Source organism: Mesoplodon bidens, assembly GCF_964165515.1.
Source record: "Mesoplodon bidens genome assembly, chromosome: 12".
Taxonomy (NCBI): Eukaryota; Metazoa; Chordata; class Mammalia; order Artiodactyla; family Ziphiidae; genus Mesoplodon; species Mesoplodon bidens.
Window position 1 is genome coordinate 31,970,320 of NC_138168.1, and position 144,179 is coordinate 32,114,498.

A 144,179-nucleotide genomic window follows, 5' to 3' on the forward strand; every position below is an offset into this window, starting at 1 on the left:
CAAACACTAATGGACAGCTCCAAGGAAAGAACTGCCAAGTGGAACAAAGAAAAGAGCCAAAAACAAAATAAGAGACAGGGCATTTCTTTATGATGCCTCAGACAGACTTCAGTCATTCCTTCCTTCTGACTACCCTTAGGAAGGAGCCCAAAACAGCTGCTACCTCGAACAAATCTGAAAAACCTTCATGGCAGAAACCAGCGCTTCCCTAGTGCCTATCCACTTTCTTGTAAAAAGCTCGCTCCTATTTCTAAAGAATATATTATTATATTATGTGTGCTTATGTATATTTTCGTATATATGGTATAAATATACGTAAGCACAAGTAACATATATATATATATATAAGCACATAAAATATATATATAGTAAAAGTGCATATATATACAAAATATATGAGTACATATCTAAATATAAATAAATCTTATATGTGTAAATACATAGTATTTAATATATATATATATTTATATGTACATATTTTTCCAACTTTATTGAGGAATAACAAATATAATTGACAAATATAATTGTATATATTAAAGTGTACAATATGATGATTTGATATACATACATTGTGGAATGATTACCAAGATAAAGATAACTAATACATCCATCACCTCACATAGTTAATTCTTTTTCTTTTCTCTTTTGTTTTTTGTAGTGAGAATGCTTAAGATACATCCTAAGTATATTTCAAGTATATAATACCATATTATTAATTGTAGTCATGATAGTGGACATTAGATGCTCAGAAATTATTCATTTTATAACCAAAAGTATGTACTATTTGGACCCTCCCCCCAGGCCCTGGCAGCCGCCATTCTATTATCTGTTTCTATGAAATCATTTGTTTTACTTAGATTCTACATATAAATGATACCATATAGTATTTGTCTTTCTCTGTCTGGCTTATTTCACTTAGTATAATGCCCTTCAGGTTTATGCATGTGGTTGCAAATAACAGGATTCCCTTCTTTTTTATGACTAATATTCCTGTGTATGTGTGTGTGTACATGTGTGTATCAGTTTCTTTATCCATCCATCAAAGGACATTTAAGTCGTTTCCCTGTCTTGGTAATTGTGAATAATACTGCAATGAGCATGGAGATGCAGATATCTCCTCAAGATACTGATTTCATTTCCCTTAGATATATACCCAGGAATTGGATTGCTGGATTATATGGTAGTTCAATTTTTAATTTTTTGAGGGACCATCATACTGTTTTATATAATGGCTACATCAATTTATATTCCCATGAATTGTGTATAAGTTTTCCCTTTATTTTACATCCTCACCAGCATGTGTTAAGTATTGTCTTTTTGAAAATAGCCATCATAACAGATGTAAGGTTATATATATCTTATTGCAGTTTCAATTTGTGTTTCTCTAATGATTAGTGATGTTGAACACCCTTCTAGGTACCTACTGGCCATTTGTTAGGTTTTCCTTGGAAAAATGTCTGTTCAGTTCCTTTGCTTATTTTTATATTGGATTTATTTGCTTTTCTACTATTGAGCTGCAGATGGCATGATTTTATATATAGAAAATTCTGTAGATTCCACCCCCAAAAATTGTTAGAACTAATAAATGAGTTCATTAAAGTTGCAGGATGCAAAATTAACACATAAAAATTAGTTTCATTTCTAGGCACTATCAGCAAACTATTTGAAGGGGAAATTAAGAAAACAGTTCCATTTACAATAGCATCAGAAACAATAAAATACTTAATACTACTACTTAATAAAATACTTAAGAATAAATTTAACCAAAGAGATGAAAGACTGAAACTATAAGACATTGATAGAAGACATTAAAAACACAAATCACTGGAAAGATATCTCATACTCATGGATCAGAAAAATTAATATTGTTAAATGTGAGCTCTACTGAAAGCAATGTACAGACTCAGTGTAATTCTTATGAAAATTTAATGGCATTTTTACAGAAATAGAAAAAAAATCCTAAAATTTGTATATAACAATAAAAGACCCCAAATAGACAAAGCAATCTTAAGAAAAAAGAGCAAAGCTGGAGGCATCACACTCAGTGATTTTGAACTATTATAAAGTAATAGTAATCAAAACAGAATGACAGTGGCATCAGAACAGGCACATTGACCAGTGGAACAAAATAGAAACCCCAAGATAAACCCACACACATACTGTCAACTAATTTTTGACTAGGCTGCCAAAAATATACAATAGGTAAAGCATAGTCAATTCAATAATTGATGTTGGGAAAACTTTATATTCACATGCAAACAAATAAAATTGTACCCCTATCTTACACCACTCACAAAAGAATAACTCAAAATGGATTAAAATCTTAAATGTAAGACCTGAAAATCCTAGAAGAAAACATAGGGAAAACCTCCTTGACACTGGTCTTGGCAATGATTTTTTCAATAAGACAACTAAAGCACAGGCAATAATAGCTAAAATAAAGTCATGGGACTATATAAAATTTTAAAACTTTTGCACTGCAAAAGAAACAATCAATAAATTGAAAAGGCTAACTATGGACAGGGATAAAATATTTGCAACAATCTATCCGATAAAGAATATCCAAACTATTATTTTTTAATATATTAACATATATATACATATGCATTTATGTATTTTTGTAGTTATATAGGTATATGTATGGTCTATATAATTATCTGCATGTATAACATATTTCAAGTACAATTTACTTCAAAATAAGAATAAGTCCACAATATTATCTAAAATGTAATGATCATGATAGGCATACCTCAGAGATACTGCTGGTGTCCAACTCTCAACCACTACAGTAAAGCAAATACAGCAATAAAGTGAGTCACAATTTTTTTAAGTCTCCCAATGCATATAAAAGTTTTGTTTACACTAGACTGCAGTCCTCCAAGTGTTTAATAGCACTGTGACTAAAACATACTTAATTAAAAAATACTTTATTGCTAAAAAATGCTATCACAGGAGCTTTCAGTGAGTTGTAGTATTTTTGCTGGCAGAGGGTCTTGCCTCAGAGTTGATGGCTGCTGACTGAGCACAGTGATGGCTGCTGAAGGCTGAAGTGGCTATGGCCATTTCTTAGAATAAGATGACAATGAAGTTTGCCACAGTGATTGCCTCTTCCTTTCAGGAACAATTTCTCTGTAGCTTGCCATGCTGTTTGATAGAATTTTACCCACACTGGAACTTCTTTCAAAATTGGAGGCAGTCCTCTCAGACCCTGCTGCTGCCTTATCAACTAAGTTTATGTAATATTCTAAATCATTTGTTGTCATTTCAAGAATCATCACAGTATCTTCATCAGGAGCAATTTCATCTCAAGAAATCACTTTTTTTGCTCATCCATAAGAAACAAATCCCCATCCATTCAAGTTTTATCTGAGATTGCAGCAATTTAGACAAATCTTCAGGCTCCACTTCTAAGTCTAGTTCTTTTCCTGTTCCTACCACATTTTCAGTTACTTCCTCCACTGAAGTCTTGAACCCCTCAAAGTCATCCATGAGAGTTGGAATCAACTTCTTCCAAATTCCTGTTCCCTCCAAATTCATATTTTGACCTGTTCTCATGAATCAGGAACGTTCTTACTAGCATCTAGAATGGTGAATCCTTCCCAGAAAGTTTTCCATTGACGTTGCCTGGATCTATCAGAAGAATTTCTATCTATGGCAGCTATAGCCTTACAAAATGTATTTCTTAAATAATGAGACTTGAAAGTTGAAATTACTCCTTGATCCATGGGCTGAAGTATGAATGTTGTGTTAGCAGGCAGGTAAACAAAGATTAATCTCATTGTACACTTTTATCAGAGTTCTTGGGTGACAAAGTGCATTGTCAATAAGCAATATTATTTTAAAAGAAATCGTTTTTTTTTTTTTTTTTTTTTTTTTCTGAGCAGTAGGTCTCAACGATGGGATTAAAATATTCGGTAAACTAGGTTATATACAGATGTGCTGTCAGCCAGGCTTTCTTGTTCCATTATAGAGCACAGGCAGAGTAGATTTAGCATAATTCTTATGGGCCTTAGGATTTTCACAATGGCAAATGAGCATGGGCTTCAATTTAAAATCACTTAAAGTAGCTGCAATAGTGCCTGAAAAGAGAGTCAGACTGTTTTTGAAGCTTTGAAGCCAATCATTAATTTCTTCTCTCTAGCTATAAAAGTCCTAGATGGCATCTTCCCATACAAGGTTGTTTAGTCTACTTTAAAAATCTGTTGTTTAGTGTAGACACCTTCATGAGTTATCTTAGCTAGACACTCTGGATAACTTGCTGCAGGCTCTACATCAGCACTTGCTTCTTCACCTTGCACTTTTATGTTATGGAGACAGCTTCTTTCCTTAAACTTCATGAATGAGTCTCTGCGAGCTTCAAACTTTTCTTCTGCAGCTTTTTCACCTCCCTCAGCCTTCATAGAATTGAAGAGAGCTAGGACCTGGCTCTGGATTGGACTTTGGTTTAAGAGAATGTTGTGGCTGATTTGGTCTTCTACCCAAACTAAAACTCTCCATAACAGCAATAAGGCCATTTTGCTTTCTTATCATACGTGTGTTCCCAGAAGTAGCACTTTTAATTTCCTTCAAGAACTTTTCTTTTGGGTTTCCCTGGTGGTGCAGTGGTTGTGAGTCCGCCTGCCGATGCAGGGGTCACGGGTTCGTGCCCCAGTCCGCGAAGATCCTACATGCCGCGGAGAGGCTGGGCCCGTGAGCCATGGCTGCTGAGCCTGCTCGTCCGGAGCCTGTGCTCCGCAATGGGAGAGGCCACAACAGTGAGAGGCCCGCGTACCACACAAAAAAAGAACTTTTCTTTTGTATTCACAACTTGACTGTTTGGTGCAAAAGGCCTAGCTTTCAGCCTGTCTTGGCTTTTGACATGACTTCATCACTAAGCTTAATCATGTCTAGCTTCTGATTTAAAGTGAAAGATACATGACTCTTTCTTTCACTTGAATACTTAAATGCTGTTGTAGGGTTATTAGTGGGCCTAATTTCAATATTGTTGTGTCTCAGAAAATATGGAGGCCCTGAGGAGAGGGAGAAAGTTGGGGGAGTGGCCAGTCAGTGGAGCAGTCAGAACACACACAAAATTTATCGATTAAGTTTGCAGTCTTATGTGGGCATGGTTCATGGTGCCCCAAAACAAAGACAACAATAACATCAAAGATCACTGATCACAGATCATCATAACAAATATAATAATAATGAGAAAGTTTTAAATATTGCAGGCATTACTAAAATGTGATACAGAGACAGGAAGTGAGCAAATGCTGTTGGAAGAATGACGCCAATAGACTTGATCAACACATGGTTGCTACAAAACTTCAACTTGTAAAATATGCAATATCTGTGAAGCACCATAAAGCGAGATATGGCTTTATATTTTTATTTTAAAAACTGACACTTTAAATTCTGGAGGGAGAGAAGAGGAAATGAATGTTGCTTTTGTCTAGTAGTATTCAGAGAATCACCATCTGATATAGCTCACAGACACTTGACCTGTCTCTCAAAGAGTTGCAAATTGCTTCTGTGAGATTAAAAACAAAACCAAACAAAAAAAATGTGAAATTGCACATCTCATAAATTTTATTTTTGACTATATTACATAAATATACACTAAATACAATTACATTATAATTGCTTATATAAAGATATTAAACTTCAGTATTTGAAAGAAGTACTACATCTCACCACAAATTCATTTATCTAGTAACCTTATGCTCTTTCAAACCATTCTTGAATTTAACTATGTATTTTTACTGGCATGCAAACATCTTTCACAAATAAAAAAGCAAGTCTTCAATTTGGCCATCCAGACTCTTCTGGTTCTGCTCTGAAAAAACAAGAAGATAAGGCATATTTCTGCCTGTTTATTTCTAGACAGAGTATTAGGTGTCTAGCCAGCCTTATTTCTATTAGAATTGGTTTTCATTTTAGGAAGCTGAAAAACAGAATGATACACAACTTGAATTAATGAAAAACACTAGTGGACGAAGAGGAGAGCTTTTCTATGTGGTCCGGTGTTGCTCTTTACATATTAGCATCTTTAGCAATTTATTACCTAGATAACTAAAGAAATATATATATTTTTCTGAATATATATATACATTTATTAAAATTTTAATACATCCTAAGATAGCTTCAGTACAGTTATTACTGATAACAAATATTTAACCAGGGTTCCAAAAATTGGGAGTGCATAATATCTTCAAACTAGTAAATTTCATTTCCTGCCATTCTTGCCAACCTAATCACATTATTGCTACCCAGTATCCTTGATCTAGGTCAGTCAGTATATTACCAAGGGATATCAGAGCTGCAGTGGTCAGTAAGTGGACAGCAAACAGGAAGTAAGCAGAATGTCTGTAATGTAGACCTATATATAACATAGGTATACATTGTCTATTAAATAAGAGGAATTCTGATAATAACACAAATTTGATCAAAATTCTGCCTCTTACATATAATGTTTATTCTAAAATGACTGGGCAGATTAGAGTTGGAACTTTCCAGCAAATGCATTCATTCTAAATTAGTGACCTGGAGGATTGGGCATGAGTGCTGAACACAGTATGAGCAATTATTACTCTGTAGTAACCGTTTCCATAATACATTATACTCATTTCACCACTCAAAACACCAAAGGAAACCTGTATACATAAATAATAAAAAAACACAAGCATGTTTAATACTGTTTCCCTATTAACTTTATTTTGCATAATACTTATATAATGCTGTGAAAATGCTCACTTACAATGAAGGGTAATGATTACAATAACACTTTATTCAATGCTTTAATTTGTCCCATGAATCATCCAGGCCAATGTAATTGCATTGTTAATATGACACCTGTTGAATAAACAGGTCATACACACATGGAATGGGTCCTTCTTAACTGGACCATGTTAAGCATGTCTATGGAAGGATCTTCCAGATAGTTTTGCCTGGATGTATCTTTTTTTGTTGTTTGTTTCCAAAATAGTTTTTTTTTAACATCTTTATTGGAGTATAATTGCTTTACAATGGCGTGTTAGTTTTTGCTTTATAACAAAGTGAATCAGTTATACATATACATATGTTCCCTTATCTCTTCCTTCTTGCGTCTCCCTCCCTCCCTATCCACCCCTCTAGGTGGTCACAAAGCACCGAGCTGATCTCCCTGTGCTATGCGGCTGTTTCCCACTAGCTATATATGTATCTTATTACCAGCTCTCTGAAAGAAAATACAATGAGTTTTGTAAATTTATACATTACACTAAAAATGTAAGGCTGATTATCCTACAAAACTAAAAGGGGATTGAGGAAGGTTTGCTGGCTTTAAACAGGCTATCTTGAGTCCTATAAAATATTTATTCTTGTCACATTTATAGTTTTATAGTAAAATATGAGATATAATACCTAAACAATAAGATGTGGGTTGTATTTAGTTATATAACAAGTTAATGAAAGATTTCATGTAAATCAGTGGCTATATAGAAAGGTCTTTGAAAGATCACTGGTGATTGTAATAATTATGGGATATATTTCAACAAGCATGGAGTGAGACAATGTTGATTTGCACTATAGAGAAAGAGAAAGCAATTATGAATAATAATATAAAAATCTTTTTTTAGAATATCTAAAAGGGGGTTATTATCTTTAAAATTCAATGAGAAGACAGAGTAGAATACGCCTTATCTGAATTCCTGTCAAAATTTTTGAAATTTTTCAGAAACAAATCTACAACAAGGGGATAAGATAAAGGACACGTCTATAGACTCTGGGAAGAAATCAAAGCATAGATTTCTCCAAAAGGCAGGGAATAAACATAAACACCTTATTTCTCCCTTGGCTTTAAATGCCTGATCCTTGCAAGTTACAAAAATTCTCAGAAGTATGATGATAATCCTAGGAATAAAACTAAAGGTGACTGCAGACTTAGAAGCACACCAGGCAAACTACAAACAAAAGTAAGGAAATGCGGGAGAAAAGTAGAGCTCTTACATTTTATACAATAATATGAAGCCATTAAAAATGAAGATGTTGGGGCCTCCCTGGTGGCGCAGTGGTTGAGAGTCCGCCTGCCGATGCAGGGGATACGGGTTCGTGCCCCGGTCTGGGAGGATCCCATATGCCGCGGAGCGGCTGGGCCCGTGAGCCATGGCCGCTGGGCCTGCGCATCCGGAGCCTGTGCTCCGCAACGGGAGAGGCCACAAGAGTGAGAGGCCCGCATACCGCAAAAAGAAAAAAAAAAAAAAAAAAAAAAAAAAAAAAAATGAAGATGTTGAAGACCTCATGACAATTTAGGAAGTGTTTCTGCTATACTGTTTTGTTAAAAAAAATCACAATATAAAATCAGCTATCAGAGGATAACTGGAACTGAAGAAGTAGTGGAAGGGGATACAGAAATGTGTTTACAATGAATGACTTTGGGTATGGGAGAACAGGGGAAATTTTTTTCTCTACTAGTAAGCTTTTCCTATATTTAGAAATTTCTTTAATAAGTATATATTTTATAGCTAATATTTCTCAATGTGGTTTCTAAAGATGTAAGTGTCTTCTTGGATATATTACAATCATGGAAAGAGAAAGAAAATCAGTAATGATGTTAGAAGAACATGTTAGAATTTGAATAGAGTGAAGATTGAATGAGGTGAAGAACTTGTTAGATATATTTTGATCCCAACCTGGAAAATAGTCATCTCATTAATATGTTCTAGTACTAACTATAGTTATTATGCTGAAAGATTCAACATTTAACACGTCATACTTTTCTGGAAATCCTAGTCTTACAGTGGTATGGGGGGGGAGGAAAAAAATAGAAGAGTAGGAAGATGGGGATCAGAATTTAAGGGGTTATGGGACTGGAGGGGTAGGGAGCACAGTAGTAAGTAAACTTGTCACATAGGCCTCAATGAGAGGGGTGAGATTTGAGCAAAGCTCTGAGAAAGGTGAATGGGTCAGTCAAATGGAATTATGGCCGAAGCTATTTTAAATAAATTGGCATTTGTGTTCCTTTGAAGGCTCCCGGAATTCTAGTAACACTAATGCAAACAACCACTTGATTCTTTGTGACATTTACACAAATGATCCCACAGCACACATAATAAAATTTTCTATTCTGGGTTGCTGGCAGAAATTATTATTCTATTAGGATTTCATTCTATATTATTATGTTATTAGCACTTTGGGAGTTGGCAAGAGAAACTACTCAATGATAACAGCCTCATTAATGCCTCTAGTGAAACACTTAAAAAGTTCTTTATTGATCTTGGTTCCAAATACATCAAAATGCTGTATTACAGTTTTGTTGAACTATTCACCCTACTGGCATTTTCAGGTGAATAACCTCATTCCCAGTTCAAATGTCCTTGTTCTTGAGCTCCAGGTAGAATGAAGAAATAGCCAAACTAGCCTACCTCTTGAAGATATAAGATCTTTTATTCAAGCTTCTTACTCATTTTTTTAATGTATTTACTTCTATTTTCTATATTATGAATCTGCTACTGTTCATTTTTTTGTCTTTAAAACGTTTAAAATATATACACAGACATACAGAGTGAGGAAACCTCAAGAATAAAAACTTCAATGAATATAAAATTTATTGTATAAAAGCCCTAGATCTTAATTTACTACCATATGACTAGTTCAAACAAGTAAATAAATGACTTTTTGAATTGGTTCTCAGGTTTTGATCTAGAGATCTTGAATGAGTTTTATTCTAGTGCCAGTGAAGCCCTATATAAATCACAGTTTCTGTCATGAAATATGTATATATTTTCTCCATGTGATTGAAATGAAGTCATGCTAATTTGTCAACAATGACTTCATGTTAATTATTGGGCCATATGATATTCAAGTTCACCTGGTTCTGATTCAAATACATCTTAACTGCAGTAAATGCCAATTGCACACCTGAGGCTTGCACTTGATGTGTCACTATTCAGGGCCATAAGAAGCATATAATATTCTAGCTATTTCTCAGAAAATGCCTGAAATCACTAACATAAATTCAGTAGAATGGATGATTATTTAAATGCCTTATTTCTAGTTACATAATTTTCTGACTTCATGAAAAGTAAGACGATCAAGAGCAAATGGACTGAAAGTAGACATGAAATGACTTACAATGATGTGCACAAAGGAAGAATATACATTATGTAAGTAGGGCAGTCACAGGGCCCACTATTTTACTATACTGAGGCAAACTGATATTTAATAAAATATTTTGAATCATTTATTATTCAGTCAACTGGTTAAAAATTTATTCATACTGAAATCATCTGAATTGTGCTTTATTTTCATTCTAACATAAATGTAAACTCATACTTCTATATAGTCTCTTCTGTTACTATGATTTAAGAGCAAAGGGTTTGAATGGTATAAAGTCTTAATGTTTCATATATATAAACAAAAGAGTGTTATAAAAACATCACAACTAGGGCTTCCCTGGTGGTGCAGTGGTTGAGAGTCCACCTGCCGATGCAGGGGACGCGGGTTCGTGACCCGGTCCGGGAAGATCCCACATACCATGCCGCGGAGCCGCTGGGCCCGTGAGCCATGGCCGCTGAGCCTGCGCGTCCGGAGTCTGTGCTCCACAATGGGAGAGGCCACAACGGTGAGAGGCCCGCATACCACAACAACAACAACAACAAAATCACAACTAATTATTCCAAAAACCGAAATGTCTCATACGGTTTACTATGAACCTGTGAGTGAGGTCATTCCCTAATTCCTACTCAAATATGAAATAACCTATCTGAGTAAAGTTAAAGTAACTTACTTTTAACTTAGTTATATTAGATTTGGCAGAAAGGTAGAGAACTTAAATCTCTAGCATTTGTGATTCCAAACTGTATTACTATTGAAGTTAGGAAGGCATATAAAAATCCCAAATTAAAAAAGAAAACAAAAACTGTCATTACCCATGCAGTTAGCTGTTCCATGTTTTGAACAGATTTTTGTGCTTTTTACCTAAAAATCTTTTTGTCAGCTGTTATAATTTGAAGGTTGTTTCATTGACCTAAAACTTTTTTTTTTTTTTGCGGTGCACGGGCCTCTCACCGTTGTGGCCTCTCCCGTTGCGGAGCACAGGCTCCGAACGCGCAGGCTCAGCGGCCATGGCTCACGGGCCCAGCCACTCCACGGCATGTGGGATCTTCCCTGACCGGGGCACAAACCTGTGTCCCCTGCATCAGCAGGCCGACTCTCAACCCCTGCGCCACCAGGGAAGCCCTGTCTAAAACTTTTGAGATGAAAATAGACTCATATTGTTTAAAGCTAATGTACTTAACCAGGATTCAATATTTTTTTTGCCAACATTTACCTTGGCAAAAGTAAATAAGCCTATATATTATTATTATGAATTATATTGAAAAAAGTCTATAACAAGCTAATAGTTCTTTTTAAAATCCGCTCTTTATGCTTCTAAAACATGAACGAAATTCAATTAAAATTTTACTTTGAGAGGCAGATCTGTGAACTAGAAAAAAGAGTGTTCGTGAACTCAGAATACGCTCCTCCTTTTAATTGATTACACTCAGGCTCATAAAATACGTACAGCAGATGAACTGCGCATATTTCATTGTATTGCTATAAAAGGGATTCATGGGAGGTACTAGATTATTATTAGTGTCCAAATAATGTCGTAGCAAAAAAAATTGGAGATAAATTTAAAAGTACATATATCCCCGAAGTCTATTATAAAACAGTAAAAACTTTCACTAACAACAGAAAGTTTAAATTTTAACCACGTGTAAAGCTCACATGTGATCTTCAGTTTTTGTGCCAATTCTTCCATTTCTAAAAAAGCTCTTTAATTTTCTCTTCTATATGAAAATAAAGTGTTTTGATATATAACTAGAGTGGAATAAAGTATACACATTTGCAATGCTGGGTTTTTTCTTCCCACTATCGAGATGATTTTTTCTTGTGAAATTACAAAGCCTAGTGCTTTACTGTCCTCTATTGTCATGATCTCAGTATAACACTTCTGCACATGAGAAGAGTCTAACATCATTTGAGATTTTTCAATGAGGAAATAATATATAGTCTAAAGTTTTAAAGATGCCACAGAAGAGGAATCTGATGTCTTTCACATTATATAAAGAAAACTAAGCAATTCATTTGAAATAATATGACATAGATGATTACCAGACAACAGACATATATTTATGTCAGAAAAATAAGAATCTCACCTTCTAAAAACTTCCTTAGTTTTCGTGAATCAATTAGATATTGCCTCTTGTCCCAGATCATATATGTTTCTAGAAAACAAACTAAACATGGCCTGGCAGAAATTCTCAATCTGTTGTAGTTTGCCAAATGTGATGTTAATACTCAGTCTGTGATGGTGAAGAGAGATTATGTGAAGTAATCACTATATACCTCACTGAAAATACATATAGGCCAGAGTTAATTTATTTACAGTCCAGAGATCAAGTTCCTATCTCCTCTCTGTAGAGACATTAACAATTTAAATATCAACTTTACTAAAATTTATTCAGATAACACAATTCAGTTTTATGCTTGATGAAATAGCAAAGTGTACTATATTACTAACAATCTGTTTCAATGCTATATTAACAGTTTCCTTAAACTTCATTTGCATAGATAGTGAGAATATAAATAGCAAAGAGGTGATTTCTAGGACATCCAAGTAAAGGATGGAAGTGAAAGGGAGGAATTGTTGTCTTAAAAATGTCATTAAGGATAAGCTAATCATATTGGTCTTGCTGTAAAAGCTCAGTCATCATCTTTGCTGACAAACTAAGCCTTGACAGATCACACCACGGACTTTACAGGCAGCCTTTGCCTCCCAGCTATTGTCTACATTGGCGCTGTTCAAGCGAAATATAATGTGAGCAACATAAATCATTTTTTAATCAAAAACAAAATAAGTCAACAATTTTAATCATATATATTTATTTGACCCAGTGAACCCCAAATATTGTCATTTGAACACATAATCAATATGAAAAGCATTAAGGAGATAATTTACATTTTTAAAATTCTGTTTTGAAATCCAATGTGTAGTTTACATTTATCCATGTCTCAAGTCAAATCAGCCACATTTCAAGTCCTCAGTAGCCGCATGGTGTCAGTAGCTTCTGTATTGACATATAGATCTAGAACTTCTGAATTCAGTGAAAGATTTCTGAAATGCCTAGAGTGCAGTGGTTTTCTCCTTCCAATGACCCTTACCTTGTAGAGTCCAAGTAGGGAATCACACCTTGTACATAGAGGAAGTCAACATAAGAACAGCTTATGCCTCCAGACAGTGCAGGACATGCCACCCAGATGATGCAGGATAATCTACTGAACAAATATTTGAACACCTGTCATGTCACTGTGCATCAGTTAATAAAATTAAGTAGAAATTATAAGCGTGGACTGTGGTTGCAGTCTACCTAGACTTGAATCTCAGCTCCACACCTTATAAGCTCTAGGATCTGGAGTAATGGAGTTAACCTCACTGTATTTCAGTTTCTTTTCTAGAAAATGGAGAGGATAAGTATCTATACCAGAAGGCAGACTAAGAGTGAACTTGAAGAAGAAAAAGAAAGGAAGGAAGGAAAGGAAGGAGAGAGGCGGAGAGAGAGAGAAGGGAAAAGAAAACCTCTCTTTCTGGATCTCAAATTCCTGAGTTTGGTGAAGATGATAAAATAAATAAGCAAAATACTCAGTATGTGAGATGGTGTTAAATTCTAGGGATAAAAATTTTAAAAGGAAAAGGGATAGATAGTTTTAGAGGCCTAGGGCATGTTTGCAAATTTTAAAAGATTGGCCAGAGAGAGTCTTAGAGAGATCGTGACACTTGAAAGTGAGCCACATGTTTAAATACGGGGTAAGATGTTTCCACGTGAATGGAACAGCAAATAAGCAATTCCTAAGTCAGGTTCCTGCCTAGTGTTATCAAGAAACAGTCAAGAGACCTATGAGACACAGACAGAATGTGTGTCTGTGTCTCTAGAAGAGCAATAGAAGATGTGGACAGAGAGGACTTGGGTGACCAGAACATGGAGGGTCATGTATACAACTAGTAAGCCTTTAGCTGTTAATACACAAAGTAGAAAGTCAATGAAATACAGTCCTTACAATACCATGGTGGATTGTAGCTGACTGCTATACTCTGAATAGAATATACAAAACACGTGAAGAAGTGTGAAAATTAGAAATGTGTTCAGTAACTAGGTAAGACATCATGGTGTCTTTTTCCGGGGAGGTGGTATTGATACTATAGTCGCATTCCAGGTGTAGTTTGAAAGTGGAGCCAACAGAACTTGTTGAGAGATAAAATATAGGGTTTGAGAGAAAGAGAAGAATCAAGGATAACATTAAGATTTGTTTAGGTAATTGGAAAAATGGAGTTGCCACAGTTTAGGTGGAAAAGATTGAGGGAAGAGCAGGTTTAGAAGTGAAAAGAAGGAGTTCTGTTCTGGACTTGTTAATTTGAAGATATCTGTTTAAATGTATTGAGAACTAGAGGCCTGTAAGTTCAGGAAAAAGGGGAAAAAAGCATTTGGCTTCCTACAGGCCAAAATCCTAGGCCATAATCCTAGAAAGAGATGCGTCAAAGGACGCACTGATTCCAGTCTATTCTTCTATTCCTCATCTCAAATAGGTCCTATGTGCAAGCCAGCAAGCCAGAGTGAAACTTCCTATTAAGGTGCTCCCTAAAATGTGTCAGGTCAGGGCAGAGTGAGATCTTCAGTAAGCCTATAGGAACAGATTGCTAAGCTGTTTCGTGTTGGCATTCTAGTCAATGTTTGTATCTTTACCAGAATTTGGAATAAGACTTGCAGTTATTGTAACATGCCAGCTGGTATTGAGATCGTGGAAGAGAAGATGCATAGCTCCTACCTACCTCTAACTGCCAGAGGCTACCAATATTTACCCAAAGTACCCAACAATTGCTCAACAGCCAAATTGGCTTGGGTCCATTCAACACAATCAGATGAGAAGGAAATCTTGAAGGTGCTAGGCAAATCACTAACATTTTAGAAGCACAGACAACATTTCAAGAAAATCTTTTGTAACAACTTCCTTTGGCGATAATCTCATGAGCATGAAGCCTAATTGTGCTTAGATGAGAGAAAAGATCAACCGATAACTAGAATGGAATATATTTTAAAAATCACTGAATAATTCCCAATCACATGTTTTCTCTGGGCTAGAGCTCAACTGAGGTTAGATAGAGCCAAAAATTTTACCACAGTCTCCTAAGATGTTCCACCTAGAGAGACAGAGTGTTTGATGTAAACTCTTTAAGAACACACATGTGGAAAAGCCATGATCCTAGAAAGAGATGTGTCAAAGGGCACACTGATTCCAGTCTATTCTTCTATTCCTCATCTCAAATAGGTCCTATGTGCAAGCCAGCAACCATGTTTCAGTTCACAATCCTCTCTTCCATGTGACCAGTTCATGCTATCTCCTCTCTTCAACCATCAACACTTGCTCCTACCCTACTCACTGACAAAATGGATGCAATTGGAAGAGAACTTCCCTTGATCCACATTACATATAAAATCTACCTGCCTCTGTGAAAATATTCCGTCTTTCTTCCTGTTCCTCTGGTTGAATTCTCAGTGATCCTAGCCAAAGTTATGTCCCCTACTTGTGCACAAGAATTCATCCCATTTTACAACTTAATCCTATCATTCTAGCAATTTACTCCTCTTTGTTCAAAATCATATTTTTTTTCCATTCTATTGGATTCTTCACATCCACTCTTATCTCTCTAATTTGAAAAGCAAGCTTCTCTTGATTCTGGTATTTAACTCAACAGTCAAACCCCAGTCTTCGTTTATTTGACCCTTTAGCTCTGTTAAATACAATTGTTTGCTTTCTCTTTCTTGGAGTAAATCTTTCACCTGGCTTGTAGGAAGCCAAATTCTGATGGCAGGATCAGCCAAAAACCTCTAATCAGATTGGTCAGAAAAAGTCTCCATTTAGTGGGGTATCCTTACTGTAAGAATGTTAGACTTGCTAGTGGGGAACTTGTAAAACCTTTCTAGCCATACTGTGTCTTTTCACACCACTCATCAATGAAAAAAAGATTTTAAACATCACTAATGACAATTAATAACACCTGCACATATACATTTCAAGAATGATATTGAAGTACTTAAGCACCCTGAAGTATAGATTCCTGATTCAGATAATGCAAATGCTAACCAAGCACCCCTTGGTTATAGTTAAGGTTAACTAAGATACAGAAACTCACATTGATATAACATTCAGTTTATGTGGAGCAAATGCTCCTCACTTTGCTAAATCAGGGCCAGATAACATTGCATCACACTTGAACCAGTACCCTTAATCCATGCCATTTGCATATATGTATATAATCTGTCAATTTTTTCCTGGTCAATATGTATGTGAAATCATAAATTTGAGGACTAGTTACATTTGATTCTAATAATGCACTTTTAATAAATTCATGGCTCTTTTGTTCTGTAGACAATCTAAATGTACTTTGAAAATTGAATACCTTTTTATTTAGTATTCACCAAGGTGAATACAGTCTTCAGTATGAAAATTATTAAGTTTTTTAGAATAGCATAAATGTGAGATCTATAACCTCTGTAGTATTAGTGTTAATATAGATTAAAACAGCACTAGATGAGCCAAAGAAAATTTATCTCTTTGGTATCCTAGTGGGGCACAGTTTACACCAAGTACATAATTTTTTAAAAATTATAATTACATTATTTTCTTTTCTTATAATTCCATTATGCAAAATCTGTCTTAGTATTCCTTTGACAAAAATCTCTGAAAATGGAATCAGGAGAATCTCATCTCTCTGGCTTGAGTTATTTTTAATTAATGCATATTACATTTCTCCTCTAATAATTAGTGATAAAACCAATTTCGTTTAAATGCACTTTAGACAGCAGTGGAAAATTCTCAACACAGAGGTTGCCTGCATTCCTTAGCTCAGGGCCACTTGTTTGTATTACTCCAACGTTTTGTTTCCATCGTCACACCTCCTACTACTGATTCCAATCTCCTGTCTCCCTCCTATTAGAACCCTTGTGCTTATACTGGGCTCACATGGATAATCCAGCATAATCCCTCCATTTTAAGATTCTTAATCATATCTGTGAAGTCCTTTTTTTTCTGCATAAGATAACATTCACAGTTTCTAAGGATTGGGACATGAACATCATTGGAGAGCTATTATTCAGCCACCATAATATCTAGCTGCTTAGTAAAGCCTCTATTTGAATGTCATGTCAAACATAAAATGGCTATAATTGAGCATCTGAGATTCCCCCACAAACCAACTCCTCTGTTAATGGCAATTCCATTCTTAAAATTGCTTTAGTCAAAATGTTTGGTATCATTTTTGATTCATCTGTTTCTCTAAAGATTCCAAATCCAATCATTCAGTAACCAAATCCTGCTGATTCTGTGTTCAAAATTCAGAATTCTGTCACTTTTCACCACCTCCAATGTTACTAACCGCGACTGCTCCACCCTTCTCTCCTATCTATATTATAGCAGTAGTTACACTTCTGGTACCTTGAAACCTATTCTCAGCACAAGAGGCAGAATGAACATATTAAAACTGTTCATGTAAATCATGTTGCTTTTCCACTCAAAACTCCGGAATGTGTTCCCCCCTCATTTTTAATAAAAGGCAAAGTTCTTTCTATCCATATGCCCTGGTCCCCCACCTACACCCCTGGTCCTTCTCTAACCTCATGTCCAGCTTCTTTCCACCTGGCTCACTCTGATCTAATCACACTGTTTTTACACTTCTTCTTGAACTTGCCAAGCATGATTCTTCCTTGCATCTCTGCACTAGGTCTTCTCCCTGTGGGAATCTTCTCCTTGCTAATATCTACATGACCTTCTCCCTTACGTCCTTCAGGGTTTGGCACAAATGTCATTTCTCAGTAAGACCTTCCCTGTCTTCTTATTTGAAATGTGAACCTGTCTACATCCAACACTCTCACTTTAATTTTTCTCTGTTATTACCATCCATTTACTAGATATTTCACTTATGTTATTTATGCCCTGCTTCTCCACAGGAATATAAGATCCATGAGAGCAGAAATTTTTGCATATATGCCCCAATACTCTATGCTCACTGCTGACACATGCTTGAATCATAAGTGCTGTGTCAATATTTTTTGAATTAACAAAAAGTGTAGAGTTATTATTCAAAACTTTTTCTATGTGTTATCTTTAATCACTGGGTTTAGATACCTATTCCTTGTAATCTGTTGAATCTTTTAGAAAGACTATATATAGAGGCATGACACAATATTCCTTGTTTGGACCAGCAGCACCTGGTAATCCCTTTCATGCTTGTGTTTCTAAAAGTCTTGAAGAATTTCTATCCTATACCAAATGCCATTGGATGCCATATATGGATATTTCTCCAACAGTGAAATTATAGCCTGTGAAAATACTATATATAAGATTGTTTTTTGATATAAAGGTCTACTTTTTTCGTGATACTAAATTTATTCTAATTCAAAAATAAAACCAAATAACATAAAATAAAACACTAGAATTACTGGTATAACTATTATTTCAGGGGTTGGACTAGGATGAAGTGATTAGAACAGTTATTGGTTTTTCCTTTCACCTAAGTCTCTAACATGGCTTGGTGCTAAGTCTGTCTTTATTTAAAATTTAGATTTTTTTATCATGCAATTTTGTATTACGTTTTATTTATTAAATATTTTATTAAATATTATTTATCTTGGTTACTGAGCTTTTTTGGTAATCCCTTAAATTGTGTTCCTGAGACAGGTACCTCACTTCCCTCACTGTCAACTCAGCCCTGTATCATACAAGTTCTACTGCAAGAGAATAGATAAATATTAAAAAATAATTCCCACATGCCCTTGCTTACTTGGCATATTCCACCCAGCAAAACTAGAACTATCTATCTTACTGACCAAGATGTTTTTTACCTTCACCACAAAATTTGGACTCATACTTATCACAGACATTAGAGGGTAGACACTTGAGACCATTGGCTAGTGTTTCAGAATTAAAAATCATAATAATCCTTAAAGAAATCTATTTCAAGCCTGGCTTTAATTAATGAAAAAATATGTATACAGAACAACCTTTAAGATTGCGTATGGAAATTAAGAATACCACTAGATACCCAAGAGAGTAAACTGAAAACTATTAGAATTATTAAGAGGGTTCAGTATAGTGGCCATGTGAAAAAATACAGAAAGCTTTTCTTCAGACTAGTACAAAGCAATTGGGTAATATAACAGGAAGATTGAATACAACAAAACTGAGATATTTCATATATGAACTGAAAAAAATGAAGCATAATTACATACTTGAACTGGAAAAGAGAATTTTACAAATGTAAATTCTTACATTAATTTACAGTTTTAGGCTAATGACAATTAAGGACCAATGGTGCTTTTAAAACTTGAAGGAATTTGACTTCCAGAATGACAGAGTAAGGACCTCTGAAAATCCACTTCTCCATTAAAGCAACCAGTACTCTGACAAAAATGTTAAAATCAACTTTTTCTGAACTCAGGACATTAACTAAAAGATTAAACAAGGTGTGTCATGTTTATACAAGAAAAACAGTTGAATCTCTGGAAGAAAAGTGTGATTTCTGGAATTTTAACTTGCCTTTATCTGATTCTCAGCTCTGTTATGACCTTAAAAAGTAAGTCTTACAAATACAATAGCTATTAAAATCAGCAGTTTGGAGCAGAATGACAGCAGCTCACCAAAAGTCCCATCCCCAGAGATCTGTCACTATCTTACCTATCCAGCAGCTTGCTAAAAAGCATTATTCTCAGGGTTTGTCCTTATTTGGTCTTAGTCAAATGTCTTAATTTGAGTGAGGAGCTCCTATCCTCTGGGAAATTGTCAAAAACAATCAAAAGCAATTGTTTAACTTCACATCTGCCTCAGGTTGAATAACTTATTGGAGTTAACAAGAGGCTGACCAAAAGAACTTAAAAAGCTAGGGACTGAGATGTTCATTAGGAGCTTTAAAATGCTAAGACATACACCTGAAACTAGCACAACATTGTAAATCAACTCTATTTCAATATACTTAAAAAAAAAAGAGAGAGAAGACATATTCCAGAAATCTAAAAGGAAATCTAAAAACTCATGATTAGGGCTATGCAGATGCTCTGGAAAGGACTGAGGGGATCCTAGTCTCTCACTTCTGCCTGACCTTGAGACTGTGTGCAAGCAGGAAGTGAAGGCTAATTCAGAGTGGTAAACCGTCTGTCATAGCATTGATATTAAGCCACAACACAAATGCACAGATACACACAGCTCCTCAGCAAAGAATGTGGGAATTATTTGATCTAGGCATTTAAAGAAATTTCTGTCCAATATTTAGCTGAACACTAAACAATTCAATCATAAATTTCAGTGGTCACATATGACAAAGAATACAGACTGTATATAATTAATCCAGGAAAATCAGTAAACTAACACCAACAATAAAGGCAACAACAGAAAACGCTGGGGAGGGGATCTGATTTCTAGAATTGCCTCTCTTCTTTCTTTCTTTCTTTCTTTCTTTTTTCCTTCTTTCTTTCATTCTTTCTTTCTTATAGCCTTATTGAGGTATGATTGATATACAAGACACTGAACATATTTATTGTATATGATTTTATGAGTTTGGGTATGGGCATGCCCCCATGAAACCATTACCAAAATCAAGATAATAAATATATCCATCAACTCCAAAAATTTCCTTCAAAAATCTCCTCGTAAACCTTTGTTTTTGTTTTGTTTTGTGGTAAGAACACTTAAGAGACTGACCCTCTTAACAAAAATTTTAAGTGAACAGTACAGTATTGTTAATTATAAGCACTATATTGTACAGCAGATCTCTAAAAATTATTCATCCTGCCTAAGTGATACTTTATACTCATTGAACAACTCCCAATTTCTCCCTCCCTCCAACCCCTGGAAACCACCATTCTACTCTCTGCTTCTCTGAGTTTGACAATTTTAGATACCTCATGTAAGTGGAATTATGCAGCATTTGTCCTTCTGTGACTGGCTTATTTCTCTCAGCATAATATCCTCTAGTTTCAGTTTTCACACAGAGCAGGATTTCCTTCTTTTTTAATAAGATTTTATTGTGTGTATATACTACATTTTCTTTATCCATTCATCCATAGATGAACATTTAGAGTTTTTTTCCATAGCTTGGCTACTGTGAATAATACTATATTATTTAAAGTATCTAGTTTACAAAAAAACTATGAGATACTCAAATAAATAGGAAAGTATGAAGCATAGACAGAAAAAGAAGTCAACAAAAAAGTCCCTGAGGCAGCCCACATGTTGAAATTGCTAGACAGAGACTTTAATCAACTATTACAAATACATTCAAAGAGCTAAAGAAACTCATATATGCAGAAGGGAAAGAAATGTATAATGATGTCAATCATTGAATTTAGGGCCAACCCTAACTTAGTATAACCTCATCTTAACTAATTTCATATACAAAAAATATTTTTCCAAATCAGCTCATATTCTGATGTTCTAGATGGACACAAATTTTGGAGGGACCATACTCAAACTAGGACATAGGTCAAATAAGTTTTCCCAGTCTTAGTAACATAAAGAAAACATAATAAAGGAAAGTTATCAGAGCCTTAAAGACTTGTGGGACACTATCAAATGTACAAGATCTAGTGGGAGTCTGTTAGGGAAAAGAGAGAGAGAAAGGGACAGAAAGACTTTCTGAAGAAATAATGGTCAATAACTTTCCAAATTTAATGGAAAATATTTTCATATCCAAGAAGCTCAATGACTTCCAACTAGTATAAAATTAGCACAAATATCTAGACACATCACAGGACAACTGTTGAAAGCCAAACTAAAAAGAGAATCTCAGAAGCAGCAAGAAGAAAGTTACTGATCAAGTACAAGGAATCCTCAAAGAGGTCAAAAGCTTACTTCCCATTAGAAACCATGGAGTCCATCAGGCAATGGGATGACATATTCAAAGTGCTAAAAGAAAAAGATTGTCAACCAAGAAATCTATATCCAGCAAAACTACCCTTCAAAAATGAAGGAGAAATTAAGATTACACCAAAATAAACAAAAACAGAAAATTCATTGTTAGCAGGCCTGCCTTATAAGAAACACTTGAGAGAATCCTTCTGGCTGAAATAAAAGGACACTAGACAATATCATTTGTGAAGAAATAAAGAACACCAGTCTACATAGGTAAATATAGAAGGTATATAAGTATATTTTTGTTGGTAATTCTTTTTTTTCCCACATGATTTAAGATAACTGCATATAACAATAATTATAAAACAATGTTGATGGGATTATAGTATAAAAGGATGTAGTTTTTGTGATAATGTTAGTACAAAGAAGGGAGAACAGCAGGGATATATTGGAGAAAGTTTATGAATACTATTGAAATTTAGCTGATATTAGTCTGCAATATATTATTATAAGTAAAGATGTTGATTTTAATCTGCAAGAAAACCACTAAGAAAATAACTCACAAAATATAGTAACAGAAACACCAAGGGAATAAAGATGACATACTACAAAATATCTAGTTAATACACAATAAATAAAGGAGGGATAGAAGAACAGAAGAGACAAGATTTTCAGAAAACAGGGAAAAAAATCACAGACATCAACCTACCTTATCAGTAATTGCATTAAATAAAAATGAACTAAACACTTCAATCCAATAGTAGCAATGGATCGAATGGATAAAAGATCATGATTCAACTATATGCGGTCTACAAGAGACATATCCTAGATACAAAGACACAAATAAGTTAAAAGTAAAAAGATGAAAAAAGATATTGTGCTAAAAATAAGGAAAAGAGAGCCAGAATAGTTATACTAATATAGATGTTAAGGTAAAAATTGTTAGTAGGGACAAAGTACATTTTAAAATGATAAAAGGACCAATCAGTCAGGATGACATAACACATAAACATGTGTACACCTAAAAATAGTCCAAAAATGCACAAGGAAAAATTGGCAGAATCGAATAGACAAGTAGACAATTTTACAGTAAGAGTTAGAGAACTCAGTGTACCACTTTCAATAATGGATAGAACAATTAGGGAGAAGATCAGCAAGGAAGTAGAAGACTTGGACAAACCTACAAACTGATTGGCTCTAATATACATCTATAGAAGACTCCATCCCACCACAGCATAATACACATTCTTCTCAAGTGAATATGAAACATTCTGTAGGATAGACTATATCTTAGTCTTTAAAGGCAAGCTTCAATTAATTTAAAGATTGAAATTATACAAGATATATTTTGCAACCACAATGGAATTAAATTAAAAATCACTAACAGAAGTAAATTTGGGAAATATACAAATATGTGGAGATGGAACAATACACTCCTAAATAACAATTCTGTTCAAAAACATACAATGAAAAATAGAAAGTACTTTGCAATGAATGAAAATGAAACTACAGCATACCAAAGTTATGGGATGCAGCAAACTCAGTGCTTAGAGGGAAACTTATAGCTATAAAAGTCTATAATCAAAAAGAAGGAAGATAAAAAAAATCAATACCTTAAGCACCTTAAGAAACAAGAAAAAGAAGAGCAAAGAAATCTTAAAGAAAACAGAAGAAAGAAAATAATAAAAACCAGAGTTTCTGAAATTAAGACTAGAAAAACAATAGGAAAGTCAATGAAACTGAGAGTTGCTTCTTTTTTCTTCTAATAAAAGAGTTTCAAAATACAGAAGCAAAAATTTGCAAATAGAACTGCAAGGAGAAAATCACAAATCCACAAATACAGTCAAAGTAAGTGAAAGAAAGAGGATAATAAGCACAAGAGAAGACATCAAAGAAACTGAAAACTAACAAACTGTTAAATTCAACAAAGCCAAAAGTTCATTCTCTGAGATGATCAACAAAATGGATAAGCACGGAGCTAGACTGATGAAGAAAAAAAGAGAGAGAACACAATTTGTCAGTATTGTAAATGAAAGACTAACACTACAAATTCTACAAACTTTAAAAGAATAAAAAATAACTTATGAACAATTGTAGGCCAAATTATTCAACACTTTAGCTGAAATAGAAAAAATCCTTGAAAGACAATAAACACACGACAAATAAGCACATGTAAATGATCTCCACCCCATTAGTCATCAGGAAATGCAAATGAAAAAACAAAACACTATTGCGCATATATTAGCATGTCTCAAATTAAAGACTGATAATACAATGGGTTGGCAAAAATGTGAACCCATTGAAAATCTCTGCTGATAGGGTGTTTGGAGGTTTCCTAAACATTGTACCAACACTTAACATATTACTTACTCATTTCACTCCTAGATCTTTAACCAAGAGAAATGAAATCACACCATTACTGAAAATGGAAACTAACCTATGATGATAAATAGCACATCAGCAGTTGCCTGACAGGGGCAGAGGGAAGGATAGAGTGCAAAGCAGCACAATGAAGTTTGGGGGAAGTGATGGAAATATCCTGTACATCAATCATGGTGGTGGTTTCACAGTATATACATCCATAAAAATTGTATCTAATTTTTCTCTTTAAATGGATGCAGTATGTGTCTCTAAATTTGATAAGAAGAAAACATAAAAGAGACAAAAATTACATATAGTATTTCTTGAACACTAAACACAGTTAAAATATTTAGCCTTCATTCTAAGAATCTTTTAGAAACCCCTTTATGGGCCGAGGCTTTATTTATTTTTTGTTAGGTTCGTCATGTGACTCTGCGGAGACTAGAGGTATATTAACAGATCATTTTTCTAAGCACAGCGTCAGAAAAATGATTGCTCCTTCCTAAAAACTCATTTTATATACATATAAATATTTCAACAAGGGAACGGGACATAAAAATTTTGCTAAATGCCTAGAAAAACAATCTTTCAAATAAGCTAAGCCCATAAAGTAAAACAGAAACAAATTTGGGTAATAGATCAATAAGTTTAATGTATCTTGGATCCTCAAACTACCACTTTATTTTTAAAATCTCCACAGTGGAATTAACAAGGAAATAGAACCTCTTTTCCCCATGTGCCCTCTGAATTTGTTCAGGAATTATCCAGTTTAATTAGACTCTCCTCTATAGTTAACAAGGTGTCAAGGGCCTACTATGTTAAAGTAAGCATTTTCCTGTGTTCTTTTATTTTTATAAACAAATATCTTTCAGCCAGATTTTTGTCTATCCATTAGATTTCTAATTACTATTATAAAGGCAGCTTAGAAAAATAATCTGGTGTCTTAGGCCAAAGTCACCAGATAAGGCAGTGAAATAGACTCAAGCTTATTAATGCAGGTTTCTTATCCACTTGACCCAACAACAGGTCACATGTGCCACTAAGAATGACTTCCTATTCAATGTCAATCATCACAATAACAAGTAAACTGGGACAAGTAATACGGGAAATGTTACAAGGAAAACCAGAAGTGAAACCCAAAGTTGTGTTTTAATTTAACTTTTAATAAATATTCCATGTCATTTAATATACATTTGTTTTTAAAAATTTGTTAAGTAGCATCTGCAGTAGAGATACTTTGCTATTATAAACATTTCAGTGGAGCTGATGCATTTGCTTATAATAGTTATATTTTTAGCGTGCTACTTCTGAAAGAAAATAAATGATAAACCACTATTGAGTATTATAATCTTCCATTAAACTGTTTTCCCTGAATTTATAACCAGCCTGGTACCACTAGAGGGCAGGCTTTACATTGTAATGAAACATTCATTTTCGCATCCATTGTATTCGTACACATTTAAAATGTTTTAAAATTACTGTTTTAAGAGTAGAAATCTGCCACAGTGTAACTAACTTATTTTTCTCTGAGAGGTAAATTAAGCTAAAGTCATGTTTTACGAATAGTCCTTAATTTAGCTACTCAAGTGCAGTCATGTTAAAAATTTTTGACATGACAGTTTTTTTAGAATGTGTTAGATGAATCATATGAGATTCTACATCTTCATAAAAGTATGTTCAATACCAAATAAATATTGTTTTTTAATGGTTAGTTCACAAATAAATTAGTGATTGAATTAATATTTGTGCTGCCTTGGTCCTATCACCTGGATAGGGCAAAAGGAATTCAGCCTGAAATTTTAGCAGCTGGCTGTAAGTCAAAATCTCTGTACATGGTACAGAGTTCCTCGGTCAACAGAAACCTTTGAAAATGATCATTCATTCACAGGTCACATCATAAAATGTGTGTGTTATATATGGCATGACATTCCTATTTCACTATGAAAATCTTATAGTGAGAATTGACCGTCCAAATAATCTTTGCACAAGTATGTGTATATGCCAACCTATATTAACATATATCCTCCAGTTCCTTCTCAGTTTATTTGGTGTGCTCTGCAGCTCAGGAGAAACGGATCCCTGGACGTTCACATTGGATATAATATATTTGATAATTGGGAACAGTTATTGAGCACTTAACATTTTAAAATACATAACGTGCTCAAAGGCACACAGTTTGTGACTGGTTGATCTTGGATACCTACTACTGATACCTGCCATCTTTCAAAAAAGACTTATTTTTTCATATAAATGTCCAAGGTCCAAGTAACTACTAACAAAGAAATGCAAGGTATTTGAATCACTAGACTGTAGTCTGAAGAGGGATGACCTCAGACTAAGGAGTGGCCCAACTATAATCAAGGTACAATTTGAATTTATAATTCCCTTGTAACTTGAGAGATGTAGATATGGCTACCTAAAGCTAAGCACCTTTTAATTTTTAAATGGAATTATGCTACATGAGCTAGGTAAATTAAATAGATACCAATTCAAGATTGTCAATTTATTTTGTGTAAATAATTATATTTTCCTTTAACTAAGCTTTAGTGTGTGGTAGACTAATTGCATTGATGGTGCCAGTTAATGGCTTCCCTGAATCCGTGTCACTGGCAATTTGACTGTGCTAATGCAGTGTGAACATGACAAGACTGGCCTTTGTGAATGCAGGTTTGTGGTAGACTCATAGGATGAGACACTTGGAAGAAAGCCAGCAACAAGCCGCCAAAGCAGAGCTGTCTGTCCCTCAATCCAATGTGGAACCCTAAGGGGGATTAGCTGTGCCCACCTGGTAGGCAGAATAATGATCCCCCAAGGATATCCGTGTTGTAATTCCTAGCACCTGCAAATATATAAGTGATACCTAAATGACACAAAAGATGTCTCAAATGTGATTAGATTAAGAATCTTAACATGAGGAGATTATACTGGATTATCTGGGTAGGTCTAATGTAATCTCAAGGGTTCTTAGAGGAAATAGGCAGGAAGGCCAGCGAAGGAGATCAGAGAGAAAGAGAGATTGATGATACTACACTGCTGCTCTGAAGGTATAAGAAGAGACCATAGACCCAAGGATGCAGAGGGCATCTAGAAACTGGAGAAGGAAGGAAACAGATGCTCCCCACAGAGCTTCCAGGAGGAAGACAGCTTCATTTTAGCCCTGTTAGACCCATTTCAGACTTCTGACCACCAAAACTGTAAAATAACAAATCTGTGTTGTTTCAAGCCACTAAATGTGTGGTAATCTGTTACAGCAGCAGTAAGGAACCAGTACACCACCCTTAAGCATAGCCTATAGATTCATGAGTTAATTTGATTTGAATTCTAAGTTCAGGGGGTTTTATTACCTCATTGCTAACAGATATGCTCTTTGAAGTAGAGATTTTGTTTTCTACGTATAAAAATATCGCAACTATTTTAAAAGGTGAGGTATATGTCTGGAACCAAATATAAAATGTTTGCAGAAAAGGCAAATGAGGGAGAAAGGGAGAAAGAGGAGGAGGAAGAAAGTAAGCTGTATTACCAGCATTTTTCTTCGTCACATACCTTTCAAAATGGATACAATACCTCGATTACTTCATTTAAAAAACATACAGAGTAAATAATCTTAATGTTTCATTACAAAAGAAAAGCCTAAAATGCAGATAGTATGTAAGTTCTCTAGCTAAAAATGAGAGATCTTAGAACTTGGTATGAGTCCTGTTAATAATGAAGTTTATTACTCTCTAAATCATAGTTCTAAGAAAAATTTAACAATATGACTTTAATATCATAAAACTAAGACTTTTTACAGTCAATGTACAGTGTTACAGTAAATCTGTGACCTAAGACATTTATATGAAATTCTGTGCTTCAGCAGAATGTGTTTTCAGATGAATGCTTACCTCTATGAGAAATAATGTAATTATCATGCAACAGCAGAAACAGAAAAATATTGTATCCACTATGCTTTGAATGCCTATGTAAATAGTACTGAGTATTAGAAAAAATGTAATGTTATAACAAAAAATTCTGATTTTAATAACTTCTCTAAGGACTTTAGGGCTAATAGTTTCTTTCAAGTCTTTCCTAAAGCCCTTTTCATCAGGAAACACTAATTCCGAGTATGAAAAGAGAAATACTAAAGTATATAGTAGAGCACCGCTAGAGAAAATTTTACCTAGTTTTTACTGTTGAATATATATGGCCTACCAATTAGAATGATTACATTTCATAAATGGGTATTGCAAAACACAACTAATTGCATTTCCTTTATCTTTCACAAAGTACTTCCCTCTTTTATAAATGTCTCTTCTAAAGAAACAGTTAGCTCTAAATTGGTATTTAATCATAAAGCAGTGTTACTAAGAGGAAAAAATTAAAATAAGCAGATGAAATTAATTTCAATAGAATATTTTATTTAACACAGTACATCTAAAAATTATTTCAAAAAGTAACCAACAAAAATGTATTAGTTATTTTCATTATTTTTTATACTAAGTCTTTACAATCTAATATGTATTTTACATTTATTTTATATCTCAATTCAGACAAGCTACATTTAATTGCTCAATAACCAGATTTTGCCAGTAGCTACCATACTGGACATCCCAGCTCTAAAGAGAAGTAGTGAAAAGGAAAAGAAATTTTGACATCACTTTGTAAATAAGGGAATTGAAAAAGAATTGGGGAATATCCTAATTGCTTTTAGGGATGTATCCCAGATCCACTGAATTAAAAATCTGCATTTGTCAGACCTGAAAATGGTCATTTTAACATGGTCTCTAGATGTTCCTGTTCTTCAATACACTTGGTTTTGGGAACTACTGACATTGCATTAAAGTGACTGTAGATTGTGACTGGTTAACAGAGTAGCAAAGAATCTAGAGTCATAGAGCATTTGGGTCATGGAGACCTTGATTTAAAATCAGACTCGTTGAATTATTGCCAGTGAAACTGACCAAGTTACTTTACCTTTCTTTCCCAGGCTTGTTCTTGAAGAGGCTAAGAATATATACCTCATATAATTATTAATGGGATTAAATAAAACAATGCGTCTAAAGAGACTTGCAAAGTGCCAAATAATTATGGGTTTTACTAATTATAATATGGTGCCAATAGGTCCAAATTGCAGAGTTTCATCCTTAAATGGGCCATTGTTCTATAATCCCTCCATGACCCCAAATGTTATTTCTAACTCTATTTATGTCTCCTGAAATACTGTGCCTGTATTAGTCTACTTGGGTTACCATAAAAAAAAAAATACCACAGACTTGGTGGCTTCAAAAACATAAATTATTTTTTCCACAGTTCTGGAGGCTACTAGTCCAAGATCAAGGTTCCATCAGGGTTGGTTTCTGGTGAGACATTTCCTGGCTTGTAGAGAGCTCCCTTCTCACTGTGTCTTTATAAGGTCCCCCTTTTCTGTGCAAGGGCAGAGACAGCGTTCTCTGGTGTCTCATACTCTTTTTGTAAGAACACCAGTCCTATTGGATTAGAGCTCCACCCTTATGATATCATTTTACCTTAATTACCCTTTTAAGGTCCCATCTCCAAATATAGTCATATAGGGGTTAGGGCTTCAACATATGAATTAGAGGGAATACAATTTACTCCATAACAGTGCCACTGATTAGTATCACTATGTACTTATTGCCCAAACACACATCTGCAAGTTTCTGGCCCTGAAAAGTTGTCTGCTTGAATATTGCAACTTCCTCCCTGCACCATCTCTAAGCAAATCAAGAACAGAATCTAAGTGCTATACCTCTGGTCTATACCCATGTGCCTTGGAGATCACTTTAGCCTCCAGAGTTCATGAAAATATTGGCCATAAGCTTCCACAGTTGCTCAGCAAAGCATGCCAACTCACAAATAAATGAAATTTCGGGTCAAACTCTTTCTATTCATGAGATTAGATTGAAAACAAATACATAAAACTGATTCACCAGGAGGATAGCTTTTCATTGATAACAGCTATATTTTACTGTGAAGTTAGTTATTTGGGTTTTCTAATCTTTTGAAAGAACTGAGTGCCTCATTAAATCTAGACTGAGTATTGTATGATCATCACAGAGAAATGTGTTTTAGCCAACTGTTTACATAATATAGGATTGCTAACTTGACGAAATGGTCAAATTATAGCCCAACGAGAAAAGCATTTTGAACTGTCTCTAATCTCCTATTCCAACCTTCCATTCCATATATAGAACTTAAAATTTTTTTGCCCTTCTTTTTTTCTCATCAACTTTCTGGGTACCCAGGCTTATCCTTCTTGCTCTCCTTCCCTACTATAACTTATATTCTCCATCATGTTATAATGTTTCCTCTTAACCCGACAGCAGGCACCCTCAACCTCTTGTATTTATTACTTGCCAAATGTCAGTGATGGCTTCCTTCTCTAGCCCAAGCATAAGAATCCATTGTTTCCAAATAAGCAATGAGGCAAATATACCAGGTCGAAATGTGGTCTAGAAACTAACCAAAATGGTATTCTTCTTACCTATGTTCTATGCTAAAGACAATATTACAATACTTTAGATACTACCACACTAGTTTTAAATCTTTTATAAAATTTAGTCTTTTCTTCATAGGCTAAAAGCCTAACTAAAATCCATGTATATTTGTAAAGCAAATGCGAACTGTTTTGTCTTTAATTAGATGTCATTTCAAGGGAAGGTGTTCTTGGCCCTTTTATAATCCTTGGCAGAGATGTGATTGACAGTAATGGTATATAGTCATGATTGTTTTAATGTTGTTTGGCCAGGTTTAATGCACAGCTCTCTAAACAAGAGAGAACTTGTGACGTTAAATTTCAAAGATCGATTTTAAAGAGATTTTTCTCAGACTGGTAAACATTACAAATTCCTCTTATCCTGTGATGTGAAATTTATCAGTTTGAGGGGGATATAGAACTTGGTTGAGCTTCTTAAAAATTATATTTAATACAATCAAAATATTCTATTGTCATAATTATCCCAAAACAGTAGAAGAAACATTTAAATGTTATCTTATATTTTAAGGATGTTTGTGACATTTAATGATTTCCTAGAAAATCCTGGTTTTTTTGTCTGGCCTGAGGATTCTCAAATATAGGTACCAGAGGACAGCTGTGCTTGGGTTCATCCTCAGCCTGCCCCAAACCAGGCTTGCCTCCAGGGTTAAACTAAACAAGAATAACTTGGACTTTCAACTTTTAGTGGTAGTTATTTATTTTCCCCAAATTTAACACTGCCTATGGCCACTTCTGCCTATTCATTGATAAAATATCTGATATAGTTCTTTTAAAAAGGATAAAAAGCAGTTACGTTTTTAGTTTCATGGTACTCAATGATACAATTAGCATAATGCTATACCAGCTATGTTACTATGTTATTTTTAGATATTTTTTCCTTTTTTGTAAGTGAAATTAGCCATTTTGGATACACATGAACAAATTCACTTATTATGTCAGTTTGATCATATACCTTTTATAATTGTTTACTAATCACTCACTGAAAACATGAATATTGTAAATAAATGAGATCTCTGTCTCCCATAAGCTACATGGCTAGGCAAGTCATTCTTTAAAGATAATGCATGAACTTTTACTTGAAGAAGTTTTCAAGATGTAAAAAAGTTAAATTTTGTTATTCATGGTAAGGCCATGAAATATATCAGAAATTTAACAGAAATTCACCAGAAGAACTACATCAGAAGTGCAACAGGAAAACAACCTGGCACGCCAAAATATTTCTATTCAGAACATAAATTTGTTCATAGCTTTACATATATTCAGGTGCCTGATATCTTGGAAGAGATGGAGTGCCTCAGTTTTCACCAAGTACAGAGAATTCTTATCGTTGTTACTGTTGTTTTTGCCCTTTTTAATCTTGAGATAAGACTAGTAACTTGAGAAAGTGGTCAAGCTATAGGTCAATGAAAAAGGCACGGGAGAGAGAGCACAGAAAAAAAAATCTATGATTAAGCTGTACTAGTTTAAAAATAATTGAATTTGCTTGACTATAATCATTATTTTTCACTAATTGAAGCAACATGAATGAATGCAATGAATTATTTCAAATAATACCTTAAGAGGCTTGGAACAGTACACAGATAAGCCTATCTGTCTTTAATGAAACTCTGAGTTAAAGATGTCTGTACTCACAAGTCATAAATGATAGATGTTTCAGGATATATTAGAAAAGATCATTGGTTATTTATTACTGCCAACAGTCTTCTTTTAAAAATCAACTATTGTTAGTTTCTATTACTAAGGGCAGACCAGACAAACTGATACCTGATTACATTGATTATAATTGCTCAGAGTATTATTCTGTATAAATTTCATGATTATTTCATCAATACAAAATACATTTTTCTTTTTTTATTAGCAGTTTTTATGATGATGATTAGAGGTCTCTTTCTCAAAAGGGATCTTTATAAAAATAAAATGAAATTGACTCACTTAGAATTGATTCATCCTCCCAGTGCATAAGTACTTTCAAACAAGTGTCTAAAAGACTTAAAGGGATATTTTTTAAACGAAAATAATTATTTGTATAAAAAAATCAGTGCATATATAAAATAATATATTCCTTTTATGGGATAAAAAGGGAAATGCAGAGCTAACTATAAAGTCCTATAGTCCTATTATGCATATCAACTGATGTACAGATTGCAAAACTGATATATGTTTCCTTTTAAGGCTCTCTCTCTAGGCCTTTTTGGGAGGATGAAGGGAACACTGGGAAATTTATTATTCCAATGTGGTATTTATACGTCCCTTAAATATCATATGCCTTGTATACATTTAACCAATCAATGTCACTTAATATAAAAATAAGAATATAAATCAGATGAATCCTTTCTCCTTTAACATTTGTTCATCATTCAATAACTATTTATTGACCCTTTGTGGTAGGCACTGTTCTTGAAAAAAGCCTGTGGAAAGAAGAATAAACATAAAATTGCTTGCATTTTGGTTTATCTTTTCTCCTATATTAATTCAGTCCTTAGGCTATGGTTCAAAAGAAGTAAAGATCATCCCAACAAAATCAATTTTTTGGCCTCATGCTTCTGATATGATAATGGCAGCCAGCTAAATCTGAATTTAGCTACATATCCTCCAAAAGAATATGTATCACACAAGTAAATACCTTTCCAACCCACCTCTATGGCATTACTAGATGTCAGAGAACGCTAACAAGTTATATGTGAGTAGGATATCAGCTAAAGAGCAGACAAGACAGTGTGGAAAAGGCAGAGGCCAGAGGTGCCTAATGGTTGATGGAACACAGAGAGAAAAATCAAACAAAAAGATGGGTGTCTTTGACTCAGAATGGAGAAATACTTGGAAGTCTGAGACCTGGTGTGTCAGTGCACTGGAAATCAAAAAGAAGGGGTGCAGAGTACACAGGATCAGGGAGGCAGTCTTAACCTGAAAAGAAAGATTTGTGTTGTTGTTGTCTTGTTTTCCTGTTTTGTTTTTAGTTAGCTTTACCAACCAATGCAATATTTTTTTTGCTAGCTCCTGTTCAGGTGTATTGTGAGTTAAACTATTGCTTTAATATTTATAGAGAAGAAAATATTCATTGATATGCATTAAGAATTGTGAATCACCCCACCCTTTCCAGAATTTATTGTTTCTAGATTTTTTGATAATGGCCATTCTGAATGGTGTGAGGTGATACCTCATTGTAGTTTGATTTGCATTTCTCTTATGTTTAGTGATGTTGAGCAGCTTTTCACTTGCCTCTTGGCCATCTGTATGTCTTCTTTGGAGAAATGTCTATTTAGGTCTTCTGCCAATTTTTTAATTGGATTGTTTGTTTTTTTGATATTGAGCTCCATGAGCTGTTTGCATATTTTGGAGATTAGTCCTTTGTCTGTTGTTTTATTTGCAAATATTTTCTCCCATTCTGAGGGTTGTCTTTTTGTCTTGTTTATGGTTTCCTTTGCACTGTTGGTGGGAATGTAAATTGATACAACCACTATGGAGAACAACATGGAGGTTCCTTAACAAACTAAAAATAGAACTACCATATGACCTAGCAATCCCACTACTGGGCATATACCCTGAGAAAACCATAATTCAAAAAGAGACATGTACCACAATGTTCATTGCAGCTATTTACAATACCAGGACATGGAAGCAATCTAAGTGTTCATCGACAGACGAATGGATAAAGAAGATGTGGCACATATATACAATGGAATATTACTCAGCCATAAAAAGAAACAAAATTGAGTTATTTGTAGTGAGGTGGATGGACCTAGAGTCTGTCATACAGAGTGAAGTAAGTCGGAAAGAGAAAACAAATACCATATGCTAACACATATATATGGAATCTAAAAAAAAATGGTACTGTGAACCTAGTGACAGGGCAGGAATAAAGACCTAGACATAGAGAATGGACTTGAGGACACAGAGTGGGAGGGGGAAGCTGGGGCAAAGTGAGAGTAGCAATGACATATATACACTGCCCAACGTAAAATAGCTAGTGGGAAGCAGCAGTATAACACAGGGAGATCAGCTTGGTGCTTTGCAATGACCTAGATGGGTGGGATAGGGAGGGTGGGATCTATTAAAAAAAAAAAGAATTGTGAATCGTTAGCTGAGTTACTTTAAGAGTCACTACTGGAAGCTTTTAATAATCAAGCAGTTTTTACCATATTAGAAATGACCCTTTGACATTTCTCATCCAAAAAGCCTTATGACTTTCTCTCTTTGATTAATAACTGTGGAAAAATTGTGTTTGCTAAGACTCAAAGCACTTTAATATACCTGGATTATTTAAATTGCATTCTCTGTGGACATAGGTTAATATACTAATGTTTTCAACTTAGTGTGTGGGAATACGTCATACATACATTAAGAAAACAGTTTCTTTAAAAATCGAATGAATTTCCAATTCTCTACCTGAATTCACTTGCAAATATTTTGCATATTTTAAAGACCTTCTCTTATAGGTTTCCAGCATCCATCTTTGACCGTAGCAAAACTAAATAAAAAATGTCTGTCCTTTCTTCTGTTGAGCATCATGTCACTCTATTTGAGGCATGACAAGCAGCATCACCCACCTTCTTGCTTTCAGTTGGAGACCTTCCACTCTGTGGTTCTGTAAAATTTATTAGGACTTGTGCAAAGTGGATAGCTGCTGGCAAGACGACTGATGAAAGCATATTTCTTCAGCTTAAAATTTACCTTCAATGAGAAATCTATATTTATTCTCACCTGAGTGTTTATTTTTAAAGATTATCAACAAAAAGAATTGCTATAAATTTACATTCCAGACCAGAAGATCTAAAAATGATAGTAACATCAATATGAACTTTAGCAAATTCAGTTTTGTGAAGGCAGCAGAGTTATTTTCTTTAGATTCCTTATGGTAGAAGTATGAGGTTATCTTTTTGTGTAAATAAGATTATCTTCAGACCTAAAGATTCAATTGCAGTTTTTTGGATGTAAAAGAAAAATGGTCTGGGTTTCCTTTGCAACTTGAAAATCGCACTTAAAGTTAAATCTAAATAGCAATATGACATTCAAGCAACAGAATAGCAGGTGGCTCCTGACAAGCATAATTTGCTTTTATGTTTCTGTAATTAATACCAGGAACAAGAGGGCAGCAGAGAAAAATATACCTGTTACAAAAAGCCCTTTGTAAAATGTGGGGTTTTTTAAACCCTGATTTCTCATGGACCAACAAAAAAGAATTACCTATTTCTATAAGGTTAAGTTTTCTAATTTTGAGAAAATTTTATGGATCATATTATTCACTGCATATAATGTCTTGGTAGGAAAAATATCCCTGGAAAGTAAACAATAATGATAAATGCAGATATGCTTCTGGGCCAATGTGTACTTTAAAACTAGCACATTTGGATTGCCAATGCCCTGAACAAAAGACCATTAGAAACATACATGTAGTTGAACAAATTTGTATTGATTGACTTTTTGCAATGACGGAGAAAATGCACTGTGGGAACTGTGAGGTGTCTCAGTAAGAGGGTGTTAGGAGGACGTTATAGGATAGGGGCTTGTGTAAGGTGATTTGGGACAGGGTTCAAGTAGTAGTGGGGCTTTGCTCTGGAATGAATGCTGTCACGAAGCAGAGGTGATCATTCTCTTCTGAAGTGGAGAAGAATAGAAAGCGGCTTATACTGTGATTGGTAGAGAGGCAGAAGTGACTCATATTAGCCAGGACTGGGAGATCTTTAGTCCTTTCTGTGGCTTGGATGGTGTTTGGGTTTTATTGTGTGTGTTCATGTGCAACTGCACATTGATCATGTGTTTACCTTGATCCATCATGGTAATATGGTGGCCCTCTTTGTGAAATTGCTAATGTTAAATAAGAAAACATCACAGCCCAGCTGTGAGTACCAGGCAGGGTCCCCTCTGGCAAGGTCTGCTTCTTTCTTTCTCAGAAAAAAATTGATTCATTGCAAAGACTCTTTAATTCTCCAAGTGATGTGTTTGAGCAATTAAAAATATTGTCACTGTCATCACTTAACAACTTCCAATTATCTGGTATCCTTTTCAGACTCTTTTGAAAGAATTTTCTTTGCGTGATTTACAGAGTGTAAAGATTTACAAACATTAGTTATTAATTTTACTAATAAAGAAGTATTTGCATGCTATAAAATATTAACAGCTTTATGTATGATCAACATACAATAGATTGCACATATTAAATGTACCATTGTATACACTTTGACATATATATATATATATATATACCTGGAAGATAATCTCCACAAACAATATAATATATCCTTCATCTCCATAAGTATAATCACATTTTAAAAATATTTCCTTAAAAAAGTATCCAGATAATAAATATTACCATATTAATTTTATTTCTTCTATTTCTACCATTTTCTGGGTTTAATTCCTCCCCAAGAAAATAGACTGGAAGGAATAGAGCCCCAAATATGAAATTCACTGGAGAGCAAAGTCAGCTATATGAGCTGATAGTGGAAATTCACCCAGCCAGCCAGAATATGGTGTTCCTCTTAAGTAAGTTGAGAAAAATTTCAATTTGTCTTCTTATTGCAAGTGTCAGAGATTGTCTTTGGCTGATTTAAGCAGAATAGGATTTTGGCTAGTTCTCAGAATCACCTGGGATGCTAGAGAACCAGGCTCGGAAATTGGTGGGGGCCAGGGAGACTGAACAGTGACCAAGTCCACTGAAAAAGATTATACTAAAAAAAGGGCATCTGGCAAGGACATGATGCCACTGCTCCTGAAGACTGACTGATGCTGAGCATGTCTGGTCCCCCACTGGCATTGCCTCCAGACACTTCAAGCCCCACTGGAAAATCTGAAACTGCTGGACCTGGGGATTCACTGTTGCCACTGACTTAGCCATCACCCACCACCACCTTGCTTCTCTCCATCAAAGTTCAGGGCAGGTGCATCGGAGTAGCCAAGCCTAGGTTGGGTGGTTATGCTCTGGCTTCAAAGGGGTGTTGGGAAAAGTGAGCATTCATCGTTTACAGCCTTAAGTGTGGGTAGCAAGGTCGGCTTTCCACCAAGATATAAAGTGATTTCTCTTACAATAGAAATAGAAAATGGGGAGCAGATCATAGACAGCAGATACTAAATGGCAATTTTCCACTAAAGTTTAAAATGTGGTCATTTACAGATTAATTGAAACAGCTATTTTCAAAGGGAAAGCCAGCAGCAGTCTGTGATGTATTGGCAAATCATCACTACTCAGGGATGGTCTAAGGAGAGTAAGCCAGGATTTCAATCTCTGTAAAAGGATGAAGCAAAAACCCAGTAAACATGCATTTTACAAATCTTGTGGTTACAATCAAGTAGTTGCTGAATAGAATGTTTGCCTCCTGATATTCAGCAGTCTCCTCAGCTAAGTAGAAAAATAGACCACAGTCTATGGGACCTGTGGATCATCCAATTCCCTGTGCCCACTCAATAGTGTCTCAATGTCTCTTTGTCTCCCATCCTTTGGCACAGTAATATGTTCGCTACCCATCCACCCCCAACTCTCAGCTCATAAGGACTTTTGTAGTCTATGTGTCCCAAGGCAATATATGTGTAACATCAGACTTCATTTCTCCACTGCTTCAGAGCCCTATTATCACAAGTGGGAAAAGTCTGCCTCTCAGAAATAATGGCACATGGACCTGTGCTAAGGCTTTATATCTGCCTTCAAAATGAGAGAGAGGCTTAGTTATTAAATGTCCCACTCCACTGTGCCCAAATGTACTATTTTGTTTCTCCTTCTGGATTGTCCAGTGAATTTGAGCTAGGCTGAATCTGCAGGTAAGGTAAACAGTGGGTCCAGCCATGAGAACTGGAGAGGACAAGGTAGGTTTACGAGTACGATGAAAGTAGCAAAGCTTGCCATATTCTAAAGGAGTCACCAGCAACTGAAACCAGCAACCTCCACTGGGTCTATTGAGAGATGCCACAGTTGTGGTCCCCTAGATCACCACCCCAACCTTGTGAGGAGTGATTGTTTGTGGACAAAGACTATTTCCTTTTTCTATGAGGAGCAGGAGAAAGAATAGTCCCCTTCTATTCAAAGAGAAGTTGGAATGTGACTTGAAGAAAAACAATCATAGATATTGGGATTTTCTTCAGGAGGGAAGAACAAGAATTGTATTCCCTATTGGGATGTCTGCTTAGGCAGCACTGTTGCTAAGTTCTTTGTGCCACATGTAGCACAGAAGAAAAGAGAACTGACATCAGTTGACCTGGTGGGAAATGGCCAGATAGAAAGAGTGTCAGGACCAGTCTCTTAAATTCCAGCTCCCAGAGTGTATGGAATGTGGGTCCATCATGTCTATGTGGAGGACAGAAGAAATGAAGTGCCAAGACTACACTGCAGGGCAAACAAGGAGACACATATATCATGGGAGGTGTTGTGATGCCCCTACTTGGAGTTCAGTGGGGAGAGGTAGCCAGTCTCCTCAGGGCTCCTAGGAGATTTTCATGGGAACAAACCCCTCATCAGTGGAGCACATTGGAGCCATCTCCATTTCATGGCCGAACAAAATGAACTACAACAGCAGTTAAAGTCAACTAAAATGAGATGTTTTTAATTTTCTTTATCAACAAAACACCAGAGAAGCTATTCCCAGAGAGGTAATACAATCTGAGAATGTGGATGGGGAGCCTGCAGGCAATTTATAGAAAACTGTTTTCTAAGAGCAGAATTGAAGCTTTTAAAGGGTATAAAGAAAGAGGTAACACCTAAGGGGCTAGAGTTGAGACCACTTGGGTGAGTCACATCAGTTACTTCCAGGAAGGCCTTTAGAAACAGTGAGTTTCTTTAGAAGCTCTAATCATCCTCTTGTTTTCCTCTAGAAGACCTGTCAGTTAGAGATTCTCTACTCTTTTTTGAAATTTTCTTTCTATCTTCTTAAACTTCTTTTGTGTGTCATAAACCTCTTTGCGGATATGATAATTGGGTTAAAGTTTTTGTTTAGATAAAGATTCCTTTACCCAAATACATTTTTGGATACAATTGAGGGGTAGTTCACAGGTCCCATAAGGATCATTATAGGATATTTATGAATTCTCAGACCCCCACTCAAGAAGATCAGATCTATTTCTTTTCAAAAATTCTCAAAATACACACTGTTATTTTCTGTCCCTGGTGGGAAGAAATAGGAAGATGATTGACCTGAGTTTTTTTTTCTTTTTTTATATCAGGATCTGCACAAAAGCACTGCCCATGTCTAGAACACTTTGGCCAACTCTCCATACCTAACTACCTCTTACTAATTTCTTAGAATTTTCCTCAGTGTCCCTTCCATCAAAAGCCTTCCAAGATCTCTACCTCCAGAGTGAATTAGATGCCCTTCTTATGTGCTCCCAGTAGTAGTCTGGGGAGTAGTCTGGGGAGATGTTTATTAGAGTATTTTAATAGTGTAATTCTAGGTTCCCTAGACTATAAGCATCAGGAGGTCAGGGTTCTGTCTGTTTTGTATCTGTATATTCTGGAACCAGCATGAGACACAGTAAATAAGTAAACAATACAAACTTGTGAAACGAGTGGCTGAAGAGCCAAGTAAAGACATCTGTCATCCAGTAAAATTTAACTTGCATTTTTAAGTATGTAACAGCCATTTTCTCTATTAGTAAATTACAGTGTTCTGTTTATTAGTGAAAACTTCTCAGAGTCTCTCCTCTTTTGACACTGATTCCTTCATTCCCCTGTGGTCTGGGGAGCTCAGATCCAGATTTGGGATGCTCACATTCTCCCAGATTTATTGCTGCTGCTGTGTTCTGCTTTAGCAGTTCTATGCCTGTCTTGCCTTGATTCTAGTGGTCTGCACTCTCACTATTATCTGCCTGTGTAAATACCACTTATGTTGCCATGGAGCTCCTATATCCTGCATCTTTCTTCTTCTGTGGCCCATCCATACTTCATCTTCTCACACAAATGGGGATTTCATACCATCTGATCTACATCCTCTAAACTAACCTCACTTCTGGGAAAGGATGCAGATATATGGTACTGCAGCTGCATTCTGGTTGCCTTCCCAACACCTTTTCCCTCTTTATATCACCAGGCATATTATGATTATTCTTTGAGAAGTTATCTCTCTCCCATTATCAGAAGTGTATTTTCCTTTGCACTGGGATTCTCCTTTTTCCTGATTTTAAGAGTGGACCTTTACTGATTTAAGCCAGTTTTGCACATCTCATTCCCTTTGGCCCAGATGGTCACCTGACCTAGTCTGGACCAATGCATTAAAAGGAATCCCATGCTTTTTGGGGGGAGCTACTGGAAAAGATTCTCTATTTTCCTTGGGATGTTGTAATATGTTGTAGAAAGCCTGGAATTTCTGTAGTCATGTTGCAACTTCATTCAAAAAAACTAAAGCTTTGGGACTAGCAAAGAGGGGGCCTAAAGAGGTAACTTGGTTTGGTTTCCTTAGAAATAAGACCTATTTTTTCACCTAGGTTTGAAATATATCCCTTATTATTTAGTCCTGTTTGAGGTTTTTATTATTTTTATATTGCTTTTGTCTTTTTTCATCAAAAGAAACCAAAACCAAAGACTAGGATCAATCTGCAATCTGGAGCTCTTATATCTCAGGTAAATAATAAGACTTTAGAGTTCATATTTTAGAGGAGAAGATACCAAGGAGAAAAAATCAAAAAGTAATAGACAATCAGAGGAGGGAAATGAGAAAATTTGTGATAAAAATAGGCTTCAGTAAATCTGGACTCTATCTGAATGAAACATTAAGATCAAGAATAGTTCATTAATTTGATCTCCAGTGTAGAAAAGCTTAATATATGAGAAATCAGAGAAATGAATCAAGTCTTTTTTTTTTTTTTTTTTTTTTTTTTTTTTAACACTTTATTTATTTATTTATTTTTAATTTTTTAATTAGTTTCTGCTTTATAACAAAGTGAATCAGTCATACATATACATCTGTTCCCACATCCCTTCCCTCATGCATCTCCCTCCCTCCCACCCTCCCCATCCCACCCCTCCAGGTGGTCACAAAGCACCGAGCTGATCTCCCTGTGCTCTGTGGCTGCTTCCCACTATCTATCTACCTTACGTTTGGTAGTGTATATATGTCCATGCCTCTCTTTCGCTTTGTCACAGCTTACCCTTCCCCCTCCCCATATCCTCAAGTCCATTCTCAAGTAGGTCTGTGTCTTTATTCCCGTTTTGCCCCTAGGTCCTTCATGACTTTTTTTTTTTTTTTTAAATTCCGTATATATGTGTTAGCATACGGTATTTGTCTTTCTCTTTCTGACTTACTTCACTCTGTATGACAGACTCTAGGTCTATCCACCTCATTACAAATAGCTCAGTTTCGTTTCTTTTTATGGCTGAGTAATATTCCATTGTATATATGTGCCACATCTTCTTTATCCATTCATCTGATGATGGACACTTAGGTTGTTTCCAGCTCCGGGCTATTGTGAATAGAGCTGCAATGAACATTTTGGTACATGTCTCTTTTGGAATTATGGTTTTCTCAGGGTATATGCCTAGTAGTGGGATTGCTGGGTCATATGGTAGTTCTATTTTTAGTTTTTTAAGGAACCTCCATACTGTTCTCCATAGTGGCTGTACCAATTCACATTCCCACCAGCAGTGCAAGAGTGTTCCCTTTTTTCCACACCCTCTCCAGCATTTATTGTTTCTAGATTTCTTGATGATGGCCATTCTGACTGGTGTGAGATGATATCTCATTGTAGTTTTGATTTGCATTTCTCTAATGATTAATGATGTTGAGCATTCTTTCATGTGTTTGTTGGCAGTCTGTATATCTTCTTTGGAGAAATGCCTATTTAAGTCTTCTGCCCATTTTTGGATTGGGGTGTTTGTTTTTTTGCTATTGAGCTGCATGAGCTGTTTATAAATTTTGGAGATTAATCCTTTGTCAGTTGCTTCATTTGCAAATATTTTCTCCCATTCTGAGGGTTGTCTTTTGGTCTTGTTTATGGTTTCCTTTGCTGTGCAAAAGCTTTGAAGTTTCATTAGGTCCCATTTGTTTATCTTTGTTTTTATTTCCATTTCTCTAGGAGGTGGGTCCAAAAGGATCTTGCTGTGATTTATGTCATAGAGTGTTCTACCTATGTTTTCCTCTAAGAGTTTGATAGTTTCTGGCCTTACATTTAAGTCTTTAATCCATTTTGAGCTTATTTTTGTGTATGGTGTTAGGGAATGATCTAATCTCAAACTTTTACATGTTCCTGTCCAGTTTTCCCAGCACCACTTATTGAAGAGGCTGTCCTTTCTCCACTGTACATTCCTGCCTCCTTTATCAAAGATAAGTTGGCCATATGTGCGTGGGTTTATCTCTGGGCTTTCTATCCTGATCCACTGATCCATCTTTCTGTTTTTATGCCAGTACCACACTGTCTTGATTACTGTAGCTTTGTAGTATAGTCTGAAGTCAGGGAGCCTGATTCCTCCAGCTCCGTTTTTCGTTCTCAAGATTGCTTTGGCTATTCGGGGTCTTTTGTTTTTCCAAACAAATTTTGAAATTTTTTGTTCTAGTTCTGTGAAAAATGCCAGTGGTAGTTTGATAGGGATTGCATTGAATCTGTAGATTGCTTTGGGTAGTAGAGTCATTTTCACAGTATTGATTCTTCCAATCCAGGAGCATGGTATATCTCTCCATCTATTTGTATCATCTTTAATTTCTTTCATCAGTGTCTTATAATTTTCTGCATACAGGTCTTTTGTCTCCTTAGGTAGGTTTATTCCTAGATATTTTATTCTTTTTGTTGCAATGGTAAATGGGAGTGTTTTCTTGATTTCATTTTCAGATTTTTCATCATTAGTGTACAGGAATGCCAGAGATTTCTGTACATTAATTTTGTATCCTGCTACTTTGCCAAATCCATTGATTAGTTCTAGTAGTTTTTCGGTAGCATCTTTAGGATTCTCTATGTATAGTATCATGTCATCTGCAAACAGTGACAGCTTTACTTCTTCTTTTCCAATTTGGATTCCTTTTATTTCCTTTTCTTCTCTGATTGCTGTGGCTAAAACTTCCAAAACTATGTTGAATAAGAGTGGTGAGAGTGGGCAGCCTTGTCTTGTTCCTGATCTTAGTGGAAATGGTTTCAGTTTTTCACCATTGAGGACAATGTTGGCTGTGGGTTTGTCATATATGGCCTTTATGATGTTGAGGAAAGTTCCCTCTATGCCTACTTTCTGCAGGGTTTTTATCATAAATGGGTGTTGAATTTTGTCAAAAGCTTTCTCTGCATCTATTGAGATGATCATATGGTTTTTCTCCTTCAACTTGTTAATATGGTGTATCACATTGATTGATTTGCGTATATTGAAGAATCCTTGCATTCCTGGAATAAACCCCACTTGATCATGGTGTATGATGCTTTTAATGTGCTGTTGGATTCTGTTTGCTAGTATTTTGTTGAGGATTTTTGCATCTATGTTCATCAGTGATATTGGCCTGTAGTTTTCTTTCTTTGTGACATCCTTGCCTGGTTTTGGTATCAAGGTGATGGTGGCCTCGTAGAATGACTTTGGGAGTGTTCCTTCCTCTGATATTGTTTGGAAGAGTTTGAGAAGGATGGGTGTTAGCTCTTCTCTAAATGTTTGATAGAATTCGCCTGTGAAGCCATCTGGTCCTGGGCTTTTGTTTGATGGAAGATTTTTAATCACAGTTTCAATTTCAGTGCTTGTGATTGGTCTATTCATATTTTCTATTTCTTCCTGAGTCAGTCTTGACAGGTTGTGCATTTCTAAGAATTTGTCCATCTCTTCCAGGTTGTCCATTTTATGGGCATAGAGTTGCTTGTAGTAATCTCTCATGATCTTTTGTATTTCTGCAGTGTCAGTTGTTACTTCTCCTTTTTCATTTCTAATTCTATTGATTTGAGTCTTCTCCCTTCTTTTCTTGATGAGTCTGGCTAATGGTTTATCAATTTTGTTTATCTTCTCAAAGAACCAGCTTTTAGTTTTATTGATCTTTGCTATCGTTTCCTTCATTTCTTTTTCATTTATTTCTGATCTGATTTTTATGATTTCTTTCCTTCTGCTAACTTTGGGGTGTTTTTGTTCTTCTTTCTCTAATTGCTTTAGGTGCAAGGTTAGGTTGTTTATTCGAGATGTTTCCTGTTTCTTAAGGTGGGATTGTATTGCTATAAACTTCCCTCTTAGAACTGCTTTTGCTGCGTCCCATAGGTTTTGGGTCGTCGTGTCTCCATTGTCATTTGTTTCTAGGTATTTTTTAATTTCCTCTTTGATTTCTTCAGTGATCACTTCGTTATTAAGTAGTGTATTGTTTAGCCTCCATGTGTTTGTATTTTTTACAGCTCTTTTTCTGTAATTGATACCTAGTCTCATAGCATTGTGGTCAGAAAAGACACTTGATACAATTTCAATTTTCTTAAATTTACCAAGGCTTGATTTGTGACCCAAGATATGATCTATCCTGGAGAATGTTCCATGAGCACTTGAGAAAAATGTGTATTCTGTTGTTTTTGGATGGAATGTCCTATAAATATCAATTAAGTCCATCTTGTTTAATGTATCATTTAAAGCTTGTGTTTCCTTATTTATTTTCATTTTGGAAGATCTGTCCATTGGTGAAAGTGGGGTGTTAAAGTCCCCTACTATGATTGTGTTACTGTCGATTTCTCCTTTTATGGCTGTTAGTATTTGCCTTATGTATTGAGGTGCTCCTATGTTGGGTGCATAAATATTTACAATTGTTATATCTTCTTCTTGGATCGATCCCTTGATCATTATGTAGTGTCCTTCTTTGTCTCTTCTAGTAGTCTTTATTTTAAAGTCTATTTTGTCTGATATGAGAATTGCTACTCCAGCTTTCTTTTGGTTTCCATTTGCATGGAATATCTTTTTCCATCCCCTTACTTTCAGTCTGTATGTGTCTCTAGGTCTGAAGTGGGTCTCTTGTAGACAGCATATATATGGGTCTTGTTTTTGTATCCATTCAGCCAATCTGTGTCTTTTGGTGGGAGCATTTAGTCCATTTACATTTAAGGTAATTATTGATATGTATGTTCCTATTCCCATTTTCTTAATTGTTTTGGGTTCGTTATTGTAGGTCTTTTCCTTCTGTTGTGTTTCTTGCCTAGAGAAGTTCCTTTAGCATTTGTTGTAAAGCTGGTTTGGTGGTGCTGAATTCTCTCAGCTTTTGCTTGTCTGTAAACGTTTTAATTTCTCCATCAAATCTGAATGAGATCCTTGCTGGGTAGAGTAATCTTGGTTGCAGGTTTTTCTCCTTCATCACTTTAATTATGTCCTGCCACTCCCTTCTGGCTTGTAGAGTTTCTGCTGAGAGATCAGCTGTTATCCTGATGGGGATTCCCTTGTGTGTTATTTGTTGTTTTTGCCTTGCTGCTTTTAATATGATTTCTTTGTGTTTAATTTTTGACAGTTTGATTAATATGTGTCTTGGCGTATTTCTCCTTGGATTTATTCTGTATGGGACTCTCTGTGCTTCCTGAACTTGATTAACTATTTCCTTTCCCATATTAGGGAAGTTTTCAACTATAATCTCTTCAAATATTTTCTCAGTCCCTTTCTTTTTCTCTTCTTCTTCTGGAACCCCTATAATTCGAATGTTGGTGCGTTTAATGTTGTCCCAGAGGTCTCTGAGACTGTCCTCTGTTCTTTTCATTCTTTTTTCTTTATTTTGCTCTGCAGCAGTTATTTCCACTATTTTATCTTCCACCTCACTTATCCGTTCTTCTGCCTCAGTTATTCTGCTATTGATCCCATCTAGAGTATTTTTTATTTCATGTATTGTGTTTTTAATCGATGCTTGATTCATCTTTAGTTCTTCTAGGTCCTTGTTAACTGTTTCTTGCATTTTGTCTATTCTATTTCCAAGATTTTGGATCTGGGAAATAGAATCTTGGATCATCTTTACCATCATTATTCTGAATTCTTTTTCAGGTAGACTGCCTATTACGTCTTCATTTGTTAGGTCTGGTGGGTTTTTATCTTGTTCCTTCTCCTGCTGTGTGTTTTTCTGTCTTCTCATTTTGCTTATGTTACTGTGTTTGGGGTCTCCTTTTTGCAGGCTGCAGGTTCGTAGTTCCCGTTGTTTTTGGTGTCTGTCCCCAGTGGCTAAGGTTGGTTTAGTGGGTTGTGTAGGCTTCCTGGTGGAAGGTAGTAGTGCCTGTGTTCTGGTGAATGAGGCTGGATCTTGTCTTTCTGGTGGGCAGGTCCACGTCTGGTGGTGTGTTTTGGGGTGTCTGCGGACTTTTTATGATTTTAGGCCACCTCTCTGCTAATGGGTGGCGTTGTGTTTCTGTCTTGCTAGTTGTTTGGCATAGGGTGTCCAGCACTGTAGCTTGCTGGTCGTTGAGTGAAGCTGGGTGCTGCTGTTGAGATGGAGATCTCTGGAAGATTTTCGCCGTTTGATATTATGTGGAGCTGGGAGGTCTCTTGTGGACCAGTGTCCTGAAGTTGGCTCTCCCACCTCAGAGGCACAGCACTGACTCCTGGCTCCTCAATTTGGGATGATTTGTTGTCTATTCATGTATTCCACAGATGCAGGGTACATCAAGTTGATTGTGGAGCTTTAATCCGCTGCTTCTGAGGCTGCTGGGAGAGGTTTCCCTTTCTCTTCTTTGTTCTCACAGCTCCTGGGTCTCAGCTTTGGATTTGGCCCCGCCTCTGCGTGTAGGTCGCCGGAGGGCGTCTGTTCTTTGCTCAGACAGGACAGGGTTAAAGGAGCAGCCTCTTCGGGGACTCTGGCTCACTCAGGCCGGGCGGGAGGGAGGGGCACGGAGTGCGGGGCGAGCCTGCAGCGGCAGAGTTCGGCGTGACGTTGCACCAGCCCGAGGCGCGCCGTGCGTTCTCCCAGGGAAGCCGCCCCTGGATCCCGGGACCCCGGCAGTGGCGGGCTGCACAGGCTCCCGGAAGGGCGGTGTGGACAGTGACCTGCGCTCGCACACAGGCTTCTTGGCGGCGGCAGCAGCGGCCCCAGCGTCCCACGCCCGCCACTGGGGTCCGCGCTTTCAGTCGCGACTCGCGCCCGTCTGTGGAGCCCCTCCAAGCAGCGCTCTTAATCCCCTCTCCTCGCGCACCAGGAAACCAAGAGGGAAGAAAAAGTCTCTTGCCTCTTCGGCAGCTCCAGAGTTTTCCCGGACTCCCTGCCGGCTAGCTGTGGCACATTAGCCCCCTTCAGGCTGAGTTCTCGCTGCCAGCCCCAGTCCTTTCCCTGCGCTCTGACCGAAGCCCGAGCCTCAGCTTCCAGCGCCGCCCGCCCTGGCGGGCGAGCAGACAAGCCTCTCGGGCGGGTGAGTGCCGCTCGGCACCGATCTTCTGTGCGGGAATCTCTCCGCTTTGCCCTACCCAGGTATGTGGGGAGTTTCTTGCCTTTTGTGAGGTCTGGGGTCTTCTGCTAGCATTCAGTAGGTGTTCTGTAGGAGTTGTTCCACGTGTAGCTGTATTTCTGGTGTATCCGTGGGGAGGAAGTTGATCTCCGCGTCTTACTCTTCCGCCATCTTACCCGGAAGTCTCCGAATCAAGTCTTATGATTGTATGAAATGGAATAGTAACTGCCACCATATTAGTATGGTTTTGTTAACTTGTGCATTCATTAGGATCCTAGTTTAATTTTTTTAAAACATCTTTATTGGAGTATAATTGCTTCACAATGGTGTGTTGGTTTCTGCTTTATAACAAAGTAAATCAGCTGTACATATACATATATCCCCAATCTCCTCCCTCTTGCATCTCCCTCCCCCCCATCCCACTCCTCTAGGTGGTCACAAAGCACAGAGCTGATCTCCCTGTGCTATGCAGCTGCTTCCCACTAGCTATCTATTTTACATTTGGTAGTGTATATATGTCCATGCCACTCTCTCACTTCGTCCCAGCTTACCCTTCCCCCCACCCCGTGTCCTCAAGTCCATTCTCTACATCTGCGTCTTTATTCCTGTCCTGCCCCTAGGTTCTTCAGAACCTTTTTTTTTTTTTTTTTAGATTCCAAATATCTGTGTTAGCATACGGTATTTGTTTTTCTCTTTCTTACTTACTTCACTCTGTATGACAGACTCTAGGTCCATTCACCTCACTACAAATAACTCCATTTCATTTCTTTTTATGGCTGAGTAATATTCCATTGTATATATGTGCCACATCTTCTTTATCCATTCATCTGTCGATAAACACTTAGGTTGCTTCCATGTCCTGGTTATTGTAAATAGAGCTGCTATGAACATTGTGGTGCATGACTCTTTTTGAATTATGGTTTTCTCAGGGTATATGCCCAGTAGTGAGATTTCTAGTTTAAGTAATAGGTGCTAAGAAGTTTAACACAAGAAGAGGATTAATTTAATGGTTACTGGAGTATCAAGAAAATTCAAAAACAGATATGCAGCTGGGCCTCAGGAAAAACCAGAATCAGGAAGCTACCAGGATTATGCTCTATTATCTTTACATCTTTCTGTATGTCTGCTCCCTTCCTCTCTTTCTCTCTTCAGAATAGTATCCTTTGCCACTTTCTCCTTTTTTTCCTAACTTGAGTCCTTGAGAAGGTGATTCTAGTTGACTCAGCTCAGTCCTGAGGCTCAATCTGAACCAATTTACTGATGACATGGAGTGGATCTGTTACCAAACCAAACTTGGGTCTGCTTGCCCTTGCTCAGTAAAGTCAATCTACTGACATCAGGTTTTGGTGAAGGAAAGTGTAGCATTTATTACAGGGTGCCAAGCAAGGAGTCCAGGTAGCTAGAGTTCAAAAGGCTTGAACTCCCTGAAGGCTTTCAGAAAAAGGTTTTTAAAGATACAGTGAGGGAGGGAGATTGTGGAATGTGTGAGCAGGCCATGGACATTCTTCTGACTGGTTGGTGGTAAGGTAATTGGAGTCAACATCAACCTTCTGGGTTTAATTGTTCTGAGGTCTACATGCTTGTGGGCAGCATACAGTTAACTTTTTCCACCTAGTGGGAGTTTTAGTATCTTCAAAATAGTCAAAGGATACAGCTAAGAATATTATCTGTAGTCCTCAAGGAAGAATTGAATTTCCTTGACTTAATTTAATGGCTAGAGTATTATTATTTTGTTTTGTTAGACTGTTTTCCTTTCTCATTTCTATGATTAAATTTATTATTTGGAACTTGGAGAAGGCCTAGGAAGCTAAAGTTTTTCTACAGGCAGGTGAAGGACATGGCAGAAGTGCGGGTGGGGGATTGGTATCTGTTCCAGGAAGGCTCCATAGGGTCCTGCTTGGTTATAGAATCACGATTTATGAATATACACTAGACATTTAAGGAGTTGGTGTCATGGCACTTTCCTGAAAAGGGGAGAAGTGAATCTAACCCACTACAATTGGATAAGAACAGTCTTTGATGGGAACCATGGACTATAGTACTATATACATTGTTAGGGGATTGTTCTGTCTCTTTCTATACTGTGATATCTAATTGTTGGCTCTCACTTCTGCTCCCACCATGCAACTTTCCCCTCTTGTCACTCTTGACGTAGAAGTAAAGACATACAAAGATTTTTATTTTGTCTGTGTTTTTCTCTGGTTTAATGCTAGAATGTAAGCTCAGAGTCAGCACTCTGAGATGGCATGTAAACCTCTACGGTAGCTTATAGATGACCAACACAGAGGACACAAAGCTCCTTATTCCTAGATATACCAGATATTAATATATCTCATTTTTATATAACCCATTTCCCAAAAGCTTAACACTGTGTTTCACACGATAGCATTCTCTTGTTAAATAAGTGATATCTTGTTAAGTGTGTATCACGTATGACAACAAGGCTATAAAAAAGATGATTTTCTTCATTTTCAATTGGCTTTTCCTCTTAATCCTAAACTCAATTTCTTGTTAAATTCTCCCACTTCTGACTACTTGTTTGAAACATCTAGTGCACAATCCACATAAGAGCCTAAGCTGGAGATTTCTCCCTCCCCTTCTTTTACAAGGTGAAGTCCTAAATTAGTTGAGCTGATTTGACTCTTTTATACCACTTTGCTGTTCATTCTACTGCTCAAAAATGAAAACGATACAATTTTCTGTCCACCTCAATCTTCACAAACTGTTATTTTTCAAGCCCTAGCAATTCATACTGGCCAAATCATAAACGCCAGAAAAGAGGAGTTTAAAATAGAAGTGCTGACAAGCCCTTAGCTCCAGTACATTGAATGATGCTGCCATAATGCACTATATTAGATGTACTCCTTAGAGCTTATTGCCAGTGGTGAGTCTATAAATTCCTGAACTAAACCTCAGCTGCTCACAGCTTATACTTTAAAATTTTTCACTTCATTCTCTCCTTAGAGAAATCTAAGCTGCAGCAGCTGATATACATAGGCAAATAAAAGTAGGATAAACTAAACTACTTATATCAGGTCTGAAATATATTTCTATCATGTTGCTACTACATAAAATGGTGTGTCCAACTTAACAACTATGTCTTTGGGCACTTCATATTCAAGAGTTGTACCATTTTTAATAAATAAAGGAAGAACAGTGGGAGGACTGCTGAGCAGTATCCTGTGAAACTAGATGCTTTATAAAATTTTGATAATATCTGTTTTTTTTAATATTTTTAATATATTCTGATTTTCCCCACTGTTTAAGATGTGAAATAATGAGGCCAGTGTTTCCACTTTGTATTCAAATAGGTAGCAATTTTCTCCTATAAGTATAACGGAATCAATTTCGTTTAGAATCCATACAAGTCGTTACTAAGACTGAGTCATTTTGGAGAATGTGACTTTCATTTAGTTGGTCTTGACATGTTAATAGGTAATCTTTGTTTAATCAAATGAAGATGGTTAGTTCACATTATTGTTTAAGGATTCTGAATGTGATGATTGGAGAATGTGAACAGCATGATGAATGTTCTTCCTGGACTACTTAAGCAAGATTTATTGAGTTTTCAATTTTCATATGTTTTATAACTTCAACTAGAATTTCATCTGGAAACTCATCTACTGTGGACTTCAGAAAAATCAAGAATGAACTGCATGGAAAATCTTCATTAACATATTCCTATAAATCTCTCAGAGGCACATAATTTTTTTCACCTTCATGTGTGGTCTTAAGCAAGTAGTCAAAAACCAAAAATAGCGTTCATGCTGAACACATCAAGATGCGTAGATAAAAGCATAATGTTTGAATATTTAGGAAAAATGATTTAATGATTTTATGATCAAAAGATTTTAGGAAAATAAAAACAAAAATCCCTTGCTCAAGTCATGCCAGCTTTTTCCAAATCAATAAAATGGATAAAGTATTATTTACTTGTTTACTTTCAAGTATAATAGGCTTTCAAATAAAAGTCTTTCAAATGAAAACACTTACAAATAAAAACTAAATATGAAATTGGAATGGAACTAATGGAGTAAAAAATCACCAAACAGATAATAATTTTGTTCTTTAAATTGACTTTGTCATGTGGCACTTAGATTCTAAAATAATATTTATTAAGTATGCTCTGGTAATTTTTTTTTAAATGATGGTAGTATTTGTGTAGGAGCAGATGTCCAAATGAGTAAGCATTATTCAGGGGCCACATTCTCAGTCAGGATATGTCAATGAGATCTAAAGTTAGTTCACAAACATTAAATCTGCAGGACCTTGAAGCCAATATACTAACATCAAGGGTGTCTTCGGGAGAACAAACACATTTAATTTAATGGGAAAGTTATAAGACAGTATTAGATGTAGAGTCATTGAGGGACCATCCATGTGTAGGATAGTTAGTTCAGTTGCTTGAAATTTTGCAAATTTCATTTTGCAATTTAAGCTTCTGTCTTCCAGGTTGGAGATAATATGATTAAGCTAGATCCCAAATAGAGAGGCAGATTGAAAACATTATCACCCAAACCAATATTTGTCATTTCACTTTGTCAATGAAGCTTAAGATATATAGCACAGTGTTAAACTATGTATCACCTATTTATCTTTTTATATATTTTTCATTAGGACAGTGGATGTACTGTGAGTTTTGCCCCCAAGTTTTTTGACTAATAAACCTTTACTGATTTAGCTATAGCTTCAGCTACAGGAAATCTCTGGAATTTTACCTTTGTGAATTTCCTCCTATAGCTAGAGAATACTCAGCCTCCTTAGAAAGGCTGAATTCTGCAAACATCCTGCCCCTGCTTGTATTTCCTTGATGCAAAAGGAATAGGACTTGGTAAAAGGATACACTTTCATCTATCTCTACTACCTTTTTAATAGACTGTTTTGATGATCCTATTATCTTCTCTCTATAAATGTGGAAGTACTAGTGATAGCACCAAAATGAAAGCAAAATATCCTGTACCTAGACATTCCTTATACACAGGCTCAGGACTCTGCAGTTTTCTTTTCATATTTTCTTATCCAACCATCTATTTCTCTAGTCCAGAGGTCAAAAAACTTTAGGTCAAAAAACTTTTTCTGTAAAAGGTCAAACAACAAATATTAAAGATTTCCTGAGCCATATGGCCTCTGTCACAACTATCAACTCTGCCATTGCAGCATGACAAGAGCCATTAACAATACTTAAAGGAATGGGGGTAGCTGTGTTCCAATAAAATTATATTTACAAAAACAGGAGACAAACTGTTGTCATTGACTGATCCCTGTTCTAGTACCTAGCTTTCACCATCATTTCTTCAAATATTTATCTGTATTCTTCTTCCTCACCTCTGGGCCCACACTTCAATCCCAATAAACATTACACCTGGGTGCCAGATATTACAGTGTACTCCATATATATTATCCCACTTGATTCTAATCCTAATCTTGAGTTAGTGTTTATTTTGTGGAGACCCTAAGCAGCTTGAACAATCCTATAGCTAAAAATTTATTTGAACACAGGTATATGTAACCCCAAATCTCATGCTTTTATTGCCTCACTAAGTGGCCTCTTGTGTACAGAATGAAGTTCACATTCCTTCACCTGGCCCTCTCTTCATTTCACGACTTTGTTCAGGACTCGAACCCTTAGGTTTAATCTGCAGTGACATCTTGGTTGGTCTACAGAAATAATCCATTCAACCAAAAGTAGGTTCAAAATAATTCAAATGTAGCAGTACAAAAACACAACTCCGGAAGTCTTCACAGAATATGGTCTGTTTGACAGAAAAAGAGAATGGTGGTTAAAGAAGAAAACCAGGGTCAAGGTATGTCCAGGTTTTCCCATGATAGCTGCTTCTCTCAACTCCCCCCCGACCACACCCCACTACCACCCAGTAAAGCTTCCCAGAGCAAGTCAAGCAGCAGAAAGCATCACCAGGGGAACACCTTCCTTCTTTCTGAGTTTTACCAACTAAAAGCACATTAATGCAAAGGCGTCATATGGTTGGGATGACGTGTGTACTGATTCAGCTCTGCACAGCTACTACAGGCCTTTATTGTATAACATTCTCACTGCTGTGTGACCACACACCAGCACCATACAGTCCACTGCTTCCTGACCACTCCTGCTCCTCTTGAGTCCATGAGAACTCAGGCTCCAACCTTGAGACTTTTAATCCCTCTTCACGCTACTTTTTCTACTTTTTATTATAAAATCACCTTACCTTTTACCAGTCTGAGGAGGACTCACTTTAGAATTTCTGAAGGAGGGTAAAAAATTGTGTCAGAGGCCTCTCAGTGGACAGTGGGCAAGTTTGCACACTTTCATGTATCAGTGATACTCAGCTGGGTTCCTTTGCCCCAGCATATTTTACTGTGTCTCCCACATACGTGGATGAGGGAGAAGCCACACATGACCCTTGCCATTCCCCAAATGTGAGCTGGCCTTGCAGGCTTCTATGCTTCTTTGCTCATCCTGGATGCCTTCCAGCATCTGCCCCACTCACCATCTCTAAGTATGGAAATCCTCTACTCTTATTAGAATATAAGTTCCATGAGGGTCTCTAACTCTCATGTTCACTCCTCTATCCGCAGTGCCAAAACCAGTACCTGGCGTATATCTTGTGTGTGATTATAATTCAATAAAAATGTAGGAAAAGGATTGCAAATAAATAAGGACAATAATTATAAATATTAAATAGTAACTATGTTCCAGGCCTCTTTCTAAGCATCTTACATATGTCATTTAACCCTCTTAATGATTATACAAGATAGGTATTATCATCTTATATTATAAAGAAAGAAATCTAAAGACGTTAACTTGCAAATAGCAGCTATAAGGTAGCGACAGGATTTGAAGGCCTATAACTCACACCAGGCCAATATCCGCATTAATATATCTCTGATTCCTTATACATAACTCATCACTTCTACGGTTTTCTTCTCAAGGTGGGTCTTCCCTCCACTATTATGGCAACACACAATTTCTCCTTTAGTAAAATGGTTTATCGGGATTCCTGGTTTCAAATACAAGGAGCGCTACTTTGGTTAATATTAGGTGAAAAGAAGTTATTAGCAAGATGGCATTATTTCACAGAATCAGCACAAAGGCTAAAAATACAGACCTGGAAAACTGGAAAGAACTTAAGTTGTCTAGGGAGCAGGAACTGTAGCTAAAATTTATCCAAAAGGAGTAGCACATGGGCCGCCATGCTGCCCCTGCTGACGTTTGCACCGTGGCTGGTACCGGACTTGAATACAACACTTCCCAGCTGCCGCAGCACCAGAGGCCACTCCTGCTGTTCTCACTAGAATTAATTCTAAGCTCTTCTTTGCATCCCTTGTCCCACATTCAGAACTCTAAAGAGGAGTATCAAGCATTTTAGCTGATGCCCATGCCCTGGCTCCCAGAAGCTGGGGGAGTTGCTCAGGGGCCTACTTTCCAGCTGTCCTGGAAGTTCCCTCTAATAGGCAGGGTGTCTGGAGGCACAGTAGTAAACATGACAAATGACCACAATAGGGGCATGTCCTCCACTAATGTCAGTCTCCCTGAGATGAAGTACCAGAGATTTCCAAGCCTATATCCTATGAAGACCTCTTTTTCATCATACTGACTCTGAAGGGTTCAGCCTACTTCTCTTTCCATTTTACAGTTATTAGCTTTCTTTGCCATTTTGGGATATACCTCTCCTCCACAGATTGACTTCGGAGAAGAGCCTAAACATGTCCTTCCCAGCTACCAAATCATCCCCATCTTTTTTGTTTTAGTATTTTGAAGATCCTCAATCTGAAGAAATGAAGAATCATGATAATAAGGAATTAGGGAATTTACAGTGGATCAGAAAGTCTTATAAAATTCTTGTTGATCTAATTTCCAATCTAGAGTACCTGATTTCCTCACCAGGTCATATCCAGCAGCCTCATTACAGGATGAGGAAAACAATCAGCTGCCTTGTACTTTGAGAAAATATTCCCATTTTTAAATGTGGACTGAGCACCAGCCCTTGCCAGTAGCAATTTCTCAGTCTTTTCTTAGGTCTTGACTCCTTTCCTGTTACCTTACCTTCTTAAATAGAGAATATTCTGTCCACTGAATTTTTTCCTACACTGCAGGATACTTTGCAATGAATATTCAGATACCTCACTCATGTCTCTTTGCAGCCTCTCTGTTAGCCCCCGGAGTCCATGACCCACTCCCTCTGCCCACCCCCCATTGAAAACAAAGTCCTGTGATCTGGGTCCCCTCTGCTTCAGTCCTTTTTCCATTGGTCTACTACAGTCTCCATCACACTGTTGGGAAGATGGCTGGCTTTAAACTCTACAAGTCATACTTTTCTCCTGTTCACATTTTTTTTGTTGTTTTTTTAGGTCCTTTACATTTTAGTTGTCACACACTGTTAGCCTTCAGTGGATGTTGGCATTTTTATATCTAGGGTTTCCAATCTTCCTGTATTAATGGCTGTGTAAGCCAATCAGAAGACTCGCTGCTCTGTTTTCCCTTTAGCAGAGTTTCTAGACAGTGTCTTCTTGTTTCAGAGATCCTCATTTCCTATACCCCTATCAACCAGTTTCCATTTCCTGTTAAAATTATTTTAGTTCACAGTCAATTTGCAAGGCTGAAATAATTAGCACACCTTGAGGGAAATAGCCATCCTTAGTTCAGCCACTAGCTCAAACACCCAGGGTTCTCTGAAATGGCTCTCATTTAGATGTTTCATTTACCTACTATGACCCATGCTTCAATTCTCTTACATTTTTTAGTTGCTATTTCATATAGCCAAAATAAAATGGCATAAATATCCATATACATAATTTTCACCAATGGGAAAAAGGGTCAGTTTAAGAAAACCTTCCTTATCACCTACAATTTGCTGTTCCCCATTATATGCACTCAGTAAATATTTAATTTGAATTGAAGCAGCATGATGCTTCCAGTTTATTCCAGTTTATTTACAAGTCAGACTTAGAAAATGGTTCTTGCCAATCATAGGCACTGCTGGTCTAAAAATATTCAGAGAATAATAATTGGCTCTGGTGATTGAGAAAGACTTTTCTACTTCCTAGATATGTAGTTTCACTGTACATTTTATTTAGAGGAATGGATACATACAAGTCACCTTTCTTTTAACCTACAACTTAATTATGTTAACATCACTCTCTTTAATTAGAAATTGTGTTCTGTTTGTACAACTGAATGAATGCTTTAAGAAAGTTATCCTCAGCAGTCTAGCTTACCACTGCATGGCAGATATGACCATCCACATCTCACCCCAAAACTTAAATCATCCTCTAGGATAAAATATATTCAGAAGTGCTTTTCTGTCATTATTTTCATCCTGGTAATTCTTTATTATACTCTGAGTGTAAGCAGATACAGAGCCACCTTGAAGCTTAACCAACAAAACAAAGATACCTTTAACTGGAATCAATAGAGAAAAATAGGTTGCCCATGTTGTTTTATAATTATACTATGGATTTTCTTTCCAATAAATTACCAACACATCTAGCATAAATGTAAATTCTCCAGGGAGGACTTTACAGATGATCAGTGATGACATTAATATATAGCTCAGCTGAGATATATTATGTTAAAACAGGAGCCCAGTTCCAAAAATGTTACAAATCTAATCGATAACTTGCTGAAAGAAAATTTATTAGAGAGGATCTATAGTAATTTATACAGAAATAAAGGAAGCAAATATTAAACAAGACAGGTAAAATTAATGTCTGATTTCTTCTCTGTGAAAGCATTAAACTGGTATTACGGAAACTCTATACCATTGTCTAAATACTTGCTTTTGTTTTTCAAATTAAGTCAACTCAGAGCAATACTGAGATTAAGCAGTTATCTGGTGTGCATAAATTGCATATACAAGAATCAGAAAAATTCAGTCCATAAAGTTAGAATTATGCAGACTTCCTGTTGTCCCTACTCAGAGCACTCCATGATCACTCCTGCAAGGAGGAAAACAACATGAATAATTATGACAATTTCTAGGCTCAATACTCTTTTTTCTCTGAATACTCAGTATACAGTTCTCATTAAGTTTCACATATCTATAGTTTTAGAAACTCAATCTTTGGGAGAACATAAGGCATAAACCCATATACAGAAATCTAAGAAAATGCAATCCTTATTTATCGCTCCCCTATCAGCCAATTAAAGGAAGAGTATAGAAATTGAGAACATTCAAGCATATTTTTCCCAGCCAAATTCATACATTCTGAAAGACTTTAAATAATGCCATTTGTATGGAATATGAATGCAGAGTGAGTTAACTGTTTTTCAGAGTGTATTTTATTGACACGTAAATAAGATATATCAAACCTTTATTTTTCTAGCAGTATATTAATTGCAAGATTTAAAATGTCTATTAACACTCTGTATTTATTCTTTTCATGATTGCAGCTATTAATAATGACTCCAAGACCCAGGGAATTCCATTTATGAATCAAAGAAAAGTCAAGCTATTTTTATACATTTAGAGTTGTGGTTTTCATCACATTCTAATTCTTTGGAAATGTATAATTTTATACAGCTGTGATATAGAGACTCTCTCTTGACCAGAATATTGGATTTTTATAAACTCCACTCCCTTAACTTTGCAGACAACAGTGCATTTGCTTTTATGACATGCTGCTTAATTTAGTCATAGAAAGTGTTGAATCTCTGGTCTCAGTTTTGTGTCTCACAGATTTATGCTACACTTGCCTCATTGATGAGAAAAATGAAACAAATGAAATTCAGGCTCCATAGCAGCAGGAGCTTAGGGTACTCATTTTCAGTTGAGAACTGATAATTAGACTATATCTGTTCAAGGACATAACTAAAGGTAAGATGATTTCACCACAGACAGAACTATTCTGGAGCAATTTCATTTATAATTATGAGTCCTGATAGAATATGCTTGTACCTAATCTATGGTGGAATGTAATCTGGGAAATAAGGGAACCAAAATATTAAAATCACATTTTTAAGTTAGATGTTAGAAATAATTCCTGTCTGAAAATGTGTTTTATAAATATGAATGAGTTATTTGCAAAAAGACAAAAATCTGTAAGAGGAAAAAACTGTATTTCCTAAGATCTTGGCTGGGAGAGAGGGATGCTATATGCTGATACACATGTAGCTGTAGATATGGATACAGAAGTAGATGTGGCAGAGATAGAGATGGGGATAGAGTCAGAAATAGAGACCAAGATGGAGGAAGAGCAACCTTTTTTTTTTTTAACTGAAGTCTAGTTGATTTACAATGTTGTATTAATTTCTGCTGTGCAGCCAAGTGATTCAGTTACATTCACACACATATATGTACATTATTTTTCATATTCTTTTCCATTATGGTCTATCATAGGATATTGAATATAGTTCCCTGTGCTATACAGTAGGAACTTGTTGTTTATCCATTCTGTATATAACAGTTTATATCTGCTAATCTCATACTCCCAATCTATCTCTCCCCTACACCACCCCCACCCCTTAGCAACCACAAGTCTGTTCTCTGTCTATGAGTCTGTTTGTGTTTCATAGATAAGTTCATTTGTGTTATATTTTAGATTCCAGATATAAGTGATATCATATGGTATTTGTCTTTTTCTTAGAAAGAGTAAGTTTTATTCAAAGATTTCTGAATACTTACACATACTCTGGCCTAAATTCTCCTGGTTACCTGTTAAATGAAGATATCTTAAGTACTTTGGTAGTGTCATTAAATTCATCAAGTCACTGAAGTGGTAAATTTAAATGTCATAAATTAATTGATTGTTTCAAAAACAATCAACTTATTCCATGTAAGAAGCTTATATACTTAAGCAAAATTGGCTCAGTCCATTTACCATTGGATCAGCTTATACTGTAACACACTGATCTTGATCTAAATTATATATATATTTACTGTTTTAGACACTGAATAGGACTAATAGTCTAGCATCTTTAGATGTTGTCCTAGATTAATGACTCTTTCATCTTTCCATGTTCATATAACTCCAATAAAACCAAATAAGTAGAATTGACTCTAATCTGACACACAGAAGAGCTTTTAATTAAGTTCAGGATCAGAGTATGATTGGAATTTGGTTCTGAATCCTCTAAGGGGCTTTCCACTCAAGACACTAAACATATATTGGATCTGCTTCTTAAGAAATCAATTTGCAGTTTCATTTATTAAATGGGCTTATTCATTGAATGCAATCAAAAGTGTCTCACATTCACTTATTTTAGATTCTTGTGTTTTTTTAATACAATGTGATCATATTTATAAGAGGAATACCCTATTGATCAGTTTGCATGTCAGTGCCAGTTAAAGTTTGAAATATCAACGAAACTCATTTGTGAGAGCTTCAGGATGTGTCAGTATGCTTGAATCAATGTGATTCAGCTGTGTTCAAACAACTTAAAAGAGCTGTCCAAAGGAGTTACATTTCTAAAAGAAATATTTGTGGCATGATTTGGAAAAGGTTATTGCAACATTTCCCAAATTCTTGAGATTCAGAGAAATACCATTCCTCTGAGATGCTCAATGAAAGAAAAAAGTTCAATGTGCAAACATATTCTGCAAACGCTCTGAGCTTATTTCCCTTGTTGAAGAATCAAAACATAGATTAGAATATTAAAAGCTCTGAGAAATCCCTGTTCAAGAGAAAGCTGTTTATAATTGTTAACTTTTGTTTAACTCAGCATTTCTGAAAAGCTTATTTGACAATGAAACCAAGGAAATACTCTCAATATAAAATATCTTAACATTCAACAAAACTATTTATCTGCAGAACACACTTTGAAAATGCTGGCTTATTGAAATGTTTTGTTTTTACCACACACAAGATTAGAGTTACTTAATCTTAACTGTTTAATGCTTAAATCAAAGATCAAAGTTCACATTTTTTAATCTCAGATACCAGTCTGTAACCTGGGGTCCGTGGGCTGTATGGATTCAGTAAACTCTTGAAAATTTATATGTAAAAATGTGGATATATATACAATATGTGGATATATTGTGGATATATATGTGAATATATAAAAATGTGGATATATATGTGGATATATATATATGTGGATATATATGGATGTGGATATATAAAACAATGTGGATATATATACAATATATCCACATTTTTCTAGAGAGACAGGAAATAACCTTCATCAGATTATTGAGTCTGTGATGTAAACGTTAAGTAACCTTAATCTAGTAATGCTAAAAATCTCTTTCAAAAGTGAGAATTTTAAAAATGCACTATTTTAAATGCTTATGAGAGGGAACAGTGGTGTGTGTAGTTAAGTCTGTTCCTTGAGTAGGTGATAATATGAACAGAGAGTACATTTTCCATCAATCGCATCCATGTATTGTAGAAAATAGCAGGAACTGCACCTGCTTCCCAGTTTATGTTATCACCTCAGCTTACGCTTCAAAAGAACCATGGCATCTACATTGAATCACTCTTGTTCTCCTGCTGTGACTAATTCTCTTACACCCTGTTACACAAGGAAATGTGCTTTCTATGTTTCTCGCTGCAATGTTCAAGGAAGAGCCTCCCTCCAGAATTGAGCTAAGGAGGACTACTCCTGCCACTTTATAAAATGGATGAGTCTTGTCCAGGAAGAGGTCAATGAGAAAAGGTAGTTTTTTATTGTCAGAAGAAATACAAACATTGCCAATGTTGTACCTGTTCTCATGGAAATTAATAAAAATATTAAATGTGTGAAGAAAATAATTATCTAAAATTGAAAACTAGGATCTCTATAGGGTTCCCCATCCCACATTCTGGTTTAAAGAAATCCTATTCAAAGGACAGAGATAAAGATCCATGGCACTTCTTGTTTTCTTCTTTTACAACTTGATAGCAAAAGCTAAGGATTGTTATCACGGCTTAGTTTTCCTTGGTTAGATTGTGAAAGGAGAAGCATCGCCTTTGACTTTATAGTTTTGGCATGAAGCTCTCATTCTTCTATAGAAAGAAATCAAGGGCAAGCTGCTTGTCAAAAGCAAAATGATGTTTAAGAGATGTATTTAATTATTTGATACTTGTTTTTAAATTTTAAATGTTCTTTTCTCTTGGTCAAAAAGCAGCCAAGTGCCTTTTGGGTTATAAGGGTTAGGTGGTCCTGGTTGGATTGGAATAAACTACCTCTCTTCTGAAAATAAGAGGACATACTTTTGAAATTTGACAAACATACCAATAGAGAAGGTGATTAACTTGTTAACATGACTACTAAGCAAATTTTAGGTGCTTGCCTAAAATAGGAAAATACAAATAGGAAAAAAATCCGTCTTATCTAGGCCCCCCAAAAGTAGTGAGACTAGTATAATAATAAATAATAAATATATACATAGTGAAATAATGTGTTTTCTTAAATAACATGATTTAAGTTTCCCAAGGAATTAAGATCATATCACAACACAACTTACAAATACACACAAACATACATATACACACAAACAACAGTTATAATATTTAATTTGTCCAATTATAGTATTTTAACCACAGCAATCCAAATACAGTGACTTTCCAAAATGTTAAGTAACTACTCATTCATGGCCTAACACCAAATTGCAGTCAGCACTTAAAGGTTTGTGCTGAGTATGTAGTATGCAGTAAATGAAACTCTAATTCGTATGTATTTTGGCAATTCCCTCTTAGAGTTACTCAGACATCTTAGACATTCGAAGTATGTCAAATATGACACAACACTGCTATTTGCCATGCAATATCAGTAGAATAGAGTCTGAGACTGATGAGCTTAATGATAATCTAGATCTATCAGGCTTTAAGAGATAAGTGTATACAGCCTATATTATCAAAGATCTCCAGTGAATCTAGAAATTCTGAGTCTGGGACTTCATTTTAAGGTATGTTAGATAAACCTAGCAAAACTTATGTAGGCTAATAATACTCTCCATACCACAAGCCTTGTCTGTCCCCACTCAGATTTCAAATGTTAAAGGGACTAGGGACATGCCAGATAGTGAGAGGAAATATGGATTGTTTTATTAGTAGCTGCTAATGTAATTTTATCAAATTCACATGTATTTTTTCTTTCACAACATATAAGATACCTTCTACATCAAATATTTAAAACCTATGGAGTGTGGCTATTTTTAAACATGAAGTGACTTAAAATTTTAATACTTCAGTTCTCCTTTGGGTAAGACTCATAAGTAGATGGAGATTTTAGACACGTATAGGAGCTGTAGGTTTTGAGGAGGTTGATGAATTCACTCTTTACTCTCTTCCTAATGTTTGAAATCCTATCATTAGAAATTTAGTCTTTATGTTCTGATTTAATATGCTTATTAGTCTTTCTCCCTGACTCATTGTAAGCAAGTTTAATCATCTATTTTCTCCTGTGGTAGTATTTGAAAATTACTGTCCCAGGTGTTTGAAAAGGAAATACCAAAAGAAAACAAAATACAACAGACCAGGAAAGGAGGATCAAATTGGATACAAATTTTGCCCAATTCAGAGCTATGTCTAAGCCTAAAAAAAATGCTGCCATCAGCAGTTTGCTGTCTCTAGCCTACAACAAGCTACAAGCAGAACAAAGCTAACAGTGATACAACTACATAGAAAATAGGAAATGCATACATATAGACACATGTACAAATACCTACATACACATACATTTATACATATGTACACATATATTAGATTATTAAGGCAATATGAGAATGGGTGTTTATACACACACGTAACATCTAAATAAAGGAAAGTGTTTCCTCTCAAAATACAATTACTTCCCCATTTATATTATGCTAATCCCTAGGTCTATAAAATCATGTCATATTTTCAACTCTTATTCTAATAAATAAAGTAAAATTTGTTTATTTTTGCTTTGTATTAATAAAAAATAGGACCACTAATTCTGAGATTCCTTCAAATAACATTATTCCAATCTGTATATCAAAGTAAGATGATATATTTTATGCAGGGGTACCATGTCAGAATCATAAAATGTTTAGGGTAGGAGAGACCATAATGATTCCTCCTTCATAGATTAGCAAAGATCTAGAGACATGAGTAACCTGTCTAAATCATGCAGCCAGGCTAAACTAGGGAGTATTTCCAGCCTTCCCAGGATATTCCAGTGGCAGAATTTCAGTGAGTACAGAAAACTAGTATGAAAAAGATTCCTGAGCAAAGTATGGGATCCTCCCAGTGTACTAGGGTTAAACCAGGCTTGCTCTTAAGATTTGAACCTGCTGGAAAATGAATCAAAATGATCAAACCTTTCTCTTTCCATGCCCAGAAAGACCATCAATGCTATCCCCTTTTTGCAACTTTCTCTCCACTGTTAGGATGCTCAGAGCCACTTGAGACCCTGTTACAACCAACCCTTGTCTCCCCAGGTCCTTAGGAAGAGAGAGAACATAGTAACTATTTTAAATAATTACATACCTGTTAGGTGCAAACTGAATCAGATCCAACTCAGTATCAATTTAAAGGCGTGAACTAGGACCAGAGATAGAATTTCAGGCAGTTGAATTTTAGATCAGCATCAAGAATGAAGAGTAGAGGATAATGATTTACACATATTACCTCCTGTTCTGCATACAACCACAGGACACACATATTGTATTTCCAATTCATTTCTGTGTAAAATTGCTATTAAGTGACTGAGATGAACTTTCAAGCTACCTCCGAAGCACTTAAATCTCAGTAGTGTTCACTCTATCAGTGATGCTCACGAGTTTTATTAATATTTCAAGAGATGAATATGACCATATATATGAATTTTATAATAAAATAATGTGCTATGACATAAAATAATCTAGTAAATTTACTACATTTATTTAATCATATATTGCAAGTTATTTAAATAGCATAAATGCATAGGTAGAAGATAACCAATGAAGCTGTCAATATGTTGGGAATACATATTTTTCTGCTTTAGTAATATGAGTATGAATAATTCATCTTTGAACTTCAATATTTACACCTTAAAGTCTATTAATTGGAACATTTTAAATCGAAATTCATATATTCACTACAAATTGGAGAGTGCACTAAATAATCCAAAACTAAGTTGATAAAGACAAAGTGAAAATTACAGCATCCCATAATTTAAAAGCAGGAAGAACAGCAGCTGTAAATCATCCTGCTTGAGACACACGATTAACACAACGATGGCAAGGCACACTTTCCCCTCAGATTCTGGGAGTTCTGAAACTTTTCTGTGTACATAAAGCAGTGGGAGTTTTACAGTGTTGACTTACAGTCAGACTTCATGATAAAGATTTATAGTTCTCAAGAGATGCAAGCACTAAAGAGAATAAATGGGTATAAAATTTAGTAAGCCTTAGTATCTTGCCTTTACATCACTAGCATGTTGCTTTTAGACACAAGGAAGTAGACGTTCAACCTAATTTCTAAGGAGTTAATAATTAGAAGGAGAATCCAGAGGGGAATTGAGGAATCTATCACACAGGAGGAAGGAAGAGCATCAGTGTCAGTTGATGAAGAAAAAATGAATGTGAGTGAGAAAAATCATGGAAAAAAAGAAGTCAGAGAATTGTTAATTTCCAGGAAAGACAAATTGTTCACATGCCTGCTCCCAGCTACTTAACAGAAATCATTCTCTTCGTTATGCTAACTGCACTATTATAATAATACTTTAACAAAAACAAACATGGAAATGAAGTAAACATTAGTTGGAAGCTGAGCTTTCCTGCATCCAGCTAGCTTCACCTTGGGGTAATCTAGGGAGAAGTTTGGAAGGAGGTTGTGGAATTCTAAAAAACCAAGGGCAGAAGGTAAGACATTTTAATGCAGGTTGAAAGAATTGACTCAGACCTTCAAATTCAAAAGAACCTTTGGTTACCATAGACATGCCATTTCTCCTGCTAAATGGTCATATCAACGTAGGTGTTAAAACATAGATCTGCATATCTAGGTTGCCTTGCTCATTCTATCCACCACCTGTAAAAAAATTTCCAAGACCGAGAATGATTGAGGCTCATTCTCCTGATTCTTATATAAACTGGGTTAAGACTAGAGGAATTGTGATAGCTTACTGTTAAATTGTTTTCCTCCTAACCAATAGAGTTGGTTTCATCCAAAGTGAGGAATGGCAGGACAACAGGGAATCTACAAAGAAAGTGCAGATTTCTCTAAGAAAAGTGTTTAAATTGTTACTGAAAGTCAATGTTGTTCCATCACAACATAGATTGAATAGTATAGTGCCATAACTAAATAAGAGAGATAGTGAAAAAAATTAAATAGCTTTCTGCATTTCTCTAAAATAACTGTTCCCCATGTGGTTTAATTATTTTATTCAAGGTTTGACAAGTTCCAAGAATATCAGACACAACCACTAAAAAGTTCCTATAGAGACATGTTTTAGAGAAAACACACACACACACACACACACACACACACACACACCAAAAAATGATTTTTGGTAACTTGTGTCACTGTGCCACTATTTCTTTTTATTAATATGTATAATTAGAATTCAGTACAAATGATGGATATAATCGGTCTTAAATCATATTGAGTCTAAATTGTTCTATTTAGACCTGAAACCCCTATGACCTAGAGATTTAGAATAATGGAGTAAAGTAAATTGGAGAGTAATACAGGGCATGTGCAATTTTTGATCTGCTATCTCATATCCATGTCAAATTAGGCAAACTCTTTAAAATCTCCAATCAGCTAAAAAAATGGGACTGGCAATATCTCTTACAGAGATGTGAATATTCAACTGCATTAAACTAACAAAAGCATTTTATATAGAATTAATGACAGCATAGATTGAGTTAAACATTACTTGGTATTATGGGCTATTGATTAATAATAGCAGAGAACATACTTTTTTTTTTTCCTGTTGTAACATTTTGCAATGAACACCAGGTCTCCATGATTTGAAGTACATCAGACAACTGACAACAGTCAAGAGATTTATGTGCTGAAATACTCTCAAAAATAAGTGGCCACTTTTTTTTCAGTTATCTGGATTATATAAGAAAAAATGGGAATCCTGTTTGTTTTGTTTTCCCTTGAATATTTGGATAACTATGGTCATATATACTTGTCTTTAAGGCCTATTTAATTACATACATTTAATTATTCTGTGAGATACAAGAACTTATCCTTTGCCTTTCACCTAAGAAAGAGGGTTGGAACGAGCAGTCATGTTGGATATGTTTAGGAGTCAAAATTGGTAGCCTTTTAAAATAGTCAGTAATGTTCAGAAATCATTGGTTCCTCTTTCACATCTTCCCTGAAGCTCATCAGACTATTTCAGCAGGACAGTAGGTTTGACTCTCAATACTACCAATCATGGCAATATATGCCTACCTAAGTATTGTTTGGTATAACTTAAATACGGTCCAAGACATTGTATGACACTGGAATTTCAAAATGAAAGTTTCCACTGAGTACTTACATAGAAATAAAATGTTCACTAAATATCTATGATTTGTTACCGAGGGGTACTGAATTTATAGAAAGATGGAAGTGTAATTACAGGCCAAGGACAAACCTAAACATTATCTATTCTGGATATCTCATTTATGTCACTTTTAAACAGTTCCTTGGTCATCACAGTTAAAATATATAAATTCCTGACATTTTCGAGGCACTATTAATTGGATTTTCTATCTTACCCAACCCAAATCCTTTTTAACTGATACAACTTCTTAGAAATGCAAGTCTTCCTGCAATTTAACACCTACTACATCCAATATTACTTTCAATGATAATTGTTGAAATTATCAATGTTATCAAAAATAAAATAAAACTCGATTCAGCATATTAACCTCTAGCAAAGACATATAAACCATATAATTATTTTTAAAGAAAAATTAGATTTCTGCTATCATGATGCTATTAAATATGCTCAGCAGCCCAATGAATGTTAAGAGACTCAAGGAATAGGTGGTGGTGGGTTGGTGTGAAACTAGAAAATAGCTCCACCACATAGTAAAACTACTTTTTTAAGGTATCAAAAATTGTTCATTGTCCTTTAACAGAAAATACAAAAAGATACAGGTACTAATGGAAAAAGACTACTAAATAAAAAGTGAGGGTAAATGCCTCCATAGATAATAAATACATATACATAAGAGGATATTGCAATCAGGGATGGTGTGGTAGCTAGACTAAATATTCATAAAGGTCAAAACCCAAAATTTATCCAAGTAACTTTTTAAGAAACTTGAGGTAAAAGAGAATTTTGATGAAATATCTAGGAGTATGGAAACAATTACTTTGTTTCTGTTTAAGGGGCACTTTAAGAAAAGCCTATTTATAAGCCTGGTATCATTTGTATTTGGTATAATTTGTTTGTAAGTAAAAACAACAGTTTCTAAGATGTCAAAAAACATTTTCTCCATACTTTAAGAAATGTATTTCTTAAATGCATTTAACAAATTGAACTTTTTTTGTTCAAGTAGAATTTTGCTACAAAGTTAATATAATGGAAAATAAATGTCATGCTCTATTCAAAGGTTCTTCTACTTCTGATTGAGAAGAACTAATTAAATGAGATTTCCTTCTATATGCACAAGAATCTTGGTGTTTTTAACTTAACCAGATGTAGGGTTATTCCTCATTTGCCTCTTCTGCCAGTTCAAACAAATCTTTTTTTTAATAAGTTTACTCAAATAAGCCATATTCATAGAAAAGAATTCAGTTAAAACAAACAAAAAAATCTTTTCCATAGTAAGTTTTAGTATTCTGAGATTTATTAGTACATTGTGAAGTTAGGTTGGGGGAGAGGGGAATCGTAGTGATATTAGCATAATGCCTAGGGAACAAATAGCAAATTCCCGACTGAGCATTCTCATGAATTCATTTACAAGAAAGTTATGAGTTTCTGTTAGCAAATACAGTGAGCAGTTTTCCATCTAGAAGACACTTTGGAAGTGACCTAGTTTAACCCATTATTATTAATTTTTTTTTGCTTTATAACAAATTAAATCAGTTATACATATACATATGTTCCCATATCCCCTCCCTTTTGCGTCTCCCTCCCACTCTCCCTATCCCACCCCTCCAGGCGGTCACAACCATTATTTTCCATACGAGGAAACTGAGGCTTGAAGAAGTAATGTGATTTGCCCAAACTTGCTGACCTGCAGAACAGGAACTTGAACATGAGCTTGATTCTCAGACTGGTGCTTGTGGAATGACATGGCTGACATGGCTTTGTGGAAGCCTGGACACAAATTGTTCTCCCATCCTTGTAACTTTAGAGTTAGCCATAGTTAGAATACTTTCTTCTTTTCCTTGACCTTCATTTCCCATTGTATCTCCATTTAGTTAAATTGGTTAGAAAGGTCTTTTTTTAAAAAAGTTTCTTCAGATCTTTTATAAAAAGGGCATAATGTACACACAGATAAAACAATAAAATGCTTATAAAGTCCTACTGTGTTTACAATTTAAGAAGATGTTATAGCAAGGATACAGTGTCTTTCAACCGTTTTATATAAGGTCATGTAAGATTAATTTAGTGTAGCAAAGCCTAGATTGTTTTTCTTAATCAATAAGTGGTCATTATTTACAAGATACCTATAAACAGTAACACATTTTTTTAACCTTCTCTTCACACTTATGCACTAGATTGGAATGTATTTAATGTTTACTACCTAATGAAAACATAAATTTAGTCTTAATCACATCTATTACATTTCCACATTGAAGGAAATACTGCAGATTTTAAATTTACAAGTCTACATCTCATATGCCAGATTAGGCTAAAAATACTCATGCTTTTTCAGATACTAAAAAGTTGTACCTATCACTAGTTAGGTGGCAAAAAGAGAAAGGGAAAGAATAAGATAAAACAGAGCCCTACATTTTAAAATCAGCTCTATTTGCTAGTAATATAAATAATGCACTGAGTGTTTAGGACATAAGGACACTATAACAAAGGATAAACTTCCTGAAATGATGAGCTCGGGGGATGATATACCACCAGCTAACAACAAAACAGAGTAATCTTTGAACCTGAGTGTTGATACAGCATTGGGAAAAGCCTTAACACTGAGGGCTCGGGATGTCATAGGGAAACAGAGCAATCACAGCAGGAGGCAATTCTCTTGCCATCCATTCCAGCTATATATATACTAGGCTATAGGCAAAGGACAACTTGACAAATTCAGAAAGAAGCAATAAAATCTACTGAAGCAGCTAAATTGTCAGCTAAAAGACACTGGACACTGCCTAAAATGAGACTATAAAAAGGAAATGCTTCCTAAATCACCTTACAGTAGAGTTTGAAATAAACATATTTTACAAAGTTCCCCTGCATTGTCTACCTGTACAGTTTTCAGCACACCATCCTTTAGATCCTCACGCTAGTATTCGGTCTTCATAGCTACATGGTTGGTTGTTATTGTTTTGTTTTGTTTGTGGGGGGTTTTGCCTCTATACATAAATTTATTTGTAAAAAGTTATTTCTATTGTTTTAGAACATTGACTTTCAGAGAATGGACTATTAAAAGGAATTCTGTATATTGAGTCATATTAAGTCAAATTTCGGTTGCTCTCTTTCTAAAGAAGAATAAAAATACAGTGCTCTGATAATATTATTATTAAAATTTAATTGTCTGATAAGTTGGGACAAATATACTGCTGTATTAGCTAGGTGCTGCAAAGACAAACTCCAAAATCTCAGTGGCTTAACCCGATAGTATTTATTTCTTTCTGACCTGATCCTTCCATATGATCCTTCAGGGACCCAGGTTTCCATCTTGTGTCTCTGCCTTTTTCTAGGGCCTTGAAATCCTCTGTTCAGCAAAGAGATGCGGAAAGAGACTATGAGAAACACATACACACATTTCTATGAGGAATGTATACAAGCATACTCATTTCTTAACCAGTTCTAGACAGTCTGAAAATAACACACACGAGTACCCCTCACCTTCCACTGGCTGGAACTAATTACAAGTCCCCACTTAGAGGTAAGGGTGTGGTAGTAGGTGCTGGGAAATAGCAAGCCACTTCCTAGAGCAAAATTATTTAATGGAAGGGGAGCAAAATAGTAGATAGCTAAAAATTACTGTCATACCTGACAGTCAATTTTATATGGAAAAGTTATTTAATGTTTATTAAATACATGTTCCACAGTCTTCTCTAAATTCATATCTGGATCAACTATGAGGTTTCACCACTGACCCAAGGATGCAAAAGCTAAGCCACTGTTATGGCAGCAGCTTTCCTAGAGCCAATCTATTCTCTTCACAGATCACAATACTTTTCATTTTACGTGTCCTCTGAATGCTTTACAAATTCCACCTTTCTGTCCTTTATAAATTTGATTTTTCTTTAAATTTGGGCTTCTTTTTGTAGCATTCTCTAGCCTATCTAGTTCACATTTACTCATCCTTCCTCTCTTTAACATTATTTTACCCTTAACCCTTTTACTTGCAACACCATGTATTGGTCTCCACAATTATATTGCTAATAACTGGTCAGTAAAAATTATTCCTTACATCTTCTTAATATCCATTCAAACATGTCCTTTTATTGTAAACTTCACTCAACAGTGGGTTGATAATCAAGGAATTCAATGGACCTTCCATGCTGCCTAACGTCACAGGGGTCTGATATTACTGAGCGTGTTCCTCAAAGTAGACACAGTATAGTTCTGACTCTGCCTTCCTTATCACTCCTTGGTCCACAGTCCTTAGTAAGGTCGTTGATCATTAAATGTGATTATTCACAAAAAGAGATTATCTTGTCTTGAATGCCAACTGACTAGTTATTAAGACAAAAGGGATGGGGAGTTGAAAATCTGGGATTCTACCTTGACTATTTCTGAGCATAATGCTTATTTCTTTCTCCTAATGACAACTCTAAGAAAGCCTAGTTTGGACCTAGTTGGGTCTAGGATCCTGGGGGCAAAGTTATGGTAATTCCTGTAAGTTGACCTCATTCTGATGCTTGATGTCCTATTGAGTGTAGCCTTAAGTAAATGTTATAGAAGATAAATTTAGCAGACATTGTCATAACTCCTGCCAGAAAGATGAGTCAGAGTAGCCAACAGAGTAGCATATGTGTGGGAAAACTTGCCAGAAGCCAGGATGGTATAAAAAATAGAGTCATTATTACTGGGAGATAATTCTCTTGCATTTTTGCCTATCTTGTAAGCAAAGCACTGAATAATCTTTTTTCCAAGTTACCTTTTCTAGGACATTTGTGTAGCTAAGTCTTTGAAGATACAGTGTCTCCCTCTAAAGCAAAATGCAGGTTGTCTCACAGCCATGGAAGATAAGATAGACTGTGTCCACCTGGAGCAGAGAGCAGACATGTTTATTGCCATTTATGAAAGATGGGTTCCTTAAACTCAGAGAAATGCAACCAACTGTGTATGCAGGTGTCATCTTGCCCTCTTCATGTCACTTTCTGGGGACCAAGCCTTGGGGAACTAGTCCAAATATGCTTACACAGTAAGTCCTTCATATCCATGGGTTCCACAGTTGAGGATTCAACCAACCATGAATCAAAAATATTTGGGAAAAAAAAATTCCAGAAAGTTCAAAAAAGTAAAACTTGAATTTGCCACTCACCAGCAACTATTTACATAACATTTATATTGTATTAAGTATTATAATTAATCTAGAGATTATTTGAAGTATGCAGGAGAATGTTCATAGGTTATATGTAAATATGCTATCTTATATAAGTGACTTGAGCATCCACAGATTTTGGTATCTGCAGGGGTCCTGGGACCAATCCCCCAAGGATATGTAGGCATGACTATACTCTGGCTAATGCTATTACTGTAAGTAATAAACTGTCCTTTGTCTTTGACTTCTACCAGCATCCATGAAGCTTGGACAGGCAAAATTGTTAGCATGCAAGTAAGGTAAAATCTCAGACTCCTCAGAGTTCTTGACACTAAGTAGCAAACACAGGAATCCAGCTAGTTCCTCTGACTCCTAAGCCACGCTCATTCCACCAGAACATTTTGCCTTTTGATCAGTTTTTAAGTGGAATTTTATGATGACTTAAGGGTTTGCATATTCTGAGTTAATTTCCAAATCTCTTACTTTATAGATGACGTTAATCAAATTGTTATACTTTGCTGGCTTTACTTCAGTATTTATGTATGAAATTTCCATAGTGTCCTAAAAATAAGTACTAAATACAACAGTACCAGTGATGTTGTCAGAGCAACCACAAAAGAGCCATTTTTTGTTCTACCAGAATGATGACAAATGCATCCTCCAATGACTCCTGGACAGGGTAAATAAAAAGATTCAAGTTAAACTAAGGCTGAATATATGCATACCCTATATTCCAATAATTCCATCCCCTGATATACTAAACACAAATGAGTAATGAGTACATCGACACATGAGGTGATACAAGCAAGACTGCTCTTAGCAGCTTTATGCATAATAATAAAAATCTGGCAACTTTACTAAAGACAAAAGTATCATAATTAAGTAGACTTTAGTATATTCATACAGTATCATAACATACAGAAAAAAAAGAGAACAAAAAGGAACAAAATGAATTATTGCTACATGAAACAAATTGGGTTAAACTTAACACAGTTATGTTAACTGAAAGATATCAAACAGAAAATAAATACTGTGTGATTCTATGTATATATGCAGCTCAAATACAGAAAAGAAAAAAAACAATCCATGTCATAAATTAAGAATAATGGTTATACTTGTGGGACAAGGTTAATGACTAAGAAAAAGAACAAGGAGGAATCTGGGGTTTTGGTGATTTCTACCTCTTGATCTGCATGGTGGTTACACAGCTGTATTCTCTTTGCAAAAAATTCATTGTGCTGTATACTTCATGTATGTTCAAGTATAGGTACTCAGATAATCTATGCTATAATAAACTAGGTATCTTACTGTATAGGTGTCTTATGCTAATGTATCTTATGAGATAATAAAAATTATACCAAAATTAATCAAGTAAAATTTTATAAGCAGGCTGATACATTTGTACTATTATATAAGTGTACATATGTAACAAAGTTCCTTTGTTCTTCTGAGAGAAATTGTAGGATTGCTGGCAATTTGAATTGTAAAGTATAAAATCCTGAGGAAAACATATATAATTTTCAAAACACAGACTTAATGATCCCAATGTATAATATTTGATAATTAAGCGAGTGAAAATGTTAATTAAAAGAGGATAAATGTGATGATTATAAAATATTGTTATATATAGGTTATATATATTATCTATGTGGCCTTCTCAATGCCACATAACTTTCTCTTCTAAAAGAATAAATCTGTCTTTTATTCAACCAAATAAGAAGATTTAAAAATATACTCAGCTGATCCTTAAGCCATGCTGTGAGTTCTTAAAATATTTTATAACTATTATTTCTGTCACTTAATGAACCATTTTAGGAGAAAGCTGAATTTGAAATAGTCTATTTCAATCAATCGTGCCATTACTGGTTCAAAATGTTTAGTTACTACTTCATACAGAATTGATAAGATACCAACGTTATTTAATATCCTGATATTTAAATTCTCTTTAATGTCACCTGGACATATCTTTTCCTCTGGATTACTCACCACATCCTTCCTAACTTGTAGCTTACATTTTAGCTAAATTCAACACTTTGCTGTTCCCCACACCATCCTGATTTTCTTTCCATTCATTTTTTTAAATTGGAGCATAGTTGATTTACAGTGTTGTGTTAGTTTCAGGTGTACAGCAGAGTAGCAAAGTAAATCAGTTATACATATAAATATAGCCATTCTTTTTAGTTTCTTTTCCCATATAGGTTATTACAGAATATTGAGTAGATTTCCCGGTGCTATACAGTAAGTCCTTATAAGTTATCTATTTTATATATAGTAGTGTGTATATATTAATCTCAGTCTCCTAATTTATTCCTCCCCCCTTTCCTCTTTGATAACCATAAGTTTGTTTTGTATATCTGTAACTGTATTTCTGTTTTGTAAATAAATTAATTTGTACCATTTTTTTACATTCCACATGTAAGTGATACGATATTTGTCTTGCTCTGTCTCATTTAGTATGATAATCTTTAGGGTCATCCATGTTGCTGCAAATGGCATTATTTCATTCTTTTTCATGGCTGAGTAATATTCCATTGTGCATATGTACCACATCTTCTTTATCCATTCCTCTGTTGATGGACTTTTAGGTTGCTTCCATGTCTTGGCTATTGTAAATAGTGCTGCAGTGAACACTGGGGTGCATATGACTTTTCAAATTACATTTTTCTCCAGATATATGCCAGGAATAGGATTGCTGCATCATATAGTAGCTTTATTTTTAGTTTTTTAAGGAACCTCCATACAGTTCTCCATAGAAGCTCTATCAATTTGCATTCCCACCAACAGTGTAGGAGGGTTCCCTTTTCTCCACACCCTCTCCAGCATTTATTGTTTATAGATTTTTGATGATGGCCATTCTGACCAGTGTGAGGTGATGCCTCATTGTAATTTTGGTTTGCATTTCTCTAATAATTAGTGATGCTGAGCATCATTTCATCTGCTTTTTGGCCATATGTATGTCTTCTTTGGAGAAATGTCTATTTAGATCTTCCACCCATTTATTTATTGGGTTGTTTTTTTTGGATATTGAGCTGCATGAGCTCTTTGTATATTTTGGAGATTAACCCCTTGTCAGTTGCTTCATTTGCAAATATTTTCTCCCATTCTGAGGGTTGTCTTTTTGTTTGTTTATGGTTTCCTTTGCTTAAAAAGCAAAAACTTTTAAGTTTAATTAGGTTCCATTTGTTTATTTTTGTTTTTATTTGCATTACTCTAGCAGGTGGATCAAAGATCTTGCTGCGATTTATGTCAAAGAGTGTTCTGCCTATGTTTTCCTCTAAGAGTTTTATAGTATTCAGCCTTACATTTAGATCTTTAACCCATTTTGAGTTTATTTTTTTGTATGTTGTTTGGGAGTGCTCTAATTTCATCATTGACAGGTAGCTGTCCAGTTTTCCCAGCACCACTTATTGAAGAGACTGTCTTTTCTCCATTGTATATTCTTGCCTCCTTTGTCATAGATTTAGGTGACCATAGGTACATGGGTTATCTCTTGACTTTCTATCCTGTTCCATTGATCTATATTTCTGTTTTTGTGCTGGTACCATACTGTTTTGATGACTGTAGCTTTGCAGTATAGTCTGAAGTCAGGGAGCCTGATTCCTCCAGCTTTGTTTTTCTTTCTCAAGATTGCTTTGGCTTTTTGGGATCTTTTGTGTTTCCACACAAATTGTAAAATTTTTTGTTCTAATTCAGTGAAAAATGCCATTGGTAATCTGATAAGGATTGCATTGAATCTGTATATTGCTTTGGGTAGTATACTCATTTTGACAATACTGATTCTTCCAACCAAGAACGTGGTATATCTCTCCATCTGTTTGTGTCATCTTTGATTTCTTTCATCAGCATCTTATAGTTTTCTGACTACAGGTCTTTTGCTTCCTTAAGTTTATTCCCAGGTATTTTATTCTTTTTGATGTGATGGAAAATGGGATTGTTGTTCTTATTTTATTTCTGCTTGTTTCCTTGAATGGAAAAGCTCTTACATCCCTGTCTGTTGAAATCACACCCATTTTTTAAAACTCAACTTAAATACCCTTTCTTCTATGAAGTCTTCTTTGACTTTTGGGCAATACCTCTTCTTCCTATAATACTTCATAATACTTCATAAATACTCCATAAATCATGCCACAGTTGTGTAACTAGCTATTACTGGGATCTTCCAGGTCATCCCACATGTCAAGTCTCAACAAGCAGAGGAAAATCAGGATGTCTCTTCAGAGCCATGGTTTATTTTAGGGAAACCTCTGAACAAAAAGGAATGATCTGCTTATTGCCACAGTTAGGATCCTTACTCACCAAGATTTCACTTCTGAATGCTGAGTAGTACCCATGGCAAATCCAGCCTTTCAAATGAAAACAGATTCCTCCTATGTTGTCTATTTTCTCCCCTCACTCCAATTAGTTTCACTAGCAGCATGAATTCAAGGGGTTCTCTGGTCCTTTATGAAGTCTAAAGGCTTTCTAGTAAAGCTCCTCAATAATTCAGTTGTGTATTTACTTGCCCCTCCTAGACTTGGTGTACAAACAGCTTCATAAGTTTTCCTGGCATGGCTTCTTGAACAAAATTGTCAACTTTTAATACATACATTGAAATACATTGCCCTTTTACTGATATATATTCCAAATTATGCTTTACATATATGCAAATATCTAAAATGTCTGTGAGTTCCTAAATTTATTTCACCATGGTTTCCTCTGTGCCCACACCTAATTCAAGTGAGTTCTGTCTTTTGGTCCCATGCTGACCATTATGTTAACCATGACCATATGGCTATCTTCTACAAATTACTAATTACTCTTTTAGAGATGTGTCTTTCATATTTCTGGTGACACACTGAAGATTGTGGGGGAAACACAACTTGCACTACTCAGGGTCCTTCATCATTTTCATCTACCCACCATGCCTCTTCCCCACAACCCCAGTCCTGCCATGTAATCTTCTCTACCAAGGTCATCACCCTAAGAAATGCAGCCCAGTTTCTTGGGATAGCATCTTCACTTTCAGTGAGCATCCCTTCCAGGTCGCTTGTGCTTAGCATCTCTCTAAGGACTTCAATGACTAGCACTGTTCTGCATCTTCTTATATTGATGCTACTGTTCTGTTAAAAGCAAAGACACAGGGTCAGATTACCTGGGTTTAAATCCCAATTTTGAGCTGTGTGACCAGAACAAATTATTTAATTTCTCTGTTTTTCAGTCCCCCATCTGTGAAAGAGAAATAATAAAAATAGGTATTTAAATGGAGGTTGTAAGAATTAGGATAATTATTGTATATGAAGCACATAGAACAGTGCCTAGCTAATAGCAAGGGCTATGTAAGTGCCAGCTATTATTGCTATTAGTAAAATTCTTGTATCATTCCTTGATAACTAACACTGTGATCTGCTAAAGGTCCATTACACTCACCTCCACTACCTTTATAACAGTTCTCAAAGCCCTGGTCACAGTAGATCACAGTAGAGGTTATATGTATGTATATATACATACACACACATATATATTTATATACACACATGTATAACATATATATTAAAAACATATGCAATATATGTTATTATATGTGTATATGTATTTACATTTGAAACAAATAAAGTGTTATATATATATATATATATATGTTTCTTGCTTACGAAATATCACAAACTCAAGAAATCTCTACTAAGTAATATTTTTACTATATTGTATATAGACATATTTAAAATACTTAAAGAAACCTGGAGTAGCAACTCTCATATCACACAAAATAGAATTTAAAATAAAGACTATTACAAGAGACAAAGGACACTACATAATGATCAAGGGATAAAACCAAGAAGAGGATATACAATTGTAAATATTTATGCACCCAACATGGGAGCACCTCAATACATAAGGCAAATGCTAACAGCCATAAAAGGGGAAATCGACAGTAACACAATCATAGTAGAGGTCTTTAACACCCTACTTTCACCGATGGACAGATCATCCAAAATGAAAATAAATAAAGAACCACAAGCTTTAAATGATATATTAAACAAGATGGACTTAATTGACATTTATAGGACATTCCATCCAAAAACAACAGAATACACATTCCTCTCAAGTGCTCATGGAACATTCTCCAGGAAAGATGATATCTTGTGTAACAAATCAAGCCTTCATAAACTTAATAAAATTGAAATAGTATCAAGTATCTTTTCTGACCACAATGCTATGAAACTAGATATCAATTACAGGAAAAAATACAAACACGTAGAGGCTAAACAATACACTAGTTAATAACCAAGAGATCACTAGAGAAATCAAAAAAATACCTAGAAATGAATGACAATGAAAACACAATGACCCAAAACCTATGGGATGCAGCAAAGGCAGTTCTAAGAGGGAAGTTTATAGCAATACAATGCTACTTCAAGAAACAAGAAACATCTCAAATAAACAACCTAACCATACACCTAAAGCAATTAGAGAAAGAAGAACAAAAAAACAATTTTAATTTTTTAATTTTAATTTCTTATCTATTTTTATTTTTGGCTGCATTGGGTCGTTGTTGCTGTGCATGGGCTTTCTCTAGTTGCAGCGAGCGGGGGCTCCTCTTCATTGTGGTTCTTGAGCTTCTCATTGTGGTGGCTTCTCTTGCTGTGGAACACAGTCGCTAGGCTCGTGGGCTCAGTAGTTGTGGTGTATGGGCTTATGATTTCTTTCCTTCTGCTAAAAACAAAAAAAAGTTAGGAAAGAAATCATAAAGATCAGATCAGAAAAAAGTGAAAAAGAAATGAAAGAAACAATAGCAAGATCAATAAAACTAAAAGCTGGTTCTTAGAGAAGGTAAACAAAATTGATAAACCATTAGCCAAACTCATCAAGAAAAAAAAAGGGAGAAGACTCAAATCAACAGAATTAGATATGAAAAATAATAACAACTGACACTGCAGAAATACAAAGAATCATGAGGGATTACTACAAGCAACTATGTGCCAATAAAAGGGACAACCTAGAAGAAATGGACACATTCTTAGAAAAGCACAACCTTCCGAGACTGAACCAGGAAGAAATAGAAAATATAAACAGACCAATCACAAGCACTGATATTGAGACTGTGATTAAAAATCTCCCCACAAACAAAAGCCCAGGACCAGATGGCTTCACAGGTGAATTCTATCAAACATTTAGAGAAGAGCTAACACCTATCTTTCTCAAACTCTTACAAAATATAGTAGAGGGAGGAACACTCCCAAAGTCATTGTACGAGGCCACCATCACCCTGATACCAAAACCAGACAGATGTCACAAAAAAAGAAAACTACAGGCCAATATCACTGATGAACCTAGATGCAAAAATCCTCAACAAAATACTAACAAACAGAATCCAACAGCACATTAAAAAAATCATACACCATGATCAACTGGGGTTTAGCCCAAGAATGCAAGGATTCTACAATATATGCAAAGCAATCAATGTGATAAACCATATTAACAAATTGAAGGATGAAAACCATATGATCATCTCAATAGATGAAGAAAAAACTTCTGACAAAACTCAACACCCATTTATGATAAAAACCCTCCGGAAAGTAGGCATAGAGGGAACTTACCTCAACATAATAAAGGTGATATATGACAAACCGGCAGCAAACATCATTCACAATGGTGAAAAACTGAAACCATTTCCTCGAAGATCAGGAACAAGACAAGGTTGTCCACTCTCACCACTATTATTCAACAGTTTTGCAAGTTTTAGCCACAGCAATCAGAGAAGAAAAAGAAAAGTAATATAAGTTGGAAAAGAAGTAAAACTGTCACTGTTTGCAGATGACATGATACTATACATAGATAATCCTGTAGATCCCACCAGAAAACTACTAGAGCTAATCAATGAATTTGGTAAAGTAGCATGATACAAAATTAATGCACGGAAATCTCTTGTATTCCTATACACTAGTGATGAAAAATCTGAAAGAGAAATTAAGGAAACACTCCCATTTACCATTGTAACAGAAAGAATAAAATACTTAAGTATAAACTTACCTAGGGAGACAGAAGACTTGTATGCAGAAAACTATAAGACACTGATGAAAGAAATTAAAGGTTATACAAATAGATGGAGAGATATACGCTGTTCCTGGGCTGGAAGAATCAACATTGTGAAAATGACTATACTACCCAAAGCAATCTACAGATACAGTGCAATCCCTATCAAATTAACAATGGCATTTTTCACAGAACTAGAACAAAAAATTCACAATCTATATGGAAACACAAAAGACCCCGAAGAGCCAAAGCAATCTTGAGAAAGAAAAATGGAGCTGGAAGAATCAGGCTCCCAGACTTCAGATTCTACTACAAATCTACAGCAATCAAGACAGTATGTTACTGGCACAAAAACAGAAATATAGATCAAAGGAACAGGAAAGAAAGCCCAGAGATAAACCCACGCACATACAGTCACCTTATTTTGAATAAAGGAGGCAAGAATATATACAATGGAGAAAAGACAGCCTCTTCAATAGGTGGTGCTGGGAAAACTGGACAGCTACATGTAAAAGAATGAAATTAGAACACTCCCTAACACCATACAAAAAAATAAACTCAAAATGGATTAAAGACCTAAGTGTAAGGCCAGACCCTATAAAATTCTTAGAGGAAAACATAGGCAGAATACTCTATGACATAAATCACAGCAAGATCCTTTTTGACCCACCTCCAAGGGTAATGGAAATAAAAACAAAAAATAAAAAAATAGAACCTAATGAAACTTAAAAGCTTTTGCACATCAAAGGAAACCATAAACAAGACAAAAAGACAACCCCCAAAATGGGAGAAAATATTTGCAAATGAAGCAACTGACAAAGGATTAATCTCCAAAATTTACAAATAGCACATGCAGTTCAGTTTCAAAAAAACAAACAACCCAATCCAAAAATGGGCATAAGACCTAAATAGACACTTCTCCAAAGAAGATATACATATTGCCAACAAACACATGAAAGAATGCTCAACATCACTAATCATTAGAGCAATGCAAATCAAAACTGTAATGAGATATCACCTCACACCATTCAGAATGGCCATCATCAAAAAACCTAGAAACACTAAATGATGGAGAGGGCGTGGAGAAAAGGGAACCCTCTTGCAGTGTTGGTGGGAATGTAAATTGATACAGCCACATGGAGAAGAGTATGGAAGCTCCTTAAAAAACTAAAAATAGAACTACCATATGACTTAGCAATCCCACTACTGGGCGTATACCCTGAGAAAACCATAATTCAAAAGGAGTCATGTACCACAATGTTCATTGAAGCTCTATTTACAATAGCCAGGACATGGAAGCAACCTAAGTGTCCATCGACAGATGAATGGATAAAGAAGATGTGGCACATATATATGATGGAATATTACTCAGCCAAAACAAACGAAATTGAGTTATTTGTAGTGAGGTGGATGGACCTAGAGACTGTCATACAGAATGAAGTAAGTCAAAAAGAGAAAAATAAATAACATATGCTAACACATATATATGGAATCTAACAAAAAAGGTTATGAAGAACCTAGGGTCAGGACAGGAATAATGACACATTCGTAGAGAATGGACTTGAGGATACGGGGAGGGGGAAGGGTAAGCTGGGACGAAGTGAGAGAGTTGTATGGACATATATACACTACCAAATGTAAAATAGATAGCTTGTGGGAAACAGCCACATTGCACAGGGAAATCAGCTCCATGCTTCTTGACCACCTCGAGGGGTGAGATAGGAAGGATAGGAAAGAGATGCAAGAGGGAAGAGATATGAGGATATATGTATAGCTGATTCACTTTGTTATAAAGCAGAAACTAACACACGATTGTAAAGCAGTTATACTCCAATAAATATGTTAAAAAAAATAAATCACAGGAGGTACTTAATTATCTCCAAAATCACTATCATTCCAAATAATGTCTCTGGATAATAAATGAATATTTTAGAATAAGAACTGTGACCTATAAATCTATAGAACAGTAAGAAGAACAAAGAATTAAGAGAAATTTTATACCTATAATCAGGGTTGTTGAAGAATGGATTGTTAAGATTATCATTTAAACCCATGATTCTGTAACATAGTTCTAATGTTCAAAAGACAGTGATTTAGTCTACTGTGACTTGCTTTTATTACCTGAAGAGAATTATTTCAATGTTATGAATGAAGATACAGATGTGCTAAAATAAAATGGGAAACAGATAATGGCCTCATTGTCATTGATTGAATCATTAACTCCATTTCTATTACTAGTGTCAACTTTTTGTGGAATCACTCTGATGAAATCAGCCATGATAATGTAATTTAATTCATCATCTTCATTATTTACGTTCAATCATGGCAGCCTTAGAATCAATCAAAATAATGTAAAAAACAAAATTGAATGTGAAAATGAGTTCATGAGAAGAGTAGACAGCATCTTGAAATTGCAATTGTTGAGGTTAAATGTACTAACTTATCTGAGAAGAGATTGTGATTATGTAAATTACTTCTTTCCACTCTTCTATCTTGATACCTTAGAAACATCTTGTGAAGCAAAATCCGTAAGATATTGTAAATCAGAAAAGGCCTATTTACTAGTTATAATTAAGTAGCTCTCCCTGGAGAAGATACCATCTTTTACAATATTTTTTTTGTAAAATGGGTGGATATTTCTTCATATTACATGTGAGAAAAATTTGTATACAAAGCTTGATGAAGCATATTTGCCAAAGCTAAGCCCTTGTCAAACTTCCGTGATTCCTAATCTGTCCACAGTGAGGCAGCACTCTCCAGGAAAATGAAAATCTCACATTACTGCAGGCAGTACAGATGACAACAGATTGCTCTATAAAATGGTCATCTTGGTTTGCCAGGTGTAACAAACAGCTAGGTATAACTAACTTATGTTTAAATGGCTAAAGCAACATCTTGTCCTCATAATTGGAGTTTTAAATTTATAGCAGGACCCAAGATAACATTTCTAATTGGAAATGTGTTTTGTCTTTCTCCCCAACTGAAGAATTTTTTAAAATATAAAGCTTTAAACATTTTGTACCTGACTTAAAGAATTCTTGTCACTTTTGATGAATAAATAAATTTAGACAGTAATTTTCAAAACTTGTAGAAAATCCTAAATCAATATTATTACCAAAAATTGGGAGAAAAAAAGATGCTTTGAAATTCTTGGTATTAAAAACCTTTTAAAACTATATGTAGTTTTTCTACAGTTTGTATTTCTGTAACCAGTTCCTTTCTGGATGAAAAAGTTTTATAAAAATATCACCCATTATTAAGGAATTAGCTAAACTTTAACATGTCATTGAACCTAGTGTTTTCAAAATCTCTTTGCTGTGTCCTTAAGATATGTCACAAAACTGAAGTTCAGGAAGGAATTTTTAGAGAAATGTTTATTCCATATAATAATAAATATTTAATAATAATAAAATATATAGAATGATTTTGAATGTAATTAACCATAATTATATAAGTATAATTATCTCTATTAGAGGAAGATAACAATAGAGGGAGAGAGAGGGGTATAGGGAGGAAGAGAGAAGGCACTTACTGTGTTAAGCACTGTTCTCCACAGTGGCTGCACCAATTTACATCCTCAGCAACAGTGTACGAGAGTTCCCTTTTCTCCACGTTCTCACCAACATTGTTATCTTAGGTTCCTCAAAAAATTAAAGATAGAACTATCAGATGGTCCAGCAATCCCACTTCTGAGTATATACGCAAAGGAATTGAAATCAGGATCTTGAAGAGATGTATCTGCACCCCCATGTTTATTACAGCATTTTCACAATAGCCAAGACATGGTAGCAACCTAAATGTCCATAAAAGGATGATGGATAAAGAAAATGCGGTATAGACACACAAAGGAATATTATTCAACCATAAAAAATAAGAAAATCCTGCTGTTTGCAACAACATGGATGAACCTGGAAGACATTATGCAAAGTGAAATAAGCCAGACACAGAAGGACAAATACTATATGCTACCACTTATAGGAGAAATCTAAAGTAGATGTCAAACTCATGGAAGCAGAGTGCAATGCTGATTCTTAAGGGCTGAGGGGATGGAGAAATGGAATGTATTAGTCAGAGTTTCAGTTACACAAGATCAATAGATGAAGAAATACAGCATAGTGCCTATAGTAAACAATACTGTATTATATACTTGAAAATTTGCTGAGGGAATCTTATGTTGTGTTCTTATCACACAAAAAATAATAATATATAAATATGTATACAATATAATAAGAAAGGAAGGAAGGAAGGGAAAGAAAGAAAGAAAGAGGGTGGGTGGAAACTTTTGGAGATAATGGATTAGTTTATGGCATAGATTTGGTGATGTTTTCACATGTGTATACTTATCCCCAAACTCAGTAAGTTGTATACATTAAATATGTTACAGTTTATGTCAACACCTAAACTTATAGGAAGCCACTTTCTTGAATTTCAGGATAATCATCTCCTTGCTATTCCTTTATATAGCTTTACCAAAAATGTACATTTTCCCTAAAAGCATTTATTTTTATGCAAGACTTATTTATAAACAGAATCATATGTGTATATTTCTGTATTACTTGCATGTTCTCTCAGTATAAAATTTTAAAACTGAGCCATGTGGATAGATTTTTTGTAATTCATTTCATTTCACTCCTCTATAGTATTCCATTGTTTGATGTCTTAAAATCTTGCTTTTGTTCACACTACTACTGGTAAAGTTTTAAGTTGTTTCTGGTTTTCTGCTACTACAACTAATATCATGATGGATATTCTTGTATATGTCTTAGATGCTCTATTCTCCAGAATTTGCACATAAAAAATGAAATTTCAAGGTCATCAGATACATTAAATTTTACTAGGTAACTTGAGGATGTTTTTCACAGTGGCTAGATCAATTTACACTCGCAATAGCAGGGTAATATAATTCCTCTTGTTTCACGTCATTGCTAACACTTAGTATTGTCAGACTTTTTTACATTTTTGCAGCTCTATTGGGTGTGAAGTATTTCAGTGTCATTTTAATTTGCATTTCTCTAAGTGTAAACATGGTTAAATCTTTTCATATTTTATTGGCCATTCATGTTTCCTTTCTTTTTAAATATCTGTTCATGACTTTTGCTCATTATTCTATTAAATTATTAGTTTTAAAAATTAGGAGTTTTCTATAAGACATTTCATTTAGAGTTATTTGCATTACAAATGCCAGTTCCCAGATTGTCTTATTACATTTTTATAATGTATTTTAATCAAAAGAAGGTTTAGCTCTTAATATTATCAAATGTTTCAATATTTTTCTTTGTTTTCACTCTTTGAATACTAAGAGATACATTTTACTTTTTCTACAAAGATAACCAAATGTTCTAGTACAATTTTGCAATAGTGAATTTCCCCCACAGATCAGCAAAGTTGATTTGTGTCATATCGTATGTTTCTGGCTCTCTATTCTGTTCTATTCTGTTTTATTAAAGCCTAATTCCATACCCCTGTGCCAATAACTTTGCCAAATTTTGTTAATTATTATCAATTTATAAATCTTAATAAGTGGTTGAGCATAACTCCTCCCTCTCTTAAGTAGGTGATTTTTTTTAGAAGTATTGACAATTTTTGGCTTTTGATCTTTGTCATAAATTTGAGAACAACTTGACAAGATCCCCTAAAACCATGTTGATATTTTATTGAAAATACAGTGAATCTAAAGATCAATTTGGTATCAAATGGCATTTTTATGATACTGAGCCATTTTATCCACAAGCATTGCATATCTCTCCATTATTTAGGTATTTTTAAATTCTTTCACTGTCTTTTTTTCAACATAAAGTTCCTAAACACCTTTGTTAAATTTATTCCTTCTGTTATTCTTTTTGTTAGATTTAAACCTATATGTCACTGTTTTTGGTAAAGTAACAAACATTGTGTTTGTTGCTCTAATATAGAAATGCAACTGATAATTACAATCTTATATTGAGCAATTCTAAATCTTTATATTAATTCTATTAATTTCTCATTTCTTGTCACTAATGACAATTTTGACTTTACCCATTCTTTTCCTTTTATTGATTATTATTTGCTTGCATTGTTGAGGACTAATCATTCAATTTTGAATAAACTTTTAATAAGCATCCTTTTAGTATTCCATGATTGCTAAAAGTATTATTATTATTATTTTGTAGACTGCTTCTATCAAGATAAGAGTTACCCTAAATTTCTGTATGAATCAGGGAAGTCTACGTATAATACAACAAACACAACAAACACCAGTATTTTAACTTAAAAGTTGTGCTCAAATCACAGATTAGAATCTGGTTGGCATAAGTGGATTCCGTTCATGTATCCCTTCAATGATCCAGGTTCCCTTAATCGAATGATCCTCCATTCCCTAGGTTTTGTATGTTCTTTGCTGCATTTTTTATATTTGGCTGACAGACACCAAGTGAGAAAAAGGGAGACTGTGGGATCACATGGGAGGCCCTGGGGCCAGGCCTGGAAATGGAATTCCTGGCTTCCATTTTTCAGGGTGCCACGCAGTTATGTGGACCCTTTTAGAAGTAAGGGGCTTTCTCTTTAAGGAACCATCTCTCAATGTGGCTTAGCAGCTGCCTACAATGTAAATGTACAAAACTTTTAAACTTAACCATTTGTAACAACTCTAGAGAAGTATACATTCTCACTGGCATCCTGTCCATAGAGGGGTGGGACGTACTGGAAAGAATAATAATTTAGGAGTCCAGAAAACTGTGTACTTACCCTATTTCTCAGGGCCTCAAGGAATAATAGTTTGGGATTAAATAATCTCTAAGTAAATATATCTATTTCCTCTAGTCCCTTCTTAGATGAGCATTTACTTTTTCCACAATGAGGAGTTCTCCATCATGGATTTATATTAGCGTCTTCCAGAATCGGAGGTAAAGATAAGCTGTTGCTCAAAGCAATCACTCAAAATACAGGTGACCCTTGAACAACACAGGTTTCAAATGCACAAGTCCACATATACACAGATTTCTTCACTAAGTATGTGCTACAGAACTTCACAATCTGTGGTTGGCTGGCTCCACAGAGGCAGGAACCGCTGATATGGAGGGCCAACTGTAAAGTTGTACTGGGATTTTTTACCGTGTGGAGGGTTGGCATCTCTAATACCCACAGTGTTCAGGGGTCAACTGTAGTGTCTTTCAGTATTATTGGACAAGAATGAACACCTCTGTCTTACAGTCTATTTTAACTTTAGACCCTTACGGAAATCAGACTTTATGAAATGATGTCACAGTGATTAACTATGCTAAGTTTGAAGAATGGGTTTTCCAACATGCCTTTTGAAAGAGTAATCATTTTTCTCCCAGCACCATAGAAATAATATGATAAACTCTAAATATAATCACATATTATTTTAACATCTTAATTAAATTAAAAGCCTCAACGTCCACAGTCAATAAGTACTTAACTAATTAAGCACTTCACTATGTGCTAAGCATTAAAGTGCTTGCTATACATTTGACAAAATAAAGCATCACCATTTGACATGATGGCATAACCTTTCCTAAAACATAATTGAATGTTTTATTAGAGGATTTTTCAGACATGATTCTGGTAAGAAAGAGATAGAACAATCAAACTGGATAATTTGATAAGAGTTGAATAAAAGGACTATTTACAAAGTATGTAAGGGTTCAGGTAAACCAAAAAGAGATAGTGCAGGACCCCTGAAGTTAGTAACATTGAAGATCTCACCAACCCTAAGCCTGAAGGGACAAGTTATGGTGATTGAAACATGGACCAGGTGACAGAATGAAGAGTTCACCTAAAGGAACTCTGGTCTTTGTAGAAAGACATAGCCATTTCACAGTAAGGTGGCAAAGTGGGTGCCAAGGTAATCAGTTTTGTAATTGACTTTTTGGAAAAATATACCTTCTCAAATTCAACTTTCTGCAGTTAAACTTTAAACATATCGAAAATTGACAAGGTTGGGAGGCCATTGTAGGTTTCAATGTTATTTTTTGAAAAGCTAATTACACATTCAAAATAAAATTTCATGGCTTAGTTTGAGCCCTGACCTCCCTCTCTTCTCACTGTCTCATCTCTTGATGGTGTCCCTCATTGGCCAAGCCCTAGAGGGGGCTAGAAGGCAAGTGAGCCTGTTGATAACTATTTAGTCAAAATGAAGAATGGTAAAATGTGGATCTAGAAGGCAAACAGGAGATATCTAGCCTAGAAGAGCAGCTCTCATAATGGTATATCAAGCAGCTCTGGAGTAGATACCTAGGTTTGAACCTGAGCTCTTCTATTCACTGGTTCCATGACCTTGGAGAAATGTCTTGACCTCCCTGTTTCTTAGTTACCCTATTCATAAGAGCAGGTTAATGGCATGGATTATCTTATGAGGCCATATAAGGAACAAATGAAGGAACACATATAAACCACTTAGGACACACCTATCACATAGTAGTCACTTAAGAAGGGTTAGCTATTTTTATTGCTGTTTGACATCAGTACTACAGCTTGTTTGCTTATCTGAGGTATTTAATTGAGTACATTTCCTTATACAGTGGATTTTTTTTTTAAGGAGCACTCATGGATTCCATATTCCTTAACCACTTGGTGTTTGAAAATACCTGCTTTGTCTTTATCCTTGAATTACTTTGAGGTTGGGTTAATATTCCTTGCTAATATCTCCTATGGTTTGGAACTATGCATGTATTATTACTTTGTCTTCTAGCATTGATTGTCGCTATGTGAAAGTCTAAAGTGAAGTTGGTTGTCCCCAATCTAAATAGAGGGGAACTCTTTTACTACCTAAAAGTTTTCAGATTTTTTTCCTATCTTGATATTTGTTAATTTAGCCAGAATATTTATTAAAGCTGAGCATTTTGAATATTTTCCTGAAACACCATTGTTATTTTTTCTTACGTGGATTGAGGTCTGTCTTCATACTAGGAAGGTCTTTGGCTAAGAAAGTTAAGTAACTCTAAAAAATGTCCTAAAATATCCTGAATGATCTGATCACTGCTTATCTTTTCAAAATCGTTTTATGTCACTCTACTCCCTCTGTTACTAGTTCAGCCAAAATGATCTCTACCTTCTGCAAATAATCAGGGTCTTTGTGTGGAAGCTCACTTCCTATGGCCCATATCCTGGTTACCTCCTTCTTTTCTTTCTGGTTAAGTGACATTGCTCAAAGAGCTATTCACTGATCTCCCAAACTTCAGGTTATTTCACTGCTAATTCTTTCTCACAGCATCCTGTTCCTTGGCATTTACAGCATATATTTCAGTTATAACTATTTAGTTGCATGAGATTATTTGTTTAATTTATTCCTCTGAAGAATGTAAAATTAGTGACGACAGGGACCATATCTGTTATATTCATGCAGAATCCCCAGCATCCTACTATCTCACAAAGAATTTTTGTTAAATGGTTGGATAGATATATACATGGATGGACGAATCCAAGAATTTGGTGAATACATTTTAAAAAATCTGTCTAATTTTAACATCTGGAATCTCAATTTTAACACTCTTATTGCCCTTTTACGCTTATTTTTACTTGCTTACTTAGAAATGATTAATTTCTTCACACCTCACTTATCATACCTTCTTGTGTACTGTGATTTTTTTTTTAAGTCAGAGCATCCCACTCCCTGTACTATAGACAAAATGCGCTATTGAGCTGAGCCCTCTTCTGTTCACTTCTGCCCAGCTTCTCACCCCATGCTTGTTTCCAGATCATGCACATTCTTTTGGTCTCATTCCACTCCTGAATACCTCAGGATGTGAACTGACACTGGCCTGCTTGGTCAGCTATCTAACTAAGACTAAGCTTCTCAACTTCCTCACCTTAAACAATAATTTAGAAACTTGCAGGTAAAAAATTGTTATCTTCCTGTTCCAGGCTTTTCTGTCATTTGCATAGGTCTATAACCTCTATTTTCCTTCAGTTTGGACTGTAAATTACTGTCCCTTTCATAGTTTCTGACTTAATGAAAAAAGAAGGGCTATCTGTATAATAAGACAGCCTAACCATCTAAATGCCTGGGTGATTATATCTACACTTTGGACTCATATCTACCATATTTCTGGGTCTGAGATAAAGGTAAACACACAGCTGTCAGGTGCGGAGAAATCATACCAGATCACTTATATCTTTCTTGCATATTAAAAAGTTGATTTTTGAAAACTAGGACAATTTTCATGAAAATGTCAGTTTTTGGATAATGTTTTAATAACACTAATAAAATAAGACATTACATAAAATTAAATGAAAAATATGCTCCTTAGAAGAATGCAAATGACAGTATAGTTTTCTCTACTAGTTCTGTCTATAAACAACATGCATGCTGATTTAATAATAATTTCATTTGTGCTCTTAGATGTTACTCAAATAACAGCATTTCATTACTTTTCATTTAAATTAAAATGGCAAATGATCATGCATCTCCCTAATTACCTTCTAACTTAGTTATCATGCAGATATCATGACTCTGTGGCTTCTATCTGATTGTCTCACATGTCTTACAAACTGAAAAACAGGACTCGTGATATGTATGAAATGATAATCCATGTTAGCAAATGGCTTTCTGAAACTCACTGTGGCATAATAGAGTAATAGCAAGTATGGGTACTATAGTCCAAAATAGCTGGGTCTATATCTTGACTGCACATTTACTAGCTACCTGATTGTGGGCAAGCAACAGCTTGTATTGTTTCCTGTAGTATAGCAATGACAGTAATACTGAAGTGTGAAGAGTGAGTTTGCTGTGAAGATTACTTGAGATTAAATGAAAGTGTTATTCAGTAGGAAGTTCACAATAAGGGATTCCCATTACTTCTATTGAATATGACTTCTTGCCTGTATTATCCCAGTCTACAATATGAAAAATGAAAGTATATACATCTTATTAATTCAATTTCAATTTGTTTTTACTTTTTTAGGATAATAGTGATTCTGCTTTTAAAAAAATAAGATAAAAAATACTCACCTGAGCTTATTTTTAATATTATTCTTTCTTCTATAAAAAAATAAAGTATAATAAGAGGGGTTGGTAAAAAAGCGGAAGGACATGGAGATATCATAGTTTCCCTAAGTACTGAACCCATGACATCCTCAAAGTATATTTCATCAACATGACTGACAATTTTTTAGAATTATAGAGAAGACAGCAGAACTTAAAATGGTTTATTCTTGGTCTTAATCATTTTCATTTGCCTTGAGAACCTCTTAATATTTAGTGTCTAATATATAAAATTTGGAGAGAAGTGTTATATATAAGATTTCATTAATATATAAACTCTTATGAAAATAAGACCTTAATTTTGATAATTCCAAGTCCATAATCTTATATCATCAAACCTATTATGATGCTGAAGCCACAAATCAAACTAACAGTAGAAATCAAACTAAGCCATAATTTTGTTAAATGTGAACATTAACCTTTTAAAAATAATACTGAGGGGGCTTCCCTGGTGGTGCAGTGGTTGAGAGTCCGCCTGCCGATGCAGGGGACGCAGGTTCGTGCCCCGGTCCGGGAAGATCCCACATGCCGCAGAGCGGCTGGGCCCGTGAGCCATGGACTGAGCCTGCGCGTCCAGAGCCTGTGCTCCGCAACGGGAGAGGCCACAACAGTGAGAGGCCCTCGTACCGCAAAATAATAATAATAATAATAATAATAATAATAATAATATTGAAACCTCCAGTGACCTCCTAATCTTGACAATTTTGAGATGTTTAAAGTATCACAGCATGTAGTTGAATTTTAGAAGGCATATTTTTCTGAAAAGTCAATTACAAAAATGTGTATTCCATCAAAATCCATCATCAGGGAGAACCTATGTCATAGAACGTGTATGAGAAAGAAAGGAAAAGTGAAAGCTAGAGCTAGAGATACCGAGAAGGCAAGCAAGTCTGGGACTGCATTCATGTCAGGAAGAGGGAGCATTGCAATACCTACAGCCGCCAGTATGCAGCAGTACTTCCAACCTTTATGGATCGGAGTGTATCAGCCCAGGCAGTCCATCACAGGTTTTATTGAGGAGTCACCTTTCCTCCGGAATGTGATGGATCAAAGACACTGAGCAGGAGTAAAGAAAAAACAAAACTATGGCAACTTCCCAGCATAAGTAGAAATATACTTTGTTCTTGACAATGACTCTCCAAAGTAAGTCAACATCCAGCCTAAGACACCGTAATCAAACATTGAGATGTTTTCATATTTAGTAATATATAGTGGAACCAGCCCAGAATTTAGGGTCAGAAAATGTGGGTTTAACTTCCTGCTACAATTTATGAGCCCTTTTAAAAAATCTGCCCATACATACTCGAGAAAGTTACTTAACCTTTATTAAACTAATTGTTCCTTAATTGTAAAATGAAAAGAATCTTCATGCAGTTCATGTGAGAATTTAATTGAGATCATGCCCCATAGGAAATGTACACTTCTTCTTTTATGAAGCACATTTAGGCAGCACAAACTGAGGTATCCATAAATGGTTATTCACCATTATCAAATGGCTAACTTGGGGTTATTACTTTGGGCCTTATATTATTTGTAAAATATTTAAAATATATTTTATGGGGCCTAGGTTATAGGAGAAAGGACTATTTCAAAATCAAAGTTTGCTGTCACTATTGATTCAAATATTATCCCAGGGACACCAAGATCAATGAATTGACCCCAAATTAAACGTTAGCTAATTTATGTTTTACAATTACAACGCTGACCTTGATCAATTCTGGCTTAAAAGAAGATTTAAAGAGATTGTAGAGTTTGATCACTTAAATTTCTGGGGAAAAAAATTAGTCCACAGTTGTGTTTTGCCAGTGATCAAGAAAAACACTATGTGCTACTCTTCATGTGATGAAGTGATGCTTTACAGAAGATTTTGGAAACAAATTTAAAAGTTAGATACAGTTGTTCCTGGTGCCATAAGGAAATACAGATCTCTTCAAAATCTCTCTTTAAAAAGTCCTCTTAAAAATAAATCAGATCTGTTTAAAAAGTTCTTTAAAATTTACATTGTCACCTGTATGCTCCTTCTCTAGAAATAACCACTGTTCTGCACTTGATATATACCATTCCAGAATGAGTTTTTATATTTTGATTGCATATATAAGTATCTATGAGCAATATTTATTGCTGAATAAAGGGTACAAAAAATGGTTAATTATATTGTTTATATAAACAAACAAAAATTAGATTTTTGCCACCCAAGGTTTTACAGTTTTATATAAATCATTTCTAGATAATAAATTTTTTGCTATTATGAATTTTGCCTTTTAAAAAACTTCATATTCTAACAACTTATTACCAATTTAAGAAATAGAATTGATTTTTAAGTATGGATCTTTCCTCCATCAAACTTTTTGAGTTTTTTATTAGGTAGTAAAACGTAGCAGTGTATCCTCCTCAATTATTTATATAAGGTTTGGGTTTTATTCAGTCATATATTTTATTTCTCTTGATTTATTTCACTCACTACCTCCAGTACATTGCTGAAAAAAGTGTTATTAACAGGAATTCCTGACATATTACAAAATTAAATCAATTGCTTCCAATATCAATTGCTTCCATTCAGTTGAAAGAGCTATAGAAATAGAAATAAAGAATGGGTGTGGGGTGGCTGATTTACTTTGACGAGGATCTTAAGCCTCACATCCTAGTTAACAAAAAGTTTTGCTTTTTATTTCATCAATCACAAGTGAGATTTGAATAGTTCAACTGCTTTTGGCAACTATCAAATCATTGCAGTCAAATTGATATGATTTTTTTCCTTTAATGTTGAGATTTATATTAACGGATTTTCTATTGCTTGCAAGTAAATCTAGTCATGTATCTTTTTTTTTTCTTTGAGCTACTTCTGAATTCCTTTTGTCAATGTGCTTACAGGATTTTATATTTATATCAGAGTGATGTTTTGTATAATTTTCCTTTCACAGTTTGATCTCTTTCTTTTTGTTTCAAAATTATATTACATCCAGTAAATGAGTTTGTGAATCTTCTACTTTATTGCCTAGAGAGCTTATAAAAGTTAGGACTCATATCTCTCTTGATATCAGCTTGTCTATAAAAACTGTGTTTGGAATTTGGGGTAGGAAAAAATTTAACTCGGGAATGCCTTTGCCATTTTTAGATTTCTTTTTAAAACAGGATTTTAAAATTACATTTTCAAGGAAATTAATCTTCTCATCTAATCTTTCAATCTTAATGATGCAAAGATGTTTTTGTAATCACTTGTAATTTTTACTTTTATTTCTCATAAAGTTTTGTGTTTTTAAATTCTCTTTATTACTTCTTTGTGATTTCTTTTCTCCTTAATTAATATTTAATTTAATTTGTTTATTTTATTAGTCTTTTAAGGAATCAGGTATTGGATATGATAATCTTGTCTATTTGGTGCTCTTGTCTTTTTGATATTTTTTTCTGTTATATTAATTTCTACTATTATTTTATTGATGCTTTCTTCTTTAAGTTCATCCAAGATTTGCTTTTCTAGCTTCTTGAGTTGATGCTTTTTTAAGAAATCCAAACACAAAGGAGAAAATGTGACATCAACTACCTTCATTTCGAAACCAAAAGAAACCTCCCACAGTTAACAACTGCACAACAAAGCATTATTTTCTCATGTCATTGCCAACGCACAGAAACTCATTTAGAGTTTTTTAGCTCATGAGGTTAGATGTAGTGTGCATTTTCTCACTTGGAGTTTTGTGACATGTGATATTAAATGTACTGGGTAGTTCATTAACCAAGTTTTCATCATAGTTTACAAACTTAATAAACAGTTCTTAAACAATTTTTTTTATTTTCATTAATGCAGAAAATATAGCTCTGTATTTTTTCAAAATGGCAGGCTTCATTAGTTATTTTAGTTATTGTTTATACCTATACATGTTAAAAATTCTTTGGGGTATGATTTTTCCAAGGTAGTTGAAGAAGTTTCATTTGAATAAAAAGTCAAGTATACTTGGAAAGTATTATTTAACCCAATAGTCAAGTTTCCAAATATTGTATATAAGTTTTTAAACCCCAGGGGAGCAAAAACGATTTATGGAAAAACAAACCATGATCTATGGAAAAACAAATAAATTTCAAAAACTCCATATGCTTCAGAGAATCACAATACCTAATAGCATATCAAAGACTTTGAGAATTCCTAATGTAGATTAAATGAAATAGTAAAATAAAACTCTTGTTCAACCTTGTTTAACCCAATGTTTTCCAAAAATATTTGAATATAAAACAACTTTCCTGAGAACATCTCAGAAAACAGTTTGCTGAAACACAGATGCTGCATGGAAATCCTGAGCTATATCTCTGTTTTGTTCTCACTGTTTCTGTGATCTTTAAGGTGACCAAATAAATAACATCCTCCATTCCCACTGGATGTTTTATAAATTGAGAAATAGGACGAATGGGTATGCTGACTGAACCCTAGAATTAATAAGGCATATCTACCAAATTACAGTAGTGCTGGAATAAGGCAGACCTCTCTCCATATCAAGATAACTGGCCCTAGGACAACATAAAGACCACAGCTCTCTGTGAGCAGGTGGGCTTCAAAATATTTAGAAGACTGAAGTTGAACCAAACCCTCCCAGTTATTCTTTTAAAATATACCATCCAGATAAATCATCCCAACTTTCCCAAGGGGGAGGATTGAGTAAATGGGAGAAGAAAGACCATGTGTTATACAAACTGGGCTATCTCAAACAAGGAAGGAAATAGCAGAACTGAAGGAGAAAGCCTTCTTAATATCTCCCAGCTTTTACTTGTCTTCACCTATGGTTAATCCTTACTCTTAAATCATTCTTTGTGTACTCAGGCCCCTTAGGAGAGGGAACCCATGTTACATCATCCATGGGGTCACTGCTTCCTTGAGGACGTTCCTGTCTCCACATTTGCCTTTTTATCTATTAACCTCCAAACTTCAGAAATGACTAAGGATAGCACATTAAATCCAAGGCCATAATTTAGTCAGAAATGAAAAATATTTTCTTATTGTACTTTCTATCCCAAGTAATGTCCAACTATATTCACTAATATCTCAGAGTCCCTTCCATTAGATTAAATGACAATTAATACTCCAATAACAAAATGCATAAAGGTATTCATCTCCTCTCAAACAACATTGTGAGCATGGCACACTAGTCACAAGATGTTATTTGAGACACTTTTTATTGTGGTGGTAGGCTAAATAGTGACCCAAAAGATAACCATATCCTAATTTCTGCACCTATAAACCTATTAGTTACATGGCAAAGGGACTTTGTAGATCTTATTAAATTAAGAGTCTTGAGATGGGGAGATTATCCTGGATTATGTAGGTGGACCCGATGTAATCACATGAGTCCTTATGAGAGGGAATCAGGAGGTTCCAAGTAGAAAGCAGATGTGATGATGGAAGCAGAGACTGGACTGATGCAGAGTCTGAGGATGAAGGAAGGGTCCATGAGCCAAAACCTGCAGGTAGCCTCTAGAATCTGGAAAAGGCAAGGAAACAGAGTCTGCCCTAGAGCCTCCATAAGGAACGCAGGCATGCCAACACCTTGATTTTAGCCCATAAGACTCATTTCAGACTTCTGACCTCTAGAAGTATAAGATAAGAAATTTGTGTTGTTTTAAGCCACTGCATGTATGGTAATTTGTGACAGCAGAAATAGGATACTAATATACATTCAATCCAGTGTATTCAAACCACCTCCTGTGAACTATGGGTTCATGATTGTCACTCTGCATTGCAGGTTGCTCTAGTAATAGGACCCCTAAAATGCCTTATGAAAAAAAAACTTTTTTAGTGTGTACACCACAAAAATGTCTGTGATTGTCTGTTGTTAGGGAATTGTTTAAGCCTGAGATGTATGCCTCATAGGTCTAGCTTTCTCCTTACCTTACTGCTTCAGCAGCAAAGTCACCCTGAGCAGATTTCTGGATGGAAGCTACTACTGCTGATTCTGAAATCTGTGTCTTTATTGACCATGAGAGCCAAAGAGCCTGCTGTGTGCTCTGTAGGTCATGGTATTTAATTCCGTGTTGAATTTTTAAAATTTCTCAGTCATGTTCCCTCAGGAAGCAGACAATACCTGCACCACCACACTATTCCCTTGACTTCAAAATTGGTCTCTCCAAAGTTTTCTTCCTGGACTTGAGTGCAGGACAAAATTGAGACACCTAATATTACAAAGTCAGGCTAAGCTTAGCACTAACAAAATAAAGCTAGAGCCTCACTGTTTTGTTCTAAATGGGAATAGAGATCCTGGCCATTTAAATCCCCCACTCATATACATCTCTAAGGAACTTATTAAAAGCCCCCTCATGTTTATCCTAAAATGTTTCCCACTTCATCTAGCCTTAGCTTAAGTCAGTCTTTCTTAGAAAAGGTGTGTTACCACTCAGGCTGCAACCTGAGGCACAGCCAGCTGGAAATCTTATTCAAGGTTCTCACCCTCACATCATTTTTAGGATAGGCAAATTGTGTATCTTTCAACTTTTGCTGTCAAGGAATGAAATGAGGAAGCCTACACTTGTTTTATGAGGATAGAGGTCCCCAGAGAAATAGCCGTGGGCTGTGAACAGAGTCAATATAAGCACCATCACCCACCAAGATTAAATGTCATTGGTCATTTTAAAACTCACAACTATAAAATCCCACCTAACCTATGACTTGTATTGACAAGCTGCTAAAATCACAGTTTTCTGTCCACACAGGGAAGTCCAAAGCCAAGCACAGCAAAACCTCTCCACACGTTAAGTCTGAAAATTCCACTGCTTCTTTCATTCCTTTGTTTTCTCAGAAAATAAAACCATATGGGGGATAAGAGAAATACCACCTGTATTATCCTTTCAATTTCTGAACCAAGAGAGAAAAAGAAAAAGTATTATGACATAAGAACTAAAATATCACCTTTATTGCTGACCAAGTTTAGGTTGGGAGACAGAGCTTCATATGAGATTGAAATGCATCACCTGAGACCAAAAGTGGACAATTATGCACCTCCAGCCACAACAGGGTTGGCTTATGCAGGAGCCCAGTCTCTCAGGAGGAATAAGAGGGAATGTGTTGTCTGCAGGCTGACTGGCTTCCTAAGAGGAAAGAAGGAGAGTGCCAAGCCAAGCCATGCACACAGCACTCTTCTCAAATTCACCACTTGTATGTCACTCCTTCCCAGGACTCAGGGACAGAATGAGTGGGAGGATGAAATGGAGGAGCGTGATGCTATCATAAAATTCCACTGGAAAAAATATCAGTAGAGTTGGAGAATATTTCCTCCTGATAGTTGCTGTAGGTGGAAAGAGAGGACAGCATTCTCAGAAAATGTAGTACAGGAAGATTGGTTCAAGATGGCAGAGCAAAAGGATGCGCTCTCACTCCCTCTTGTGAGAGCACTGGAATCACAACTAAATGTTGAACAGTCATCAACAGGAAGACACTGAAACTCATCAAAAATGATACCCGACATCCAAAGACAAAGGAGAAGCCACAATGAGATGGTAGGAGGGGCGCAATCACAGTAAAATCAAGTCCCATAACTGCTGGGTGAGTGACTCACAAACTGGAGAGCACTTATACCACAGAAGTCCACCCACTGGAGTAAAGGTTCTGAGCCCCACGTCAGGCTTCCCAACCTGGGGGTCCAGCAACGGGAGGAGGAATTCTTAAAGAATCAGACTTTGAAGGCTAGTGGGATTTGACTACAGGACTTCAACAGGACTGGGGGAAACAGAGACTCCACTCTTGGAGAGCACACACAAAGTAGTGTGTGAATCAGGACCTAGGGGAAGGAGCAGTGACCCCATAGGAGACTGAACCAGACCTACCTGCTTGTGTTGGAGGGTCTCCTGCAGAGGCAGGGTGTGGCTGTGTCTCACCGTGAGGACAAGGACACTGGCAGCAGAAGTTCTGAGAAGTACTCCTTAGCATGAACCCTCACAGAGTCTACCATTAGCCCCACCAAAGAGCCTGGGTAGGCTCCAGTGTTGGGTCACCTCAGGTCAAACAAGCAACAGGGAGGGAAGCCAGCCCCAACAATCAGCAGACAAGCGGATCAAAGTTTTACTGAGCTCTGCCTACCAGAGCAACAGCCAACTCTACCCACCACCAGTCCCTCTCATCAGGAAACTTGCACAAGCCTCTTAGATAGCCTCATCCACCAGAGGGCAGACAGCAGAAGCAAGAAGAACTATAATCCTGCAACCTGTGGAACAAAAACCACATTCACAGAAAGATAGCAAAATGAAAAGGCAGAGGACTATGTACCAGATGAAGGAACAAGATAAAACCCCAGAAAAACAACTAAATGAAGTGGAGATAGACAACCTTCTAGAAAAAGAATTCAGAATAATGATAGTGAAGATGATCCAGGACCTCAGAAAAAGAATGGAGGCAAAGATCGAGAAGATGCAAGAAATGTCTAACAAGGACCTAGAAGAATTAAAGAACACACAATCAGAGATGAACAATACAGTAACTGAAATGAAAAATACACTACAAGGAATCTATAGGAGAATAACTGAGGCAGAAGAATGGATAAGTGACCTGGAAGACAGAAAGGTGGAATTCACTGCTGTGGAACAGAATAAAGAAAAAAGAATGAAAAGAAATGAAGACAGCCTAAGAGACCTCTGGGACAACATTAGACTCAATAACATTCACATTGTAGGGGTCCAAGAAGAAGAAGAGAGAGCAAGGACCCAAGAAAATATTTGAAGAGATTATAGTCAAAAACTTCCGTAACATGGGAAAGGAAATAGCCACCCAAGTCCAGGAAGCGCAGAGTCCCATACAGGATAAACCCATGGAGAAACACGCCAAGACACATAGTAATAAAATTGGCAAAAATTAAAGAAAAATTATTGAAAGCAGCAAGAGAAAAATGACAAATAACATACAAGGGAACTCCTATAAGCTTAACAGCTGATTTCTCAGCAGAAGCTCTACAAGCCAGAAGGGAGTGTCATGATATATTTAAAGTGATGAAAGGGAAGAACCTACAATGAAGATTACCTGGCAAGGATCTCATTCAGATTCGACGGAGAAATCAAAAAATTTACAGACAAGCAAAAGCTAAGAGAATCCAGCACCATCAAACCAGCTCTACAACAAATGTTAAAGGAACTTCTCTAAGTGGGAAACACAAGAGAAGAAAAGGACCTACAAAAAACAAACCCAGAACAATTAAGAAAATGGTCGTGGGAACATACATATCGATAATTACCTTAAACGTGAACGGATTAAATGCTCCAACCAATGGACACAGTCTCGACGAATGGATACAAAAACAAGACCCATATATATGCCGTCTACAAGAGACCCACTTCAGACATAGGGACACATACAGACTGAAAGTGAGGGGATGAAAAACGGTATTCCATGCAAATGGAAATCAAAAGAAAGCTTGAGTAACAATACTCATATCAGATAAAATAGAGTTTAAAATAAGGAAGGTTACAAGGGACAAGGAAGGACACTACATAATGACCAAGGGATCAATCCAAGAAGAAACAATAACAATTATAATTATATATGCACCCAACATAGGAGCACCTCAATACATAAGGCAACTGCTAACAGCTATAAAATAGGAAGCCGACAGTAACACAATAATAGTGGGGGACTTTAACACCTCACTTACACCAATGGACAGATCATCCAAACAGAAAATTAATAAGGAAACACAAGCTTTAAATGACACAATAAACCAGATAGATTTAATTGATATTTATAGGACATTCCATCCAAAAACAGCAGATTACACTTTCTTCTCAAGTGCGCATGGAACATTCTCCATGATAGATCACATCTTGGGTCACAAATCAAGCCTCAGTAAACATAAGAAAATTGAAATCATATCAAGCATCTTTTCTGACCACAATGCTATGAGATTAGAAATCAATTAGGGGACAAAAACGTAAAAGAAACACAAGTATGTGGAGGCTAAACAATACGTTACTAAATAACCAAGGGATCACTGAAGAGATCAAAGAGGAAATAAAAAAATACCTAGAGACAAACGACAATGAAAACACAATGATCCAAAACCTATGGGATGCAGCAAAAGCAGTTCTAAGAGGGAAGTTTATACTAATACAAGCCTACCTCAAGAAACAAGAAAAATCTCAAATAAACAATCTAACCTTACACTTAAAGGAACTAGAGAAAGAAGAACAAACAAAACCTAAGGTTAGCAGAAGGAAAGAAACCATAAAGATCAGATCAGAAATAAAATAGGAACAAAGAAAACAATAGCAAAGATCAATAAAACTTCACCTGGTTCTTTGAGAAGATAAACAAAATTGATAAACCATTAGCCAAACTCATCAAAAAAAAAAGAGGGAGAGGACTCAAATCAACAAATTAGAAATGAAAAAGGAGAAGTTACAACAGACACAGCAGAAATACACAGCATCCTAAGAGACTACTAAAAGCAACACTATGCCAATAAAATAGACAACCTGGAAGAAATGGACAAATTCTTAGAAAGGTATAACCTTCCAAGACTGAACCAGGAAGAAATAGAAAATATGAACAGACCAATCACAAGTAATGAAATTCACACTGTGATTAAAAATCTTCCAACAAACAAAAGTCCAGGAACAAATGGCTTCACAGGTGAATTCTATCAAACATTTAGAGAAGAGCTCACACCCATCCTTCTCAAACTCTTCAAAAAACCTGCAGAGGAAGGAACACTCTCAAACTCACTCTATGAGGCCACCATCGCCCTGATACCAAAACCAGACAAAGATGTCACAAAGAAAGAATACTACAGACCAATATAACTGATGGACATAGATACAAAAATCCTCAACAAAATACAAAATAACAGAATCCAAAAGCACACTAAAAGGATCATACACCATGATCAAGTGGGATTTATCCCAGGGATGCAAGGATGCTTCAATATATGCAAATCAATTGATGTGATACACCATATTAACAAATTGAAGAATAAAAACTGTATGATCATCTCAGTAGATGCAGAAAAAGCTTTTGACAAAATTCAACACCCATTTATGATAAAAACTCTACAGAAAGGGGGCATAGAGGGAACCTTCCTCAACATAATAAAGGCCATATACGACAAACCCACAGCCAACATTATTCTCAATGGTGAAAAACTGAAAGCATTTCCTCTAAGATAAGGAAGAAGACAAGGATGTCCACTCTCCCCACTATTATTCAACATAGTTTTGGAAGTCCTAGCCATGGCAACCAGAGAAGAAAAAGAAATAAAAGGAATACAAATTGGAAAAGAAGAAGTAAAACTGTCACTGTTTACAGATGACATGATACTATACATAGAGAACCCTAAAGATGCCACCAGAAAATTCCTAGAGCTAATCAGTGAATTCAGTAAAGTTGCAGGATCCAAAATTAATGCACAGAATCTCTGGCATTCCTATACATTAATGATGAAAATTCTGAAAGAGAAATTAAGGAAACACTCCCATTTACCATTGCAACAAAAAGAATAATATACCTAGGAATAAACCTACCTAAGGAGACAAAAGACCTGTATGCAAAAAACTATAAGACACTGATGAAAGGAATTAAAGATGATACCAACAGATGGAGAGATATACCATGTTCTTGGATTGGAAGATTTAATATTGTGAAAATGACTACACTACCCAAAGCAATCTACAGATTCAATGCGATCCCTATCACATTACCAATGGCATTTTTTACAGAACTAGAACAAAAAATCTTAAAATTTGTATGGAGACACAAAAGACCCTGAATAGCCAAAGCAGTCTTGAGGGAAAAAAACGGAGCTGGAGGAATCAGACTTCCTGACTTCAGTCTATACTACAAAGCTACAGTAATCATGACAATATGGTACTGGCACAAAAACAGATATAGATCAATGGAACAGTATAGAAAGCCCAGAGATAAACTCATGCACCTATGGTCAACTAAAATATGATAAAGGAGGCAAGGATATACAATGGAAAAAAGACAGTCTATTCAGTAAGTGGTGCTGGGAAAGCTGGGCAGCTACATGTAAGAGAATGAAATTAGGACACTCCCTAACACCATACAAAAAAATAAACTCAAAATGGATTAGAGACCTAAATTTAAGACTGGACACTGTACAACTCTTAGAGGAAAACATAGGAAAAGCACTCTTTGACATAAATCACAGCAAGATCTTTTTTGATCCACCTCCTAGAGTAATGGAATAAAAACAAAAATAAACAAATGGGACCTAATGAAACTTAAAAGCTTTTGCAAAACAAAGGAAACTGCAAACAAGATGAAAATACAACCCTCAGAATGGGAGAAAATATTTGCAAACAAATCAATGGACAAAGGATTAATCTCCAAAATATATAAACAGCTCATGCAACTCAATATTTAAAAAAAAAAAAAACTGAATCCAAAAATGGGCAGAAAACCTAAACAGACATTTCTCGAAAGAAGACATACAGATGGTCAAGAAGCACATGAAAAGCTCCTCAACATCACTAATTATTAGAGAAATGCAAATTAAAACTACCATGAGGTATCACCTCACACCACTTAGAATGGGAATCATCAGAAGATCTACAAACAACAAATGCTGGAGAGGATATGGAGAAAAAGGAACCCACTTGCACTGTTGATGGGAATGTAAATTGATACAGCCACTATGGAGAACAGTAAGGAGGTTCCTTAAAAATCTAAAAATAGAACTACTATATGATCCAGCAATCCCACTACTGGGCATATACCTAGAGAAAACCATAATTGCAAAAGACACATGCACCCCAATGTTCATTGCAGCACTCTTTACAATAGCCACGTCATGGAAGCAACCTAAATGCCCATCAACAGATGAATGGTATATATATACAATGGAATACTACTCAGCCATAAAAAGGAATGGAATTAGGTCATTTGTAGAGATGTGGATGAATCTAGAGACTTTCATACAGAGTGAAGTAAGTCAGAAAGAGAAAAACAAATATTGTATATTAATTCATATATGTGGAACCTAGAAAAATGGTACAGATGAACCATTTTGCAGGGCAGAAATTGAGACACAGATGTAGAGAGCAGATGTATGGACACCAAGAGGGGAAAGTGGAGGGAGAGTGGGTGGTGTTGTGATGAATTGGGAGATTGGGATTGACATATATACACTAATATGTGTAAAATGGATAACTAATAAGAACCTGCTGTATAAAAAAATAATAAAATTCAAAAAAGAAAGAAAATGTAGTACAAAACATTCAGTTGTGTGGCCTATGTCTGTCACTATGCTATTCATCTTTGAGGTATCTGATAATGTTTTTGGTTAGTCATTCTGAGACAAAGTCCAGATAAATTCTTTTTTGCTTATGATAGTGGTGTTTCCAAAAATGAGGCCCCAAACCAGTAGCTTTCAATCCATTATGTGTCAAGTGTGGAGCTGGCCGTAAATTTGAATCCATAAGTGTTTTCTAAAAGACTAAAGAATACCTGGGTGAGAATTTATAAGTCTTCAAATAAGTTGTATTCCCCTGGGGAACTGCTGATTTGCAGCAACTGAGTTTACAATAAAAAAGACTGGAGTTTGAGGCCCAATCCCATCAATTATTTGCTGTGTGTTATTTGACAAGTTATCTAACCTCCCTGTCCCTTAGTTTCCCAAATGTAAAAAGGTAATAATACCTGTTTTAGAGAGTTGTTGTGAGGACACCATGTTATATATGCAGTCAGAGTCTAAACCCAACAAGGTCCTCATAAATAACATTTGTTTCCTTTCTCTGACATTATTAACCTTCGAGTACATTTAAACACATAGCTGTACACGCCTACTGCCCACTGCTCGTAATCTGAGTTCATGCTCTATGCTACAAAGAGCAATTAGTTCACTTACAGTGTCCTAAAGACCACAGGCAAAAAGGGTGAAGTGAAGAGATCTGATCTTGTGGTTTTATAACCTCTTATAGTGTGCAAGCCACAAATATCTTTACTACCTGCTCTACTAACCACCAAAGTCCCTATCTCACTAATTACCAAATGGACTGAATCTTTTTTCTAGAATAGGGATGTTACAGAGAGTTTGGCTCAATCACCCTTTAAGTGAAACCCACAGGAAAATAGCAAATAGTAACAAGAGCATGATAATTCCTCTTTGTTCAGAAAACCTCCTTCAGGGCCTCAGAGCACATACTTCAAAGAATCAATAACAGTTTGTATTCAAGAACGCACTGAAGGTGATCTAGTTAAAACAAATGTGAACATCTCAACTAGTATAAAGATCATAAAGATAATCATTATAAAGATACACTATAATGAGTAACTTCAAAGGAATATATACTGAAATATATAAGAATTTTACCTATATTCCTATGTCTTTACCATCTTATTTTCTCTTGGAACTCATTTTTTTTCCACTTATGTGGTTAAATGAAAGAACCAATTATTTTTTAAAGTTAGCTTCTATTTGTAAATTTTCACTCTTTTTTTTCTGTCTCATTCTCTGTTCTTATACCCAGTAGTTTGTCCTTTCTTTACTTCATATTAAATTTTGCAGCAAGTCCTATATTTAAAATTCACATCACCACTCTATATTTGGTGGTCTCCAAGCGTCCAAGATTTTATCTCTTGCAATTTGTCTCTAGTTCTATGCAGTAAAGAGCAGGATTTTGGCCTCAGGCACAATCAGGGATTGTGCTCTCAACCTATGGAGTTGTCAATTTCCTCATCCTTAAATTGGGGGTCCCAGTTGTGAGATTTAACAAGATAATAAATGTAAAGTTCTTATCACTGTCTCTGGCACATGGTCAGTGCTCAGTATATTAGTCTCTTTTACTTTGTTAAAAAAATATATTTATAAAGTTTAAATGTAATTATAATGAGCTATATTTTATGATTATCAAAATAGTTTAGATATGAAATACTATCAAAACATCATTGCTAGGAGAAAGAGTTTATCATGATGATTAGGTATAGACTTTGGTACCAGACTTCCAGGGCTGAATCCCCAATCTACTCTTTGACTAGCTGGGAGACCTTTTATAAGTTAGTCAACCTCTCTGTATATCTGTTGCCTGGTCTGTAAAAAAAAAAAGAGTATTTATAGTAAGCAATTATAGTTTTATTGTGAGAATTCAACTTAGGAAACTATTTGGCACATCATAAGCATTTCAAATGATTCCTTTCTATTTTTAATTTAATTTATTTATTTTTACAGTTGGTCCCTGTTGGTTATCTATTTTAAATACAGCAGTGTGTACATGTCAGTGTAGTTCCAATATCCTGCATTTGTGCTCTCTTCTTCTCACAATTGCTGGTTTTGATATCATATTTGTGTGTGGATGATTTCCTACCTTTACTGTATGTTTGCCTTTACCAGTGAGCTTTTCCATTCTTAATTTTCCTGTTTCTAGCTGTTGCTTTTTCTCTTAGAGAAACTCCTTAAGCATTTGTTGCAAAGCTGGTTTGGTGGTGTTGAATTCTCTTAGTTTTTGCTTGTCTGTAAAGCTTTTGATTTTTCCATCAAATCTGAATGAGGGCCTTGCTGAATAGAGTATTCTTGGTTGCAGGTTCTTCCCTTTCATGATTCCTTTCATGGAAAAATGATGTAAATATTTATTATTATAAAGTTGAAGACAATCTTTATTTATATTTTCTAATTTAGAATTGTGTACAAAATTCAGCAAGTACCACATTACTAAACATGGACACTGTAATAATATATTTTATGGAATTTCAACATGATCTCAGAGTTCAGAAGATTTTACATGATAAATGGTTTTATTTATGGTCAATATTTGAAAGCTGTCATTAAAATAATACTTGTAAAATCTGTGACATATGCTTTAAATTGCTCTCTCTTCTTAAGAGAGTGCTGTATAAAAGTTAGGGGAAAATGTTCCAAGATTTACTCTATACTTCTACAAAACATTTTCTCTATTTAGAGATAAAAGAGCAATTCCACTCCATAATGTACTCTATTTAATATTCATTTTATGTGTATAAAGAAGCTAAAAGTACTTTCATGTTATGTTACTGGTGTTTAGTATTTTAAATTTAGGATCAGACAAAATCTCTAGATGGATGAGGGGAAACAACATGATTACTAACTTGTTAATAATTCCAACCATGCCAACACACACACACACACACACACACACACACACATAATGTATTCTCTCATTTTGTATTTGTAGTTGAATTGAGAGAGATTAAGAAGTATAGAACAATATTGTCCAATAGAAATTATATGTGAGCCACAAATGCAAATCATATCTTTTAAAAATTTTCTAGTAGGCACATTAAATAGGCAAGAAGAAACTTGTGAAATCATTTTTTTTAATATTCTGTCATTAACACAATCAATGCAAAATATTATTATTTCAACATTTAATCAAATTAATTAAAACACTAAGGCTTTCCAACAGAGTCCGAGGCAGTGTTTTATAATTGAGATCCATATATCCATTTGCCTTTCAGTGTCACTGCTGGTATTTCATAAGTCCCAATATCTCAAACTCTAGTATTAAGTGCTTTCATTATTTGCAAATCTGTAATGTAATTTGCAGACCAGGGGATCAACTACAACTAGCCCTGCTGCCAACAGTGTAAAGAAAACAAGACTTTTCATGTAGTTCATTGTGACTTTTGAAATAAGGGCAACTTAGTGTTTCTTTACCTTGAAAAGTTTGCTAACCTCTCCAGAAAATCAAAATTTGCTTGATAACTGCTTCTCTTGTGTCCTAAGATACTCCTTCCATGATGTTTTATTTCCTTTTATACTGATGCTTCTGCCTGGAATCTTTCTTAGTTAGCTGATCTTGAGAGGGTAGAAACTTCAAACACTGCATTTAACTCATACTCTTAAAGCAAAGACAGAGCCAGACCTATGGAATTTTCAGACCATTCTTCTAGCGCTCACAATTCACCTACAAAGCAAAATGCATAACAAGCCTTTAAGCCTACACTGGACATTAGACAGGAAGATAACTGTCTCTTCCACATCGACATAATCTTGGGAAAACTCATTACCCTGTTAAAATCACACTTAAATGTTTATAACTCAACAAATATTCATTCTCTGGACATATTTCTCCCAGGCACCTTGATACTAGGGTGGCCAATCATTTTAGTTTCCTAGGGACAGGTGGTAACTCTTGACATGTACATCCTTGATGGTATTATCTCCAACCCAATTCCTAAGTCTTTAGAAGTCACTAAATCCATGTAATCACACATGTTATGGAAGCAACCCTAGATTTTTCTGTTCTACTTGTATTTATTCTTTTATTTAGTCAAGTCATATTTATTGACTATCAACTAGCGATTTATCCATGATAAAAACTGATAAAAATCTCTGTTTTATGGATTTCATATTTAATTGTGAAAAGACAGAAAACGAATAGAAAAATTAAATAACATATAAGGCCTCATAAATAGTGATATAAGAACAAAACAAAGCACAGAAGAGGGGGATGGTGCTGGGGAGAGCAATATGTAGGTATAGAAACTTCCTATAGTACCTGCAGTATCAGGGTATCCACTCTTTTCCATTAAATTTCTCTGATTAATGGGAAGCTAACCCTCTTGCTAGATTCAAGAGGACACTTATTTGTCTTAGTCATTGTAATCCAAAACTTCTTGCCAATGCCAATGGATCCAAAGCTAAATCCAATTAACTCATAAAATTCCCCCAGCAACTATGATGTATCCAGGTTTGGGCACAGTGCCCAGTCAGTCTGAAGGATTTGCATTCCAGTATTTTGTGAGAAGTATTCTTCCATTGTTACTAGACTTCAGTATAAAAACATATTTTCCAACTGCTACGAGCAGCCATCTTGTCAATCAAAGAAGTAAAGCACTCAAAAAAAACTAAGAAAACATACAACACACTACAAAAATAGGTAAGGAATTAAGCCAGAGAGTAATTCATATCACAAATGGAGGCCACTACATTTTTTAACATTCTGTTAAGTGACATAAATTAGAGCTTCATTGTCAAAGCCAGTTGTCTTTTGGATTTCTGTTACAAGTTACATAAGTGGTACAGACTCTACCCCATAAATAACTATTCATGTACATTTTCTTCTACTTGGAATGTATTTCCTTCATTCTTTACTTGGATGGCTACCAGAGCCAGCACTTTGGAGATTTTTTTTCCTCAAACCATGTCAGCTTATGTTAAGTGCTTCTCTCTTCTGTTTCTGCAATACAACAATACAGAACTAATCACACTGAAACTGTGTTTATGTCAATTTTATTACAACTAAATTGGAGGAAAGTGATTAAATTGTAAGTAAGAAGCCTCCTATCTTTAATATTCTGATTCAGTATACAGTAATATTTTAAACTCTAAAAATTGATAGGTTATACCTCCACCATAGTCCCAGCCTATAAATTTTAGCTATGTTATTGTACACCAAGGAAAGATAAAATTTAATCTTGTGTTACAGTTGCCACTTATCTATTTTGACAACCAAATATAAAACCTGATTTTCTACTGAATGTGACAGTTTTCTGTTTACTGTGAACACAGATTTGAAAATATTTTCTTGTGACAGATTTGAAAAGTAAGTTAAGAGGTTTTTATTTCTCTTTTGGGAAACAAGTAGGTAATTTTCAAGTTTTTAATAATGTGTATTTAAATGTAGAGGTTTTTCTTCCCCCAAAAGGTAAAGTTTTAAGTCCACTTAAAAATATTCCCTACAGAGATCAGCTCGGTGCTTTGTGACTACCTAGAGGGGTGGGATAGGGAGGGAGGGAGGGAGACGCAAGAGGGAGTAGATATGAGGATATATGTATATGTATAACTGATTCACTTTGTTATACAGCAGAAACTAACATGCCATTGTAAAGCAATTATACTCCAATAATGATGTTTAAAAAAAATTTTTTTAAGTCACATACATTCAGAAGCAGAATTGATTGCACATTACAATTTTTATAACTGTGAGGGATACCCAAAAATATGTTTTCCCCTTTTCATATGATTTTGACACACCGTGACTCATATCTGAACCAAACTTTTTCTTTTCCCATCAAGAGTTCACCTCTGAAATTCAGCTGGGTTCTCAAGTTCACATTGAAACTAACATAAAAGTCAATCTTAAAATTAGAAACACATGCAAATGAATTTCTTCCTGGAACATGCCCTATAAAAAATAGATTCTACAGTCTCATAGCAATAAAAATTAAAATGAGGTGAAAAGGCCAGGTAATTTGTGAAGGAAACAATAAAGTAATAATTCAGAGTGGAGAGAAGGAAAATACAATTCAGTTCTCATACCATTCTAGAATAATTTCAGCTGGAACTTCAAGATCTGCTTCTCCCCTTACAGGAACATAGCTGCAGAAAGGTTGTGATTCCTTTGCTGTATGTGTTTTGCTCTGCTTACCTCAAGGCAGCTGCACTTCAACCACAGCCCACCTTCTGCACTTAGGAAGACAAATGAGACTTCCACAGGGAGGAGAGGAGATTAGAATCCCCCAAAGAATGTCATTCTTATGCCTGAGAAGTGAATTGAAAGCACTTAACCCATTGAAATGATTTAGGTAACTATGAGGGTAGACACTATTTGTAATTATATTTCATATTTATGTGCATTTCTCAATTTTTATGTCTAAATGATGACTGGCAGTAATAATGGGAAAATAAAATCAGAGGCATGGAATGATTCATTTCTCTAGGAAAGCAGCTTTAAATTTAATTCATAAATCTATATACTTCATTACATAGTTAATATATTTAGACTTATTAAAAGAAATTCCAGTGTGATGTGGTTAGTGAGCATATAGAACAGAAAATGTCTTAACAAAAAATTAATCTCTCACCCCAATCTTCCTAATCCCAATTACAATCTGCTGAATCAATTTCTTTTAAACATTTCTTTTTATTTCCTTTTCTCTTTTCTAGTAGCTCAAGGCTGTATTTCCTGATTTATGCATTTCAGTAGTATCTAATTACTCCCTCACAAGAGTTGACAGTGAGAGATTTGTCTTACTTAAAAAATTTAGGTCAATCGTCTCTACAGTTGTTCCATGGTTATAACCAGGGATGTGCTTGTAAAATTTTAACAGTGCGTTCACTGAGGAGAAAAAAAAAAAAACCCAATTTGTAGCCTTTGCTGACTTCTATGGTGGGAATATTTCGTGAATATTCCCACCATGGCTAATTTCAAGTTACCAGAGAACTGACTTGAAAAAGTCCTGAAACTCTAGCCATTAGCTCTAGCAATCCATTGCAGGCCAGCTCTAGCACATCACTAAGACAATATCTATTTACACTGTAGGTTACCATTTTAACATTCAATAACACCTTTCTATTTACTGATGAAAGCTCTTGACTCAGCCCTTTCATCCTCCCTTCCACCTTGAACCTTATCCAATGATCAATTTCTTTAAAGATAATATGTATATATAAATAGGAAATCACAATGAAGTCTTGTTTCATCTTGATTCTTAAAGTTGAAAACCCATGAATATCAGTATATAAGTAAAACCATGTGGCTATTGATTACTATAAAACCGGATGGTGTGTTAGTATCCCAATATCATAACACTGAGATACTCTAAGGAGCATATTCTTAGCATCAAGATCACTGCAACTCCCATTTGTAACATTCCACCAATTGCTTAAAATGATGAAACACCTTACATTGCTCCATACGTAGAACACTGTTTTCTTTAATTAGATCTTTTACTTTTGGTTTTGTGTTAGATTTTATTTTTCTCGGAGTTTTAATTATTTTATTTATATGCCATGTGTCTATGGGTAAAAGTTTAGCATGTGTTTATCATATTTTCATATTTATCTACCTTTATAATCAGACTCTTTTGTAACTAAAAGCCTCCCTCTCAGGACACTCTTTCCTCTTGTTCTCATCCCATGGCTTTCACTCTTTTGTATCATATCTGTTACCACCACATCCAAATCTCCACCTACATTATACTGCAACTGAGCATCTGGCAGTGGATGGAGAAGACTTACAAGTATGCTAACTGTTCACCCTCCAGAGTCATGACCACGAATTTTAAATGAACCTCAGAGATCAGCAGGCCTACCACATTGTCCTAAACCCACCCATTCCCTCTATCCACACCATTGTTTCTTCTTATGTCTTCTCAAATGTTGATGCCTCTTTTATGGGAGCAACAGGATAGAAATCAAAAATCAAAACCCAAACATTACAAAATATAAAATCTTAACAGGAAATGAGATTAAATGAAAATAACATACTCCTCTCCTGGATATAGTATAAAAATCCTAAAAAAAAAAAATAGTAAACTAAATCACCAGTAAATACAAAAAATAATATATCATAAATAAATAGGATTTAGTTTAGATAGTCGAAGGCATATAATATTTAAAAATCAATGCAACTCAACATAGAGAAAGAATACTGGGAAAATATCTCAGTGAATGCAAAGAAGCCATTTGATAATAAACTATGAAATAGAAAAAAAACTCTTAATCAGATAAAAAGTGTCTAGAGACAAAATTTTAAAAAGCAGAAATCAGCTAACATCTTCATAGGTGATGAAACGGTGAAATACTGAACAATTTCCCCTGAAATGAAGAATGAGATAAAGATGATCTGTATCACCCCTTCTGTTCAATATTCTTCTAAGGATCACTTTGAGCATAATAAGACAAGGGATGGAAAGGTATAAGGATTGTAAAGAAAGAAAAAAAAACACTAAAATTAGTTATAAAAGTCATAATTTTGTACAGAGAAATACAAAAAAAATGTACAGAAGAATATAATTGTAGATTTAGCAAGGTCACTCTGTATATGTTTAATATAAAAATAAAATATAGCTCAATAGAAATTAGAAAATTAAAAAATGTATCATTTTTATTAGTATCAAGAAATATCAAATACCCTGCCGAAAAAAAATAAATGCAAAGTATTAGAGAAATTAAATAAATGGAGGGATGTACCATAGTTATAAATCGAAGTCTCAGAATTGTAAAGATAATTCTTTCCAAAGTGGCCTATAGATTAAAGAAATATCAGTAAAAATTCCTGTAGTTTTGTGTGTATGTGTGTGTGGATGTCTGCAAATTTAAAGGCTTATTCAAAAGGTTAAGAATAACCAAGGCAATCTTGAAAAAAAAAAAGTTTAAAGGACATAAGCTGTATAGAATAGGCTCAATAGGTAAATACTCTAATTGCACATGATAGAGCCTAGAAAGACACTAACATGTTTGAACACTTGATTTATGATGAAAGTGGCACTAGACAACAATAGGAGAATAAACAGACTTATAAATAAATAAATAGCTTTGGGTCATTTACATTCCCATATAATCTCTCAAACCATACACAAAATCAATTCTGTATGAGAATATAAAGAGTAAAACAATAAAGCTTCTAAAAGAAAACATAATACTTTCAAGACTTGGGATAGGCAAAATTTCTTAAGTATTATACACAAAAAAGCACTAACCATAAAGAAAAAGATTGATAAATTGGGTTATTCATCAAAATAAACTACTAAAGAATGAACAAGTAACTCAGAATGATATAAGCCGTTTGCAATACACATAACCTACAAAGGAGTTATATATGAGTTATATAAGTAGCACATAAATCAATAAAGAGAAGACAGGTAACACACAAAAAAATGGGCATCAGACTTGAACTGACAATTTACAATAGACAATTTCTAAATGGCCAGTAACCATATGACAAGGGGCTCAATCTCATCAGTAATTAGGAAATGCTAATTAAAACCACAAGAATTCTCCATTTCATACCCCATTAAGTTTTTCCATAAAATGAAGCTTAAAAGGAAAGTTAGGTTGTTATTGAAAATTAAATATCTTCCACAGTTTAGTTTGGGGATTCATTTTAGGTACATGATAATATTTCTTTAATATTTTAGTGTCCTCCATTTTCTCTTTTCTTTTCTTAAAGCTCCCATTGAAAAAAATATTCTCACTTAGATAGGTCCTCTCTGACTTTCCCTATATCTTCAGATGTTTTATGTTCAACTCTTTTTATGTTCTTTATTCTATAAATTTTATTCAGTTTATTTTTGGATCTCATAATTTTATGGCTGAAGTATCTTCTTAATTCTTTGTGCATTGCTTTCTTATTTATTTAATTTCTTTTACTTTCCCCTCTATTCTCTCAGTTCTCTCTTTTTCTTGCAAGGTCAGATTGTCTGTGGGTTTATCTTGGTCTTTCTTTCAGAATCTCTGTTTTCCTCAAATCATAGGCTCCTGGGAAAGTAGACCATGAGACAGAATTTAGTGGGCAAAATATGTATTAAGGGGTGCCTTTGGGATCAACACCAGCAGAAGAGAGGGGAAGAACACAGGATTGAGCAGAGGAAGAAGTTGATCTGCAGTGCAGGCTTAAAAGACAGCCTCCACTGCCTCGGGAACAGCTCTGGAATTGAATGAGCATTTAGAATATCCCCGGATGGGTGGAGATGGTCAGACATACATATACTGTCACATCTGGCAGTTACAGAATGTGGAACACTCCAGGAAAGGATGTGACCTTGGGTGAGGCACTCTGCAGCTGGGACAATCACTGAAGAGGCTGGCAGCTAAATTCCATGTGTCCACAACCGTCCCAACATGTGAGGCCCAGGTTCTTCCTTGAAGGAGGAGTATCTGGGAAGTTCTTCACAGTGTCCTCCACATCTCCTGTGTCTAGTGATCCTTTTTTTTTACTCTTATATTTAAAAACCAAGTCATTTATTCTACAACAGGGGTCATCAAACTACAACACAAAGCCAAATCTGGCCTGGTGCATTGTCTTTTTTTAAAATAAAGATATATTCAAACAAAACCACACCCATCTATTTATTTATTTATAAGAAGCCTATGGCTTCTTTTTTGCCATAGAGTTGAGTAATTGCAATAAAGACCTCATGGCCTACAAAGGCAAAAATATTTACTATCTGACTCTTTACAGAAGAAGTTTGCTGAACCCTGATCTAAAAATCTGCTACTCTTCTTCTGTGGTTATACAAATAAGGCTAATGTCCTTTAGACGTCTTCCCTAAATTTATAATAATATCAGCAACTAATTTAATTGAGCACTTATTGAGAACATTTTAGAACTTCAAATGTATTATTACTCTTATAAGCCCCACTGAACTTCAGGCATTCTGGCCTCAGAATCTAGGCCCTTAACTACTAGAAGGTCTGTCTATATCAGCAGAATTAATTAAAGTATAACTTCATATTGCTGAGCAGAAGTGTCCAAGAGGCTTTGAGTTTTCACATACCAAAATTTAGAAGCAAAATCATGTATACTAGAATTATGTTTTATGGAGACATGCCCTGGGTTTTTAGGCCTTGGAATAAATGCCTGTGTGGGGAAATTATGAGCATTGTTGGGCTGGAAAGCAGCCAAAGTCATCCTGTACCCCTCTGCTTTTGGCCCCTCTTTTTATCCCAGGTTACTCTGAATACAATTTCTAGCTTCTGGGATCCAATAGAGCATCCTCATACTTTCTTCCTCCACACCATTTCAGTACTTGTCACACATTTCCATCAGCCTTCTCCTTCCAGAAAAGCACTGTCCTCTGATAAACTTCCTACACTGTACTGTTCTATCTGTTGGCTCCTTTTCAATGTGGTACAATAGGCCTAGGAAGTAAATGCTTGTGCTTAATCTGACATTTTTATTTGAAAGAAAATACAGTGTTTTCATTTTTTAATAAAGCATAGTTGATTTACAACATTATATTAGTTTCAGGTATTCAACATAGTGACTAAATATTTTTATACATTATACTCAATTTAAAGTTATTAAGAAATATTGGCTATATTCCCTGTGCTGTACAATATATATCCTTGTATCTTATCTATTTTATACACAGTAGTTTGTACCTCTTAATCCCCTTTCCTAGCATATCCTTCCTGCCCGTACCTCTTCCCACTGGTAACTACTTGTTTGTTCTCTATATCTGTGAGCCTGTTTCAGTTTGTTATTCATTTCTTTTAATTTTTAGACTCCACATATTAGTGATGACATACAGTATTTGTTTTTCTCTGTCTGACTTATTTCACTAAGCATAATACCCTCTAGGTTGATCCATGTTGTCACAAAGAACAAAAGGTCATTCTTTTTTTAAAATTAATTAATTAATTAATTTTTAACATCTTTATTTGAGTATAATTGTTTTACCATTTTATTAGTTTCTGATTTATAACAAAGTGACTCAGCCGTACATATACATATATCCCCATATCTCTTTCCTCTTGCATCTCCCTCCCTCCACCCTCCCTATCCCACCCCTCTAGGTGGTCACAAAGCACCAAGTGGATATCCCTGTGCTATGCGGCTGCTTTCCACTAGCTAGCGGTTTTACATTTGGTAGTGTATATATGTCCAGGCCACTCCCTCACTTTGTCCCAGCTTACTGTTCCCCCTCCCCGTTTCCTCAAGTCTATTCCCTAGTAGGTCTGCATCTTTATTCCCATCCAGCCCCTACGTTCTTCATGACCATTGTTTTTTTTTTTAGATTCCATATATATCTGTTAGCATACGGTATTTGTTTTCCTCTTTCTGATTTACTTCAGTCTGTATGACAGACCCTAGGTCCATCCACCTCACTACAAATAACAAAATTTCCTTTCTTTTTATGGCTGAGTAATATTCCATTGTATATATGTGCCACATCTTCTTTATCCATTCGTCCGATGATGGACACTTAGGTTGTTTCCATCTCCTGACTATTGTAAATAGAGTGGCAGTGAACATTTTGGTACATGACTCTTTTTGAATTATGATTTTCTCAGGGTATATGCCTAGTAGTGGGATTGCTGGGTCATATGGTAATTCTATTTGTAGTTTTTTAAGGAACCTCCATACTGTTCTCCATAGTGGCTGTACCAATTCACATTCCCACCACCAGTGCAAGAGTGTTCCCTTGCATTTATTGTTTCTAGATATTTTGATGATGGCCATTCTTACTGGTGTGAGATGATATGTCATTGTAGTTTTGATTTGTATTTCTCTAATGATTAATGATGTTGAGCATTCTTTCATGTGTTTGTTGCCAATCTGTATATCTTTTTTGGAGAAATGTCTATTTAGGTCTTCTGCCCATTTTTGTATTGGGTTGTTTGTTTTTTTTGTTATTGAGCTGCATGTGCTGCTTGTAAATTTTGAAGATTAATCCTCTGTCAGTTGCTTGCTTTGCAAATATTTTCTCCCATTCTGAGGATTGTCTTTTTGTCTTATTTATGGTTTCCTTTGCTGTGCAAAAGCTTTTAAGTTTTATTAGGTCCCATCTGTTTACTTTTGTTTTTATTTCCATTTCTCTAGGAGTTGGGTCAAAAAAGGATCTTGCTGTGATTTATGTCATAGAGTGTTCTGCCTATGTTTTCCTCTAAGAGTTTGATAGTGTCTGGCCTTACATTTAGGTCTTTAATCCATTTTGAGTTTATTTTTCTGTATGGTGTTAGGGAGTGTTCTAATTTCATACTTCTACGTGTAGCTGTCCACTTTTCCCAGCAACACTTATTGAAGAGGCTGTCTTTTCTCCACTGTATATTCTTGCCTCCTTTATCAAAGATAAGGTGACCACATGTGCATGGGTTTATCTCTGGGCTTTCTATCCTGATCCACTGATCTATCTTTCTGTTTTTGTGCCAGTACCATACTGTCTTGATTACTGTAGCTTTGTAGTGTAGTCTGAAGTCAGGGAGCCTGATTCCTCCAGCTCTGTTTTTCATTCTCAAGATTGCTTTGGCTATTCGGGTCTTTTTTGTTTCCAAACAAATTGTGATTTTTTTTATTCTAGTTCTGTGAAAAATGCCAGTGGTAGTTTGATAGGGATTGCATTGAATCTGTAGATTGCTTTGGGTAGCAGAGTCATTTTCACAATGTTGATCCTTCCAATCCAGGAACATGGTATATCTCTCCAACTATTTGTATCATCTTTAATTTCTTTCATCAGTGTCTTATAATTTTCTGCATACAGGTCTTTTGTCTCCTTAGGTAGGTTTATTCCTAGATATTTTATTCTTTTTGTTGCAGTGGTAAATGGGAGTGTTTTCTTAATTTCACTTTTAGATATTTCATCATTAGTGTATAGGAAGGCAGGAGATTTCTGTGCATTCTTTTTGTATCCTGCCACTTTACCAAATTCATTGATTAGCTCTAGCAGTTTTCTGGTAGCCTCTTTAGGATTCTCTATGTATAGTATCATGTCATCTGCAAACAGTGACAGCTTTACTTCTCCTATTCCAATTTGGATTCCTTTTATTTCTTTTTCTTCTCTGATTGCTGTGGCTAAAACTTCCAAAACTATGTTGAATAATAGTGGTGAGAGTGGGCAACCTTGTCTTGTTCCTGATCTTAGTGGAAATGCTTTCAGTTTTTCACCATTGAGGACAATGTTAGCTGTGGGTTTGTCATATATGGCCTTTATTATGTTGAGGAAAGTTCCCTCTATGCCTTCTGTCTGCAGTGTTTTTATCATAAATGGGTGTTGAATTTTGTCCAAAGTTTTCTCTGCATCTATTGAGATGATCATATGGTTTTTCTCCTTCAATTTGTTAATATGGTGTATCACATTGATTTATTTGTGTATACTGAAGAATCCTTGCATCAGTGGAATAGACCCCACTTGATCATGGTTTATGATCCTTTTAATGTGCTGTTGGATTCTGTTTGTTAGTATTTTGTTGAGGATATTTGCATCTATGTTCATCAGTGATATTGGCCTATAGTTTTCTTACTTTGTGACATCTTTGTCTGCTTTTGGTATCAGGGTGATGGTTGCCTCGTAGAATGAGTTTGGGAGTTTTCCTCCCTCTGCTATATTTTGGAAGAGTTTGAGAAGGATGGGTGTTAGCTCTTCTCTAAATGTTTGATAGAATTCGCCTGTGAAGCCATCTGGTCCTGGGCTTTTGTTTGTTGGAAGATTTTTAATCACACTTTCAATTTCAGTGGTTGTGATTGGTCTGTTCATATTTTCTATTTCTTCCTGGTTCAGTCTCGGCAGGTTGTGCTTTTCTAAGAATTTGTCCATTTCTTCCAGGTTGTCCATTTTATTGGCATAGAGTTGCCTGTAGTAATCCCTGATGGTCCTTTATATTTCTGCAGTGTCTGTTATTATTTCTCCTTTTTCATTTCTAATTCTATTGGTTTGAGTCTTCCCCCTTTTTTTCTTGATTAGTCTGGCTAATGGTTTATCAATTTTGTTTATCTTCTTAAAGAACCAGCTTTTGGTTTTATTGATCTTTGCTATCATTTCCTTCATTTCTTTTTCATTTATTTCTGATCTGATCTTTATGATTTCTTTCCTTCTGCTAACTTTGAGTTTTTTTGTCCTTCTTTTTCTAATTGCTTTAGGTGCAAGGTCAGGTTGTTTACTCGAGATGTTTCGTGTTTCTTAAGGTGGAATTGTGTTGCTATAAACTTCCCTCTTAGAAGTGCTTTTGCTGCATCCCATAGGTTTTGGGTCATCATGTTTTCATTGTCATTTGTTTCTAGGTATTTTTTGATTTCCTCTTTGGTTTCTTCAGTGATCTCTTAGTTATTAAGTAGTTTATTGTTTAGCCTCCATGTGTTTGTATTTTTTACAGATCTTTTCCTGTAATTGATATCTAGTCTCATAGCATTGTGGTTGGCAAACATATTTGATATGATTTCAATATTCTTAAATTTACCAAGGCTTGATTTATGACCCAAGACATGATCTATCCTGGAGAATGTTCCATGAGCACTTGAGAAAAATGTGTATTCTGTTGTTTTTCGATGGAATGTCCTATAAATATCAATTAAGTCCATCTTGTTTAATGTATCATTTAAAGCTTGTGTTTCCTTATTTATTTTCATTTTGGTTGATCTGTCCATTGGTGAAAGTGGGGTGTTAAAGTACCCTACTATGATTGTGTTACTGTTGATTTCCCTTTTATGGGTGTTAGTATTTGCCTTATGTATTGAGGTGCTCCTATGTTGGATGCATAATATTCACAATTGTTATATCTTCTTCTTGGATTGATCCCTTGATCATTATGTAGTGTCCTTTTTTGTCTCTTGTAATAGTCTTTATTTAAAGTCTATTTTGTCAGATATGAGAATTTCTACTCCAGCTTTCTTTTGATTTCCTTTTGCATGGAATATATTTTTCCATCCCCTCACTTTCAGTCTGTATGTGTCCCTAGGTCTGGAGTGGGTCTCTTGTAGAAAGCATATATACGGGTCTTGTTTTTGTATCCATTCAGCCAGTTTGTGTCTTTTGGTGGGAGCATTTAATCCATTTACATTTAAGGTAATTATCGATATGTATGTTCCTATTCCCATTTTCTTAATTGTTTTGGGTTCGTTATTGTAGGTCTTTTCCTTCTGTTGTGTTTCTTGCCTAGAGAAGTTCCTTTAGCATTTGTTGTAAAGCTGGTTTGGTGGTGCTGAACTCTCTCAGCTTTTGCTTGTCTGTAAAGGTTTTAATTTCTCCATCAAATCTGAATGAGATCCTTGCTGGGTAGAGTAATCTTGGTTGCAGGTTTTTCTCCTTCATCACTTTATATATGTTCTACCACTCCCTTCTGGATTGCAAAATTTCTGCTGAAAGATCAGCTGTTAACCTTTGGGGATTCTCTTGTGTGTTTTTGTTGTTTTTCTTTTGCTGCTTTTAATACGTTTTCTTTGATTTTTGATAGTTTGATTAATATGTGTCTTGGCATCTTTCTCCTTGGATTTATCCTATAATGGACTCTCTGTGCGTCCTGGACTTGATTAACTATTTGATATTTGTTCTTATACATTAAAATATTTCTCTTTCCAAGAGCCCTATGTTAAAGTTCAGGGCTACCTCACGAGGTGTAGTGGCACATAACTCATTAGTAATTTATATACCTGAAATTTTCTGATATGAAAACTAATTGGTGGGGAAATAAGAGAGAAGAGCTAATATAATATGAATCAGAAGAGAAGGAATCCTCTTAAGCAGAAGAGGAGAGTCAACCTTATAGATGTAGTGCTGGATGCCAAAAATCAACATAAGATCAATGACCGGCTTTAGACAGGGCAGTATGGAAGCCTTGAAAATAAAATTTGAGAATAATAAAGTCAAGCTTCTACTTATGCCTGCATTAATTTTTCTTGTTCTAATTACCTCCAAAGCATCAAATGTATTACTCACACAAAAAAAGTCTCAGTGAATGTATATTGCTCTAGCAAATGAAACACTTAAATGGATTTGTGCACTTTATTTATATTTTAAGCAACATTTTTGAATATGTTTCAAATGTTCTATGAAAACAGAATGCTATTGCATTAATGAAATCAATAGCAATAATCATAATAAATACTGAGTAATAAGAAATGCCAAAATGATAGTCATCTTTATTCTTGATAAATGTTGGCATGATAGAAGCAGTACATTTAATAATGGAACTATCCAATCATAAAATAGTTCATGCATAAACATCCAAAATAAAATTATCATTTTCCAGGAATGAAAACACTTCAATATTAGTGTGAATAGCTCTAAACTGATTCTATAAATGTATTCCAGAAAATCATTTATCAGATCATTATATTTATGATGTTACTCAAGCTTCCTGTGTACTTTAAAGGTTGGAGTCACCTATGCCCAAAATTCAGTTGTTAATAATAAAAACAAAAGACTTACATTTCCAAATAGGACTAAATGCTTTGTGTAACAAAAGATACAATTAAAAAATACAATGGCAGTTTCCAATTTAATGGTACTGACACACAGATGGCAAATTAGTGTTTTACTTATTCATGAGGCTTAATTTCATAAAAGCAACTCTCAGTTATCATAATCTAAAACTTCTTCATCTATATCATGATTGAAATTTTTGTTGTCATCAGAGTCACTCACTTCTGTTTCTCCTCTGAGATGCAATATAGTGCATGGTTAGGAGTACAGATCCTAGAGTCAGGCTGCCTGCAGTTACAGCCTAGATTTGTAACTTTAAGCAATATATTTAACCTCTTGAATCTCAGTTTCCCTATCTATAAAATACATAGAAAATGAAAATTATATTATAATTTTAGTATAGTTTATTAATTTTATTTAGAAAATATTTGAAGAAAAAGGTCATTCATATCTTGTTTATAATCGTATCACCAGAGCCATCCCTTGGTCAGTGCTCAGTAAATATTTGTTAAAGAAAAGTAGAAAGGGAGAGAAGGAATGGAGAGTAGGAATGAGGCAGGAAGATGAACAAGTAGTGTCTCCTTTAATTCAACAATGGAAAAGCTGCCAGAACTCTCAAAAACAAGGGGCCATGTGATCCCAGACTCAACTGCGGCAGAAAGCTAGGGAACCTCTTTACGTTGGTCCATAAAGTCAGTTCAAGAATCTTTCCTTACATCAACCTGAATTTAGCTTTTACATTTTTTTTCATGGCAAAGCTAGGAAAATAAATTTCTCATACTGGCTTACTTTGTTTGCTAGAGTTTTTTCAAACCTGAAGATGAAAGTTTCCTTAAAACAATTTAATCCCTCTGAAATAATGTGGAGGAAAAAAACTATATGCAGAAACAATACAGCGATAATTAATAAACACAATGGCAATATTATCTTTGTTTCTTTTGCGGAAGCTTTTTTCCAATGAATAGTAAAAAAGAAACACAGAAGGTGGTCGATCATAATCTCTAAAATGTATAACTATGTTATATATAATCTATGTTACATATTATATGTATGTTATATATTTATTTATATATATATATATATATATATATATATATATATATATATATATATATATATATATATATATATATATATATATGAAAACTGAGGTCTTAAACTGAATCTCATTTATCATATAATCTACCACGCCTTAATAGCTAGGTAAAATGAATTGAACCTCATTGGAGATTTGTCTTATTGGGGGGAATATGAAATTTCATCTTGGGATCCATATTGAGCTTATCATTTTGAGAAGATCAAATAAACAGATGAAAGTTTCCCCAGAAAAATTTTATATTTTGTAGCCCCAGTGAATAGAATAATTTTACTGTAAATTTTTTATAATAAGTTTATATATTCAAATTTTAGTATACCTTTTCATGATCTTTTCATGATCTCTCCTAAAAGCTGAGCAGGGAAAAGCTATAAGAAATAACAGAACTACATTTTTCTCTTCAAAAATAATTTTCTTTTATTTACTATTTTGTTATGAGTACAACTGTGAAATGAATTGTGTAGACTCTTCAAATATAATTTTTCATGAGATTGGAAGTGTCAATGGGAAAAACAATTCTGTCACAAATTATCAATAGGAATATCTCCATTATCCATGTCAGTAAATAACCAGTCAATTCAAGGACACACAAATGTTTTTTCTTATATTTCATGTTTTAAATTTTATTTTATTGACATATAGTTGATTTACAATACTTTGTTAATTTCTGCTGTGCAGCAAAGTGTTTCAGTTATACATTCTTTTTCATATTCTTTTCCATTATGGTTTATCACAGGATATTGAATATAGGTCCCTGTGCTTTACCATAGGACCTTGTTGTTTATCCATTCTATATATAATAGTTTGCATCTGCAAATCCCAAACTCCCAATCTGTCTCTCCCTCATCTCCCTCCCCCTTGGCATCCACAAGTTTGTTCTCTATGTCTATGAGTCTGTTTTGTACATAAGTTCATTTTTGTCATATTTTAGAATCCACATATAAGTGATATTGTATGGTATTTGTCTTTCTTTTCTGACTTATTTCACTTAGTATGATAATCTCTAGGTCTATCCATGTTGCTGCAAATGATATTATTTCATCCTTTTTTATGGCTGAATAATATCCCATTGTACATATGTACCACATCTTCTTTATTCATTCCTCTGTCAGTGGAAATTTAGGTTGTTTCCATGTCTTGGCTATTGTGAATAATGCTGCTATGAACATAGGGGTGTATGTATCTTTTTAAAATTATAGTTTTGTAGAACACACAAATTTAAGTTAAATTGACATTGTTCTGATCATTTATCATGATCATTTATTCATCAGTATCTAGTGCCTTTTGCTCCTCCATATCTATTCTCTATCCTGCTTTCTAACCCAGGAGGTTGACCTGTATGAATCATATCCATGGTTTCTCATTCCTCTGACTTCCAGTTGAGTTCAGCCAGTAGAGAAATCTAGCAATAGTTTGAAGGAAGAGAAAAGAGTAAGGTAAGGGTATTTATTTTCCCTTTCTAAGTGAGCTCAAACTGGCTAATCCCTGAACCAAAAGTCACTCTAGGTAGCAGATAACACCCTACTCTCTCTCTCTGGGTTCCAATTACATCTCCTGGTCCCCCTAGGCCTAGGGGTGGTACCAGCTCATCTGCTGCCAAGGCCAATTTATTGCAGTAGTCTTTGTGATCTACCTACACCCACTCTTTTATCTTTGTCAATAAACACATCAAAATTATCCTGTTTTCAGTGGGCCATATATTTTCTGTTGAGATAAGATTGATACAGAAAAGATATCTCTATCAACTGTCTTCATATACATTCTTTCTAAAGCAAAATATTTAGATGACTAAAAATGCTTCTCTTTATTTATAAATTCATACTTTTAGTGTATTTATCTGGAGGAAAAGAGAATAATGTTGCATATACACAGATGATTCTTCTCTTCTTAATACTTACCAATATTGTCTTAAAGTACAAATTAACTTTTATGCTAATCTACTTTACATCATTTATCCTGACTTGGGACATCATGGTGGCCTACCCAAACTATATCTTCACTGTCCTGGAAGAACTCAAATCATATCCAGTAATCAACTCTATTTTTTACTCCAAAGTGGAATCCTGATTGGTCTCTATTGCATTCCTTTGGTCAAGAGGATCAAGATTTTTGAGGTTCTGAAAACTATAAAATTTGGGGGCTGTGTGTAAGAAAAATAATGCAAATTATAAATGTAAACATATGAACGATTAAATATTAAAAACAAGAAAATTAATAACAAATTTTTTTAAATTTAACTAAAATTAAAGCAGAAAAATATAATTTTAATGAACTGCTTGACTCATCTCTACACTTTCCTTCCTTTTCAAAATCTATAGCCCTTCATCACCATTTCCTTTGAAATAATTTTGTAGTATTATTTTCTATAGAGAGAATAAAAATATGCTTCAATCTTTCATTCATAAATGTTAAAATCAATCAACTTTGATTTTACCATTGATAATCACTTTCTCTTTTTAGTTTTGCTACTGGCATGTGTCCTACAAATTAAGAAATTCTGATAAATTCTGTTTCATGTAATTTCCATCAAAAAGGAAAAAATATAATTTACTTATACTTGTTTATTCTACAATATGAAATGTATTCCAGACATGAATAATATTCCACTTTAATAAGTTAAAGATGAGAGTTGAATCCTCAGCTAACAATTTTACTGTTCTGTGTTGAAAGAATATTTCACAGACTATTTCTTATTTTCTAGATTAAAAAATTTTTTCCCACCATTATCCACACCTTTCCCATGCCAGCTATCTTAAGATATATACATATTACAATTCAACCTACGTACAATGAGCAGTAAATTGGAAGGCTAGCAAAATGTTAACTATGCCAACTAAAGGTAAAGGTTGACTATAAACCACATGAATATATACCATTAACCCTAAACTATGTGAACTTCAAATCGAATTCTCCTTAACAGGATCCCTTCCAAATATTCAAAACTTGAACAACACCTGAAATGAAGAGTAGTTGTGACAGAGAAAGTCAAAGTTCAGACACAGCAGTCTTAACTAATTTGGATTAAAATATTTTATTTTACAAGGTTTTCAAGAAAGAAAATATGAACATATGAACACATTGCTAGGGCCTCTGTCTGTGCCTTAGGAAAAGGTTATACAATTGATGGTCTAATGCTTCATTATCTTGATATTCAATCCACTTCTGTCTCTGGTGATTGCATCTGACACAGGTTTGAGCAGACACCCTACTCTCTGAACTGACCAATCAGAGTAAAGAGAAGTATTATTTTACATGCTTTGGAAAAGGTCTCTCTACCTTTTTCGTGGAGATGTGAGCAAAATTTGCAACCATGGGGAAACTGGCCAGAGTAAAGTTCATGCTAGCCAAGTAGGTTTGGAAGGGACCTCAGCTCTTGAGTGAATGTTCAAAATATGTTCATACCATCCCTGGAGTTAATTCTATCTTGGAACTTTTACTTTATCAGGAAAATAACTTTTAAGCTAGTTTGCATTAGCATTTTCAGTTAATTAGCACAGAAATCATCCTAATACAATTAATTTGCATTATATCAGGCTTACTGTTTGAATAAAACTAATTTACATTTACAATCAGATATAATTCTTAAATATGGAATTATTTTAAAATCATTATAAGCTGTGTTGAATTACACATCTGTCACAGATGGCATAAATTTTTTTCTCAAATGATAGGAAAATTTTTAAGACCTGCTATTTCTCAAGTATAATAATAATACTTAGTTTTAAGGATATTCAGGTATATGAAATAAAGTTAATATATTAGAATTTACATTGATATCCTATTCAGCACTTCCCTAAGATAAACATTTTAATTTGTTGAGAGTAAAACATAGTTTTCAGAGTATTTTTTATTAATTTTCAAAGTTCAAGAATAAAGCATAAACCTCCCAAAAGCATTGATATAAAAATACATATCAAAACATTTTCCTATTGATGACATATGTTTTAAAAGTTTGCAAATCTCAGTTAGTTGTATTTCAAGGCATAAAATTGAAAAAGAAATTCCTTTTATTGTTAGTAAAAAAAAAAAAAAAAAAGAACCATAATCCCCTTAAGACTCAAAACTCATTTAAAGTTGCATTCCTGAACAGCTACTATCTTTTTTTTTCAGAGTTTTTGAATTTTATTTATTTTTTTATACAGCAGGTTCTTATTAGTTAACCATTTTATACATATTAGTGATTGGGAGATTGAGATTAGCTACTATCTTTAGATTTACAATCATTAACACTCTGGGAGGTCCCAGGCAGGAGACAATCAAGCACATAACTCAGAGTGAAAGATAAAAGTGACTAAAGAGAAGAAAGGGGAAAAAAGAGTTTTGTTTAATAATTCCAAAAGGAATGGAACAAAACATCTTGCCAGAAAATATTAAAATTCTTTGAGAGGCAAACAAAAAATCCATAAGCAGAGAAGTAAAACAAGAAATACCCAGAGGTACTGACTAGTTTGAATCAGTAGACTAGACGATTTCTCTTTTATTATATGAAACAGTTTACACCTTGAAGTTCCCTGTCCGAGCAAGGAAGCACTATTAGCAAATGGAGACAAAGAAGGAGAAACTGGTTCATAACCTTTGATACTACATTTCTATTCCATATGCTTCTGACAACTAAAGAATGACACTTGCCATCTGGCTTCACAAGGATTAATCATTTGCCACTGTACTTTCTGATCCTGAGAGGAGTTCAGAGTGGTGATCAGAAATGAGGCACTCTGTGCTCTGAGAAAAACTGGCAGAACAGGCTTTCAGATAGATATTTTCAGGAGAAAATTTTATGAACCCAATTTCTTGCATCTTCTCATACCTAGAAAAGCACTAAGATCATTAATGGAGACATCTGCTCCTTGTGACTAGCAGCAACCTTCTACCAAGATGTGTGCTTGATCGCACATACCCTCTTTGCCAAATCATATATATACTGACCTTCCCTGCAACCTCTTCAGAGTAGTTCCTCAGAGCTTTCTGAGAGGCTGCCTCCCATGCTATAGTCCTCAGGAAGTCCCGAAATAAAACTGAACCCACAGTTCTCACACTGTGTGTTTTCTTCAGTCGACTCTTCACACTTCCCAAAACGTTTCCTATAGTTAGGAAATTGTTAAGGCAGTTCTCTTAATGGCTTCAGCCTTCATTTTTTCCCTTATTCTCACTTTGAGATCCACTTACAGAGGTCTCCCAAGTCTCAGAAAGAACAATTTAGCTTTTTGTTTCTAAAAGGCTGTCATATTTATAAATGTGTTTATGTCTACTCCTTATTGAAATATACAGAAATGTCTGCAAGGGACTGAGTTTTACACATTTTATACAGGTGGTTGGCACCTATTCTACAAATCCATAAGGGAGGATTGTGTTTAAAATTATTCTGGTTCTTCTAAAAATGCTGTGGTAAATGTATACAAAATGTGTTTGTCTCAATAACAAATATTTTCATGTGTTTCAGTCCTTTTATGATTATCATGTCTTTTTCTATTAGTTATTTTTGCTTGTTGTCCAAGGACCTACAATAGTTAGAAAACATAAATTATTACTGCTAAGAAAGAAGTATTTTTAGTTTACATTTCTCCAAAAATTTGTATTACCTAATTTAGGATACAGAACTTCTTTGACATTGTGCCTGAACTAGAGGGTTTTCAGTTTAGTTTGGAAGACCATACACACTAATGTTAAGCCATAAAGGTGATAACAAGAGTACACAAGCAGGTTGTTAGGGCACAAGGAAAATACAAATGGATAAGGGGGTGTCGGGTGATCCCTTGTTTATTTTTTAAATTATTAAATATTCAAAGTCTATTTACAGAGATAATGATATAACAAAAACCTATGTTTCTTCCCTTAAATTTTGTTAATTTGTAACATTTTTGTATCTTAAATTTAGATTACTCAAAATAATAAAAATATAGTATTACAGATACATATTAAATCTGTTCTGTTAGTGTTTGCAATCTCTTTTCCTTACTTAGAAGTGACAACTATCCTAAATGTTTTGTGTGTCATCCGAAAGCATGTTTTTATAGTTTTACTATACAGGTATGTAAACACACACACACACACATACACAATGCATTACACACACAAACACATATATAGTACATATTCATTTATATGAATATTGTACATGTAATTGTGTGTACATACATATTTATAAACTGCATAACATGCTATCATACTACACATCTTTCTACAACTCACTTTTTTTCACTTAACATTTTGTTTAATCTCTATCCATATGTTTAAACTATACGTGAAGAGCTAGCTCAATAATTTTGTCTGCTATGTAGTATTCTAATAGATGATTGGTATATAATCTATTTAGCCATTTTCTTTTTAATGTATATTTGAGCTTTTCTCATTTTTTCCTATTACAAACAGAATTACAATAAATATGTTTGTGCATAATGTCCTTGTGCATATATGTGAGTTTCTCTAGGGTATATTCCCAGGATTAAGCAGAAGTATGGAGTGCTACCACATGTGCAGCTTAACTGTTATTCAATATTGCAAATTATTTTCTAAAGTTCTGTCAGTTTATAATTCTACTATTAGTATGTAAGTTATATTTTTTAAACAAAAAATATAATTGAAATTAATTAAGGAAATATCCAATTCAAGAATTTAGAGAATGTACATCATCATAAACTCAAGGAAGTAGCAAAGAGAAATAATAAAGAAAAGAGCAGAAATTAATAAATTAATAAAATAGAAAGCATGAAAATAATGTGCATTGCCTAAGCTTTTGGTGTCAGGTTTTTTATGTCTGTTAGGTAAATCTTAATAAGCATTATTCAGTGTTAATCAGCATTATTAGTTAATGGCATCATTTAAATATTTTATAACTTTTTTCTTTTTGTCTGCTTTGTCTATTAAATATTGAAAGAGGTATTCAAAATATTTTATTGTGATTATGGGTCATCCAATTTGTCTTTGAAATTTCATTCATTTTTACATTCCTCTATTTACCTTTAACCAAGGTAACATAAGAAAAACTTTGGCTAAGACAACAGTAGATCCTGTAATTATGGAAATCAAAACTAGGTATACTATTATGGAAATCAAAACTACGTATACTATTAACTTTACGAGATTCTTTGAAACACATGGGTTACGTAAACAAAATTGAATTTGATTCTATGTGTGAAAATCTAAAAGGGCTCTTGTGTGTGGGTGCGTGTAATCAAGTAATTGTTTACACCAATATCATTCATTACATAGTTCTTCTTCACACTGATGTATCATAATTTATTTTTATTTTGTATTTATAAATTATTCTTGATACTTCACAAATATAACTAATGCCAAAATAAACAGTTTTTATGGCCAAATATTTATATAAGTATTGTTTATTTAAATTCTTAAAAATTGTAGTACATAATCATGAAAAATCGTACAATGCTTGATACGCATTGCGAAGTTGCCCCTACGAAATGTTGCTTCATTTTATATTTCCACCTCCAAATTTTGAAAGTATATAATTTTCCTACATACCCTCATCAGTACTAAGAATGGTAATTTTTAACTTTTGACTATGTAAGAAGTAAAAATTTCTTTCTCATGGTTGTACCATTAAATATCAGTGGTATGTAAGTACTTCTTTTTAATTGTTTATCGACCATAAACTGTTTTCTTTACTGAAATTTTTGTTCATAGCCTGTCCTCTCTTTTTCTAATATGATGGTAGTTATTTCTCAGTGATTTAATGTGTTTTTATCTATGATATTAAGTCATGTAAAATTGTTTCCTTATTTTCTCACTTGCCTTTTAATTTTTCTATTATATAACTTGATACATGGAAGTCCCATACATACAAATGAGTTCCATTCTGAGAGTGCATTCATAAGTCCAGTTTGGTCGTAAGTCCAACAAACTTAGCCTAGGTACCCAACTAACACAATCGGCTATATAGTACTGTACTCTAATAGGTTTATAATACTTTTTGCACAAATAATACATTAAAAATAAACAAACAGGGGCTTCCCTGGTGGTGCAGTGGTTGAGAGTCCGCCTGCTGATGCAGGGGATGCAGGTTCGTGTCCTGGTCCGGGAAGATCCCACATGCCGTGGAGCGGCTAGGTCTGTGAGCCATGGCCACTGAGCCTGCGCGTCCGGAGCCTCTGCTCCGCAACGGGAGAGGCCACAACAGTGAGAGGCCTGCATACCGCAAAAAAATAAAATAAAATAAAATAAAATAAACAAAAAATAAACATTTTTAATCTTAGTACAGTACCTTGAAAACTATAGTAGTACAGTACACCAGCTGATATACAGGGGCTGGTAGCAGTACCAGCTACATCACTGCTGCTTTTACGCTTGCTTTGGACATCCTGGGCTTGAAATAAAGATACTGTACTACTGTACTCTATACAGTACTGTACAGTAAAGTACAGAAAATCCCAACCACTTGTAGAAGGGCACACGCACATGACAATGTATGCCAGACACATGAACTAACATGTGATTGGACATACAAACGTTCACATCTTTGAAAGTTCTAACTTGAAGGTTTGTATGCAGGGGACTTACTGTATTTTAACCTTTGATTATGATGTTAAAACTCTCAAATCTTTTAAAAATTTCTTCAGTATTCCACAACATTTAAAAAATATACATTAAGGTTTTTTTTAATTTTTAGCGAAGTATAGTTGATTTACAATGTTGTGTTAGTTTCAGGTGTACAGCAAAGTGAATCAGTTATACGTATACATATATCCACTTTTTTAGATTATTTTCCTATACAAGCCATTGCAGAGTACTGAGTAGAGTTCCCTGTGCTATACAGTAGGTCCTCATTAGTTATCTTTTCTGTATATAGTAGTGTTTATATGTCCATCCCAATCTCCCAATTTATCCCTTCCCCCCTTACCCACCTGGTAACCATAAGTTTGTTTTCTACATCTGTAACTCAACTTCTGTTTTGTAGATAATTCATTTGTACCCTTTTTTTGTAGATTACACATATAAGTGACATCATGTGATATTTGTTTTTCTCTGTCTGACTTACTTCACTTTGTATGACAGTCTCTAGGTCCATCCATGTTGCTGCAAATGGCATTATTTTGTTCTTCTTTATGGTTGAGTAATATTCCATTGTATATATGTACCACATCTTCTTTATCCATTCCTCTGTTGTTGGACATTTAGGTTGCTTCCACATCCTGATATTGTAAATAGCACTGCAATGAACATTGGGGTGCATGTGTTTTTTTGAATTATGATTTTCTCTGGATATATGCCCAGGAATGGGATTGCTGGATCACATGGTAGCTCTATTTTTAGTTTTTGAAGGAACCTCCATACTGTTCTCCATAGTGGCTATACCAATTTACATTCCCACCAAGACTGTAGGAGGATTCCCTTTCCTCCACACCCTCTCCAGCATTTCTTGTTTGTAGATTTTTCTATGATGGCCATTCTGACAAGTATAAGGTATACTTCGATGTAGTTTTGATTTGCATTTCTCTAATTAGTGATGTTGGGCATCTTTTCATGTGCTTTCTGGCTATCTGTATGTCTTCTTTGGAGAACTGTCTATTTAGATATTCCACAAATTTTTCTGATTGGGTTTTTTTGTTTGTTTTTGCTATTGACATGTGTGAGCTGTTTGTATATTTTGGAGATTAATCCCTTGTTGGTTGCTCCATTTGCAAATATTTTTTCCCATTCTGTGGGTTGTCTTTTGGTTTTGTTTATAGATTCCTTTGCTGTGCAAAAGATTTTAAGTTTTGTTAGGTCCAATTTGTTTTTTTGTTTTATTTTATTTTTATTTTTATTATTCTAGGAGGTGGATCAAAGAATATCTTGCTGCAATTTATGTCTGAGAGTGTTCTGCCTAGGTTTTCCTCTAAGAGTTTTATAGTATCCAGTCTTACACTTAGGTCTTTAATCCATTTTGAGTTTATTTTTGTGTATGGTGTTAGGGAATGTTCTAATTTCATTATTTTACACATAGCTGTACAGGTTTCTCAGCACCACTTATTGAAGAGACTATCTTTCCTCCATTGTGTATTCTTGCATCCTTTGTCATAGATTAGTTGACCACAGGTGCATGGATTCATCTCTGGACTTTCTATCCTGTTCCATTGATCTAGATTTCTGTTTTTGTGCCAGTATCACACTGTTTTGATGACTGTAACTTTGTAGCATAGTCTGATGTCAGGGAGCCTGATTCCTCCAGCTCCATTTTCCTTTCTCAAAATTGCTTTGGCTATTCAGGATCTTTTGTGTTTTCATACAAATTATAAAAATTTTTGCTACCACATGCTGGGAACTCTTCTAGATACAAAAGACAAATAAAATAAATACAAGTCCTGTATTATTTGAGCTAACCTTCTATTCAATTATATTTCACTTATAATCACTACATCATGTCACATGACAATAAAAAATAGAAATAATCCACTATTTTTCTCGCTATTTTCTACTTTTAATTTTATTTTTAATTAATTGGGAATTTATGTTCTTATATATTGTAAAGATATTGCATATATTTTATATAAATATCTAAACAATTATTCCCAAAACTCTTCATTTCCACGTGGTTGAAAATGCTATATTTATCATATACAAAATGTTAGTTTTCCTAGAGTCTAGGACAGTTAGGTCTTATTGATCAATCTTTAGTTATTTCTTATTTGTTTAGATTTATCTTTTTAGAAGATTTATATTGTTTTAGTACCTTGCAGTGTTCATTTAATTTTATAATAATTTTCTGTTTACTATAATGCAATTCATTTATTAAATAATCAGAATAAAATAGTCATTAAATATTTTAAAATGTGCAAAGAGTTTGATTATGAATATCATTGTGGGTTTTTATATGTCCCCAAAAAGGTGAGAGATAAAAAGTTTAGCTGTTTCTTGGTAACCTAGTTTGAAAACGTTTGCATTCTGCCTAACACCTTACTTTGCAATGTGCTTCAGATAAAAATTTATTTAATGTTACATTACACTTGTTAACATGTTTGTATCTTAATTTTCTCATGCAAAAATGCTCGTTTACATTAGATATTTCCATGTCTTATGGTTTCAATTTTTCAAAACTTTCACATTAAAAATATAATTAATCTCAACTAAAATACTTCTGGAATCATTATTATTACAGCAGCAATAGTCATGCCAAGATGATTTATACTTTCCTTTTATCTGACCCTTCCACATCATGTATCATACTCCTATGGCCTTCATATACATTAGACATTAATCACAAGTCATAAATGACTTCATATTATCTACACAAGAAAATTTAACATGCTTTTCAGAACTTTTGATGTCCTCCACAGATTTTTGCCCATTTTATTTCCCCAGCCTCACCCATTACTGTTGTCTAAAATAAGTCATCTACTCTAGCCAGTGTGACACATATTGACTTATTCCAAGTTATCTAAATGTACCATGCCTATACCTGCCTTCTTTGAAGTCATCTGCCTTCCTCAAATCCATTGTTGTTTGTGAAGGAATATTTTCTTCTGCAAACCATCTAAATGTACTCCTATTTTGAGACAGCCAAAACATCACCACTAACATGACACCTGCTCTGTAATTTCTAGTATAAACTAGATTCTTTCTCTTCCAGAATATCACCACCCATCCACTCCACTTATTTAATGCCTAGCCACATGCTGCCTAATGATATACATATTTGTTAAATAAATTAATGATTGAATCATGACATATATTGTCATCTTGTGTTGCTATTTCACAAGTATTTTGGAAGAAAACCTTTCATTTCTTACATTCATAAATATTTTTCAAGCTATACTATGAGAGAAGAGTTCGAATATTGATGTAATTAGTCTCTGATGTATCAATCAACTTTGTTAGGTATTGAATGAATCAATGAATCAGTGACACTGATAGGCTGGATCTATGCTTTCTTGTCATCAATAAGTATATTTATTTTTCTTTGCCTGAAAGCCATGCTGTTTGTACTCTGCCTAATATTTACTTTTATTTCTGAGGGTTAAAATGAAATTTTAAGTTCAATAAAAACCTCTCTTGTAAGTCCCATTTCGCTTGTCAAACTGGATGAAAATTGTCTGCTTCTCTCTAAATTACCTGAGAAATCTAAACTCAGTTAACACGACCACACAATGGGTTTTTCCCTTGTAATTTTTAGTTTTTCTGCTGGTCAAGAATGTTTATGGCAGCATTTTTATATATTCAGTAGTTACACAGCTGAGTTTAAGTTCAGATTCTTGTCCAAGTTCATTTTAAATTTATTCTCCATTTTGTTTTCTTTCAGAAGAATCAACAATCTTTTTCAGTTCAGTGACCCCAATTAGGAAGTTTCATGTTTGCTTAAAAGTGCATAGTGATATTTAGAACAGCAATCATAAAGTGGCTATTTACACTTTGTAAAAATATCACAATGTGTTGAAAATGCATAGAGAGTAAAATTATGTAATTCTATACCAATGAGGTGATAACATACTAGAAGAAATTTCCACTTGTGATTTTTTTTGAATTTTTAAATTACATTTTATCAATTCTTTATAAATGAGAAATAACTGCAGGTCATTCTTCCTCTCAATAATATTGTAAAAGTATTTTAAACCACTGAAATTTTATTTTCTCTTCATTGTTACTGATAATGCATGTGACAAACTGAGATTAAAGCTATGGACTAGAAACATGGATTTAAGAAAAGTAAATCTTCTTTGCTTTTAGCCAAGGAATGGAAAAAAAATCCCTCAAACTGTTCTATAGTACAGTCATATAAACAGATTGTTCAAAAACATGTTTGAAGATTTTGCTTCCTCTTCCCACAGCCTTGTTTTAATTCTGTCAGTTGAGAGGACTCAAATACCTTTGGTGACCAGTATTCGCTGATTAAATACAATTCCCCCTATTTTTATCTTCTAGTTAATATACCTTAATTGTGCTCCTCAGGCATTTAGAAAGTAATTTACCTAGTGTTATACCCTGAGTGATCATGGATTCAGTAAGGGAAAGAGAGTTGAATATAGGAAGTTGCATTTCATTTAGCAAGTGTGTTAATATGAGTAGTAGTCTTGACATGGTGATTAGGAAATTAAGTACTATGCAAGGAATGTACTGGTTGGCCAAAGGACAAATTCAGGTTAAATCTGGGATAACTAGAGAAAGGAGAAGATCAATGAAATTCATCTTTTGACCATGTTGTTTACTTCTTGAGCTGGAACATTTTCCATCATGTTTCATTCTCCTTTTAATTATGTTCTGGTATTGAATTATATCTTTAATTATTTCCTATTCACTTTCTTTCTATTAAAATGCTTATACAAGGAAATCGTCTATCAACCACATTCTCTTTCAATGAAATCTATTTATATAAAATTACTTTTAGTTATTACAAAGTACTAATTTCATCATGGAATGTCTGAAAACAATGTAACAATAGCAAGAGGAAAACAAATCACTCATACATAATCTCTACTAACATTTTGTCATATTTTATTTGTGTAATTTTTATGGAATTATGATCCTATATACATTTTTGTCTTGCCTTCTTATTTAAAAAACATTAACTATTTCTCTATTTTACAAACTTTTTCTAAATACATTTCAATAATGGGATGATATACATTTGTAGATGTCTCATTAGGTAATCCAATTTGGAGAGTGTAGGTTATTCTATTTTTCATCCATCCTCATAATTATCTATACTTTAAATTTCTTATCTTCCCTCTCACATAATCTTCTCAATTCTTTCTCTGTACTAAAATGTCAAATAATATTTAATCTTATAATGAACTAGTTAACATCAACGAGAAGATATTTATACATTCTTAACTCCTCTGTTTCTCCCCAATTTCATCCAATCTATCAACAAATTCTTTTGGCTTGATCTTCAAAATATATCCAGAGTCAGACTTCTAGTGTCTGATTAGGATGTAGAAAGTTGGAAAGAGTATTACTCTCACCATAAAATAAGAAAAAAAGGTAATCGAAAAGACTATAACTTTTGCTAAATCTTTCAGATAGCTGAGGTCACAGAGTAATCAACTAGTCTGAAATCTAAGTAAAGTCAACTATCTCCATGGAGTGACAGGACACTGGCTTAGCTGGGCCAGAAAACAGGAGGCAGGAAACCCTGCCACGTGAAACTATTCAGCCAAGTGTATGCTAACATAAGAGTACAAAACCCGTGGGAGACTCAGACATAAGGGAAATAGTACCTCCTTGCATGTTCTACTTGCTGTGCCTCACAGTGTGCATCCAGAAAGGTGTTCTTTTTGGAGGGAAAAGGGTAGAAAACTACAGAAAGCCTCCATTTCTGATGCAGATAAAATAGGAAGTCTATACAGTATCTTTCTCCCATATGGAACAAAGGAATTACCCCTCTGAAGGAAAGGTAGGAAACCCTAAAGGCTCAGGTGAAGAGCCATTGTGGTTAGAGTTAGGGGACAGAAAACATAATTAGGCTCTAGGGGAAAGACAGGAAAAGGGCCTGGCTCCATCAGCTATCTCCTACCAGTGGGGAGGAAAAAGAAAGTAGAGAAAGTCAACATCAAGGCAGAGGAACACACAAACTGTCTAAGACTATGAATGGATGAGGACAAAGAGAATGTCCCACATTCCTCACCATAAAGCCAGCAAGAAGAGAGCCACAAGTCCTAGCCATTTACCTCCAGGGGAGGGGCAAATGCAAGGATATGCAGGATCAATAGGGAAAGATGAACACTAAGAATGGAATATAAACCATGTGAAAAATCCTCCAGGAATCCAGACTACACCTTAAGCACAAGGTGAAATTAGAATAATCTGAGGATATGGTACAACAAAATCCAAACTAAAATTAATTTCTAATTAGGTTAACTAAATTCCCAGAGTAAAGGTGTAGCAGAAGAGGCATGCTTATTTCCAAGCATAAATATAACTTGATCCTATGCACAGTGACAAATTTCCAATCACAAACTACAAGACATATCAAAGAGGAAAGGAATGGGGGCAGGGGTCAACTATCAAGAGAGAAAAAATCAACAGAACAAGACTCAGATATGATAGTCTTTTGAAAACATTAGAGAGGAAAATTAAAATAGCTATTCTTAACATGTTAAAAGCTCTAATCGAAAAGGTGAGCAACATGCATGAACATATTAGGAATTTTAGCAGTGAGATGGATATTATACAAAGGAGTCAAATGGAAATGATAGAAATAATAATTGTAGAAACACTAACATGAATGAATAATGTCTTTGGCAGGCATAGTAGTCTCAGCATTGACTACAGAGGGACAAAAGAAAATTTTGAGGTGGGGGGAGTGATGGAATTGTTCATTGTGCAGTTACTTGTATGCATTGGTCAAAACTCTTAGAAATTTATACTAAAAAGGGCAAATTTTACTGAATTTAAAGTGTGTATGTGTGTCTGTATATATCTTCAAATTCTGACTACTTCTTATCAGCTCTGCAGCTACCATCCTTGTCCAAACCACATCACTTCTTTCTGTAATATATAGATAACTGGACATTAATGTTACTGCTGACAAAAATAAAAATTCCAGTTCTAAACTGGGAGCTACTTTAGGTGGAATGGTTCTGAGTTTGTTTTAGGCATCTTAAATTTGAAACACTGTCAGGCACTTATAACAAGACATCTGGACTTTCTTCATCAAGTTCTTGAAGAACTAGATCTTCTCACTTAAGTGTCTCTCAGCAGGAAAAATTTTCCTCCTATTGAATTAATAATAAAAGAATTTTAAATATGTAAAATTGGTTAGGGGTAAAAAACTAAGCAGTTTTCTATTCTTTTCTATGCCTCTAAGTCTGAGAAACAACTTTACTGTAAACTGCTAAGACAGACATTTGAATTGAGCAGTTGGGGACCTAGATATGGTGATGTTTTAATTAGATGAACAAGGGAGCCTTATGCACATTCAATGTGTTACCAATGTTAAAGGCAGAGAACCACAAATTGGATAAATTTGTTACAGTGTGCTTTCCATTTTTATAGCAATACCCACATTAGCATGGAAGACGTGAAGGCTTTTATAGGCCACTTGCAACTCTAAGTAAAACTTCTCATAATGCTCATATATTTCTGGCTAAGCACATTTTAAACTTAAAGAACTTTTACATGAGATGCAAGTTGTGCAAATATTTCTAATGGGAGTTTTGTCACTTGGAATTCAAATTTCAAATTCAACTATTGCAAATTTAGTGACTCATTATATACAGAAAGAATTGTAAGTGTGTATTTACCACCTTGACAGAATAATTATGTATAATGAGAAAAAAAATCAAGTGAACAAATTAATGACCATTTCAAATATTTTTGAGGAGAATGTAATTAGTTTATTTTCAGGTAACTTTTAAAATATCGTTGTCAGATAAAATTGCAGCTTGTCAGTCATAATGAAGATTTAGTTGAATGTAACTTCAGGATTTTAAATGAGTTTATCGTGTTATCAAGAAACTATATGGGTCTATAACCTAATGAGAAATATGGTTAATATAAAAATAAAGTTATAAAAACATGTGCCACTGATATAAAGAAGCTTAGAAATCAATCAAGCCTAGTAAATTGAAATTTCTAAACTATATAATTTGAATAATTTTCAGAAAACCTTTTTTTCAAGTACTCCAAGAGTGCTGTCCAGCCTCCTCAGAATTCAGGCATCATCCACATAGCTTGAGTTAGCTGTAAAATTTATAAGTCTGTGCTCTTTTCCAAACACTATCAGTTAACACTGATACTCATTACTTTCTGCAGATTTTCTATAACAGATTAGAGTTCATTAAAATTCGTTTTGTACATTTCCCCAAAAAACTGTTATTGCCAAGCAAATGAGGAAAATGGCCACATTTCCCCTAGGATTCTGAGTCATTCAATACAATGTTTCTTTGAAGTGTCCTTTCATATCATCTCAAGAACCACAATTTCTATAATACACCAAACAAATTCTCTTGCATTCCTTCTGACAGTAAACATCACTTGTCTTGGCCCTCGCATAATTGCAGGCCGTTTTCTACCTTTGGAGAACTTCTATTTTTTTTTTTTTTTACATCTTTATTGGAGTATAATTGCTTTACAATTGTGTGTTAGTTTCTGCTTTATAAGAAAGTGAATCACTTATACATATACATATGTTCCCATATCTCTTCCCTCTTGCGTCTCCCTCCCTCCCACCCGCCCACCCTCCCTATCCCACCCCTCTAGGTGGTCACAAAGCACCTAGTTGATCTCCCTGTGCTATGCGGCTGCTTCCCACTAGCTATCTATTTTACATTTGGTAGTGTATATATGTCCATGCCACTCTCTCACTTTGTCTCATCTTACCCTTCCCCCTCCCCATATCTTCAAGTCCGTTCTGTAGTAGGCCTGTGTCTTTATTCTGGTCTTACCCCTAGGTTCTTCATGACATTTTTTTTTTCTTAGATTCCATATTTATGTGTTAGCATACGGTATTTGTCTTTCTCTTTCTGACTTATTTCACTCTGTATGACAGACTCTAGGTCCATCCACCTCATTACAAATAACTCAGTTTCCTTTCTTTTAATGGCTGAGTAATATTCCATTGTATATATGTGCCACATCTTCTTTATCCATTCATCCGATGATGGACACTTAGGTTGTTTCCATCTCCTGACTATTGTAAACAGAGCTGCAATGAACATTTTGGTACATGTCTCTTTTTGAATTATGGTGTTCTCAGGGTATATGCCCAGTAGTGGGATTGCTGGGTCATATGGTAGTTCTATTTTTAGTTTTTAAAGGAACCTCCATACTGTTCTCCATAGTGGCTGTACCAATTCACATTCCCACCACCAGTGCAAGAGTGTTCCCTTTTCTCCACACACTCTCCAGCATTTATTGTTTCTAGATTTTTTGATGATGGCCATTCTGACCAGTGTGAGATGATATCTCATTGTAGTTTTGATTTGTATTTCTCTAATGATTAATGATGTTAAGCATTCTTTCATGTGTTTGTTGGCAATCTGTATATCTTCTTTGGAGAAATGTCTATTTAGGTCTACTGCCCATTTTTGGATTCGGTTGTTTGTTTTTTTGTTATTGAGCTGCAGGAGCTGCTTGTATATTTTGGAGATTAATCCTTTGTCAGTTGCTTCATTTACAAATATTTTCTCCCATTCTGAGGGTTGTCTTTTGGTCTTGTTTATGGTTTCCTTTGTTGTGCAAAAGCTTTGAAGTTTCATTAGCTCCCATTTGTTTATTTTTGTTTTTATTTCCATTTCTCTAGGAGGTGGGTCAAAAAGGATCTTGCTGTGATTGATGTCATAGAGTGTTCTGCCTATGTTTTCCTCTAAGAGTTTGATAGTGTCTGGCCTTACATTTAGGTCTTTAATCCATTTTGAGTTTATTTTTGTGTATGGTGTTAGGGAGTGTTCTAATCTCAAACTTTTACATGTAGCTGTCCAGTTGTCCCAGCACCACTGATTGAAGAGGCTCTCTTTTCTCCACTGTATATTCTTACCTCCTTTATCAAAGATAAGGTGACCATATGTGCGTGGGTTTATCTCTGGGCTTTCTATCCTGTTCCATTGATCTATATTTCTGTTTTTGTGCCAGTACCATACTGTCTTGATTACTGTAGTTTGTAGTATTGTCTGAAGTCAGAGAGCCTGATTCCTCCAGCTCTGTTTTTCGTTCTCAAGATTGCTTTGGCGATTCAGGGTCTTTTGTGTTTCCATACAAATTGTGAAATTTTTTGTTCTAGTTCTGTGAAAAATGCCAGTGGTAGTTTGATAGGGATTGCATTGAATCTGTAGATTGCTTTGGGTAGCAGAGTCATTTTCACAGTGTTGATTCTTCCAATCCAAGAGCATGGTATATCTCTCCATCTATTTGTATCATCTTCAATTTCTTTCATCCCTGTCTTATAATTTTCTGCATACAGGTCTTTTGTCTCCTTAGGTAAGTTTATTCCTAGATGTTTTATTCTTTTTGTTGCAGTGGTAAATGGGAGTGTTTTCTTGATTTCACTTTCAGATTTTTCATCATTAGTGTATAGGAATGCCAGAGATTTCTGTGCATTATTTTTGTATCCTGCTACTTTACCAGAATCATTGATTAGCTCTAGTAGTTCTCTGGTAGCATCTTTAGGATTCTCTATGTATAGTATCATGTCATCTGCAAACAGTGACAGCTTTACTTCTTCTGTTCCAATTTGGATTCCTTTTATTTCCTTTTCTTCTCTGATTACTGTGGCTAAAACTTCCAAAACTATGTTGAATACGAGTGGTGAGAGTGGGCAACCTTGTCTTGTTCCTGATCTTAGTGGAAATGCTTTCAGTTTTTCACCCTTGAGGATGATGTTGGCTTTGGGTTTGTCATATATGGCCTTTATTATATTGAGGAAGTTCCCTCTATGCCTACTTTCTGGAGGGTTTTTATCATAAATGGGTGTTGAATTTTGTCGAAAGCTTTCTCTGCATCTATTGAGATGACCGTATGGTTTTTCTCCTTCAATTTGTTAATACAGTGTATCACATTGATTGATTTGCATATATTGAAGAATCCTTGCATTCCTGGAATAGATCCCACTTGATCATGGTGTATGATCCTTTTAATGTGCTGTTAGATTCTGTTTGCTAGTATTTTGTTGAGGATTTTTGCATCTATGTTCATCAGTGATATTGGCCTGTATTTTTCTTTCTTTGTGACATCCTTGTCTGGTTTTGGTATCAGGGTGATGGTGGCCTTGTAGAATGAGTTTGGGAGTGTTCCTCCCTCTGATATATTTTGGAAGAGTTTGAGAAGGATAGGTGTTAGCTCTTCTCTCAATATTTGATAGAATTCGCTTGTGAAGACATCTGGTCCTGGGCTTCTGTTTGTTGGAAGATTTTTAATCAAAGTTTCAATTTCAGTGCTGGAGAACTTCTTTTCACACCTCTTTTAACCTAGGTCCTGGCCTGACAGGTTCTTTCAATACTGGTCTCAAGATCTATTTCCTCTACAAGCATTTACTATTTAAACTGTATTACTTTGTGGACATTCCAAATATTGTTTGAAACAACTTGTGGTAGAAAGTTTTAGAAAATCACCTGATATATGTATGTTCTCAATTCTGTTTGCATATGTAGACCAATTTTTTCAGATTAGTGTGCAGATGTATCTTACTATTCTTTTGTTACCTTCTTAACAAATATACACTTAATCTCTAAATAATTGAACACATAAAAATTAGCATAACTATAAAATGCATGTACATAAATGTTTTAGGTAAATTTCAGAAAAGTGATGTTCCATCTGAATGACATTGAAAATCATTAAGTATGAATTTATATTGAATTTGACATGTTGGAAGTCATACAGAGGAAATCTAAGTGATATATAATATGTTTTCAATAGATTACTTTTGCTATATATATGAATACATTGAGTTGAAAAAATAAAGGATTAAAGTAATGACAGTTATTTGATTCTCCACTTGATCCATTCCAATATTTCGAGTAGTATTCCATGGCATAATTGTATAAATTATTAAACTATTCCAGAAAGGTCATATAATTTTTTTCCACCCTCCCAAACTCTCCTCCCACTCATACTTTTTCCCTTTTATGTACTTTAGCATATATATCATCAGCATATTTTTTAATAGTGGTAAATAAAGCTTACAAAAACTATTATACCCCCCCAAAATGATAACATATAGAAGGAATAGGAGAGATGCGGTGTGAAAGATGTGAGAAAAAAAAAACATAATATTGAAAGATTAAAAAAAATTTTTAAATTAATCTTCCACCGTAATGAGTTTCCTTTGAGCTTACAAAACCTTTGTTTTCTTCTTTTGTTCTTGCTAGTGTTTCTTCCATTGCTCCTCCCTGGTCTGGAGATGAGTTTGTTTGTGTAAGTTTTCTTGTGGAAGCTAACTAACTCTGTTTACATGTTCATTCAGGGAATTTTCTTTAGATGATCCCCATGGTTTCATCTTTCCTTTATGCGTGGCTCATAGTTCAGGAAACTAGACAAACTTGCTTTGAGATCAAACACAGGTTTCCTATGGGAGACCAGAGTTTGCACTGCCTTGAATGTTTCAAAGATAGCCTCAAAGATAGATGCTCTTGATTGTCTACATGATACCTATTTCATCCTTCCTGTGCCACATTTAAATTCCTTTTTCTGTTTAAGTT